Genomic DNA, 120119 nt, shown 5'->3' on the forward strand with positions numbered 1-120119 from the left:
ATTAGGTTGTTGCTATGAAAAAAACTCTGCCACCTCAAGAATTAAGTTGTTGCAATAAAAAAACTCGTTTAGAAGTTGTTGTCAGCTGGAATGACCCAGCATCTGAGTACCTGTTTAATTACTTCCAATTGCACTCTGTTTACGTTTCCCATATTTTCTTTATAAATCACATGTTTGTCTGGTGAAGTTGAATAAACTGTCAAAATTTGGCAAAATAATCGTCTTTTTAGAATAAAGTGTTCACAGATACTAAGAAATATTGAAGAAGTTTGGAAATACTAATATAAGTTTTATATGGCTGTTAATGCGACGGAATTTTACTTTATGGTAAAGAGTGTTAGTTTCGGTCACGGTTATAAAAAGAGGACTTAACTTTGATGTTGTGTTCTAAAAAAAATATTTGACAAGGTTAATAGCCGTGAGTGCTTTGGTCATTTGGAAAATAAGACATAAAATCTGGATAAACCTTCCTTAATGGGAAACGATGTTTAAAATTCGAAAGTCGTCAAAAATATCAAAATTGTGATAAACTTTTTCATATGTTTTATTGCAAGCAAATAGATTTACATTTTTTTCTAAGTTTTTTAGTTAAAAGTTAAAACGGTTCATTGCAAAAACTTTAATTGAAGCATTTCATCGCTGATAAAAAGTCTGTCAACCAGTTTGCAGTATCTCTCTATATTCTTAATGGTTATTTGTCCACGTGTACCTTCTATCTCTACCAATGGGCATTGAAGATGACGTGGTGCCTTCTTAGTTTGTTTAGAATAAATGAAGAATTGTGGCGTTCGGTAAATCACCGCACATCGAAAAAAAGCATTTAAGGTACAATGCCTGTTTTTCCAATAGGAGGCAGCAGACTCTGAATTGTTAAATTGTTGCTGAGTAACTTTCATCAAGGATATTTTCTTTCAAGATTATCTATGGTTTTCAATAGCTTCCTACACTCATTTCCAGATATCCTTAGTGGAAAGGCTGCTGTTTTATGTGAAGTAACCTTAATTACTCAGCAGTATGTGGACAAATTTAAGCCACATAGTGTCGAGAATAGCTACATTTTCCTACAGAAACTATATACATGGCGGTAAAAATAAAAAATACATGACCTACACATTTAGAAAAATACATTTTATTCTCAGCAATTGATGATAATTTATATAATTTTTTTTTACTTTTATAATATTTAGTGTTAATACGTATATGTTTAAAAAAATTACTATGTTCTCTTTGATTTTTCTAATGTAACTAACAACTATGTTTAAAATGGCTAGAAATTAAGTGGAAAAAAGAATAAATACAGAAATGTTTAGTCTTACACCATTATTTTGAAAACATTTTTGTGATAGAAGCGGCATGTTTTGTATCGTTATCTTGTTGAAATTTCTAAAGCAACGGCATGTTATCCTCACCATATGGAAGCATTATTTCTTGAAGTATATTAACATTTCATTCGGGGGGTCGATGTTAGAAAATAAATACGTATCGTCAACTAGGGTGACTTTAGCCACTGTTTGTGATTTTGTTTCCCTACAAATTACTTTCTTGTTAACAAAAGAAATAATTTACAGGAAAGTAAAATCATAAATGATAAATCAAGATCTGTTTGAGAGAGTTGAATCCTTGAATTCTTGAATTTTAATTTTTATAAGTCTAAATTGAAAGTAATCTTATACAAACAATAAAATTGCACACAATGCTAATTAAAAAATTAATTAACGGTAAAAAAAAAAAAATTGTTAAACAACACCACGTTGTAGAATGACGTAGAAGATTATTTTATCAAAAATAGGATTTATTTCCAATAAAAAATTGGTACATCTCTATAGAATCCAGTCAATTAAAAACTATTTCCTCTTGGCTCTAGCATCATCAAATATTGCGGCAATGTTAGCAAATATTGATGCCATCGGCTGATCAGCATTTACTCGAGTGTGTAAATTACGTTTTTGATAAAACTCTACTAACGGGGATGTCGAACTATGATATGCCGCCAATCGTTTTCGCAAAGTTTCTTCGTTGTCGTCTGAACGACGTATTAGTGACTCACCAGTAACCTAAGAAAAGTGATTGAGACGGAGTTATTTGAAAACAATGGCAATTTACGTTAGAATAACAAAAAAGGACCTTTTTAACAGTTTTACGTTTTTACTTACGTCATCTTTCATCGGAATTTTCGGTGGGTTAAAGAATTCATGGTAAGAACGGCCGCTTTCAATGTGGAACAATCTAAAATAAAAGAAGCCAACTGACTTCGTGATACACAAATTTATGCAACCAGACAGCAAATAAAAAGAAGAGATGTTAAGGACAAACTGTAAAAAAAATCCTAAGGTCAGTGTCTTCTACTGTGATAAAATAAAAAGATTTTTACTGATGCGTGAAAAAAATGTTGAAAATTTAAGTAACTTCCATGGATTTGACGTTTGGAGGAGTAACTTTTAAACACTTGTGCAGAAGAAAAGTGCAGATTGAACTGATAAAAATGCAGAGAAATAGTGTAAAAGTTTTAATTTTGTTAAGATAGTGTAAGAGTTTTAAGTTTTAAAAAGTTTTAAAGAAACTTTTTTTTAAGTTCAAAGGTTTTAAGAATGCTTATAGTGCTCACTGCTTTACTGTAATGGCTCATGAAAATTCAGATACAGTATGTACGCTTTGAAGAATCTATCAATTATGTAAGAATATTATTGGGTAGGGCATCCCATACATTTCAGAAATCACTGCTTTTTTACCATAAATACTAGGCTCGAAGTATTTTTATTTACTTGAAGGAATATAAATGTAGGATCTGTTAAAAAAAAAATTGATTTTACAAAGTCTTCATTTGCAAAAATGGACTTTATTGTTTCATTTTCTAGACAAAAAAAATTAACTTTAGGCAAAAATAAAGTTCTTGCGGACGCAATAAAAAACCCATTGCATTTCTTGATAAAATTAATTTTTTTTTAAAAAATGCAAAACAAAGTTTTAGAAAGAGTACTTAAACAAAATTATTTTAATATAAGGCGTTGACTTATCTTTATATTTATATATTCTTCATGTTTCGATTTTTTTTGTAATTATTTATTTTAACCAGCACATATTTTATTGTCAAATTAAAAGAGATATTTAACAATGAGTATGAAAAACTGTATGAAAACACAGATGGTTTAAAGACAAGAAAAAAGGCAAGCACAGCTATGTTTGATTTAATTGGTATTATATACAATTTTTTAAAATAAATATATTTTAGCATTATCTTAATACTGTTTTAATAATATTATAATTAATGTTTTCTTATAAAAAATTTATGATTAATATTTTTTTATCAATAATGTTGATGTTTCAGAAGCTGCAGGTAACTGCAGCTTCTTATCCAAGCAAGAGTAGAAAATAGAGCTATAATGTTTCTTTTTAATAGCAAGAAGGACCTCTATTCATTTTAGTATTTCTTTTAGTCATTTTTAGTGCCTGTAACAGATTATATTATAGAGATAGAGAAGTTAATTTTTGTTTGTTAAATTTATAACCTTGATATCACATTGTAGAATAAGCATTTATGAAACCTGGCACCTGTACATGGGATATAAAAAAAAATCCATATTTATTGACATCCAATCTGGTGAAAAAAAAAATTGTTTTTTATATCATCTGTATGGGATAGTCTTACACATTTTAAACTTTGCTCCCCCCTCCCCATTTGAGTTTATATTTGCAAACATTAAGGTCTATTTTTGCAAATTCTGCTTTTATTTTGATAAATTTATATTTGGCTACTCTTAAAGAGTGTACCTAAAGGCAAAAAAATCTTTGGGACCAACCTTGTTAATGAAAATTGAAAAGTACAGGATGCCCTATTTTTGGGTGCATTTCAATTAAGAAGCATGACTGAGCAGGATGATCCAGTGTTTTGGCTTGCTGAGCTGAAATTACATATTAATATACTTAAAAAGCTTTCCAGACGTGATCTAGGTGATGTTGAAAATAAATTGGATTTACTCAAACATAAGGATACTAGAAATACTCAATATACTGTCAAAGTTTGGAAATATTGCATATAATATATAGAAATATATAACATTAGTTTGACATAAGTATATTTTTAAAACGCTAAATCTGCATCACTAAATCTGTTCTGGTTTTTTTAACATAACTATTTGAGTTTCAGCTTTAAAAATAGTTTACAGTTAAACTTAAAGATCTCCTTTATTTCTTCAAGGAAACTTTTTAAAATGATTAAACGATTTTATACAAAATATACTTTTAAGAGTTAAATGGTGTAACTTTTTTATAATCATTTGTACCTTCCAGAAATTCTTTTGACAAGCAGTTCATCATCTATATGAAACTCAATTACACGATCCAATGGCGTATTTCTTTTTTCCAACAACTTTTCCAACTAAAAAATTAAAAAAAAAATTTTTTAAGAGAAGCAATAAAAACGTTTCATTTCTTATATTTACATAATTTTTATATTCTTTTTTAAGTATAGATTTGAAAAGTGACTTTTAAAATAAATTTTTTTTATCAATAAAATTCTTTTTTTTTTTTTCTGTGAGTTTTTCTTGCATTTAATTTGGTGAAGACTATAAGAATGAGATTTTTCTGCAAATAATTCTTCAGAGCTTGCAAGTGACAAAAATTACAAATAGGACTTCATTATTTTTTAATATTAATAACAAATGAAACATAATTATTAAAACAATATTCAAAGCACTATTTGCTTGTTTATTCAAAGTGCTTTGACTGAACAAGCGTATAGTATCATACTTTTTCAGCTTGAGGTATTGTCCTAGGAAAGCCATCCAACAGGAAACCATTCTTGCACTCTGGTTTGGCAAGATTGTTATCAATAAGCTCCACAACTAAATCATCAGTCACTAACTAAAAAAAAAAAAATCTTGAGTCAGTGTAATTTATGGTGATGTGGGAGCTCAAAAATATACGGTGATATAGAGCTCAAACAGCAAGAGTAAGAACTTTTTATCATTATTAAGATTATCAAAAGTAAATAAAAAAAAAAAAAAAGGTGTAAAAATTGCCTAAATAACACAAAAAAGAACCATTAAGATAAAATCATTTTTGATATGGTCTTGCATGGTTTCCATGAAATGTTTCAAGAGTTGTGAGAAACCAAAATGAAAATAAAAAAAGCAATTAAAATCAACCTATAGTATTAAATATCTACTATAAAAATTCTATTTATTTAATTCCAATCAGCAAATTTTAAAGTTACAAAGCAAAAACTGATTAAAAAAAAAGATGTGATGTCATTTTTAGACAATCTCTGCAGATATTTTTTTCTGTTTTGCTTAAATAACATTTGAAAGAAGAAGAAAAAAGACAAATAATAATTATAAGGTCTCCTCTATTGCACTAGAAAGTTATTAGTTGATTAGCTTAGTGAATTTTTTTTCTAAAGTTTTACAAAAACTGTTTAATGATTTATATAAATCAATCATTTGCAGGTATCTTTTCTAAAATCAATCATTTTGAGCTTTTTTTGGCTACTGCAAACTTACTATACTACTTATTTTCATTCAGCTGACCTGACCTGCATCCATAACCCCTTTGACCTTTTTTCCAAGCTCTGAACCTGATGCTACAACTGCACGTAACATGTCTCCTAATAAACAAAAATACAACATTAAAACATCTACAATTAGTAATTGACCTTATAAATTTAATTCAAATATAAAAACTATAGAAAAATGTAACACGCATAAATCATACCTGTAGCTAAATGACAAACATAATAACGCTCTACCAATTTTTGAGCCTTAAAGAAAAATCAGTAAGCATAGAATAAAAGCCTAATACTTTTTTATGAATGTATGAGCGTGTGTAAGAAATAGAGAAAGAGATGGAGAAAGTAGTTATAAGCCTCTTTATATATTACAACAATATTACTTGTGTTCCTTTACCAGCGCCAGGAGGCCCTAAGAGAATACCATTGATTCCACTGGCATTTTTTTCTTTCTTGATTCTTTCATCATGGTCAGTTGTTTCGTTTGTTACAGGAGACATTTTATGAGAATGTTAATATCAATAATCCTTTAGGCTTGTCAAAGATTCTTATATCATTTGGTTAATTAGGAAAAGACAAAGCTTAGAGGTTTTCTTCGTACTCGCTGAAAGAGACGAAGCCAGTTGCGCAATGAACCTTGTCAACGCATTTATTTATGCCGTTAGAAGTGTAATGTTAGTCAGTGACGTAAGTGAACCCATAGAAGGTTACAGTTTTTCAAAGCGAAGGAGGTTAAGGTTTTTTCATTTAACTATAAAATACTTTGAAAAATTAAAAATTCCGCCACTGAGTAAATATTTTATACTTTTTTATGCGTTAAAATCTCTCAGAATTTTTTAATGTTTTTAGATTTTACATAATACTTTGGGTTATTTTGTAAAAACTGAAAAAAATTTCGCTAGATTTATAACTTTGCTCGTTAATTCACTGGATTTTACCTCGAAGTTTGTTTACATAAGCATGTTAAAATGTTTTGGTATTATGTAAGTTTTAAAATAAAATTATAAATGATACCATGTAAACTTTAAAATAAATTTATAAATGGTGCCATGTAAATTTTAAAATAAAATTACAGATCTATAAACAAGGCCGTCTTTTTTTGAGCACCCTGGGACTGAAAAGTTTTTGGTGCCCTAATAGCATTATTTAAGAAGTATTGAAAATATATACGATACATGTATACCAATGCATCATACATGGATATCAATGCATCAAAAATGTTTATCATTGTTTGCATTAAAACTTAACACTTTACGTTTTAATGACGCATAATGTAAATAGTAAAAGACCCCCACTTTTACTCTCTTTCTTGATGAGCGCTAATTATAAAGCAAAAATTCGTTGATTTGTAACTTCTTGATGAGTATCGGATGGTTTTGTTTCTCATCTTCAACAATTTTCTACTCTTATCAGCTGTAATTCAACTGTAAATAATATTGCGAACCCTAATGAAATGGCTTCATCAGTAACAACCGTAAATCAAAACCGATAAAGTTCCGTTTCAAAGAATGTTCATTTTTGAAATTAGTGCATTAAATTGTCATTTTTATTTCTAACTTTGTTTTTATTACAAACTCATAAGAAGAAATATAAAAAAGAAACAAAAGATCGTAAAACAAATAAAACTTCAATCGAAATTTACTTTCGCATTATTGGAATCTTTTTTAAAACTAGCATTCTTCTTTGGTTTATTCGATGTCTCTAATCTTAAATAATGTGTTGCTCTTATAGTCACATAATGGTTTTTTTTTCTATTTCTATATTTTTCTATATTTATATATTTCCAAATATTTTTATGATGGAACCGAGATATTACAAACTCTATTTGCTTGCACATAAAACAGTCCTAAATTAATTTCATGGGTGATTTTTTTGTAGTTTTAAACTTCTAAAGAGATTTGACAACTTACAAAAGGTTTTCGTGAAGTTATATCACTTTTACGCGTTTTTTTAATATTTTTGTAGCGTATATATATGAGTGTTCCAGTTAGCTGGAACACTATAATTAAGGTTTCAATAAAACTAATGATAGAAAACCCAGTGAACAAAGAAATTAACCCACCAGCATGGCCTAAAAATTCTGCCAAAGAAAGGCTATCGGATACTCGGTGTAGAAGATAATTAAAATCATTAAAGTTGATAGACAGCTTAATATGCTGGTTTTCTTCACACGACTCATTAGCAATCGGTGAACAATATTTTTTCATATTTACACGTGGCTCGTATTTTACTTCAAAGCATCCTGATTTGCAATGGCGTAAACATTTTGTATTTCCAGAGCCCCAATCTGAATATTGACGCTGGATGCATTGCTGATTTTCAGCGGAGTCAGTACATTTTGGAACTTGGCTGTGCTTTTCCAAAACTGGTCGGCTGTATTCAATGCAGTTGCACTTCTCAGCGATTTCCTCGGAGAGACAATTCAGGTAGCAGAAATCTGCAGTATATTTGGTTATAACACGTTGGCTTAAAGAAAAATTAGCAAACTTTACGACTTCGTCTTGGGCACATTGTACATTTTTACTGCTTTCTCTCTGCGTTAACGTTTTTTGTGGTGATATGGAATAATAGAAACCAGGAGTAAGCATGATCTCTTGACTTGATGAGAATATATACTCGCCTTGATGGCTTATAAACAATTTAATGCCAATTGACTTATATTTATCGTATTCACTTTTTTCAAGCTTAAGTATCAAGTTAAGTCCGTGAGAGAAACCAGGTAGTCGAACATGGCGGGCATCAACTTGGTTTCCTCCTAAATCAAAACCAGTATTAAAGGCAAAACATAAACCATATTCAAAATACCATTGTTCATCCCAAGATGCTTCAGTAGAGCAATCTTCGATGCCAAACATGCAATCCATAAGAGTTGTGTTTAAACGATGGCTGTATTCGTACAACGATTGAATTGAAGAGGTCTGCAGGTATTTCTCTATATATTTTTTTGTATATTTTTCAATGTGCAGCTTGCCTAATTCTTCATCTGTTGTAGTTAAGAATTGCTTTATTTTATCCGTTTTTAATGCGTTCTCATTACACAAGACAACAACGGGGAATAGAGGAAATCTTTCGTGAACTTCTATAATCTTGACTTCAGATTTTCGTTCTAAATACGCTCGTGTCACCTTGATAAGGTTAAAGGTACAAAAAGCAAGGGAACAAACTATTACAGTTAACCACATCACCTTGAATATTAAACTTCTGGATTGAAAAAGCACCGAGCTACCGTGCAGTGAACTACTTTTTTCAAATTTCATATTTACTCTCTTACTGTTTGTTTGCATTTTTTCTTTAAGATAATTCTCTGTGACACTTATGTTATCATATATAGAAGATTCTTGATCTGTAAGTGAGTCTTTAATCTTTCTCATCTTTGATACACGAATTCTGTCTAAGAGACTTAAGTTATCCATGATGGGAGATAATATACACATATAATTGTTAAGGCTCTAGAACTTCACGGTATATCTCAAAACGTTGAAAGCAAACACGAAGTTCTCAGAAAAGTTCTTCCCAATAAAATTTTTTGAGCAATGAGAAATATATAAATAAGTAATAGTAAAATATTTTTAAATAAACCTTTTGTTTTCTTGGCTTTAAAAGGAGGTTTATTTTATAATGGACATTTCACTTACTATTTCACCATACAAGATACATAATTTATTAAATCTTCTCCCACAACTCACTTAATTTTTTTTTTTTTTATCTCCATCAACTTTCGGTATTTTTGTTGTTGTTGTTGTTGTTGTTGTTGGTCCTTTAATAGCAGGATCAGTTTTTAATGTCTATAAATAAATAATATAAATGAATAGAAAAAGAAAGAAAATTAAAAGAAAAGTTAAACAAAAAAAAAGTCAAATAAATAAAGAAAATAAAGAAAGAAATAAAGAAAAAAAAAAGATAAACTAAAAAAGTAAAGAAATAAAGAAAAAAAAATGAAGAAATAAAATAAGAAAATAAGGAAATAAATAAAAGAAAGTAAAAATATAAATAAAGTAAAGAAAGAAAGAAAGAAAATAAAGAAAAAAAAAGAAGAAATAAATCAAGAAAATAAAGAAATAGATAAAAGAAAGTAAAAAAATAAATAAAGTAAATAAATAAAGTAAGAAAATGAAGAAATAAATCAAAAAAATAAAGAAATAGATAAAAGAAAGTAAAGAAATAAATAAAGTAAATAAATAAAGAAAGAAAGGAAGAAAATAAAGAAAGAAAGAAAATGAAGAAATAAATCAAGAAAATAAAGAAATAGATAAAAGAAATTAAAAAGAAAATAAAGTAGATAAATAAATAAATAAAGAAAGAAAATTAAGAAAGAAAGAAAGTAAAGAAATAAATAAAATAAAGTAAAGAAATAAATAAAAGAAAGTAAAGAAATAAATAGATAAAATAAATAATGAAAAAAAATGAAGGAATAAATTAAGAAAATAAATAAACAAATAAAAGTGAGTAAAGAAATAAATATAGTAAATAAAAAAAGAAAAAAAGAAAAAAGTAAAGAAAGAAAGATAGGAAGGAAGGAAGAAAGAAATACAATTGCAGGATAAAAACGAGTTTTAAGCACTGCATAACTCGGTGCAGCATAAATATGAACAATTTCTTAGGTTTAAAATTTCTTATTCTTGGACTTTAAAACTCTGAGCTATTTAGTTGGCTCCATCTCAATTTTAAAGAAAGGCTTAATAATCTCAACTTTAGTTTTAAAGGCTTAACAACTGTCGCCTGAAATCAAAAGCGACCGTTGTTATAAATTTTCTTTAACTGTTCAACCTTCATAGATAAAGATTGAAAGACATTTTTAATTGTTATTTTATATATTTATCAATTATTACTACTTTTTTCCAGTGCAGTCTTAACGCATAGACAAGGTAGGCTGCAGCCTAGGGCCCTCAATTTTAGGAGCCCCCTAAATGTTTTTTTTTTGGAGCCAACTTGGGAAAAATCATCTTGGCGGTTAGAATTTTTTTTTTCAACGATGGTCTTAAATTGCATTAACAGGGGATCATTTTAAAAACTAAATTGAATTGACGGGGGTTCAAAACTAAAGCTTATCATAAATGAGCTCCATTCTAACATATTACAAGAAAGATTGAACTATTTGTCCTCAATGTCGATAGAATAATGTTCTTTTCAAGATGATTTTGATGATATTGTTAAAGACCTTTCTAGAAATAAAGTACGAGAACGTCTCATGCAAATTAAACAATTGTTTTTATAAACATTTGCTATTTAACTGCCTTATTTCATTATTAAAGAAAAGTATAGGGGGCCCCAGTTTCAGTCTAACCTGGGGCCCCCGATAGTCATAAGACGGTTTTGCTTTTCTTTATCAATGATATCCTTATAACTGTTTGAATTTACTAGTAGATTCAAAACGAACAGTATTGCTAAAGCTGTGCACTTCAAGTCTTTTGATAGTTTAGATTATTTACATTTATAGTTCTTAGTTTTTATACTTACACTACATGACGCAAAATAACCCAATAAATAAATTTTTTTTTTTTTCTTTTTTTCAAACTCTGCAACTTTTGTTTCGGTATAAGACGTTGTTTCCGTTCTATTTAGAATATTCAATCTCTGACTAATCTCTAACTAATCTCTGACCAAATTTGAGGATAACAAACCGCAATTCTATCAATTTGAAACGTAGGCGCAAGAGCAAAATGGTGACATTGACGGTTATTTCAAAGTTAACGTATAACCTCGAAAACGTTGTAACTTTCGAACGCAAGTATTTGCCACATTCCTTAATTGCCTTTGACAAAAAATTATCATGTAATACAACCCATCATCAGAATTACACTGCTAACATCCCATCATTAGAATTACAATATTAAAATTTCATTATCCCATCGCCGTCGTCGTCATCATCAGAATTACTAACAATTTACTGAAAATGAAAAGATTTACATTTCTTTTATTTTTTATTGTTGCAAACGGTAACTGAGCAAAATTATTCATTTCTTCGACCAATCCATGGTTTGACCTCGCTGAAAAATACAGAACTACTTCACCAAATACCGTACGTATCTCTTATGATATGAAGAAAGCTATGATCACCAATTACATCAATAGTGTAAAGTCGTAAAACTTCTGTATCAAAAAAAAAAAGCCACTTCAATCCTAGTTTTTGAATTCTTAAAGTAAGTGCTGAAGAAAAAACAAAGAATTTCAGATAAAAAATTTCTTGAAAAATCTCAAAATCTATAAATTGACGTTGAAATGTTGATGACGAAATATTTACAGAGTTTCGTTTTACATTAAGTAATAACTAGAAGTTTAAAAAAAAAAAAAAAATTACAGTAATAATGTTAGTCTCAGAATAACCGAGAAAATATCATTAATAAATACAAATAACGATTATAAATAAAATTATCGTGAATATATTATTGATCTCGTGGCTCATTTTCTTTGTGTAAACAGAGACTTGCAATGTGCGCCGCAACTGCGTTCGCTTCGTTAGAAATTTCGTCAAGTGGGCTATTTTGCGTTTGACCGTTGCACACTTGAACAGAAAAGTCCGTTGTAAAATATTTACGATTAATAATGTCTTGAATCTGGCTTTGAAATGCTGATGTTGCATGCATCAAGGGAATAGCCAAAGACGTAATCCCCACATTTTGTTTACATTCTAGTTCTACTATCCTCTGTTGCAACTGTGCAATCGTTTCGTTTATAGAGTTGCTGCAATCTTCGTACGCAGACTGCATCTCGACTAAACGCTCGATAATCTGAAACTCACCCGGATGTTTTTCCGTAATTAAGTTGCAAACTTCTGACAGTTTCAAACTAAAACCATCCACGTTCATAATTGGAGAACAAGCAAGCTTAATTTCACTGCGTCCATTACATTGACTGCCACTGCAGCAGCTATTAAAACATTTTTGTGTGTTTTTGGTATTTCCGCCGTTCACAATCACATTTCCATAACCGTTTATAACTGGATTACCTTTTTTTCCAGTAGTAAGAAAAGGTGAGTCGCACTCACTTGTTGTGTAGCTATTATCTGATTCGTTTAACTCATCATTAAAATTTTTTGTTTTGTAATTGGATTCTAATCGGGTCTTCGATAGCCGCAGCTCTGAAGATCTTGTCGATGGCACAACAGGTACTGGGTATGGACTTTTTGGCACTTTCAAACTTTTACTTCGTCGTAGAGAGCTACTTGTCATATTACTCAGCACTGTACTGTTGGATAAATTGACTTTATCGTCTTTTTTAAATCCATTTTGATGTTGATTTTTTTCACGTACACCGTTCTGCTTTTGTTCGCGATGTAACTTAGAATTAACGCTGGAGTCACTTAAATTAGGATTATTTTGATATTTTTTTCTGGCTGGCACCGTCATCCTTGCTGAGTCGTTTCGGTTAAAGCTTGAGTGATGAACAAAACCATCAGATGATGTTTTTGAGCGAACTAAAAGCAGTTCTGTTTTTTTATCTAAGGATCTTGAGAATGCATTTTCGTCCTCATGAGAATTAAAGGAAGTTCCGTTTAAATTGCTTACGTGTTTTGGTTGACTATGTGCGGGTGCAGATTTAGATCTCATACGTTGAGCGCCATACCTCGGAGCAGACCGCGGCCTTTGCATTGAATTAGAACTGGCAGCTTCAGAATTCTCAGGTATATCATATAGATCCATTTCTTGGAAAGAAGATAAAGATGATCCCGGAGACACACTAAAATCGTCGTAACTTAAAACGTCGTCTTCTGTCGCAGTTTCACAAATCGGTTTTCTTTTTACATTAACTTTGCTGGAATTCATTATTTAAATTGAATGCAGTCGATGAACATATCTTCCATCATTCTAAAAGGAAGAATATTTAAAAAAACCTTATATTTGTTAACACTGATACATTTAGCATTTTCTTGGTGGAAAACAAAAGATATGAAAAAAATTACAATGGTATCAAATCATAAACAAAACATTTGGTTAGTTTTATTTTAACAAATTTTTAGACGGTGCAGTTTTACGTTTCTATTTAACTTTTCGAATCCGGTAACAACGACAATATTTTGGAGTGTTAATTTTGAAGTTTGGACAAATAATGAAACATTGAGACGACAAAATTTTGAACAAAAACAAAGAGTAGCATGATGTTTGTTGACGCACCATTGTTTTTTGGAAAATGGATCAAACTCGCTGACTTTTTTATAAATATAGAGCCGGTTGTATGTATGTATGTATGTATGTATGTATGTATGTATGTATGTATGTATGTATGTATGTATGTATGTATGTATGTATGTATGTATGTATGTATGTATGTATGTGTGTGTGTGTGTATATATATATATATATATATATATATATATATATATATATATATATATATATATATATATATATATATATATATATAAAGTAAATTCTTACTGTTTTCATGCTGCGTTCTCCTTTAACACATCGGCGACAACTTCTGCGAAATTTTATCCATTAACACTCTCGTGCGTGATTTCATTAGTTCTTCAATATTTAATACGTTTGGTTATTGATACAAACAATTGTTAGCTTAGTATGAGAGACCAATCAAATCTGAGTAAAATATTTCCTAAGAATTCACTTTGAATCGATCGTCAATCGAGAGTGTTCATATAGTGAACATTCGGCGTTTATTTGATTCAATTCGATTCAACTGGTTTATCGTATCAATGCCTAAGAATTTGAGGATATTAAGAACTATACATAATTCATGTTGCTTACATATATAAATACATTTATATGTAATTATATGTGTATAAACGTATATGTTGTATGTATTTCATATATGCTACAAATATTTCCCAAATACTACACATAAGTAAAATAGCTACAAAATATAAAAACATAAATACAATTAAAATATGTCTTATTCGATGATTTATGGCAATTAATAATCACTTATAAAACTGTAAAAATTGAACTGAAAATTTTGAAATAAAATTGTTTAACGCAATAATCGCTCGAAGCACGCGGTATTTTTACCACTTAATGTGCTGCAAAAAAATCGAGTGCGTGGAGTTCATATAAATCTTCTTTTTTTGTTTGCTCGCAATCGAATTATTTAATTGGAAAAATAAACGTTTGTTAGTTTGGTTTTTGTGACAGCGGGATAATCGCGATGACAATAAACTAATCTAGCCTTTGAGCAGATGTTCTGGATAAACATTTCCATAGAAACCTAATTTAAAAAAAAACTAACCGCTTTGACTCTCAAGCATTACACAAAAAAGAACGTAATAATTATCATGCTGCAAGATTATGAAGTTTTCATTTAGGAAAAAAAAAACGCATAAAGAATTAGTTTTCTTTTTGATAAAAGACATCGGGGGGTTCTTAGATACAAAACCCTGGGGCTTGTTGAATACTGTGCTAAGATATTGCTTCAACAAGTCAGCATCTCGTAGACAGTTTAACTTTTCATTAAGCCCAACTTACAGCAAAATTTTTATATTATAGTAATATTATAGTAATATTATAGTAATATTTATAGCAATATTTATAGTAATATTTTTAGTGGTATTTACCTCTTATTTCTTAGACAGTTTTAAAATAAATATTTAAAAATCATATTAAGAATTACCTTCCAGACCATGTTTTATTTTTAATTTTGTTTTTCAACTTCTATGACTACCGTGATGGCCATAACTCGCTGGAGAATGCACAACTTTACATTTCGATTTTTAGATTATTTATAAGTTAACAAAAGCAAAGATATCGATTTCGAAACGGCAGATGGTGACAAGTAAACGTCTATCGCTTTTCAATTAACTCTTGCACGTGTGCTTTCAAATATTTTTCGTTTTGAATTTTAACGTGCTGGATAAATTTAGCAAGTTTGGCCTTTACTCACGGTACCTCCGCTGTTTTCATGACCGTATCAAACTTTAGTGAAAATTTACATTTTTTAATCTTTTACACATTCGAGCAACAAGCAAAAGTTAATCTACAAAACGAAAGAATTAGAAAAATTGTGTTTTAGTTTCTTTATTTTAAAATACTTTAGATAATAAAAGTTTGTTTTTTTTTCAATTTTCTAAAAAGTCGACAAAACGGACTGAACTTTACCTGCTTCTGGTAGTTGTGAAATCGGTTGGCATAGACTTTCTTAGCAAGATATCACGTGTTTGGTTTTCATAGTCGAAATACAGTTGGTTTATGCAGTCAGTTACTTTTTGAAAGCAGATTTCTTCTACTTTATATTACGGGGGTAACAATTAAGAAACATTAATTGTTACCCCCGTAAACTTAATTCCCTATTGCAAATCTACTCCAAATTAAAAAATTCCAGTTTTTAGAAACTAACTTTACTTTGCTTTGACCAAAATTTTAGAAGTTTTTTTTATCAAAAACATATCTACACTCTGTTAAAAGCAATATTTTATTCCCCCGCCTCTTTGATCCTTTATTGTGATCTTCGTTTTGCTTATTTTGTGTATGCTTTTTCTATGCGAAGAACAAAATGAGCATAAACGCGAAAAAGAAAATTAATAAAAGAAATAACATAAGAATATAGGAAAGGAAATATTTCTATTTTAACAATAACTTTCAATATTTCTGGTGAAACTTACATAACGAATAATAAAAAACTCATATCTAGTTACAAACACGTTTCTAAATTTCGTTGTGAAAATGAATTTACTTCAGTCGACATTTTATAAACAATAATTTTGTTAGACAGTGAATTTGCGTAATGCAAAAAATTCTTAGTTCCGGTCTGTAAAATTGTTTCTATTGTAATATTTTTTTGAGAACATAAAATGAAACAAGAAAAATGTGAAGCCACAAAACTTAGAGCAATCCCAAAGGAGTGGTTAAAGTATTCCGTTAAACAGCATATTCTCAACTGAATTCAATAAAAACGTTCTCACAAAGGATCTGACCAAACTAATTTTGAACGATGTTATTTTGAAGGATCGCTCGCCATTCTTTTTATGAGTGTTATTATCTGAAATAGTTTGCATTTTACAATTAACGTCTAATACGGGGTCAATTACAACGGTGATATAACTTCTCATTTATGTCTCCTTCATCTAGCAGCTTAATATCATCAAGCAGATCGTCTTACTTGCATAAAATAGCATGCTGTAGGTATTGCGTGTCCATTCTTTCTGCAGTTGTGATTTTCTTTTATATTTCTTTTCATCTATCCTCTTATCCATATTCTCATTCAGAGTCTTCCCCTATTAAAGGAAGTTGCCCTTCTCTTTATCATTATTATTACGTCAGAATTTTAACTCTATAATTGGAGTTGCTAAACGAACCAAACTGACGAAAACATAAAAAAGTATATGTACACTGCTTAGTACAAAATCGTACAATATTTAAAAATTTCTAATTTTTTTTTTTCGATTGTAGAGATGTTGAAAACAAATAAAAATCTAAGTATCGCTTATTATGTTACAGTCCTACGGGCCTATTATGTTACAGTTCGACGATCTATTATGAAGCAACAAGCAGTCATTAAGTCTTATTCAAGGTTAACTATGGCAAACAATCTTCAAACCTACAGACTAAAAGGGGTCGAGGTTGGGTATGTAGATTAAAATTTTTAAACTAAACTATATCATTGAGTAGTATACCCATGTAAGTCAAACCTTTATCTTCATTCATCTTCAACATGTTAACACAGCTAAAAATAGACTTCTAAACCTATTAAGCTTTACCCCCCTAATCGCAAAATAATTTATCAAAAAAGCAGTTCATTCTTCATTTGCAATTTCCCAGGTAATAAGCTAATCATCGAGAGGATTTTTTTCAAAGGATTTTTTACAGATTATTTGAAGAAACTGTTTTTGATCATTAGATTATAAAATGTTTAACTTTTTTTTCCCCTTGTTTTTGGTTATTACAAAAATTACTGACCAGAACGAAGAATCAAAGTAAAATTTTTTTGATTTGTGGTGTTTGCTTGATGAGGATGCTGGAGATTATAATGCTGATGTTGCAGACAACGATGCTGATTACACAGAATTTAGTTGACAGTGTTAAAAAGTTGTATTTTAAAAAAGCAACGGCATTGTGTTCCTACGTCCTTCGAATGTAGAGTTTCTTTAATTTGTATTGTAATTATAGTTATCACTAGACCAAAAAAAAAAAAAAAAGGGAATTTATGATTGGTGCGAACTTGAAATATTTAATCTTGTAGAAAAAAAAATTAAAAATACTGAGAAAAAGTAACGTTGTTTTTTTTTTGTTTTTTTTCTCTCTTTTTTTTTCGACAAACGAAAACATATCAATTATTAAACAAATAAACATAAAATTAAAAAAAAATTGCATCGTCTTAAAACTTTTCTATTTAACAGCAATTCTTTCTTTAAATTTTTAACCCATATAGCCAATCACAATGCATATTTGACATCAACTTACGAAGTCGAAAATATGACAACTCTTTATTGTTTTTCATGAACTTTATTTCGTAGTTAAGTAGCGCTCTATACCTCTATTTCATGTTCTCTTATGATTCTAAACTTTGTTTATTATAAAATGGTGACAGCAAAAAAGAGTTAATTAGATCCAGTGAACATTAAACCCAGAAAATACATTAGTGAGGTTTAACATTTAAAAAATGCTATTAATAAATCAATTTTTGAATGCTAACATACGTAAAAAACAAATACATTTTCTGCTTAAGTCTCCGAAGTAGCACAAAGTTTTTCTAAGAGTTTACGATTTCATGCGAAGTTTTTTGCGAATTTTTATTTTAGTTTTTGTTTCAGTACCCAACAGAAAGATCACTGCTCCTTGTTCTACTAGATGGAACTCTGTCCAGATGATGCTCCTATACATCGACCATCTCCAAAAACTGAGATTATATCTTTTGAGATACAGTTTCTGATACAGTCCAACAAAATTAAATGCATTATAGTTATCATTAATTATCATAAATTAACTCTTTTTTTCTTTCTTGATTTCTTCAATCTCATTGTAACTTACGTTTATCAACTCTAAGTTATCATTAATTATCATAAATTAACTCTTTTTTTCTTTCTTGATTTCTTCAATGTCATTGTAACTTACGTTTATCAACTCTATAGTTATCATTAATTATCATAAATTAACTCTTTTTTCCTTTCTTGATTTCTTCAATGTCATTGTAACTTACGTTTATCAACTCTATAGTTATCATTAATTATCATAAATTAACTCTTTTTTTCTTTCTTGATTTCTTCAATGTCATTGTAACTTACGTTTATCAACTCTATAGTTATCATTAATTATCATAAATTAACTCTTTTTTCCTTTCTTGATTTCTTCAATCTCGTTGTAACTTACGTTTATCAACTCTATAGTTATCATTAATTATCATAAATTAACTCTTTTTTTCTTTCTTGATTTCTTCAATGTCATTGTAACTTACGTTTATCAACTCTATAGTTATCATTAATTATCATAAATTAACTCTTTTTTCCTTTCTTGATTTCTTCAATGTCATTGTAACTTACGTTTATCAACTCTATAGTTATCATTAATTATCATAAATTAACTCTTTTTTCCTTTCTTGATTTCTTCAATCTCGTTGTAACTTACGTTTATCAACTCTATAGTTATCATTAATTATCATAAATTAACTCTTTTTTTCTTTCTTGATTTCTTCAATCTCATTGTAACTTACGTTTATCAACTCTATAGTTATCATTAATTATCATAAATTAACTCTTTTTTCCTTTCTTGATTTCTTCAATCTCGTTGTAACTTACGTTTATCAACTCTATAGTTATCATTAATTATCATAAATTAACTCTTTTTTCCTTTCTTGATTTCTTCAATGTCATTGTAACTTACGTTTATCAACTCTATAGTTATCATTAATTATCATAAATTAACTCTTTTTTCCTTTCTTGATTTCTTCAATGTCATTGTAACTTACGTTTATCAACTCTATAGTTATCATTAATTATCATAAATTAACTCTTTTTTTCTTTCTTGATTTCTTCAATGTCATTGTAACTTACGTTTATCAACTCTATAGTTATCATTAATTATCATAAATTAACTCTTTTTTTCTTTCTTGATTTCTTCAATGTCATTGTAACTTACGTTTATCAACTCTATAGTTATCATTAATTATCATAAATTAACTCTTTTTTCCTTTCTTGATTTCTTCAATCTCGTTGTAACTTACGTTTATCAACTCTATAGTTATCATTAATTATCATAAATTAACTCTTTTTTCCTTTCTTGATTTCTTCAATGTCATTGTAACTTACGTTTATCAACTCTATAGTTATCATTAATTATCATAAATTAACTCTTTTTTCCTTTCTTGATTTCTTCAATGTCATTGTAACTTACGTTTATCAACTCTATAGTTATCATTAATTATCATAAATTAACTCTTTTTTCCTTTCTTGATTTCTTCAATCTCATTGTAACTTACGTTTATCAACTCTATAGTTATCATTAATTATCATAAATTAACTCTTTTTTCCTTTCTTGATTTCTTCAATCTCGTTGTAACTTACGTTTATCAACTCTATAGTTATCATTAATTATCATAAACTAACTCTTTTTTCCTTTCTTGATTTCTTCAATGTCATTGTAACTTACGTTTATCAACTCTATAGTTATCATTAATTATCATAAATTAACTCTTTTTTCCTTTCTTGATTTCTTCAATCTCATTGTAACTTACGTTTATCAACTCTATAGTTATCATTAATTATCATAAATTAACTCTTTTTTCCTTTCTTGATTTCTTCAATGTCATTGTAACTTACGTTTATCAACTCTATAGTTATCATTAATTATCATAAATTAACTCTTTTTTCCTTTCTTGATTTCTTCAATCTCGTTGTAACTTACGTTTATCAACTCTATAGTTATCATTAATTATCATAAACTAACTCTTTTTTCCTTTCTTGATTTCTTCAATGTCATTGTAACTTACGTTTATCAACTCTATAGTTATCATTAATTATCATAAATTAACTCTTTTTTCCTTTCTTGATTTCTTCAATCTCATTGTAACTTACGTTTATCAACTCTATAGTTATCATTAATTATCATAAATTAACTCTTTTTTTCTTTCTTGATTTCTTCAATGTCATTGTAACTTACGTTTATCAACTCTATAGTTATCATTAATTATCATAAACTAACTCTTTTTTCCTTTCTTGATTTCTTCAATGTCATTGTAACTTACGTTTATCAACTCTATACATTCATATAAAATCGAAAGATCTGTAGGTAGCAGACTACTTACCTATTTGTTTTCATTTATTTCTAATAGCAATGAGAATTTAACACCGTTAATAATTTTTTAATCAGCTCGTTGTTATCAATTAGTTTTACATTGAAACCAGATTCCATATTTTTCCGTTCCCCCCTCCCCCCCTTACTTATCCGAAATCGTGTAACTTCAATTATATTGCGATTACTAAGCAATTATAACGAACTTATGAAAATTAAAAAAATTTCTGAAGCTCTAAATACAAGGGTGTCTGCATGATTTTGTAGTGTTCAAAACAATCACTCGATCCCCTGATCCCATCCCGTCCCCACCTCTCAGGGTATGGTTCTTGTCCCCACCCTCTGATCCCATCCCGTCCCCACCTCTCAGGATTCTTAAAATCACTTTTTTAAAATTTTTTTTGTGTTATATCAAACTAGATCAAAGCTCATCGACAGATTTCAAAATTCATTAGAGTAAAGTTTTTTCAAAGGTAACAGGGAGGAATTTTAAACTTTACATGATTATTAATATTCAACAAACAGAGATTTTTTGATGAAACTTGAAATCTGTCGATGAATTTTTATATAGTTTGTTATAAATAAAAACACACTAAAATTTATGATTTTAAGGGACGTAAATCTACGAAGAGGACATTTTGGAATTGGAATGAAGTTGCGTTAGGCTTCAATTACCCAAGCCGTTCTAATTCGACGCTAGTATCAACATGCTAGAAATTTAAACATGCCCCATGTTTCTTAGTTACCTATTTTAAACAACAAAGACCCTGGGAACTCCCCTATTATACGTAACTTCTCTTCAGGCCCCTGGTGAAAAACGCCGTTTTTTACATTTTTGGAATGATAAAATATTTTCTAATAATAAGCAAGAAAAAATATTTCTGGGGATGTGTTGCAAGATCTCAGAGCATATTATATGTTATATATCGTCAGGTTAGAATTATTTTGTTCTATCTCCAATTTTAAACGTTGGGAGAAAATGAATTGTTAATTTTACTAAGTAATGATTACTTTTAAAATACATTTTATTTAAAAAAAATTTTTTCTAAATAAATTCTTTGAACATAAATTATTTAAAGAATAAGTTATTATTTCTTAAAAAAGTAAGTAAAATTTTAAATAATTTTTACTTATAGAAAAAAATCAAAAACTTTCTTTCAACGTTGAAAATGGGAGATAGAACAAAATAATTCTAACCTGACGATATCCTAAGCAACGTGTTTTAGATTTGAAAAATAGAAATTTAGAAATCACTTGCTCTTTAATATTCATTTCTTTCTGTTTGATATTTTATAACCGAATGCAGCTGACATTTTAACTTTTTTTTTAACTCCTTCATTCTAAAAAATTGGAGGATCAAAAAAAAACTTCAGCAAATAATCGTCATTTTTTAAATCCTTCGATTTAATGAATGCTTTAACATCATTTAACTAGGAAGATTAATCTTCGTCTTCAAGTATCCGTGGATTGTGTTTTTACACAACATCTGCAAATAGTGAGATTCAAAGAAATCCAATCATCAGGATCAGCAGTGAGTTAGGTAAATACATACTCCCAATAGCAGAGATTATTTGCGTGAACTGTGAGTCACTTTCCATGAAAAGGTTACTCATGAACTAATGCTATGAAAGAAATAATTGAAGATCCTGAGGCTTAATATATCCTTAAAGTATCTTGAGTTTGTCATCTGCAATTTGTCATCTGAAGCAGATAAATTAGTTAAACATGCACTGGAGCATTTCAAAATCTACATTTATAAAAAGGATAATATTAGAAACACAGAAAAAATTGGTAATTATTTTTCTTATCAAATCTGTAGTTGTTATAACTAGAAAACCGGGGAAGTTCATCCTGCCACGTTTCTTTTTAAAAGCACTTTATTTTACAAAGTTATAGCTCCAATCTTAACAACTGTATTTTTTCAAAGATAAAAAAAAACAAAGATCAAATTCTTAACTTTGTTTATTGTTTTTATGCGCCATGTTTGTATTGTTTTTATGCGCCATGTTTGTGTTGTTTTGATACTTGCAAAGTTCCAATAAAAACACCAAACCTTGATCTAACTGCGCTGCTTTAAATAACTCTTTTTAAAGATGCTTGCACAACAACAAAAGTCGTGAATAACGTTATATCATCAATATTGAAGCATTCTTGGTACTTAGACTCGAATTTGATACCTGCCCCTCTGCCCTAGAGAGTAGGATGCCAGATTAAGAGAAAATACTTATTGCCAAATCAACTTTTCTCTTAGGCAATTTAGATAATTACTTTTCGCATTTTTGATTTTATCGATGAGGTAAAAGATTTGTTTTTTGTGGTAATGTCGAAAATATAAGAAGTACAAAGTTCTTTCTCTAAGGGTCAGTTTCCACTCATCTGCTTAACTACGGGAAAGGGATGGGAAAATTAATCACGTGAGCATCCGCAGTTTGTAATTTAATTTTGAAAATTAATCAATGCCATGAGCATTGATTGATAATCACTCACGTGATTAGTTTTCCCATCCCTTTCCTTTTCCCGTAGCTAAACGGATGAGTGGAAACTGACCCCAAAGGAAGCCTTACAAAATATTTCTGAAGGAACCTGATCAGTCTATGCTGCCTCTGAAAATTATGCCATGCAAGAGCGAATGATTAGATGGCATTTAAAGAAGCAACAAAATGGAAAAGGTCTGAAGAAAACTGACCTTGAAAATGTGCTAATTGAACTTAAAGAAGATTAATTGGTTGAATGGCTTGGTGTGTCATCCAGGTTTTAGGACGATCCTAAAACGAAGGATGATTGAGTTAAGGCTGCTTTAAAATTATGAAAATTTCGTAAATCTTCTGATACTCCACCGTTCAAAAATGATCTTCAAACTAAATATTGGGTAAAATCATAGTTCTTTGTACTCCTAAGTATCCTATTGGTAGATCAGTAGCACTGGTTCTAGCCAGTAAAATCAAAAGGTTTTTCAAAATTTTTCACAGCTTTTTAGAAAAGAAAGGTTTACTTCATATCCTTAATTGTCCAGATGCTTTCTACAATCTTGATGAGACAAGTTTTAAATTGAATACGAGCATGAAGTAAGTTCTTTAAAGGAGAATTGTAAAAACAGTTTACAAAGTTGATTCATCAAGACCTAAAAAGCTGATTCATTAAGACTTAAAAAAATGTCAATGTATGCTATTGCTATGAAGCAAATTGTTCTATGTTAAAAACCCAGGTCATTTTTAAAGGAAATTTTACTCAGATGGGAGAACTTTGCTCATGCTTCTGGAATTGTCAGCGGTGATTTTCTATTCACTATAGCTGAACCTGGATGGCAAATCAACGCTCTTTCAAATATTATAATCAGAGAATTGATGAGAATTTGAAAGACGATGCCTGTTTTCATATTTTTACAGTCATTATGCTCATTTCATTAAACTAATAAAGATGAAAAAAACGAAAGCGAAATCAACTGAACCTGTTGCTAAAAAGAAGCGTGGAAGACCAGCTAATATTCAATAGTATATGTATTTTATGTTTTTAGTTAAATATTGAATATTTTGAGAAACTAAATTAGAATTTCTTTCATTCTTATAAGCTAAAATTCAATAAAAGGAATTTAATCTTTATGTTTTTTAAACTTATCACATTTTTTGTTATAAGAATTTTATAATTATCATTTTTTAAAATCAGAGAATTGATGAGAATTTGAAAGACAGATTTTATAATTATAATCTGTTTTTTGCGGTAAAAAAAATGTGTTTTTTGCGGTATTTTAAAAAATGACCTTTAGCAGTCTTTATAAAAAAAAGTAAAGTTAACTTAAGTTAACTTTACTTTTTTATAAAGACTGCTAAAGGTGCAATTAAGATGTGTATAATACTTTGAAAAGAGCATATGACTCAGTTGTAAGCGCCTAAAGTTTCTAAGAACGGAAATACCACAAAAAAATATATAGTCTTTTAACCTACTTACTTAAAAACGCTTTTGGAAGTACAACGGATGCAAGTTCCGAAATATTGTATTTTTAATGAGATTTTGAATTAAATACAAAATTTAGGCGGAAAAACAAAAATGCGTCTCATTTTAATTGATAAATATTTTAAAATTAGCATCAGTTTTTCAAATTTCAATAATGCAGGAATATAGTTCACTCTTCCTCAAGAGTCTTAAAATCTGGGATTTTCAGTCATAAAATGCTTCTTGTTTTTTTTTTTCAGAAATGACTTTGAGGGAGGGATTAGTGTAGTTGTTAGGTGCTTTTAAACAACTTGATTGATTAAGGTTTAACAAAACAAGCGTATTTAGAATGCTTTTGAATTAAACTTTTATTGATTTTATTTTAAAACTGTTATTACCTTTCTATTTAATCTTTATTATTTTAAACAAAGAAGTTTGTTGCATCGAGGTGTTCTCTTTATTCTTTTAAACAAATAAGTTTGTTGCATCGAGGTGTTCTCTTTATCTTTTTAGCGACCATAGACTTAATATATACATAAAATGTATGCAAGTTCAAATATCTCTTTTTTCCAGAAGATTTAAGAACTTTACTTAATGTGAGATTGTTTGAAAAAGAGATTAGAGAATTACGTCAGAAGTATAAACGTATTGGTGATGGCCTTCCAAAGTTGTAACAAAATACAACACTTACCCTAGGAACTTTAGTCTTTATATCATTTGTGCTTTAATTTGCTTTGTTGCTTTTTTTAGCAGAAGGGAAATTATTACCCTGGGTGATCTTTTTTTCTTCGGGTATAAAATGTACATGATTAATCAGTTTCTGATATACTCCAAAGTTCACAATTGCAGATACCTGCGATGCTCAGTAGAGAAATTCGCTAAGAATGAAAATGGAAATTAATTTTTTGTTATACTCAAAGTAAATAAATCGTTGATCATATTTATTTATAGTGCCATCGAAAAATTAGGTTTTAAGAAGACGAGAGCATATTTGAGAGTTTACTAAGGGCTCCCTTATCAAACCTAACGCTCACTCTCGTGTTTACTCGGTCAAGCCTCTCGTACCGCTGTGATTTAAGAATTGGCCATGTTAGAGATCACTTTAACGGCTGTAGCTTTCATGCGACGCAGAACTTTTATTCAACTCAATCCCCTCTTAGTGATGCATAATCAGGTTCAAAAAACGAAATAAAGCAACAAATCACAATCTTCATTTAAGTTTTCTAATAGTTTGTTTGTAATTTTATTTGTAATACGGCTTTAACATACGGTTTATACGATAATTTTTATGCATAACATACGGTTTTAACATATTTTTACTTCTATGCCTGTGTTTTGTAATATTCCTCGACGAGATTTGAGTTCTCTTTAAAAAAAAACACTTGTGCGCTCCTAAAGAAAGATTACACGAAAAAAAAAAATTTACTCTTTTACAAAATCTTAAAAGGAATACGATTGTCGCTTAATTGATTTTTACTGCAAAGATATTGCCAACTTCAAACTAAATACAAAGCATTCTGTTTAGTTTAACTCGGTAATCTTATTTAAAATGGTATCTTAAGAATGCAAAATTAGATTCCAAGCAAATAAAGATCTAAATAAAAGTGTCAATGTCAAAAACAATCTAAAAAAATATTAAGACAGAGTGATAAACAAATAAACGTCTTGCTAAACAGCTTCGTATCAAGTTTCCTAGATTTAACAAACTGCATTACTTTGATCAAACGCCGAGTTTAGATTTCATTTGCCCAATATTAAGAATGATGGAAAAACATGGAGTTAATATTATTTTTGACATTTTTATAATTGTTCCATGTGAAGTTTGCACAAAATTATCCTACACCTTTTTCGCTCCTCCTTTTAAAACGAAAAACCTTCAGAAACGCACTCGAGCAAAAAATCTTTCGTTTTTCTGAATCGGGAAATAGTGGAAGAACAGTAAATTCGAATCTCGCGAAAAGTCACTAAAAAACTTTTTTCCCCGTTGAGATCAATAGAGATTTTAAGAATAACATTTTTCGATTTTACTGACATATGGTTGACATACGATTGACATAAGATTGTATATTTAGGCCAACTTCTGCCTTGTCAGGCCTTTGAATTACAAAGAATCGCCTAATTTTTCGTGCATTTATGTACGGCTTTTCTACTTTCCATGTATCTTCTCATCTTTAAAGATAATGCAACTTTAATTTTAGAAACTTTTTTTTATTCATATAAATTGAATATTTATTTACATAAATTGAATTTAGTTTAACTAATTGAATTATAAGTGTAGCTTAAAGTAATAGCTGCTCAATTATATTTAATAAAAGTTTATTATATATATGATTAGATTATAACAGCACCTAACTATGTATAGGTTGCTTAAATAATTACCGCCAGAAAATATTCTTTTAACGAGTGCATAAATCTCGGTTCTATTTTTTAAAAGAAAAAAGAACAACTGTGTATACTGTATGTAATATATAGTATAAATATAGAGTTTGTGCTTTATAAACGCATGATTAAATGTTAACTCTTTTTATTAAGATAGTTGACCTTTTCTAGTGTTGGTCCATCTAAAAGTTCAAATCTTTTTATAAATGGAAAGTTTACAATTGTGCTGGGGATCCGAGTCTTCTTTTGTATTACAACGTCCACATTTTAATTTTAAGGTTGACTTTGTCCGATCGTGCAAATAGCCTGCGCTAACCGGACAATTTTTTAAATATTTTAAAGCCCGGTGAAGTATGAAGGAGTGTGATTTTGATTATTATCAAATATATTTATAACTTGAGTTTATTTAGTAATATTTTTGTTTTTGTGTTCTAGCGTGAAAAAAATGAGAGCATATTTAAAATGATGTTAAAGAAAAAAGTAATAATTTTGTTATACATATTGCATTTAGTAAGGCTAGCATTGCCAAATAGACTTTTTTTTTTTACTGATTTCTTCAGCAACTTTTTGGTTCATTAACAAGTTAACATGTAATTAAGTTTCTAGCAAGTAATTATGTCATCTTACTCTTTTTGAATAGAGTATTTAGTATTTGAGTATTTCATCAAAAAGGATTAGTTTCAAGCTGTAAGATGTTTTCTAAAAAATCTTTCTACCCTTGTTTTTGTCACATTTATAAAAAAATAACTAAACTAAAGAGATAAATGTTTAGGAATATCTGCTCATTTGATGGCATTAGGCGAGCCAATAAATTTTAATTGAGACAACAAAATTTGTGATAACATGTTAGTTATATGTATGTTACTAATTGAGGTGTTTGCTATTCTCTTCATTGTCATCACATTTTACTAAAGATTTCCTCAGAAGCTCTCTTGATAAACAAGATTATAAATCAGATCGTAATTGCTTTTCAGAATTTTAAAAAGTATTGTTGTTATGTATTTGTTGCATTATTAATTAAGCATATTATAAAATTATAGTTATAATTTATGGGACTTGTTGTTCAAAGATCATGTCTGTGGCACAGTTTATTAATGACTGCAAGCAAGATTTGGAAGGCCTGGGTTCTTTCTATCCTCATCATATGGCAAAGTATAAAGCTATGATTTTCAATATGGATGAAGTAAGATCTTATTAATTTTCTCTTTTTTTAGATTCTCTTTTTAGATTTTAATCCTTATCATAACTTTTTTTGTTGGGTTTTCACTTAAAAGAAACCCATAATATCTAGAATAAAAATCCATTTATCAACCTAAATGGGTTATTGACTTTATATAGTATTGGCAATATTAAATAAAGTTGATAGCCCTGTACCATTTTTGAGTTTTACAAGTACTTTCAAGCAGCTGTCTATGTTTATTAGCTCAGTCTAGATTGAATAATAAGCTTTTCATGCAGATAAGTTCTTTTTGCTTCTGTTTTAATTTGATAACCCATCAATTTATATTTTTTTGCTTATTTTTTAATGCAAACAAATATACGTTATTAATCTTCAAAATACTTTTTACAAATGGTGCACAAAATAATTATTTTCTATCTACCTTACTACTTTAACTGAATTTTTAGGATTTAGTTCTTTCAAATACAGACACCATTTCATCAATTTGTGTCTTTCCTCACTAAGCTTTTCCCACCAATTCTTCTTTCTGGTTCTTTCTTTTTATGTAAGTACTATGTTATCTATAGAACTCAAATACCTTTTAAAAAGGAAAAGTGTTTTAACATTTTCTCTGTTAACCCCATTTAGAATCAAAAGCTGTTTTGAGTCTACAAACCCATTTTTTAGGCTGAAACTTGTACTTACTAACAACTTTTTGGTGGTTTCTTAAGGGATGTCTGAGATTTACTTTGCCTCCAAATTTCAAGATATTTTTCTTTTAGGACTTAAAATTTCAAAGACTTAACATTTTTTAAACAAAAATGTTTTGTGGGAAGAGAGGAGGGTATTCAAATAAAATGTTATTTACAAAATATGTAATATATTGAATATTTTATTTGAGAAAAAATAGCAAAAGTTATTTTAGCTGTCTTTGTGAGAATTTTGCATTAAAAATAAACTTATTTAATGAATTTATTTTTAAAACTTAGTGCATGATTAAAAAGATTAAGTCTTACTGAAATATTATATGACCATTTTTTAAAAAAAATCCCAATTTACTTGAATAAATGTAATGTACTCTTCATTTAAATCCTATTAAAAAAAAAATAAAATAAATGAAGCCAATTAATGTCCAGTCCTGTTTCTTTTAGATTTTAGAGTCTGACAAAGCTACTGCTCACAAGTTCAAAAAATCTGTAAAAAGTTTACATGGAGTGTCACTTAGTAAGAGATGTTTTATTACTTGTACTTTTTTTCATAACTGCCTTTGATTGTTTCTGTAAAAAATAAAAACCTACGTGTTTAAGATTATACTGTTAGCGAAATAGCTTATGGGGATAACATGGAAAAAATTGGGTCAGTAGCAATATCACGTGAGGCTGAAACTGGTATTGGTAAGTTAAAATATTCTTTTAGAATGAGTTATGATTTTAAATCAAATATGAATTAACATTTTTTAGACAATTTAATACTTGAGTATAATCAATTATGATTATGTCTGAGCTAAAGTATTAAGTTATATAAAAAATGTATTTTTTATTTTCACCTTCATTATCAAGTTTTTTTACTTGAGTTGGATATTCTATAGGTAATTAGACTCTGTTAAGGTCCACACGTAATTTTTCATGTAGACCTTAACAGAGAAGACTGGGAACCCCTACATAATATTTTTAAACTATGTATCTTGCCCTTTGCATATTTTTCTTGACTTAATGTGTACTTGAGCATAAATGCTTTAATTTTTTTGGGGTATGTTTTTATTTAGCATTGCTTTTTTTTTTTTTTTTTTTTTTTCTAGGAACAGCATTTTTAAAACTGTCAGTAATTACAAAAGAACTGGCCAATCACAGGAAAGTAATGGTGAGTATGATGCTTTGAAATCTTTGTTTTCATTGATGATGTTTGACAGTGAATGCTGATGAGAATGATTGATAATGATGATTATTTCTAACTATTGATAATGAAAACTTTACTTTTTTCCTTCTTTTAGTGTGAGAACTTGAACAATATGGTATTGTTTCCGTTGAATTCTCTTCTTAAAGGAGACATGAATAAAATTGGGGTATATTATTTAATTGTTTAACAATCTTTTTGGTTACAATTGTTAAGCATTCTTTTTGGTTGCAAGTTGTTTAAATTATTCAAATTATGCAGATACTGAATGATTTTTAAACAAGTGTTAGAAGTATATATTTTGTTTCACAAACAACTACAAAAAGTTAGTTCTCATTATTTGGGTATTAAGCTCAATCTTTATTTTCAGTACATGAAAAAGCCAATTGAGGAGTCTTGGAAAGAATACAAGTCAAAGGGGTAAATACTTTTTCCGGATTTGTTAAATGAAAAATTTGATGAACGATAAAAACTTTTTTTTCAGAATCAAATAAAAATACTTATAAATTTAAATATTTTTACATGTTGAATCAAAATTACAGGTTAAAAAGGGAAAGCAGAAAAAAAACCTCTGAGATTGTATTGTATCGTATTGAAAATCCAGAGGTAATCTTTTCTTTATTTCTTTCTTTTGTTGTTGCATTTTTTTAAAATGTTTTTTCATATAAAAAAGGAAACCACCATGGCAACATTCATTTGGAGAGCTTACATTACACTATTTATAATTCATTATTAACATTCATAGTTGAATTCTTCTATTCTCCTTGTTCCTTCTTTTTTTTTTTTATTATTTTTTTATAGTTTGCATGTTTCCATATAACAACTTGACATTTTTAACAAACTTTTTTTTTTTTTATTAAGATAAAACTTCATTTATAGGTATCATTCTAGGTATCATTTTATATCTTCATTTATAGGTATCAGACGAATCTGAGCGGGAAAGGCGTCAGTTTATGTATAACGCTTGTGAAGCAAGTTAATTTTAAAAATTTTATTTGCATTTTTTGTTTATTATTTATTACTAATTATTATACACAAAGTTATTTTTATTCTTTCTCATGATTAAAACAACTGTGAAAAGTTTTGATGAAAACAAATAGTATTTAGAGGTCAACCTATTCGAAATTCTTGTAATGGTTTGCAACCAATCAAAGAATAAACTATTTCTGGTTCTTGTTTTTTTTGTCAGTGTATCATTGTATTTCTCAATAGGATTGATTCCCTTTTTCAGCAACATCATTTACAATTGTTATTTGTGTAGCTAGTTCATAAACTTTCTTAAAGACTGGATCATGTGTCCACTGTTCTAGTCTTCAAGAAAGTTGGTTTCTTACAAAATGTCTTAGATTTTCTTTGTACCCAAATTCAACTGTTCAGTTTCACTTGTCTAATTTACATGCCAAGGGGTGTCTGCTATTACTGGCTGATGAAGATTTTGTACCATCTTTTATTTGATTGATGCTGACACTCTGTCATTAAAAGGGCCATGCCAAGAGATATTAAGAAAGAAACCAGAGGTGCCTTTATGTGCCTTACTAGCAACAGTCTTGTTTGGATATGTCTTCAGATTTGACAAAAGTTCAATGTCACTTAGAGGAGCTCAGATTCCAAGTGGTGCTTCCATTTGAAATCTGAGCCCCTCTGCGTTCCAGTCTTGTTTATGTAAATTTATTCCACTGTTTGATATAGACAAGGATGGCAAACAGTGCCAAATCAGTGATATTCTTGGATTCATAATTAACTTAAACTGAGTCTTAAAAATTAAGATTTTCAATGCATAAATTGGTTTTGCCATCCATTTCACATGACCGGTTAAACTGGGACCTTGAAATTTCTTGCTACCTTTGTGTCCACCAAGAAACCAGAAAGATAAATGTAAAAATTCTGGAAGATATTTTTAAATTTCTTTTTTGATGATGAAGCGCAAGCTGTTGAATCAGTTAATGTTAATGTTGTAGGTGTACATGGGTGAGTTTGAGTTGGCTGATATTTCTCATCTTCTGCCTCTGAACTAGATGTCAAAAAAGAAAATTCACCTTCTGTTTGATTAATGCTGTTTATTCTTCATATCTTATTTTCACCTTTCTCTCTTTTTTGTATAGATCCCTATTGTTGATTTCTTTTCCTGCTGTCTTTGCATCTACTCCACTCATGCTGCAGGAAAAAATATCTTCTCTTTGCATGCAATCTAATTCCTAATCATCTTTGTTCTGTTTTTCAGTTATTATATCCTTTGTTGTAATATCAAACAACTCTTTTCACATCACCTATAAACATGTCTTCTTTTATCATGTTGTTTTCTCGTTGTTGAGTTCTGTGTATTTTTAGAGCCAGATAGTTCTGATGAAGCTTTGTTAGTTTTCTGACACATGAGTCAACCTGCCGTGTTAACACCTTGGCTTGTATCCAAAAACAAATCACTGCCTCATGAGATGATCTTTGAGTTGGTAGTGCAGATAGCCTTGATGCTCGTCTTTAAGTAATGATCCAGAAAACTTAGTTTCAATGAAACGCTTAAGAGACGCCGTGTCTGGGCGCGGTCCACCTGTAGCAAAATTTGTTTAAGAATTCAAAAACAAAATAAAAAATATCTAAAGAAAATGCAAAATGCAATCTTATAAAATAAATAAACAACTTTCTAAGAGGGTTTGTCCTTTATTTAAATGATGAAACTGTAACAGTTAAAATACATCCAACACACTTGTTAATTTTGCTGTAGATAACTGAAAAATTAGCTTTCCAATTAACCAGTGCTCTGGGGCAGATCTCAAACTGGGTGAAGACATTTTATAGTTTAGTTTACAGTTTACTACTTGAAGTGTTCAATAGTTCAATATTTCAGTTTAACTTTAGTTCAATATTAGTTCAATAATACACACAGATATTCAGCACACAGATAAGCAAATTAGTAATGCATCAAAGTTGGATGGAAATCACAAGAATGGGTGCCAGGCAAGTAATGTTAAGAATGGGTTGAGCTGTAAATGTTGCTCAATGAGCCTGAAATTTTACAGGTCAAATACATATGGACAAAAATAAGCCATGTGGAGTAATGATTCTACAAACTTAAACTTTTCAGTATGGTTTTGTGAACCACCCTATGAATTATTAGTTATTTATTAGTTTATACTTTTTGTTACATAAATTTTTGTTATTTTTTAAATTTACTACTATATTTATTACCTTTGTTAAAGTTTTTAATTATTTTTTTAATTTTTTATTTTGTCAGTACCTTGCTAAAGCTAATGAAGTGAAGGTGAAGAAAGGAGTTGAATTGGTGCAGCATTTAATAGAATACTATCATGCACAACTCAGGTTTTTAGGTTTTGTTTAAAGTTTATGGGTATTTTAGATTGTTTAGGTCCTTTAAAACAAATTATTACCAAAAACTAGCTCCTTATTGTAAAGTTTCATGCTGATGTCCCTTTTTCTAATAATACATGCTAATTAAAATTAATTTACACTATAATCTTTAAATTTTTTTTTAAAAAAAAAAAACAAGTATACTTTATAGATCAGTGATTTGTTTAGAAATACTTTAGTATATCTTCTTTTTTTAATAATTCAGATATTTCAATCGTGGGATTGAACTGCTTGAGAATATGCGCAGTTATTTTGAAGGTTTAGCTGGAGAGTTACAGCAGGTACTTGTTTTCATATGTGATATTTTTATAAGAAAAATTGATTTTAATGAATTAGGTCATTTATGTTAAATAAACTACCGTTGGAGTTGTGTGTAGTCAAAATTTCAGATAAACATCTGCATTAAGATTTTTTACATTTGGTTATCATTTATATAAATGACACTAAACAAATTTTTAAAAATAGATAAGGGAAGTAATTCACCACAAAACATCTCTTTATATTGTTAAAAAGAATTCTGTAGAATACTAATCTTGTTGTAATTTAAAAACATTAATTTCAAAATTTATTTTGAAATTAGAATTTCTACCATTTTTATTTTTCTGTTTATGTATTTTTAGGTTTAATGCTTTGTTTGTTTGTTTTTTCTCAGCTGAGGTTAGAAAAAGATGAAGAGAGAAAAGAGTTATTAGAGATTAAGAATCAGCTAAAGGTTCTGTTGCAGCTGGACCAAAGTAGTACCAAAGAAGTGAGATTTTTAGGGAAATAGTTTTAAAATAGTTTCAGTTTAATTTTGTGATAAACAAAAGTATTAAATAAAATGTTTAGTTCATATAACTCAGTGTCAAGAAAAACAAAAAACTTTTTTTTTCGTAAAAAGTTGAATGATCATGACATCATTGTTTTTGAATAACATCGTAATAATCACCTTTTTTATTGCTTTTTTAAGGGTGACAAAAAAATTAATCAAAATTATAAAATCCACGGACAACAAGGTGACAAAAACTATGGTGGAGAGAAATATGGGTATCTTTCTAAGAGAAGTGAAGGGCAAGTTAATTTTTTTGTATGGCTATTTTTTTCTCTTAGAAATATGTCATAGTTATGTTTAAATAAATATGTTATAGTTAGTTATGTCTAAACACGTAACATGAGAATGAAGTATACTTGCACACTTGGCAAGTACACCAATTTCAAATTGTTTTTATAGCAAAATTCGTATTAACTTACATTAGTAAAAAAATGCTTAGGATATGGTAGAACCAATCTAATAATGATTAATAATTGTAGCATGCATAACAATTAAAACAATTTCTATAATCGTCATTTAAAGTTTAACTCCTAAATTTAATTAGCTAAAAGTTGTTTTTTTTTTAGTTTAAATGGTTAATTGATTTTAAAAGGTAAATAAAAATGCTATTAAAGTTAATATTAATATTAAATGAAGAAAAAAGATAGCAAAATTTGAGTAAAAGTTTTAAACTTTTAAACCCTTATAAGTTTTATAAATGTTTTCATCATCTTCTGTCAACATTACCAATGTCTTTTAGGTTTTTCTGTCAATATAACAGTAGTAAAGACGGTTTTTGTTTTTTCCTAGCTTGTGGAAGCTAACCTGTATTATACTTTTATTTTTTCCTAACCTGTGAAACCAGGACAAATATTTTTTATGTATTTATTTATTTTAAACATTTCAGAGTTCGGAAACAATGGCAGAAACGGTATTGTGTGATTAAAGATGGCCAGTTCACATTAGCTCATGACAAAGTAAAAATCAACATTTGTGATTTGATTTTTACTATAAAAATTCTGAGAAAAAATTTGCAGCTTTTGTTATGTAACAATGTATTTAACAACTAAGTTTTTCTCAATGTTAACTTGTTGTGGATGTTATCAGATAAAATGCTTTTTTTTTCTTTTTTTTTTTTTCAGCAAAGTGCACCAAGTACAGCATTAAACCTTCTCACTTCTCAAGTGAAGGTAAAAACCTTTTATAATTGTTGCAACAGCTAAAAACTTGAATATTGTTTTGACAATTGTGCAGTAAGATTGTCTTTTGGTTTTCTCTTTTATAGCCACTGCAAGAAAAAGAAAAGAAGTTAACATTTGCTCTAATGGCACGTAAGTCATAGCATTTTATTGTAGGACCTTTCAAAGTAGACTGTTATATTATATGTCAGCTTCTTTGTGTACAGCATATCAAATTCTATCATAATTAAGGCTGAAAATTAAGATATTTGGTGCTGATTGATGTTCTAAACATGAAGTCCTAGGCTTATTTGGTGATTTTTACATCAATGTGATAATAATTTGAGACATTTTGTGCTCATTACCCCTCCTTCACTGATTCCCTTGCTTATCTCCACTTTTTTATCATAGATTTTATTTCAGTAATATATATCATAGATTTTACCTCAGTAATATTATTTGGAAAGTATTTTTTTCATTTTTATATTTTCTCTGATTGGTCAGTTACCACTGTAAATGGTATCTTTTAACACTGTGCATATGCAACTGTGCATTGAACAGTCAAGTTTGCAGTAGGCTTTATGGATGATGAAGCCTACTACAAACTTGACTGTTCAATGCTCCCAGGCCAGCACTTTTATACAATCTCCAAAGGAATAAAGCCTCAGTTTTTACTGAAAGCAAATAAAAAACCAAACAATTTAGCAAGAAAGGTTTTTCAGGCCATCTGTTCATGTGATTTCAAAGCTCAGCCATTTTTCGTGAACAGAAATATTAACTTCGAAGTTTATGTAAAAAAATTTTTTGTTTAAAAAAGCAACTTATACCTCTGATCCAAAAGCATGATGGTCTGCCTGTTTCTGGCCTGATCTTGCATCTTGTCATTACTCAAGTAGTGTAATTGAATGGTATAAACAAAGTGATGACGATTTTGCCCCAAAAAACATGAATCTAGCAGATATGTCACAACTTCTTTCAATTAAAATATTTTGGGCAAGCATGAAACTTGAACTGCTTAAGAAAAACAAAATTGCAGCAGACATTAATCAATTCCATTATATTTTGGGTGTGGCATCACAAAGTTTTATGGAAACTGTTGTCCAGATGCAAGGTGTCTCCACTAAATTGAAAAAATATTGTAATCAGCGTGAAGATGGTGTTTCTTAAAAGCTTTACTGTATTTTGAGATAAATTTGATTTAAAGCAGTAAAAAAATTATCAAAATTGAATGATTCTCAAAATATTTCAAACATCCTATGACTCATCATTCTAAGCAGCGTTTAGAAAGATTTTTAAGTTATCAATCCTGTAAAAATTGGCTGAACTAAAATTTCCTTGAGAATAGTATTTGTGTTTATAATAAGTTACATTTACAAAAATATTTTAAAAAGTTTTAAAACACCACAATAAAAGTAATACTAACAACTACTACCAACTACCTTAAAAACTTCATCAGTTTCTAACAGTAAATTTAACACTTGAATTCCCATTTTAAACTTGATCTCCTCCAACTGTTCATTGACCATGTGAAGATAAGAATTTCTCCTTGTTGTCAAATCTCTATTTGCAATTAATTTTTGTTAATATTTATGTTTGTTTGAAAGGTTTTTTTATTGCTTTAGACAATCGCACTTATCTTTTCCAAGCTGACGATGAAGCAGATTATGATGCGTAAGAATTTTTTTTTTTTTTATGTTCTCACTTTTCTTCTACTTTCTTTAAAATTTTTAAACAATACCTTTGTCATTTAATAATAGTATATATTTTGAATATTATCTCTTTGCAGTTGGATCTCAGTTCTTAGCAATGCTCGTGAAGAAGCACTTAACAAGGCTTTTGGAGAAGGCGATGAATCTTTGGTGTGTGTGTGTTTTTTTTTAACATAACAGTTAAACTCAAACTTTTAATGTAAAACTCTTTCTATCTTAGATAAAATTTTAATTTTGTGCTTTGTTGATTTAATTTAAGTCCAAGGAGCCTGTAAGCAGTTTAAAGGAGGTATGTTTTTCTTATTAAAACAAAACATTTAAAATTAAATTATTTACATGATTATTTGTTAAATGATTCTATATTTATGCGGTTTTTTAATGTTTAGGAATTGAAACTTTTTTTTGGGCTTTTTTTTTTGTATTTGAATATTTGAATGTATACATACAATTTTTTTTTTGTTCTAGTTAACTCAAGGTATCATTTCTGAGGTGCAAAGGCTTCCTGGAAACAACAATTGTGTTGATTGCAATGCTCCAAGTAGGTATTTTTTAACTTAAGATTAGGAATAGTGTTTAGTTATTTCCAAACTGTGGAACAGATATCAGCAGGTGTCACTTATGCCAGAGCAAGATGTCAACAGATATGATTAATTTTAAAAAAGATTTTTCTTAAATTTAATATTTATGTAATATACGTTTAAAAACATGTTTAAGAAGCATAACTAATAACAGATATTACAACTTATAAACAATGTAGTATTTTGAGTTCTTGTATTTTAGTTTGTAGTCTAAGTAATTTTGAACCAGTCATAGATATAATGTACAACATTAAATATTTTATGGGAAAATAGTTTTAAAAAATATTTTCTCCAAGTAAAACTCACATAAGACCCAATACAAAGTATGTTACACATTTTTTTCTTGTTTAAAATGAAATTTTTAAACAAATGTTACTCAAATAAATATTTGATGCTTTCAGTAAGTTTTAGCTTTGAAAACCTGGCAGTTATTACCCTATTATGGATCCTCACTGACCTCTGAAATTTATACCCTGCAAAATGTTCCTTAGTATATGCAAGTGTGTTATTTTAGATCCAACTTGGCTTTCTATCAATATGGGAGTTCTAGTATGTATTGAATGCTCTGGAATTCACAGGGATCTAGGTGTTCATATATCAAGAATTCGTTCCTTAACCCTAGACAGACTTGGAACAGCAGAACTTTTGGTGAGAGCATTCAATTATAGTTAGGATAGTCATTTTTATAATTTTATCATTGTTAATGAATTTATTTTTTATCCAAACACTTAATTTCAAAATCTATTTAAGTCAAAATATTTTTAGTTTTGATGTGGGATTAAAAGTTAAGCAATTAAATAATGATCATAAAATAAGTTAACATTTCAATATTAAACTTATTTTTAACTCTTTTTCTTTTCTTTTTCTCTTCCATATCAAAATTTTTCTTCTTTATAAATTCTTTTTCTTCTTTTAAAATACTCATATTTGGTGAATCTGTTGAAATATTGCCGTGTTTCATTTTTTCTTAGAAAAATCTATAATTAAAAAAAGAAGTTTAATGCTTGGCGATGACCAAAAATCATGTCACCTGTTTTGGCTGCTGCATCCAAAATTTTACTCAACAAAATAAGTCTTTTTAAATAAATATGGATAAACCTAATTTTAAAATATTTGGGATAACTCTGTAACAATATTAATATTAGTACATTAGTAATAATGTTAATATTTGTATTAATATAAACAGACAACATTAATATTAGTTTTAGATTTGATTCATTTTTAATTCTAATTCAGTTTCCATTGAGTTATAATTTTTAAGGTCCTAGATAAAGTTTAAAAGTATGTTTTCAGACCCAACACTCTACTCTCAAATATACTTATTATCTGGTATTGTGAGTCGAATCAAAACAAAATTTTTTCATATTGTTTTCTACTCCTGAAAATGTAAAATGAATTTGTAAATGATGGTATTTCAATATTACAGTTAGAATTAGTTATTATTTAAAGATTCCTACTTGCTCTTTTTCTTACAAAAACATTTTCTTTTTCTTACAGAAAAAAGTTGGAATGTTTATTGTTATGAATTATTTGATCTTTCCTACAAGGGAGGGATTTTTTTTTTTTTTTAAGGGGGGGGGGGGGGGGGAATTTAAAGTTCTTATTAAGTAAAAAAAAATACCCCCCTCCCGGAAAACCCCAATTTTTTTAAACTGATAAAGACTCAGCTATTTTATTTTTTAAAATGAGAATAGTAGAACGTGTTTTTCCAAACTATGACTTTTTAAGGCAATTTTTTATAAAGCCTTCCAAAGACAAAATATTCTGTATCACCAGCAAAGGAAAACCATTGCCATTCATCAAACTGAAATTGATACTTAACATAAAGAAATATTTTATTCAGCTTAATGTAACTTATGTATTTTAAGCATTTCCTTATATTTACTTAAGGCAACATCTGTACCAATAGATAATATAAAATGAAATAAAAAATCAAATGTTTTCAAATGGATTTTTTTTTTTTAATAGAATAAAATATAACTAAAAAATACATAAATTTTTTTTTTAGCTTGCTAGGGCAGTTGGAAATAGTGGTTTTAATGAGATAATGGAGGCAGAGTTGGACCCAAAAGTGAAACCAAATTCTTCCAGTAATATGTAAGTTAAACTAATAAAGTATTTTTTTAAGTTAGTTATGAGTTCTCTGTATTGTTTATATGAAATCTCTACTGTTGTCATGATATAAACATTGAGTTAAGTATTTGGATACCAATAATGATGCTATTGGTATCCAACTGTATCATCAGTTGGTCACCAACAATATGTTCATTTTCCACTTTTTTCAGTAAACTACCTGTTAACTGAGTTGCATAATAATGCTTCTAGCACCAGTCTGTTTGTATCTCAGAAGTTGTATATGTTTGTATCTTCTAGTATCTTCTGTATGTATCTTCTAGCACCAGTCATTGTTTGTATCTCGGAAGTTGTATATGTTTGTATCTTCTAGTTGTATATGTTTGTATCTTCTAGCATCTTCTGTTTGTATCTTCTAGCACCAACCATTGTTTGTATCTCAGAAGTAAACACGTGTTTTTGTTAATATACTCCTTGACCGTGAAATAACCTGGTGCATTTTTTTCTTTAATTCATTTCTTTAATTCATTAACTTGCTCAGCCAAAGATTTAAATGTTTCATCATCACTTCTATTTTGGTGTTAACACAATCTGTGTAGGCAATTTCACGTCAATCCAAACTGAAAAGCAAACTATTTTTGGACATTTATGCAAAAAATTGCTTGTTACATTAAATAGCTATATCTTCTCCAAAAATGCACATTTTAAAATAAATCTTTCAGTTTTTTATCTCATGATAATTTGTTTATTCCATTTTTTTGTTTGAATTTTTATTTACAAGTTATTACAAAATTATCAATCTTTTGAAAAATCTTCTATTTTATAATATTGAAAATTTCTTCACTTATTTAAGAATAAACTATATTTATAATTTGTAAAATACATAAACAATAATCACTAATGTTTGAAAGTATGATATTGAGTTAAAACATTTCTTTTATGTAATGGTACATCACAAAATTTCCACATATATTGCGTCTCACTACGCACTTTGTAGACCATGCATACACAACATCGCCTAAGAATATCTTTCTTTTTACTGTTGTTTACAATCTTTTCCAAAGTATGCTTTAAATGCCTCCCTGTTGGATCTGATTTTGAAGATGTTCTTCTTATACTAGATGTTAAGGGTTCTTGTTTCGGGGATTGTCTGCACATAATTCTACATCACTATTACATGAGTCCATTTTTATTGAATATTTATGATCAAAAATATAAATTTATTTTACAATCAATTTATAAAAAAAAAAACTAACAATAAAATACTTTGAAATGAGTTATAATATTTCTCTACGGAATAATTTCTAACAGCAAATATGCACAAGAAGAAACTCACAGAACATTTTAGCATAAATATTATCTTATTATCTCGGCTTAAAACTTTGATTGTACTTTGTTAAATGTTTACAAATTTATCTGAACTTCAACCGTAACATAATTAAGTATTGCATAATTTGATGATTCATCAAATAACTACTTTTTTGTAAAATCCAAGTTTTGTTGGCTCCCCCACACTAGATTTACTATGTGCAACCCGTGTTAACTCGTTTCCTGCAAATAATCTGTTAACTCTCAGTGGTTATTCATGCTTTTCTAAAGCAGTTTACCAGTCATTTGGATTTTAACTTGTCCCATGCTATTGTAAGATAGAAATAGTAAAATTTTAATGTTGCAAGATATTTATATTGTAAAATATCTTGTAGGATATTTGTTGTGAGATGTTGCTGTGAGATGTTGTTGTGAGATGCTTTTTGGTGTTTTCCTAATATTGATAAATGTGTCAAAACACTCTTAAACTTTTTTTGAAATCTTAATCCATTGTGGTTCATTCTAGATCAAATCACTTAGTTTTTTAAAAAAAGCCCTTGGGTACCACTTTAGATTTGCTTAAAATTTTGACCGCTCACAGATTTTAAGCGGAAAACACAACCCTGAAAATTTCAGCTTGATTGATCAATTTGCTGAAAAGTTATGAGTGAATCAAATTGATTTGAGTATCTAGAGCTAACAGTAGATTTTTTTTATTTTTGATGGACCATCACCGAGTCAACTAGCAACCAGTCTCAGAAATAAGCTAACTTGCAGAACAAAGTTAGATATTTTTTCATTATTACAGCTGAACTAAAAAAACTTTTTCAATCATTTATTTGTAAAAAATATACTAAGAGTTTTTATTAATGCCAAGAATTTGAATTTCAAGACCTGCATTTCTTAAAAAACCAGACAATTATTGAAATAGTTTTTTTTTTATTTAAATAACCTTTACTAATAGGTTTTTATATAATCAAAATTTATAAATAAACAAAGCATTTAAGTATACAGGCTTTAATCAAAAATATATAAAAGTTCACTAATAAATAAATTTTATTTATGAACCAAAAAGAAATTTAATTCTTTTTCTGTTGAATTTCTTTTGTAAGTTTTTTATGCTAAGTCCTTTTTAGAAGAAGGAAGAGATAGCATATATATAAAACTGTGAGCTTATATCAGGTTGGCTGTATAGAGTGGTTCTATGAACCTTTTGAAAAAAAACAACAAACAGATCTTCATTAGGAAATGTTCAAGAACCTTTTGTAATTAGTATTGGTATTTACAATTGTTATTGATTCAATTGCTTTTAAATTGATTTTTTGCAGGGAAGCTCGCAAAGAATTCATACAACAAAAATACGCACAAAAAAAGTTCATACATGCATCTGGCAACCCTCCACAAGCCCTGCTTGAAGTAACCCTCTCTCTCTATTGTTAATATAATGCGCCTATTATTTTGTTTGTTTAATATATAAATTCAAAAATGCAAACAACACAAAAAATTTTTATTTTTTTTTTAGGAGCTGACACAAGCAATAGAATACCGTGATATTCTTGCAATACTGCAACTTTATGCGGAGGGCGTAGATTTTTCTCTTCCCTTGTTAGATTGTGTAAGTTATTTATTTATTTATTTTTACTTGTATATTGATTAGTAAGTTGACAAAAGTAATATCAAAATTTTTTGTGGTATTTTATGTGTTATATTAATGTTATTTTGTAATAATTGTTTTAGAATATTTTTGTGCATAATTAATGTAATATATTCTTTTAGAATTTTTTAATGTAAAGTAGTGAAAAAAACTGTTACTATTATGTAAAAGCAACTTTAATTATGAATTTAAATATTTAATTTAATATAAGTTTAATTATAAACTTGAATATTTAATTATAAAAAAAAGTTTAAAATCTGAGTTTTTTCTTGTTTGACTTTCTCCTCCTTCTATCTTCACTTTTTTTTTTTGAAGCCTAACAATGGTACTGCATTACACTACTGTATAGAAACAGAAGATTTGACTTCACTTCACATTGTGGATTTCATTATTCAAAACAGGTTCATATAGTATCATTATACAGTACATTTTTTTAACGTCTAGTTAAAGTAGTTTGATAAAATGAGTAAACAAAAGGTGGATATGTCAGACATGAAGGTAATCTAATAATAGTAATAATACAAAATGACAAAATTTTTAAAAATGCTCCTTGAAGTAACGAGAATACTTCTTGTAGCATTTTTTTTAATGTTCCTTAGCTCATCATCTTTTGTTTCAAATTTGTTTTGATTAGTTCAATTTTGTGCATATGTGTCTTCATAAAGTAAATCCTATTGTGGTAGATTGGCTTTTTTAAATTTTGTCATTTTGTTATTTGAAGGAAAAAGGTCTTTCAGAAGTTATTAATGCAAATAAAACCTAAATTGCTTTTGTTTTTTAAAAAGTTTTAAAAGTCTAATGCTTTTTTAACTGATAAAGGGAAATAATTAAATAAGGGAATTAATATAGTTATAATATAAAAATTTCAAATAATAAAATAATTTTTTTATACATTTTGAACTTTTATGCTTGAACCCATTTTACTCAATTATATTTACATAAGTTATTATATTTTCTTTTATTACATATTATTGTTTTGAGTTGACATTGTTAAATAGAATCAAACACCAAAGAAAAATAATATTTAACATAAATGGGATATTCATAGTAAAACAAACACAGAAAAATGTTTCTTTTAATTAAAAACAGAAACTTATTGCGATTAGAAATGTCTACTTTAAAACAAATAAAATGATACCAGGCTAATTATATAACTAGGCTAGAACTAAGAGAATTAGGCTAGAAATACACTGAGCAGGATCCAATTTGAAATATCAGTTTTAAAACCAATATTGAACTGGGCTAGAACTAGAAAATGAATGTTAAGGCTAAAAGGCTAGAAACTAAAGAATTGGATCAGAATGATCTTTCTGATCATTCTGATCCAATACGAATCTAAGCCTACTTAAAAACTTAATCCAATTAAAAAAAATTAACTATAAACTAGAAAATAAAATTTATTATTAAATTATATTAAAATTTCAGATATTCAATCTTGTACAAAAAATAATTTTTTACAAATATAATTTTAAATTCATCAATATTTTTAAATATATTTTCTAGCAAAAATACAAATAGTCAAGACATGCAAGGAAACACACCACTTCATCTCAGTGTAATGCGCAATAACATTGAATGCACAAAGTTGCTTATTAGAGCCGGAGCCCAATTAGAAGCTGGTAAGTTATAACTATTTATACTTGTGAAGTTATCCTTGGTAGAGTGTTCTGTAATGATTTTTAAAGCATCATTCGTGCTTTGATCAAATTACATGTTTTGTTATTGCCAGTTTCTTTGAATTTGTTTAAAAAATGTGTTTAGTGTTAATGCCAACTGTTTTCATTTTTTCAGTAAACAAACTTGGAAAGACACCATTGGTTATTGCACAAGAGAAAAACAATTCTGAGATCATTCAACTGGTTAGTATTTTATGTATTGTAATTTTATTGTAGCAGCAGTAGAAGTAGTGGTCCTTTTTTGCAGCAATCTTAAAATGGGTTAAAAGTTGCATACAACAATTTTACCAAAAGTACATTATGATAATTTAGTTACAAGAGGCAAAAGAAGGCCAAACAAGTAAATGTGAACATGTAAAGATTGATTGGGGGATTGGTGAGGTGTGTTAATTTAGGAATTTTTTTTTTTTCATGTTTATTTATTAACAAAAAAAATTTATCAACAAGCATTATTTTATATTTTGGTATTTTTCATTTTTTCTAAGTTGACAAAATATTAACTTTTAAAAAAATTCTCAATAAGTTTTATTGAGAATTTTTTTTTTTTACTAAATTTAACTAAAAATAATTAATAATAGTAACTAAATATATATAAATAAATATTTATAAATAATGATAATAGTAAATAAAGTTTTATTGAAACTATTATTTTACTAAATTTAGTAAAAAAAATCTTATAAATGTTAACTATTTTGTTAATTTTTTTTTTTTTTAGTTAAGTATTCTAAATATTTTATTTATAATGATTCTCTTTTTTGTTTTTATTGTTTTATCTTTTTTTACTTAATTTTATATGCTAAGGGTTTTATATGCTAAATCTTCACGTTTTAGACAGAAGATATCTATTCTACTCCACTTGATATTAATGAGCTGAAGCTAGAGCTAAAGAATGATGTAAGTATCTAGCTCAAGCTTAACCACTAAAAAGAAAACATAAAATAATAGTAATATAAAAAAAAATCTAATGAGAATAAAATATACTTTAAGTTGTTTTAATCTGATATTTTTATTATTCACTATTTTTACTCAGTTGATTTTTTTTTATAATCAGTATTTTTTATATATAAATATTTTATACGTTTTGTATGACTATTTATATTATGAAATTTATATCTCAGGTTTCAACTGCATTATCATCTCCTAATGCTACCCCAGGACAAATTTCACGTACGCAATCAACACCTCGTACTGGTCTTAAAACAACTGGTCTTCCTACACCAGCCACAAGTGTGACATCATCAGGACAGACTACAAGACATAGTGTGGCCCTCCCATCAGCAATCCAAGTATGTTAAATGTTTTTTTCAGAATAATCTATTTTGTGATAAAAGATCGGTTTTAAACTGTTATTACAATTTTTAATTGTCAGATTAAGTAGTAGTAGTAGTATATTTTTATATTGAAATTAAATTTAGTTTAAAAATAGTTAGTTAAACGGGGTGGTAGGTAGGTAATGGTTAGCTATTAGTTGTTAGGGTACCTCTAGTCATTATCATAAAACAAGCTGTTGAAGAACTTGGAGAAACATTTTCTTAGCTGCTTTAATCTCTCAAATGGAAGTAAAAGTATAATATTGATCACGTAGAAATCACCATTTAAATGTTATTAGAAAGCAAACAAGTGTTGGGGTAAAATAAAAAGGTCAGTGAAATTGCAACTAATTTTAAAAATTCTCTTTAACAAGAAGACATTACAGTCTAGGTTTGATTTAGTGCTGTGCAAAGTTTCTCAAACATGCTTTGAAAATTTTCTTTAAAAATCTTCTTTTTCTTAAAGGTTTTACCTGTTCCGTCATCTGAGAAAGCATTTGTTCCTCCGCCTCCACCTGCACGAAAAAGCACTAAGACAGCACCAACAACTGAATCTCTTGCTGCAATAGGTTCAAGTGTCCCTCTTTTAAGTACTTTTGCTCCAAAACCTGTTGCTACTAAAGCTGTGGAGAAAAGGTATAAAGTCTAAAAAACTTTTTACATTACATAATTAGAATAAAATTAGTTAACATAATTTGATAACAATTAACATAATTAACATAATTATCATAATTAATAACATAATTATTAATATGATCTTTTTTTTTAGTGTTGGACCTCCTGTTCCACCAACTCGTACTTCGTCATTCATACCACGAGGCAGTCCAATAGATCAACTACTTCCACGTCCTGATCGTCCGCCTCCGCCTACACCAATCAAACGTAGTCACAATAGAAATGTTTCTGAAGGGAACATTTTGTATACTGTTGAATCATCTCAGTCGCAGATAAAAACACAGAGAAACTCGGTGGTCGATTCCATAAATAATGCCTTCATATCTGATATCCCAGTGTAAGAGCCTTTTCGTATCTGAAATGCCATTTGAAGAAAATTTCATATTCCAGAAAATCATATAAAATCTTTTCTCTCTCCAGAAAATGTTTTTGTTGTTGTTGTTGTTGTTGTTGTTGTTGTTGTTGTTGTTGTTGTTGTTGTTGTTTTTCAAATATCTTATTTACTCCTTAGTGACCCAGACGCGCCTCCATTACCTCCGCCACGGCCAAAAGGAAAAGCAGAAAGCAATATTTCAGGTTTTTTTTTGAACTTTTCCACGTTTTCTACTCGACTGGTACCAGTTCCCTTAGGCTCTTCACTTTTCTTTTTTTTTTTTTTTGTTTTTTTTTGTGTTTTTTGTTTTTTTTTGCTTTTATGGTTTTATTTTTTAACTTTATTAAATGGGATTTTTTGTTCAGCTTCAAGCAATCGATCCGTTCCACAAGAAACTCCAGTTGTTTCAGAATCTTCCGTAACTTCTCTTCCGAAAACTACATCGGTATCTCGAAAATCTGGAAAGGTTTGTATTAAGACTGCTTCTGTAAAAAATGTAGTGCTAGTGTAACTTTTACTGAATTGAACCACCTACCTAACCGCTCATACTTATACTTTTCTTTTCTCGGTAATTTAATACCTCGTGAAGGTGTTACGTAGTTTTGAGGGCAGAGATAGTTACAAAAATTTATCCATGTGGTAATTACGTCCAGTAAAATAACTTGATATTTATAATCCTTTAGATGATAAAAATTAGAAAAACTTTTTAAGTTATATATTTTATGGTTTTAATTTTTTGTATTTTTTCTATTCTTTTTATTTTGTCTATACGGGAAGAAAAAAATGTTCAGCTTTTTTTACTCATTGTGCAACATGTGGTATTCGCTTTTTAATATGTAATTATATATAACTTTTATATATATATATATATATATATATATATATATATATATATATATATATATATATATATATATATATATATATATATATATATATATATATATATATATATATATAGTTTTTTCGTTGATTAATGATATTTAACAATATCACTGTTATTTAGTAATATTTTTTGGTTGAAAAATTAGGAAAGTAATTAAAAAATGAAAACTCTGATCATCATTACATCATTCCATCTGCTGTCAAACGTCATGATAAAAATTGAAAAATATTGAGCTTGGGGTCTTAATGATTAATTTGATGGATTTCAGCGTTCATCTCATTCCTTTGTTAAATTAATTTTAAAAAATTAATAAAATGTCGCCTTTCAGTGTTCTCATTATTTGCTCTGTTTGACTGAACAAAGAATGAGAGCGCTGAAAGGCGACAAGAAAATTTTTTTTCTCTTTACGTTGATCTTTTTACAAATAAAACCAGTTGAGTTTTGAACAGTTTTTTAACGTGTTTGGTGCGTTTTTGCAACAATAACAAATATTGTTTTTAGGAAAGCAAGACTAAGTTTCGCCGTGCAAAAGCTTTGTACGACTGCGATGCTGATCACGACGACGAATTGTCATTCGTCGAAGGTGAAGTTATAGTGATGATTAAAGAAGCCGACCCGGATTGGTGGGTAAGTGATCGAAACTTTTCTACGTCATAGTTTTTTTGTTGTTGTTACTTTGTTTTATCTCTGCAAACATTCACATTACATTTTATTTTTTTCTCCTAAGGAATTTGATAACTAATAAATTATTTTGCCAATGTTCAGAAAAGCGCCCTAAAGTATTTTACTTTTCGATTTAAAAAATACGGTGGAGAGTATAGAAATGCATTTAAATAGAATATATAATATCCACGCGTGAGTGATTTTAAAAATGAATCAAAACTTAAAAGTGGATAGATGCATAAAAAAAGTGCATAGTGCTTGATTTTAAAATAATTATTAATTTATTATCATGTTATATATTATATTATTTACGTTTATTATATTTTTTTATTTTTATTTTTTATACTATTTATAACATTCTTTATTGTATTATATTTATCATTACATATATAATTATTATATTTATATATAATATTATCAGGTAAATACTTGTTTTAATTCTTGTTTAATTACTTGTATTCAACTTTTTATCAATTTATTTTAAATAAACATAAATAAAACATTAATAAAGTTATTATTAACTCTATATGCTCGTTTAGATAACAAAATGATAACAAATTCATAAAATTAACATAATAATAGAAAGGGTTATAATTTTTTAAAAAAAAAAAATACATGCAGCTCTGAAATTGAAAAAATAAATAACTTGAAATTTATTCACTTTGCTTTTAACAACTATTAACTTTGAAATTTATCCACTTTGCTTTTAACAATTATTAGCTTTGATATTTATCCACTTTGCTTTTAACAACAAAGATGTTTTTGAATTCTCCACGAACGAGAGCGCAAAAAGGGAACAAAATATTGTTTTAGGTCTCTTAACTGTAGTTTTACCAATACTTCTTCACAAAAGTACATCACTTAACCAATTCTTTATTTATTTAATCCAAAACAAATGTTAAAACTGATCCTTTAACAACACCCTTTAAATTTTTTATAATTTACTTAAGAAAAAATACACGTTTTTTTGTTTTTTTTTTATAAGAAACTTGTTTATAAGAAATTAGTACTAGAAGCCCCGAAATCTTAAGAAAATATTAGTGCTTAGTTACTTTTCCATAATAAAAAAAAGATATTTTGTTAAGGGTTCGAAGAATATTTCCTTATTTGTGTTCTGTTCAGGGGAAAATATGAGGATTATATTACATTGAATGATACTGATGGAATTCAAACAACTTTAGTTGACTGTAAAACATTTTATCTTATTTGTTAACATGTTTTCAAATTGCATTTTACTTTTTCTCTCTTTTGATAATCTGAAACTTAAGAAACTTTTAATACTAGAGTTGTAAAAAAGTACCCTTAAAATAAGAAACTTCTTAGTACAAGCCCATTTGCTTGGTTTCTTATAAAAAACAAGACAAAAAAACGTGTAAGAGTTTTTCAGTGTTAAACAGATGCAAGAAGTTCTAAAATTTTTATTACCCCCATGGGTGAAAGCTGCACTCCCATTGACACTCCCATTTTCCATTCTCAATGAGAATTTAAACAACGTTATGTAAATAATGCTAGTAATGCTCGATAAACTCGTTTAAGTTTTTTCATCTTTTTTTTTTTTTTTTTTATTTTTTTTTTTTTTTATAGTACGGTGAAGTTGAAGGGGAACCAGAACGTAACGGTGTTTTTCCAATGAGCTTTGTTTACGTTCTCAGCGACTAGGAACAAGATCTTTTAGCAACGCATCCTTTGGCTTCAAAAGATTGAATATTGTTCTTCATCTGGAATATTTTTTGTTTTTAGAATTCCCTATGCTTACGTATACGTTGTTAAAATTTCCCTTTTCATAGAGAAACACGTGATATGTTTCCATTTAAAATATGTTTATACTTAAAAAATATGTTTTTACGATTCGCAGTTTAACTGGATTTTATGTCTTTTATATTTGCAATTATGACTTTTACTTAGAGGCTCTTTATTCTTGCAATTCTAACAAAATTCGTAGTACAACGAATTTCTCTCAAAGCAATAGTTTTTATTTATTGTTTATCAGACGAACTCTTTTAAAAAAAATCTTCAAACGATTATTCAAAATAAAAACGAAATTAATTTCTGCCTTTTTTATGCAATCAAATTAGCGCTGTTTTAGGAATATATTTTTAAAGTCATTCCCTGACATAGTTTTAGGAGTTGCTAGTTCCTCCACAGTGATCCTTCTCCTTTGTGAAGGAAATCTCCATGTAGATCAGCTTTTAATTGTTAAGAAAAGAAAAAAATTTGACAGTTTGCATTTAATTGAATGAAAATAACTATATTTATCTTGCGTTTAAATATGATTGTTATGTGTTTATTAAATCACTTCGAATTTTTAAGCAATTCGTAGACTCTCCTATTTTGTCCCGTTGTAAATTCCCATATGTTTGTGTTTTTTGTTTTTTTTTGTAATGAAATGTTTAATAAATAAATCTAGAAGCAAGTTTTTGTTAAAAAAAATTCAGAAAATCGACTAAATTAACGACTCTGTGTTAACTTTTCATTGAGTTTGATTTACCTAATAAGTCTTGGAAAATTTCCTTGAGTTATGCTTCCGATATATCCCTCTTAAATGTTTAAAATAAAAGTGGCGATAATTACGAAACTCATGTCGATTGCGACATCTTTACTTCATTATTAATAAGTATGAAAGGATTAAATTTTTCAGCGGCTCGAAAGTATCGCCACTAGCCCTGTCTTGAGAGAGGCTAGATATAGTAAAATCTGTATTTGTGATCTAGCTATAGTTGCACTTACACAGCATTGTTCTAAATAATCTTTTTACTGATGTTGGCTGTAGATGCGATTCGTTCTTAATCTTAAACTATTTATACTTGGTATCTTCCTAAATTGTGGAAAATCAACAGGTGCTTTTCATTTAAGGGAAATTTCTATGGGATGATTTAAGGCTCGTAAAATTTTAGATACATAATTCAAATAAATAGATAATCATTCAAAATAATCAACATTTTTTTATCTGAATAAAAAATTTCTTTTTTCGAACAAGTTAAATATTTAAAGTTCTTTTTAAAATTTTGAAAAAAAAAAAAAAAATCCTTTTATGCTCCCATTATTCTTTTCTGCAAATTGTTGTGAGATCAAAGTTTTCAAAAAACCTGAGGAATAATGGACAGATATAAATAGCTTTCAATAATACAAATTTTCTGAAACATTTTTCTTTCATAATGTATTTGTAACTTAGTAATAATTTATCTCAATTTTCTTTTCTTTCTGATTTGTTTTCATAAATAATCAAAATTTTTATAAAGCATGGTGGGAATTGAAACTCGTTTTGAGTTGTCATGGCAAAAGGCTTCCATGATAGAGAATACCTAATTTTCTCAGCAAGATATTCTTTCAGATGCTGCTTCTTCTCTAAATATCCTCAAGATGAATTTTAAAACTTGTTGCATTAACATACAGCATACATGCATGCATGAATTGATGCATACGTATAATTACATCTTATATCCATATTTTCTATACAAATAATAATGGTGTATGTATAAACACTTATATGTATATGTATATGCTTAAATATAACTTGACTTTATTTATCTTAAAAAAATATGATGCTTAAAAAATATGCTGAGACTTAAAAAGCTTTATTGAAACAAAATTCTTTGCATTACTACAGCAGGAAAAATTATTGTAAAGAAAAAATGCTGGCATTTAAACTTTATTATAATAGTAAATTCCGTTCATGCACTAAAAGCGAATAGTCTTAGAAACATGTTTAAAGACTTTAAGCGATAGGTTTCTCAGCCATTACTGAAAATGCGACATGATTTTATCTGTGGCAAATGATGTGTTTAGAAGCCATCGTTTTTTATTATACCGAATACGTTGATAGTTGATATGCGCAGAGTATTATGAATAGCACAAGTTTTCATTGGCGGATTAAAAACAATCGCTGCAATTTGATTTGTTAGTATTTGGATGTTTAAATAATTAGCACACGATCGGTTTTGGTAACAAAGAAATATGAGTCGGTCGGTTTTGCGAAATACACAACGAGAGTAATTTTATTTCCTTAGTTAGCCAGATGTCATTGGCTTCGTGTTGAATTTTCATGAATTATAAATGGATGACACATCAATTTTATTGAGCCGAGAGTTCCTTGTATGAAAAGATTACATCACAATTAGTATTTGCGCTACGGAAATGAAAACTGTTTACTACACTTCGCCCGACTTGTGATTTATTCAACAAATCAGTATTTCTTGAATGAACTCTGAGGTGGTAAAGTTTAGATGAAAACCCTTTGAAAAGATGCGTATTAAGTTTGCACAAGGAAATTGAGACTTAAGCATTTTATCTTGCGAAGCCATTAAAAAGAAAAGAGTCAACTCTGGAAGTCGCAACACCGTAAAAACGTTTTTGTAGTTGTTTTTTTATTAAGTCTTTATTTAACCACAACACGTTGTGTTGAGTACTTTAGTGTATTTGTTATTTGGAGAACTTCTTTTTATCATGAACCAAAGAGTGCACAGGAGCCATGCAAGGTTTCGAAGTAGAAGTATAGAAGAATTAAAAGCATCAGCGTCAAAAAGGTCAAGACGAAAGCATTACACTAATAACCGTTCGGTTCAAAATCAAGAGAGAATTGGCATTCACTTAAACGAAATACATCCAAATATAATAACTGAAACTAAAGTAGAAAATTACATTTTATCAGAGATCAACCCATCAAATTGTTTTTGTAAGGCATATAATACGATCAAACATAAAGAGTTCGCATGTCGCATAATACAACTAAATAAATATAGAGAGTTTTTATCTCCTTATTATATTGTCGGAGCGCACGAACACGTAAACACGATCAACGAGGTAGTTTTAAACGATCGTTACGCTTATGTTATGTTTGAAAAATCCTACGGCGATCTTCATTCGTATATTAGACTTAAAAAAAAACTGAAAGAGGAAGAAACGCATCGTTTATTTAAACAAATAGCAAATGTTGTGAAACATTGTCACTCGATCGGCCTTGCTCTGAGGGATCTAAAACTTCGAAAGTTTGTTTTCAAAGATATTGAAAGGTAAATGGCTTGATTATTTTTGTTTGCTACCACTCAGTTTTTGATCTTTCAGTTATTTCGTAAACCTTTTTGACCGATCAAAGTTTGTAATTCTTTATTTGCTGTTTTTTACCACGTTGCTTAAAGACAAAGCGAAACAAAAAAATCTTTTTTGTGTGACGAATCAGATCAGAAATCAGATCGTCTTAATTGCCCTTAAGATAAGGATAAAATGCTTTTAATCTTAGTTTATTTTTAAAATTCCATTTTTTTTTTTTTTTGGTTTTTTTTTTTTTTTTCTGGTAATTATTATGCGTTGGCAACAAAGCGTCTTTTTTTGAGCTTTAGAGGCATGCTTTGAGTTTAACATATTTTGTCTTAAAAAAATCTCTTATTGAAATAAACACGGTTTTTTTTTTTTTTTTTTCAATGGTTACATGTGCACCAACACATTTGTTTTTCTTTCAAAATTACAATAAACTGCAACAAAACAACCTTTTTGATCAATGAAAATTTAACTATGAAATGAGTTATGATATAAAAACAAACGTTACAGAAATGAGTAAAAATTATTCATGTTTTATATGAAATGTTTTTTTTCTTTTTTCGATAACTTATTGAGAGACATGCCTTTTCTAACGCTAGAAAAATTTTAATTGATGCTGAAAATGTTTTAAAATACTTTGAAAAGTGGGAAATTTTAATGGGAACGACGTCACGTATAAAGTCAGGAAATAAATTTTTTTTTTTTCTTATCTCTAATTAAAATGACGAAATTTTTCTCTTCATCATCCTCGATAGGCGGGCACATTGTTTTTGTCAGGTGGTAGAGACACAATAATTTGTTTTTTATTTTTTTAGAACGCAATTAATGCTAGAAAAGTTGGACGACGCTCACATTATTACCAATAATTCTGATATATTATTTGATAAACATGGCTGTCCAGCCTATGTCAGTCCAGAAATACTTGAATCCACCAACGGTTACTCGTCGAAAGCCGCTGACATTTGGAGCCTCGGTGTAATGTTATACACGATGCTATGCGGAAGATATCCTTTTCACGACCAAGATCCTGTTATCTTATTTAATAAAATAAAACAAGGAGTGTATATGATATGCGAGCCAATATCTCCTAAAAGCCGATGTCTTATTCACTCGATCTTAAGAAAAAATCCCACAGAAAGACTGACTGCTGAAGAGCTGCTAGAACATCCCTGGTTTGAAACTGGCTGCGAAAATGTCAGTCTAACTAGATTTGATCGACGAAAATGCGATCAGTTAGTCCCAGACGTGTCTGGGTTTTTGAGCTAGTTATGACGTCGAAGCGTCTCTTCTAAATTATTTTTCATTGACGGTTATGTTTGAAAAATAAGGGTTGCACCTTGTTCAATGCTTCGCTTCTTCGCAAAATAGTGTTTTTAAAACCTGCAATCAGTCGAATAGCGCATAAAAAAACAATACCAAACTTTTCATTTTAGAAAAGAAATAGTTTTTGCAATTTCTGTCATTGTAAGAATATGCGTGTAATATTATTATAGCGCACATGGCTATTGGTTCAATTATTAATGAGCTTCCTCACTGCATAAAGCCATTCAAAGTTTTGTGTCACATTGAACATTTTTGCATGGATGACGAGTTCAATCATTGGGAGCAACGTCGCGACAATTGCGCTTTACTAATGAGGAAGCGTAACGCAATGTTTGAATATATTTAGCGTTTTTATGTTAAATAAATGCTTCCTTCAGATTGAATGTCTTTTAAATTATTAAAAAAAAAAAAAAAGAGTGCGTTTTTAATAAATGATTATTTATCAATAAAGTAATTTATCTTTTTGAGTAAACTAAAAGTGCTAGTGAACGTTTTCGTGTTGGTTTTTTTTATTGACGAAAAAAACTTCTGTTGTTAATAATGCCGCGCTAATTACTTTGATCTGTGTTTTTGTTGCCAAGTGTTTTGTTGCATCTTGTAAATAAACGTAAAACTAATTTTTATAAATATAAATGAATCGACCAACTCTGCATTCTTTGGATAAATTGTATATTCGTAACAATATTTTGATTTTTGTTTTTGACGTCACTTTTTTTCGACGTTGTGTTTTTTACATTATTTATTGTTAAAAACTCCTCTACCATTTCAAGAGGTATTTTTCTTCAATAAGTCAAACTACAACATCTTTGTAAAACACAGCAAAATTTACAACCCTACGCACCCTAACGCCACAATTTTTTTGGTGAAGATAACTTTAATGAGAAAATATTTTTCTTTTTTAACAGAAGTTTTGAACAGTTTAGTCTTCATTTTACGCCCGCGAGATTTTTAAAAAAAAAACGCGCAATATTTAAGTAAAAAAACTTTTAGGTGACGCACCATTAAAGGGCGGCTCGAGGGGCGTGCCAATGGTTCCAATGAGTCGTTGATAGAATAAATTTACGTGTACCTCTTTCGAGTCTTTTTTCACTCTCTCATGAAATTGCAAGTTTCTTCTAGAAAAACAAAAAACAAAAAAACAAACATCGACAAGAAAAAAAATGTTGTAATAGCCTAAACCCGAAATGGAAATGAATCTGTTGACCGAAGTGTTTTATGACCGAAAACCTAAACTTGTTCGATCGGAAATAAGAGATATACTCGAAAATTGTTGATCTAGAAGATTAACAATTTTCGATTTTACGATTAAAGATTTAGCATAACTGCAAAATAAAGAAGATTATATGATTAAAGATTTAACATAACTGCAAAATAAAGAAAGAAATCTGATCAATAATTTCTACTCAAGACAAGATGAATAGAGGAAATAGTTGAATATTTTAGCTTAATTATAAGTTAATTAAATTAATTACATAATTATAAGAAACTTGAACTTAATTGGAATGTCAAACTTTTCACTAAAAATGCTGACACAAAAGGCCGGGTGAATAAAAATGAGCAATTACTTTTACTCAGTAATTGGTCAACTTTACGTGAATAAAAACTTCAGCAGTTTTCCTCATTTTTATTCAAGTAAAAGTAAGCATTTTACTCAGTAATTGCTCAATTTTACTTTAATAAAAACTTAAGAAAAGTTGTTGAAGTTTTTATTAACGTAAAGCTGACCAATTACTGAGTAAAAGCAATTGCTCATTGTTATTCACCCGGTCTAAAGTATGCCGACACAACACTGCCATGACGATTACTATTTAAGGTTTTTTTTATGGTAACTAACGTAAACACTGAAAACACAGAAACACTGTTCAAACCTAGGGGAGGTTATAAACTTTTTCTCTTAGACAATATGTTCAACCAAGTCATAAATTTGAGGAGTGAAAACATCATTTTTGTTGATAAACTTCAGTCATATCATTTTTTTTATTTGTTTTTTTAAGATTTTGTAGAATTTTCTTTCCAAAAGTTTTCATATCCGAGCAGAAAAATTTCAGAAAGCATCTTTTTTTGTTAATAAACCTCGTTTCTACTAAAATTTCTATCATCTTTCCTTGGATTGCCAATTTCGGATTAAAATAGCTCCTAAAGCTATAGAAAAAGTGGTACAAGCGTAAGACGCCAGTAGGCATGAAGGTAGTTAGATTCGGGGTTCTAGAGATTTCTCCCACCAACAACAATACATTAGGCACCAAGTTACCAACAGCATAAGAAATTTGACTTTACTTTCTTGATAAATTTTTAAAATCAGTTTTAATTGAATAATTTTAAAACGTATTAATTTTTCAAACTTTCTACTCGATAAATAATAAAACGTATTAATTTTTCAAACTTTCAACTCGATAACTAAAATTTCAGTTTCACAAAAAATTTTAAATTTTTTATTAAAGTTTCTTGTGCTGAAAAATTTAAATTTTTAATGATAATAAAAAACTGAGCAAATGGTCCAACATTTTTTTTTTTTTAAAGAAATATATATATTTTGGTAAACCACCTAAAATGCAGTTCAATGTTTTTATTAATTTTTGCTTTTAAATTATTTATTAAATTGAATTATCGCAGTCTATGAAATTTCTAATCGAAAACGTGCCAAAAATTCCTACCCAGCAGAGCAGAGCCATATATTTCTTGCAGGAGAATAATGCGCATCTAAACTGCATGAAGCTTGTGATCATTTGTGAATAAAATAAATATAACTTTAAAAAGTTCCAATGCAGCGAGTGAAAAAAGGCAAGATTTCTAAAAAAGAGATTTTTTATTGTCTTGATTGATACTGCTCCAATTTCCGATTCTTTTTTTTTTTCTTGGTTAAATACTTGACAGGCATAGAATATTTTTTTCAAAGCCAACGAATTTAGTTTTAATAATCATCTTGCCAGTTTACCAGTACGTGCTAGGCCTAATTGTTTTTGGAATATCAACGATTAGCACTCTTTTTTATCTAAGTCAACAGAAATGGGGGAGGAAGGCAGTACAATTAAACTTTATAATCAAAACTGTTTTTTTAATAACTTTTAATTATAAAGTAAAAAACAAAAACAAACGCAAATCTTATTTTATATTTGACGTGACTTTTTGATGTTACATAAAGTAATCAAAAAACGAGCTTAAAGTTAAGATTAAAATATTAGATAAAATTTTTTAAAAATTGAACAAAGTCATGCAATTACTTTTAGTTAAATTGCAGCTCTTTTAGTTCGACAATTTTTTCGTCTACAGAAACTTTAGACTTAATTTTATGTCAATTTTACGAGAACTTTTACCGGAAAATTTTTCAATTGCAGAATCTAAAAACTCACTCTGCACATTTTTTGTAACAGACCTTGTAACTAAAAATATAACCTCAGCTTAATCCGACCATGTACTTGGTGATATAATGCATATCTACAAACGAACATAATTATTTGTTTTTGCAATAGACAAAAGCTGTTAAATATTTGTTTACATAAGATTTAAGTAAAAGGGCTCTGAGAAAATATAACCAGAGGTTAAAAAAAGTATTAGTTAGATAAAAGTATTTATATTGCAATTATTTTCCAGTTATAAAAAAGACTACTTTTATTTTAATTTTTCAAGGTTTTCACTTCAGGTGTTAAACATCACATGAAAATAACATCTAGATCTCATACTATGAAAATGAATCTTGATGTCATCACATCTCGGGGTATTGATGAAACAGCCAATTCTAAACAGAAAACCTCAAAATGTCCGAAAACTTTGACAGTACCAGACACAGGAATCAAGCGCCATATGATATTATGATTATTGTAATTGCAGAAGAAGTTCCGGAATTCTAAAGTTTCTTAAGTTTCAGATTATCTAAAGTGAGAATTGTTCGAGGATAATTGGAAAGATTCGGCATTGACTTGAGCTCTTTGTTTTTTGCGACTATAGATGCAACAAATACAATGCACTGCACATCTAGACAACTTCGGATTAAGTGGCAAGGCTGCTCATAGTTTGCAGCTATGAGCAACCTTTTTAATTCAGCACATCAGAGGTTAGTTAAACAACTTTTTTAGTTATATTTCAGAAAGGAAAAGATGCTGCTTAATTTACATAACTTATATCAATTTTGGCATTTAAAATGTTTCAAATTTCTGTAGAGAAGACATTCATGTACCTTATTTCTGCTCTCCTATCTAAACTCTTCATGAAGTGATAGCTGCGTTAGATGTTCAGAGGATGGTTCGATACCTTATGTGTTATTACAAGGTTCAATAGTCCATTTTATTTGCTGAAATGGATTGACCAGAACTGTGTCCCCGTCTCACTTACATTTGTGGATTGTGGTGCAAATAAAAGAAATGTGCAGGAAATCCACAAAAGCCTCTTACTCAAACACTACAAGATGCACTGAAATCAAATCTTTCCATTTTGAGACCAACAGCAGAAGCAACTACAGTTTTAATTGTTGATTCAAATGTCAGCATAAGTTTAATTTTTCCTTGCATTTTTACATTGAAGAACTGAAGTCAAGATCTTCTCCAGGTCTTCAACAATTTCGTCATGAACTTCTGAAGCAACTTCAGGCAAGATTTGATCTGACCATGGTTCACTTGTTAGCAACTACTTTTGTTGATCCACAATTTGAGCGCTATATATTCTCTTATGCAGAAAAAACAAAACTGTTATTTGTGGAATCAATGCTGATTAATTCTGACAATACCAACAAAAACTAGAGTACTGAAGAATCCGAGTACGAAATTCAAAATATAAATGATATCTGAGACAGTCTTTTAGATTCAATGTTCAAGAAAGTGTATGATGCACAGGGGGATTCTAAGCTCAACCAACTTCCAGATATTTCCGAACAAGTTAAAAAAGAGGCTAGCTCATACTTAAAGCACTCTGTTCGGGATCGAAGCCGTGATCCTCTTCTTTTCCATTCTGGTCAGTGCAGCTCGAACCTTGCTTGCAAATCAGGCAGCAGATTGCAAAAATCAAAAGATCTGCATTTTGAAACTGCTATATAATAGTCATATAAGTGCTTTGTGCTGAATAAAAGTTAAAAACTATGTTTTCTTTTTGCATGCTACAGTTTTTTTTAAATAAAATTTGGAGAAAAATTTTTTTTATTAATTTATTTTTCAAGTAACTAATAATTACAGTAATTAATTTAATGACTATAATTTAGCAATTAATAGTAAAAGAGTATATATTTGAAGTGATTTTCTTTTTTAAATTTTACCCTCATTATTAAGTAAACTTAACATGAACATTGGTGTTGAAAACCACGGAAAGTTATCGTGGTTTATCTAAGGAGGAAATTTAGATAAAAAAGCTGTAAACTTGAGACAATATGAAAATATATCTTGTTTGATTTGTGATTTTTTTTCGGCATTTATTAACTTAAACTATCTACATTCATATCACCATGATTTACCGATATTACAAAAAAATAAATAAAAGAAATATAAAATTAAAGCATTTTTTTCAAAATATCTATGGCATTCGAATAATTATGGACAGTAGTATATATGCATGCTTGCATGCATGCATGTATGTATGTATGCATGCATGCATGCATGTATGTATGTATGTATGTATGTATGTATGTATGCATGCATATATGTAATGAATTGTAAAAGTTGATTTAAAAAAATCTATTAAAAAAGTTAAAAAAAAAACAAACTTTTTACTAGTCAAGTCATCACTAAGGTTACCTTTTAAAATGTGCGACAATTAACTGACCCCATTTTTCACTAAGCCCATGGTGACCACACTACTTTAAAGCAACATGAAAAAAATTAAACTATATATATATATATATATATATATATATATATATATATATATATATATATATATATATATATATATATATATATACATACATGGCCGCCGAGAGGGGGGGTGGGGGTGGGGGTGGACGGGGAAGATTCCCGGGGCCCCGTGTGTGTACAAACAATTTTTAAAAGTAACTTTTAAAAAATTTAAATAGTTTTGACTCTTAAAAAATTCAATTCACTTTTATTTTTAATTTTCAATGGCCAGAGCACGCTCCTTTTGGTCCTGATAATATAATTGATCATGAGGGCCCCTTAAGAAAACTTCCCCAGGGCCCCAAATTTCTCTCGGCGGCTATATATATATATATATATATATATATATATATATATATATATATATGTAAAGTATATATATAAGGAAAAAAAAAAGACGAAAGAAAATAGAGAATAAAATTCAATTTTTATTAAAAATTTAACGTTAAAAATTTAAATGCAAATACAAAGTTCTTAATCAAAATCCAAGCATTAGCTAAAAGAAATCAGATACAAAATTATCTAAAATATGCTGAAGAAGTCCGGTACTAAGCTATCCATCAGCTAAAATATCAAACAGTGTGTCGAAAAAATTAAAAATCGCCATTTACTGATTAAATCAAGCAGCATAAACTTTTATCAAATCAGATATTTTGAATCATCATGAACTGATCCGGGTAAATCTCCCTCCGTTACAAAAAGTTTATTTAAATGTGGTGTACTAAATGCGTGTTCTCCAATAGTTAATGACGGTTCGCTTGCTGTATTTCTAAGTTGGTTAATAGGTTCTAACTCATACGCATCAGGCTCGTGAATAAATTCAGGCTGAATTTCCGTAGAACGCATGTGGTACTGCAAAGATTCAGTGCGCTTGACTGATGTCACTGACAATTTTCCTTCTTCTTCATCAACTAAGCTGTGTGAACTTAGCCAATCAACAACCTTATTCTTACAGAAGACGTCTCCATCATCCATTTTTTTAGAATCTGGGAAAACAGAAGGTGTGATGACAAACCTTGAGTCAGATCGAAGTCTTTCAATTCCTCCATCCACTACATTTTTATTTAAAACTTGCACATCATCAGGAAATACTGAGTCTAAAGCTTCTTGCTCAAACGATTTTTCAGTCAACTCTGGCAGCTTTTCTACAATACAAGTAGCTTCAGACAATGGCACACATAGGGATGTTTTTTTACTATGAAAACCCTTTGCATTCAATAAATCAATAATTGAATCAACCTTTATATTTATCGAATCAACCTAAGAACAAACAGTAACATCATTATTATTCATAGCAGAGTCTAACCAGTGACTTTAAGAAGCTATCCATAAAATATTATGCTAGGCTGTAGAAACAAAATACCTTTCTCTCGACACCAGTCAAGCGCACGTCAAGAGAAGATATAGCGTATTTTTCACCTAAAAGAAAATTCAAAAAGCGTCACAATTTTTACAAGTAAAAAAAATATCCATCAGCTTCTGTAAAAAGTAATGAGTTACATCGTGCTACAGATTGAGATACGTTACATCATACGAATAGAAATTTAGACTATATGCAGGTTTTTTCTCGGTCTTTCAAAGGAAAAAATTTTCCTCAGTGATCTTGTAAATATTTTTTCAACCGATCGTTGTTTTAGTTAAAAAGTATCGCAGAAATTTTTGAACTATTTATGTTTTTAACAATTTGATTAGTAAAACGTTTACACCCTGGTGGAAAAATTTAATTTCCACCAGAAATGAATTTTTTGAAAAAACATAGACCATCAGAATCTAGAAGTTTAAAGTATTCTGAAGTTTAAAGCAAATTACTACAAACTGCTCAACAGTTGTGTTTCGCTCATAGAATTCATCTTGCAGTCATAGATGTAAAAAAGAAACAAATGTAGATAGAAACAGCAGCCCTATTGAATCTATTGACATTTATTCACATTCCATTACAAAAGAACATGAAAACTAAAGTAAATTTGAAGAAAACTTAAATGCATGAGGAAGGATTAGTAATGGATTATGGATACATACATAAAACATAATCAATTTGGTCCCCTTAATAAGATCAAGAAAATGTGAAAATACTCTAACATCCACCATTAAAAAAATGAAGCACTACATGTTTCAGAACTCTCAGATTGCGTATATAACTACAGAATAAATATATAATATAAATAATATAAATGATAATATAAAATAATAATATAAAACAGTGATATAAAATAAGAATAAAAAGTAATATAAATAACATTAATAAATATGAATAAATTTTGAATTTGGCAAAGAATATTGTTTAAACAAGATGGAGTAGCCTATAGGCAATCATCAAAAGTATCTACAAACTAAAATTACGCATTAAAAACTCAGGTATTGATTTTTTAAAACAGTTTCAGCTGAAAAAAAAACATTTTTTTCAGCTAAAAATATTTCAGCACTTTTGCCCGTAAAATTAGTGGTTCAGTCATTTTGTCGTAAGGATGCCAACTTCATTTCTGCGGATATAACAATTTGAGTGACAGGCTAAGTAAAAATCATCACTGAGCAAAGAACTTCTTAGCACGCCAAAAAAATATACCAAGAAGATGCTAAGAGATACAAGAAAAGCAGATTTGTCTGATCTTATTTGTTATCTGAATAAAGCATTTGTTATCTGAATAAAGCATGAAAAAGTATTATACGATGCCATTTGCGAACAAATAAACTGTATTTCTGTGGGGAAACAAGCAGAACATGCTGGTAATACAATCAAGTGCCTAAAAAAGAAAATGAGGCTATTTGAAGATCAAGGTCTGCAATTAAAATATCTCCTACTGGTTAATGATCTTGCTTTACCGGTTCAGACAACTAGTATTAAATCTAAAAGGGCTCTTTCTACTTCTAGTGTAATTTAAAAAAAGTTGCAGTGCAGAATTAGTAACAAAACTAAGGATATTCATGATTTTTTTTAAAGGGTCCAAAAAAATATACAAAAAATTTGATTGATTTTCAAGACCCTCATAAGGTGTTATTTTTTTTATTTTTATTTATTATTTTTAAAAAACTGTTTTAATGCTTTTGTTTTACATTTTACATAAAAGTAACTTAAACATCTTCTCTGAATATTGCTTTTAATAATTAAAATTGTAATATTAAAGTGTTATAATTATTATTATTACAGTATTATAATTAAAATGTATTAGTAGTATAATTATTGTTTTTACTAAACTTTGGCTGTTGTCTTACCAACATATACCATAACTACCAAGTACATACCAAAACACTGGTATTGATTTTCTGTTTTGGTATTTGATTCCTCTACTCTATATACGTTAGAATTCTTAGTAAAAACTGAGTTGCTGAACAGAAACAAAATTTAGGTGAGTTGCTAAGCAGAACAAAAAGTTAGTTTTGTTCTGATTATCAACACATCTAACAACCTGAAGAACTTCAATCAAAGTGTGAATTTCAAAAATTTTTTTGAACCTTTATCAAATGAACTAATAAAGTTGGTAAAGTAAAATACATTGCATTGAAAACTTAAAAGAAAAAAATACAAAATCAAAGGTTACAATCAAAAGAAAGTCTTTCATTGTACAGTGGACAAAGAAAAAAGCTTTAACAGCTTTTTTTTTTAAGATTCTTCATTAACAGCTTTAAAGGTGAAAAGATTTTAAAATGCTTGCCTCACCAATATCCATGGAGCTAAAGCTCTAAGTATTTTTAGAAAGTTGAAGAGTTAAGACTCATATGAAGAAGACATAAGAGGGAAATAGATTTAGGAAGACAATTTTTTAGAAGAATACTTTGATGTTCAACAAATCAGTATCAGCAATCTAGTATTAGATCTACCAGACCCAACCAACCCAGGCTCTAAAAGTTCTGGTGCCCATGGAACTTATCCTTCTCAGTGGCAAACTGAGAAGATAAACACAGGTAGACTGTATGACAGCCTTCATAGTTACTTGGATGAGTGGAATAGCAAGCTAGGATTTCCAACACCAAAATGTGTTGATCAATTTAAATCATAACTTTAATAAGTTAGTGTCATCATAACTAACATTTCTATTTGGTTTTTTTGTGTTTCATATAAATTTGTTTGTTCACAAAAAAAAAACATAGGAAACACATGGAAGCCATGTGGTGTTGAGCCAAAGCAAAATTCAAATTGATGATGGGGCCAACTAATCACGAAATTTTAGTTGATTATTTATACGAATTTATGTGGATGCAGAGATTTTCCAAACATCGGTTTTTTCACTTTTGGGATCAAGTTGTAGCAGCATGTTCTGTTTGACTACTATCATGTGTAGCTTTTTGTGTACATTGAACGTAGCATACATTTTGTAACGAACATAACATACAATTCATGTCAAGGATCTTTTAAATCAAAAAACAGCTATTTTTTTTATTATTTTTCATTATATTTTCATTATATTTTTCATAGCCACACAAATTTATTAAGAACATTTTTTTTCAAAAAAACATTAAGGAATCCTTGAATATGAAGCAAAATAAAACAAGACATATATGATATAAACAAATGTTGGTAGACCCAGACCCCAGACCCAGACAGACTTTTATCCGAATATTTAAATTACAATGATGATTCATAACAAGACAAAATTTTTAGACAAAACGAGATGATATATAACAAGACATTGTATTACTATTACTAGCTTAATATTAAAGCTCAATGATAAATCTTAGTAGATATTCATATTAAGTCTTAAAAAAAAAATACTTAAGTAAAGATCAGTAAACAACCAAAGCAAAAAATTGAAATTTTATTAATTAGATCAAATTAAAAGCAATCCTCTAAACTTCTAGAAAATATTACCATTTTAGAAGGTTTGATCAAATGAGATGACATCTCCTTTGAAGATGACAACTTTCTTGATTCAATAACAAACAAACAATGAAATTTGACTTCTCTTAAAAATTGCTTAGCTCAAATTAAATATCTGAATATGTAAAATAAACCAAATAAAGGACCGAGTTTCTGAACTAAATAAGTATCACAGTCTATGTACTTCAGCTTTAAACAGTTTGGGAGAATGGATTTAAAGTGTCCAATTGCTAGAAAGATTGTCCAAGAAATTTACTGAGGGCTGTAGTGATATACTTTTTTAAAGAAAAAACATGTAAAAATAATATTGCAAATATTTATAAACAAATCCTATTGTACAAATAAATGCAGAATAGAGTATGATGTAACATGATGCAATAATGTAACTTTTGCAATAATGTAACTTTTTGTAATAATGCAATAATACAAACTTTTTGTCTGGTTAAATACTAAAAAACAATCAAATACTTTTAAAATTATGCATTTTAAAATTATGCATTTTAAAATTATGCATTTTAAAATTATGCATTTCTTTGTAATCAAACATTTTAAATAGAGTTTTGTAATTACCTAGAATGATTACAAAATTTTTGAGGACAAGACTAGATCTTTTAAGGTTTCCAAAAATGTAAGCCATTATTGGTGAAAATTTTTTTAACCTTAGATTTTTGCCATTTTTTTTTAAGGTTGTTTTACAAGCTTAAAAAAAGTTACCTTTGATACCAAGTGCAGATTCAACCCTACAAAAAATCAAAGGCTTATATTATAGAAAATATCAAAGACTTATATCATAGAAATAAAAAAAAAAAATTCAATGACAGAAACAATTGCATTCTTCTACAAATTTAACTGACCGTGTTTGAAATTTCCTTATAAACCCAAACATCTCAATTTGCCCTGCAGTGTATTGTTCAATAACATCTTTGATATCATAAGGTCGGCGAACAACCTGAATTTAAAATTTAGTTACAAAAATCTGTATGGGCAGAACCTTAGATGAAAGTTGTAACCAACTTATAAGCAATAGAAAAAAAACCTTGAACTTTCGTAGAGCTGTTTTAAATTTCATTTTTAATAGAAATCTAACAGCATTTTTCTCGGTGCAGTTCAAACTGAAATAAAAAGAAATATCAATTTTAAGCTTTTTAATAAATTTTTAAGAAATTAAAAAATGATAAAAAAATGATAAAAAAAAAGAAAACAAAAGAAAAACAAAATTGAGAGTTGAACAAGATATATATTTAATTACACAATATTGAAATGATAAAAAACATTAACTGCCTAACTGTTATAATCTTATTGTTGTTACTGTAAATATCTGCGTTTTTATGAGTGTAGAACGAAATAAATTACGTTTTACTACTTCTCAAAAAATCATTGCAGGTATTATAAAAAGGAAATCCAAAAATGCTTCTGCACATAACACACCTTTCAAAACTATGGCACCATTTTTTTTTTACAAACTGATTTCGCATGTGTTTTATAATTTATAATTCACTTTAATTAGAAATTGAAAAAATCCAGATCTGAACGGCTTTTCATTGAAAGTTAAAACAAGTACTTGATAATAAGGGGGGACTAATTAGATAATTTTTATTACTATTACAAAGCTCCGAGTGTATGTCACAAACCTTTTTCCAAAAACCTGAAAAACTCTGAACAGTAACAATATATTTTTTGCAAATTAAAAATTTAGTTCACTAAATTTAGTTAGACTAAAAAGTTTGTCAACTAAATTCAGTTACAAAGTTAGTTGACTAATATTAGTTACGCTAAAATGTCAGTCGACTAACTTTAGCTAAAATATTGATTATTCTACAAAACACTTAAGAAAAACTTAAGTGATTAGCAAAGAAAACTTTTTATCAGTTCTACCTGAATAAACATTATTTCAAATATTTATGCAGCTGTATTTTTGATAATTTTAACTATAATAAAAATAATAAAGTAATATATAACAAAAATAAGAAAGGTAAATCATTCAGTTTCTGGATTTACATTGAGCTCCTTCAATTTTATGAAAAAAAAGTTAAAGAATAAATTCTATACTTATTTGCTTAATTCTGAGACGGTATGATTAAACCTGTAAGAAATGATAACTTGTGGTTTTACTTACGGGCGTGAGACTAAATTTTGGTGAGTTGGAAACACTCCTGATATACTTTGACGCCTTTTTAGCTGGGGAAAGTCTGTAAACATACAAGCATTAAAAAGATTTTAAAACCATGTTGTAAAAAAAAAAAGAGGTTTGATACAAAAAATCTGAAACAAGTAACATACTACCTGTAAACTCTGTTTTTATAGAGGGAGGCAAACTAATAATAGTTGCTTGATTTTTATCAATATTTGATGAACTCTTAAAGGATAAATTCCCTTCTGAATGATATCGCTCAGGCATGGCAGCTACAATAGGAGAGCCAACTGCATTGCGATGCACTGCACTATTATATAGAAAATTACGCTCACTAACTTGACGTTTCTTTCTATGAAAAACTGCACTCTTACGACTGTCTAGTGATAACGTAACTTGAGGAACATTACGCACAAAGTAGGATTGCTGTGTACTTGTGGGTTGTTTATCATTTTGAACAACTTTGTATTTATTCCAAACATTTTTAAAAGTATTTGAATTTTCTGACGAGTAACACCTCCATGCATACTAAATAGAAAAATATACATATACTTAAATATTATAAAAAATAACATAATCATATTCACATACAATTTCTGAAAAAATATTAATTTTTTTAAAATTAAAAAAAAAAAAAAGCCACCACCAATTAAAAATAGCTTTTTCACCTGGATCACCATTGCAGCAGGGAACAGTCTACGATTAAAATGTTTCTGTTTTTTGTTTTGTGCAACTTGCAATGCAAAACCAGAACCAAGAATTCCCTTGTAAATTTAGCAAAATATTTAAAATAACTAAAAATTGAAATAAAAAAATCGAAATCATAACAAGTAATTTCAAATATAAAAAATTGAAGTTGTAATAAATAATTGAAAAAATGGCTGAAAAGTCAGATCAACAAGATTAACAGCACCACTCAATAACTGATACTAAAAAACATCAAGGTTTCAGATACACAAAGACATAACCACATATTGTGCAGTGATAGAGCTAGAAACAAAAGCCAAAAGGAGCACAGAGGATATTATGAGTTTAATAACATCATAAAGTTTATAGGCCCCTGTAAGAGTTAACTTATAGAAAATACATTTTCTTTATATAAACTTAACTTTTGGACCATTATAGAACACTTGCATCCCGGTAAGTCTTATCCTGATGCCTAGACTTTTGGATTGTAAAAAAATATATTTCTTAGAAATGTTGAAAAATGAGAATACGAAACACTTACTTTTTCATTTACTGTTGGCTAGACATATTTTAAAAATATTGTGAGCCTTGGGATGGGGAGCCATACATATTACATATTTATACATTTTTGTTTTTTGTTGTACGTGGTGAAATTCAGGCCAATAAGACTGAAATAGACAAAATGTAGTACATCAGATCCAAAATTATCTGCAGACAAACTGTTTGAAACACTGCTCCTTTGAATATCTCAAAAATATGGTATCAAAGAACCAAAAAAAAAATCTTTTTACACTCAGCAGCTCAGGTTATCTTCTCATCCTCCTCCAGAAACAATTACTAAAAGTCAGTCTATATGTTCTTGTGTAGTAAGATCCAACATAAGTTGTTACATCCCAGTGAACAGTCAATTTTCTATCCAGAAAAACAACTACTTTATAAAACTGACCATTTCTTGTTTCTAAGTTTAGAACAATCTAATTTTATCATATTACAACTACATGCTAAGAAATTGATACTCACACCTAGACCTTTTGCTGTAAACCCAAATGATAAATATTGCTTGACTGTCATTGAACTTAATTCTGTCCAGCACAGTTACCAATTTCGGCGTTACGAGTTTGAATTTCTTTTTACTAATCTCATTTTGTTAGTGTATATTAACTTTAAATTCATTACCTGAACCTTTAACACTATTTTATTCCCTTTGGTCTCTGATGATGCAAATAGTGCAAATATTTTTTTGTGTTTTTTAAGTGTGAAGAAAAAAGCAGCTCTGTATAGAAAAGATCTTTGCTAAAAGAATTTTGCTAAAAGAAAACTAAAACTGAAAAATTTGACAAGAAAGTTATGATTTGCGTTTGTGGGGCTTCATTACTCAGACATTTTAATGAAAAAATAAACTCAAAAGTATATGCAAAAAAAGATTTAAAAAAGCAACCTCTGCCTATGATATGAAAGCATAATGGATCATAGCCATAGGTTGCTGTCTTCTGCCCTAATACTGCATATTGCCATAAAAGCCAGGTTTCAGAACTCCATCACAACTTTTAAACCTCTTCTAATTCTAGCTTACAGATTCAGATTCTTAAATCAAACCTTGAACTCCTAAGCCCTAAAGCCTAAAATCTCAACCAAAATGAACAAAGGTCAAATGTCTGAGGACATTCAGACATTCATGGGGCTTCATTACTCAGACATTCTTGCAAATCCAAATTATGAGTCCTGGACAGAGTGAACTTAAAAGATGGGCACATGTATTGTTAGTGCAGTAATTACAATGGCATTTGGTTGTAATGTATAATAATAATAATAATAATAATAATAATAATAATAATAATAATAATAATAATAATAATAATAATAATAATAATAATAATAATAATAATAATAATAAAAATAATAATAATAATAATAATAATAAAAATAAAAATAATAATAATAATAATAATGATAATATAATAATAATAACAATGATAATAAAAATAATAACTATAACAATAGTGATAATAATAATGATAATAATAAATTAAAATAGTGTATTTTGAATACTGTTTAAAGAATGTACTTAAAACAAATTGCTTAGAAAACAACTCATCTTCATTTAATGACATAATAAAAATCTTATAATTCTATCAAAGAAACAACCTGACTAATAAATAGTAGAAGTTATATAGTAAGATTGATCTTTAAATAAACTAAAAAAAAACTTACAGCTGGTAGAGCAAAGAAGGCAGTACCAATAAATGCAAATACAACAATGACAATCTTGGCAACCCAATTGTTTGGACTAAAATCCCCATAACCAACTGTTAACAGAGTTATCTAAGTAAACATAAAACTTTAAACTTACTAAACAATTGAATATAAAAAGTTAAGTGATTATAATTGAATAAATATAATTGAATATAAAAAGTTAAGTGATTATAATTGAATAAATAAATATAATTGAATATAAAAAGTACTCTAGTTTTTTATTTTTGATTGACTTTCTTCAATATTATTATTAATATTACTAATAAATAATTTTTCTTCAACATTTTTGGCTTATGTATTTGTCTTCATAGTTTACAAGAAAAGAATAATAATAATAATTATTAAACTAACAATAATTAAAAAAAAAATAACTGAGTCTTATTATTTAAACTTTAATTTTTGTTAGTGACTTTTTTACAATATTTATATGCTAAACTATTTTCTTGAACTTGATTTATTTAGCCCAATATATTTATAGAAAGTATTCAGACATTTACACTCATAAAATTTACAAATAAAAAAGGAGGTTTCAATCTAACAAGGATTATTGCTACATTCTCACAGGCTAGAGCATCTGAATGTGTACTCTCATGATTGTTTTTAACCATAACTAATCTAAAACCCAATAATAAATTCCTACAAATTTGGACCAAACGGAAAATGTTACTTCACTACTGCTGAACAAGGCTTAATATACCAAGCTGGAGATTTCTACAACGATTTAATTGACTTGAAAGTTAGTATATCATAATATTTTCTAAATATTGCCCTTTAAATCAGTGATCACTTAAGAAAAAAAAAGAAAAGAAGTATCTCTAGCATCTTGTTTGGAACATAGTTTTGTTCAACTGCAAAACCAAGAAATTCAAATATGAGATAAGTTCAATCTGATGAAATTTAAACTTTTAAAAAAACTTTAAAAATAGATTCCAATTTATAAAGATGTGCTGAAAAATTATCAAGAAAAACTAATTGAAAATTAAAAAATAATTTCTTAATTTAATACAAAAGAAAATATTTATGTTGTTATTTTTTCATAGCAAACTTTACAAATTTCACTCTGATCTACAAAGTGTCTGTCCATTTGTTAAACTATTACACATAAATGATTGTAGTTATATCTGTAATTGCAACTGTGTGATGTTTAAAATTGCACACTACTTGCAAAATTTATTTTTATTTAAAAATACAAAACCAATAGAATAACAGATGATCTCTCATTTGGTCTGGAAAAATTTGGACGAATCAAAATTCAATTGACTTGGCTCATAGAAAACATCAGATACAACACCAATCAAAACTCAACTCAAAACTAGCTGCATTCTTATTGGTGGCCTAATTGTTAAAATACATACCAAGGTTAATCAGCATATAAACAAGAATATATTTACTGTTGGGAATGATTGGATGAAAATTTCCTATATTATCCACTACCCAGATATCTTAAAACTGATTAAACTAACTCTGATTTTCAATACCATAATCAAATGGTTCTCTAGATCAACAAACTTGACTATATCTTCCAGTTGACATTGACACTCATAGACATGAAAACTGCTTGCTAGAAAAAAACTTTGTTTCAACTATCTGAAGATCTATTACTAAGGCCAACTTTAATAAAGATTAGCATTGAGAAGGAAGAAATTGAGAAAAATTTAAAGTAGAAACGAAATCTAAAAATTACACATATCAAAAAAATTTATACATTTTCTTTTTCACCTTCAAAAAAAAAAAAAAAAAATCATTTTCCCAAAGATTTGCTTATACAAAGAACAACCAAAATAATAATAAATAATAAAAATTAACTTAAAATCTTTTAGAGATGAAAAACTCTCTCACTAAACAAAATTTATACCATTCCAAAATACATCCCATCACCAAGATTTTTTATTTTATTGGATGATTCTGTAGGATCACTTTTTTCAGCAAGATAAACCAAAAAAGCACACCCCACAAGTAAAATGAAACTTAAATACAGGCATGTCATTAGCTCCTGTAAAAATGGTGAAAATATTGCATTAGAATGGATTTTAATAAAATTGCTACAATTAAATATAGCATATTAAACAAAGAACAATACAACAGATCCAAGCAAAGAAATTACACTAAAAATGTTAAATTTTGGTTGTGTAATATCTCACTCTACTAAAAATCTGTCATTTTTATAATTAATTCAGTTTTAATAAGTTCAGTTTTAACTTATTTGAGCCTTTAGATACTTTAAAAATTATTAAGCATTGTAAATTTGATTTTTGGCTTTCAATTCTTATTTCACCATTTTGTTATTGATTAACAGTTTTAGTCTTTAAAACAAACAGTTTTTAGTTAAAATTGTTCTTAATAGTTTTTAATTTGATTAACAAAAAGTTAATTCAAAATTAAAATTAAACTTTGCTAGAATTAATACTTACATGCCTATGCTCAAAAACAACATGGCTGACCATTTTGAATGCTCCACTCTGTCGGTCTAGTCGTAAGATTCTAAGTACTTGAAGAAAGTGCAGAAATCTAAGTAATATAATTGTATAACTATTTCAATTATTCATTAGGTATTCACTGTTAAAATGTTAGGAAATTTACTGCTCAGACATCTGACAGGACTGATCAATATTGTTTGATATTTAAAAAGAAGTGTCTAAAATATCAATCAAATTTAAATATAGAATAAAGCACAAATATTTATTAAAATATAAAAATTAAAAATGTTATCAAAATAAAAGAACATCACATTTAACTTGGCTAAGCAACATAGAGCCATAATTGCTTGCCATTTTGTTTGTCACACCATTACACAAGGAAAAATATTTTTCCAAAATTTTAAAAAATTTTTTGCGTAAAAATTCAATTTTGTTTATATATATATATATATATATATATATATATATATATATATATATATATATATATATATATATATATATATATATATATATATATATATACACACACAAACAAATAAACAAATGGTAATATCAAATTTAAAAGAATAACTGTTGAAATAAAAGGTGATATATAAAAATATATAAAAAGTAAATTTCATGTATATTAAAATATTTATACACATGAGATTTACTTTATATTGTTTATATATTTAAATTTTTAAAAAATTTTGTCATTGTTTCCTAAAGTATAAATATAAGAATATAATATATAAATATAAGAATAAAAACTAAACAAATCTATAAAAATCTCCACAAAGAAGCCTACCGAAATAAAGATCCATTGTACAGCTCTGATCCTGTACCAAGTGCTGCAGGAACAAGAACTGCTGCAGCAATCACAATTATGTCTAAAATAAAATAACTATACATTCATTTTTGCTATGTGATTAGATTATTTCTAATATTTTCCTTAAATAATGAAAAACTTAAATAATGATAAATAATTTTAAATATTGTTAAATAGTTTGAAATGATAATTTTTAACGTATGAACAAAAAGTGGCTTGACTCACTGATATCTGTTTTTATATCATTCAAGTCAACTAATTCAAAAATAGATCATTTAAAAATCAAGCTTAATAATTTATAAAAGTAATAACTGTCAGTAAACTAAAAATTCTTAAAGTATCAATTTATAAGTTATTTATAAGTATTTTTAAACTTTTGTCAACACATCTTAACCAATAAGTGTAACCATTAAATCTATATGTAATAAAAGCTTACCTATTACCATATAAGGTTTTCTGATAAATCGCAAGCGACCCCACAACCCTTTATAGTGAACATGCACAGAACATGACCAGAGACGACAACAATACTCTATCGAGAATATAATGACTAAAGAAATTTCCTAAACAGATTTTGAGCATACTAATATTAAAATAATTAAAAAAACAAAAAACAAAAAGAAAAATTAAAATAAAAAGAAAGATTTAAATAAAAACTAGAGATGAAATTTTTAAAGAAAATTAAAAACCTTACTTTAAAAACAAAACTAAAAATGAAAAATTTATTTCTGTTGTGGGAATTTTTGAAAAATCAGGATGGTGAATACCAATTAAGAAACTAGCTATTTTTATTTACATCATAGTGTACAATAATCTATTTTACTTGCTATTTTCTCAGTTAAATAAAAGTAGTGGCAGATGTTATGCTTCTAGTAATTTTAAAAACTTTAAACCTGAGATCTCGAAACTGAAATCATTTAACTTTAGTACTTTTGCAAATTTATATTGCTCACCAAATGATAAAGTGCATATCCTACTACAGGATCTAGTGCATACTTTTCAATTGTAATTAAAACGCTCAAAGTTAAGCTTGCCAACACAAGTGTGAAACTAAAACAAAAAAAAATCCAAAAAAAAAAAAAAAATCAAATAAAAATTCCAAGTAAAACAAAATCTGTGTAAAACTTTTAGCATTTTTTTCAATGGTTTTTCTTTGAATGACTTTAACTGACTGAATCTATGATAAAATTTACAACCTTAGTGTTGCTACCAACATACTTAACCATAAAAGTATTTACAATACACAAAATCGCACATTACAATTATCGAGCAACCTGTAGTTAAAATATATTTTTAAATTTTTATAAAGCTAATAATCAACACTTAAGATTTTTCATTCAGATGACCAGCCAGCTAGCAAATTGAAAAATTTTTATGGTTTTTATGCTGATTTATTTTACAAGTTAAGTTATAAGTTATTACAACTCAAAGTAGCCTACAAATATTCATCACTAACAACTTTTTTTACTTCGCTAATTATAAAAATAAATAAAAATATAATAATAAGTGTAAATAAAATAAATGCAAGCATAGTTATGTTAAATCTGCCCCTTTGCATCTGTCCCTCATCCCCCATCCCTAAAAATTACAATATTTATCTAAAAAAAGAATGAACTAATGAGTTTTATTTATCAACTAAAATTTATTACTACAAGGAAACATGTACCTACACGCTTGAGTGATATAAGACTCCAAACTTTGTACGAGGACGTTCAAGCATATTGAACAACTTAACTTTAAAAAGACGAATTTTCCGAAGTCTAATTTTTTTCCTTTGAAGTTTCTTTTCATTTCTTATCTATTAAAAAATTGCAAGGTTATAGATGAGACAATTTGGTAAAAATCTGAAAGTTACAAATGATGCAGCTAAATGAGGAGTTAAACTTTCCAAAAATATTGGCTTGATAATTATTTTTCAAATTATGCATAGGATATATAAAAAAGTAACCAACACATCATACTAATATGCAAAAAAATAAAAAATTTAAAAAATTGCCTTTTCAGCTGTAGTATTATCATACTGTTCTTTTTGGGGGGTGTAAGATGGTGAGGTGTACAGTAGCAGGTTTTCCTCATCTGGGCATTCCTAATAAATAGATAAATGATAATACAAAACTTTAAATAGCAAAGGTCTAAATGCAAATAAATAAAAATCTTTTCTATTTTTATTACCCAGGTGATTTTTGCTTATTTTTATTTAACAGTTAGGTTTCAACTCATCATCATTTTTCAACTTTGAATTTTTGAACTTTTCAGATTATATCTTTTTATATACTCAAACCTTGAAAACTTCGACAACAACCTTGATAATTTATTTTTTAACCAATTAAAATAGACCTTTAACCAATTAAAATAGACCTTTATACTCTCATGTGAAACAGTTCAAACGCTGGCAACTTGTTGACTAAAAAGTTCCTAAAAAATATTTAACACAATCAAAAAAATTATCGAATGGTAATCAAAATAAAGATGTTGAAAAAGGAGTGACAACAATTGTTTGAGGACCAATTGATTTGGGTTTGATAGCTAAAACATTATTTAATTAATCATACAATTGCACGCAATATAAAACTTAATAAAAAGCTATGCCCCGATATTTTAAACAGTACTATAAAGATATTCAGTGATTTTTGAGTAGTAAGCAAAAAATTAGTATGCACATTTGTATCTTTTTTTTTTTTTATGATTGTTGTCTTTTTAGTCCCTGTAATAAAATTAATCCATAAAAATTTAGGCTAAAGTTGATCATGGACTTGAGGAACCATTTTATTATGAACATGAATTTGTCTTTTCAATTAAACAGAGTATTGTAAAAAAAGAGGATTGTAGACAAAATTGAGAAGCCTTAACCTCTGGAGATTAATGAGATGTCAATTTTAGATTACAAACTTGCAACTTGTGGATTCAACGTTTAATTTAAATCAACTACAAATAACAAGCAAAAACTGGAAGTTTAAAATTTTCAAACCTTTTCTGATGACACTAAAAACTTTTGTTTAAATCATATCCTAAATAGTATGATACCTTTTCCATTATTGCTAGCTGGCCTTTACAAGGCCAAATTTCTTCGAAATAGCAGTGTGTTTTTTATGAAAGATCTATAATAATAAAAATTGTCAAAAAATACTTATAGTAAACTTTGGTTCAGAAATACAAAATCTTCTCTAAACACACAAAAAAAAATTTGTACGACTACTGCTATATTACACAAGATTATGGTTATGCACACACACACTGAATATGTGTGTAAACATAAACATAATCTTGTATAATATAGCATTTATTTTATGTAAATGTTAATAATACACACAATATACTTTATAACATAAGTGACAACTTTTTAAATTACATAATTAAGTATATAAACATTTATTATTATAATACAAAAACATTAAAGAGAACTTAGTCATAAATTAGAAATAAAACTGATATACGACACTTATTTTATTTGTAAATCATAATTACTTCCGATACTTAAGATTTTCACTGTAAAAGAAAACATTGCTGGAATATTTCAAAACATGGTAAATTGGAGGATTCATTGAAAGACAAGATTAAATAAGTCTATTTTATGCCATAATCATCAAATAATAAAAGCATACAAGAAACAACTTAAATTCTTAAATACTTTTTTTATGTATAACCATATAAAATTTTTATAAGCATAAGATAAATGTGATAAAGGGTTTTCTTTTGTTTTAGATTGTATTATATGTGCATTGAGTTTCAAAAATTATATTACAACTTTTATGCAATACTATAATGCAATAGCTTTGAGTTAAAAAAAGAGTAAATAATGTGTTTTGTTAAAAATTTTTTATAAAAGAAACTAGATTTGTAGAAAATAGGGCAACCTTTTTAATGAATAATACTAACATTTAAGACCTACCATTAAAAAAATTTCTACTAAAAGTGTTAATTTTTAAAAGATAGAAATCATAAGATGCTAAATACCCTGGAGCAAAATTTTTTATAATTTTTATAACAAGTTAGGAATTACAAAGATTAGAACAGCTTTAAAAACTTTTGTTAGAACTATAAATGGTACGTTCTATTCTAATGCATTTCTTTTTTAAGATTAAAAAATCTTAGTAGAAAGTGTTGATTCTTAAATGATAGAAGAATCATAGCTTCAGATGAAAAAAGAATTATCATATTGAAATCATTTTCTAACATATAATTTTAAAATTAGTAATAACAAAAAAAAAAGATTGTTGAAAAAAAAAACTATTGGCCTTTATATAGCTCCGATGAGCAAACTCTTTTGTAAAAAAAAAAAAAAAAATTATCATAAGATTGAACTATGGGCTGTTTGAAAGGCCCTGTTGGTGCACAAGAATATAAGTCGTGATACTACTTTAATATCTTGTTATTTACTTTTTTATGCTGCATGAGGACATTATAGTATTTTATGATAAATGACAGCATTATAGTTGTAAAAAAAGCAAAGTATTCGAATGATATTTTATTATTTTCTGTTCGTTCGTTTTAAATGGACTCATCCATTCAATTCGCGTTTAAATGGCTGAGATTGTCTTTTTGATTGCAAGAATGAAATCAAAAGAACTCATTATGTTTAAGTTAGGATGGTCCCATATATAGAATTATGCGTTTGTTAAATCTAAGAAAAAGAAAATCATTAAGAAAACACAAATCCATTTTGACAAAAATAGCATCCATTATTTTAAAATGTAACCCATTTACAAACGTGACTACAACCGACTAAAAGCGTTTGACAACAACTGAAGTAGCTGAAGTTAAATTAAATCGGAAAATTTCTACGTAGCAAACGTTAGAATTATTTAATTTTATTTAATTTAAAATTCAACGTAACAAACGTTAAAAGAATCTCCGAAAATATAAAAATATCAACAAAAAAACAGAAGAAAACATAAAGTATGGGGAAAAAAAACATCGGTTAGTAAGGCTTGTAAAGTTAATTAATTGCTACAAGTTCTGTAAACACCTGTTTTGGAGCAAGAAAAATTGGATATATTTACTTCTCAAGTGATCCCAAAAATTAATCGACTCTGAACCACGGTAATTGCAATTTTATTGATTAAATTTTAGGTATCGTCTTTTGATTTCTTACAGTATGGACTACTCATGGGTGCTAGCGGGACTATATCGTCGGGTTGCTGGCAGAAGTTGGTAACTACATTTTTTCTTAAAATGATATTTTTTGATATTTGTCACCATTTAGTCAATATCTTCGTCTGGTAAAAACTTGTAAGTGATATTATAAGGATAAATTACACTTTTTTATGGTCAAAATAAATGTAAGTGCTCCTGAGATCAAAATAGAACAGGCTAAGATTTGTAACATCACTTACTGACTTCTGGGATTAGGTTTTGCTCACACTATGGGCAACACTGCTTGGTAAAGTCACTTACTTATTTTTGCCTGACATATTTTGAAAATATTCCCGTATGGTGGCAGCACTTACCATTAAACCCAACTGCCATTCCTGTCAAATTGGTGTGTATGCTTTTTGCTTTGATTGAAGATTCATATTATTTGGAGTATTTTAAACAGTGTAAAACGTAATTTATTCATTTTAATTTTTTTGTAACATTAAAGAACGTGTCAATTACTGAAAAAGTTAGTAAAAGGACACTAAAAATGGTGAATATTGTGAAAAAAACGTGTTCCGAAAATGATGATTCTTGCTACCAATCCACGACATCTCATGTGAGTATTATTGTTTTATAATGAAGAAAATGGTTCAATCCTTTTGCCCCAGTATTACTGTGAGCTTATTTAATCATTGGTGTTGCGCTAATCAAATCGTAAAATGTATCGTGTTTGGATTGGTTAATATTATATAAACAATTATTTTCCCCTTGGGAATATGTATAAATAGCGTGATCTTCGAAACCTCGTTCTCTTGAAGTAACAACAACGGACTCGAGCAACTCTTCTATCACTAGCTGTGATATACAAGCTCTTCTTTGTGTTTATCGCAAATTTGTATAACATTATTCTTATAATGTATTAATAAATTGAACTTGTTTTACAATACCACTCTTACGTAAAACAACAATTGGTGCATAACTTTTTATAATTTTTATAATAACAATTTCGTTTACAAGTTAAAGAAAAAAATGCTAACGCCGGAAATGGATACTAGTGAAATTACATTATCCGAGGATTGTAATACTATTGTTGTGGACTACTATGATTGCAGTAATAATGACGTTTTTGTGGTAAATTTTGTACCAAATCAATACGCAAATTCCGATCAGGTAAAAATCATAACTTTACAATTACAAATCAAATTAAAGTAAGGAGATTCATTATAAGTATTTATCTATTATTATTTTTTCACATCTTCCATAATCGTTTTTACACTATGGTAATTGGTACATTTTGTTGAAATATTATGAATTCATAATTATATTATTCAATTTCAGGGTAATGAAGCACTGCTTAGTGAAGGCACGCTACATGAGAGCGAAAATGGTGCGGATCTTGTGCCTAATAATATTCAGATTTCTGTGGTTAATGAGGAAAATGAATCAAGCGAAATTATAATAAACAATGATGTTATCGTACACAGCGACCAAACTTCCGATGTAAATGGCAACAGTGAGACAGTTACAGTTGAAAATACACTTGATAATGATGAAATTCAAATTGCTCGTACTCGCAAACGTACTCGTAAACGTACTCGCTGGACAATATCTCGTCCAGAAAGTTGGTTGGTCAATGTAGAAAAAGGTAAACGCAAAAAATGTTTACCTTATAAATCAAGGAAAGGAATTGAAAGACCAGCAAAGCAACCAAAAGTGGCATGTAATAATTCATGTCGCTTTAAATGCTCACAGGTATTTACTGAAGAAGAAAGAATTGAAATATGTAGAACTTTCTGGTCATTGGATTATGATAGGCAAAAGGATTTTTACATTGGTAATATAGAGCAAAATTTACCTATAAGAAAGAAGTTGCAAACAACTAAAGGAAATCGACAATTGTCCAGGTCTTATTTCTTCAAGAAAGGTGACGCAAAGGTGCGAATTTGTCAAACTTTCTTTAAAAATACACTAAGTATTTCTGATGGACCTATCATCCACGCTTTTAAAACACGGAGCAATATGGGAGTATTTGAAGGACCAGATAAACGAGGTAAACACTCTCCGTCAAATAAAACCTCAGCAGATTCTATAAATTTTGTTAAATCACACATAGAAAAGTTTCCTGTAATGGAATCACACTATTGTCGTCGATCAAGCAAAAGGTTGTACCTTGATTCCAAGCTTTCAATTACAAAGATGTACGAGCTTTACTTTACAGAGTGTGCAAGCCAGAATAAATCTCCAGTATCAACAATATCGTACAGACGAATATTTTCATCGAACTACAATTACTCGTTTTTTAAACCCAAGAAGGATCAATGTGTGACATGTAACAATCACGACAGTGCCTCTAATGAAGCTAAACTAACATTGTCAACAGAATACCAGCTTCACCGAAAAAGGATAGAAGATGCTCGGTTAGCCAAAGCTACGGACAAAGAGCGATCGAACATTGATCCGTCTTTTTTATCTGCAACCTTCGATCTCCAAAGTGTGCTACAAATACCGTCTAGTGACACTTCTCAATTGTACTATTCTCGCAAGATCTGTGTCTATAATTTGACGATATACGAATCACGCTTGCCTAATGACGGATATTGCAATGTTTGGACAGAAATGAATGGGAAAAGGGGTAGTTCGGAAATAGGAAGTGCCTTGTGGTTCTGGCTGAAACAAATTCCCAAAACTGTTAAAGAATTGTCTTTATTTTCAGATTGCTGTGGAGGTCAGAATCGAAATCAACACATAGCTGCATTTTTTATGTATGTGGTGCAAACACTCCATTTCGATTGCATTGAACACAAATTCTTAGAAACTGGACATACTCACATGGAAGTTGACTCCATGCACAGTGCAATCGAAGCTCAAAAGAAAAATGTACCAATATTTTCAATAATTGATTGGATGACAGTTTTCAGGTTGGCACGGTCTTCAAGGAAACGAAAGAATGCTAAACCATTCAATGTACATCAACTGACATTTTCTGATATGTTAGATTTGTCTGATTTATCAAAAAAAATTATAAAAAACCGTAACAAAGATGAGAATGGTGCTACCGTTAAATGGCTAAAAATAAAATGTCTAAAGTATGAGAAATCTAAGCCAAATTGTTTCCAGTATCGTTATGACTTTACCACGCCGTATATAAATGTATTTACAAAGGGCAGAGGTCGGCAATTCAGCATGCCTACAGAAATAAATAAAGCATACTCAACTCCACTGCCCATATCACAGGCAAAAAAGAATGACTTGGAAAGATTGTGTACTTTGGGAATAATTCCTATTGAAGTACAAGAATGGTACCATAATCTGCCCGTCAGTCAGACTGCAAGAGACGTGGCACCAGAGTCTGGTGAAGATGACTCTGAAGACGACGAATGAATGTCACCTACTATGTAGCATTAATTTTTTAGTTAACGATTGAAAAAATATGTCTTAAATATTAAAATTCTTATTATTAGTATGTTTGTTTATCAACAATTAATTAAAAGTAGTTTTGTCTGCCACAAAATAATAGGTTTGCCTTTATTTTAATCACTACATCATAAGAAATCATTCACTTAAGTTTCTTATAAGCATTAACTCTTGACAAGCAGAAGTCTGTAAGTGCAACCAATTTTTGATTTTTCTCGAAATTTATAAAAACCTCCTTATTTTGTGAAAAAAATTATTTTGCATCTGTATCTTTGTAAAATAATAAACATTTTGAAGTATGCAACATGTGTTTTTCTTATGATTCCTGATTTATAGAGTTCTTCAAATATTAAAATTCAAATATCTCAGAAACACCGAAATGTTAGTTACAAACTTCTGCCAGTAACCCGACGATATTCAGTGTGGAATGGAGCAAAATGAAAACTATAAATTATGTGGCGACGTAATTATAGCCCTCGCTCATATCGGTATTATTTGAGTGGCTTTTGAGTTCTTTTTGAGTGTTTTGTATATCAATTGTTGTATGTAATGTAATAACATCTTATTTTATTAACGCATGAAATAAAAACCGTGGGGAATAGGGGAGACTTGTACTGAATGGACCTTGTACTGAATGGACCTTTTCAAAAAAAAGAACTTAGTGACCATTTAGATGTATTTTTGTCGTCACAAATAATTCACCTTTACACAATGTCTCTTCAGTATGTCTGAGTTAAATTTATTCAAAGAAAAGCAGTAGTTATGGAAGTTTTCTGTTTTTTCAAGGCAAATGTAATTTTTTAACTTTTCTGAGTTTTCAATTTACAAAGTTTTTTCAAGAAGAAGTGAACTCTTAATATTAATAATATTATAGATATATATTTTGGACTTCAGATAAAAGTAGAAGGAAAGTTATCTAGGGTACAGATTGTTGTAATTGTTTGGGTAACATGTGGATATTGATATGTGTACTGAATGAACCACCATTGATTGTACTGCATGGACTGGACCATTTTCCGATTAGAGCATTTATTGCGTTTCAGTTTGTTACTTACTAAAACAAAATAATCGTGTCTTTTTAATATAAACAAGTTGTGAAAGTGTGACTAATAAAGTATACTAAAAAAAAAAAAAAAATCTTGGGCATAAAAAACTATAAAGCTCATGGTTTATCATGATTCATTATAGGTTAATTTTCACTAGGATAACAATATTATCATTCAATATTGGAACATCAATATACCCTCATTGCTGTGCATAATTCAACATTTTATTTATTACGAGTTTACTGCTGGTCCATTCAGTACAATCAACTGTACTGAATGGACCATTAAACAATTTAGTACAGGTCATGTTTATCGCATTTTTTAACAATGTTTCAATTGCTCAATGGTTTACACTTTTCAAGGATAGTTAGTTAAGATATGAATCTTGTCTTCTGAACTAAAAAACCCACCATAGTTATTCACAAAATAAATATTAATCGAATTTATAAAAAAGTCTTATTTTGTGGTCCATTCAGTACAAGTCTCCCCTACGTCTTTCTACATTCGCTATTTGAAATACACGTAATTCGTTTTTTTTTTTTTTTTCATTTATAAGATTAAGAAAATAATTTTGAAATACAAACTTTTCATTTTTATCATATACGGGATTAATCATTTTTTTAAATAGGACAATATTAAAGACATTTCTTTATCCGATCATTTAAAAAGCATATTGTTTAAACTTAAATTTAATCGCATTTTTGAGATATATATTAAAGGATTATCGTTTTTTTTTGGCAAAAAATGATGGGACTTAATGCTTTTAATCGTTTTAACAGAAAGTTGTCAACAAATTATTAACCAAATTGATCCACTATTCAGTCACAACCGTGAATGGTTTGTTGCTTTCATTGTTAAAGCTATTTTTATCGAGCTCTCTAAATAATCTACGTCATACCAAGCTACGAGCTGTCTTTACAAGGCATTGAATAAAATTAACACGTGGATGTCATATTTCAAGACAGAAACAAGGAGCCAGTCATTTTAATCTTTAAATGTGACGAATTTACGTTAAGTTATTTGAATGAAATAAAACTCGGCTTTATTTTGCTAATCTAATACTTTATTGTTAGCGTCACATCTCTAGAATTATTATTCCAATGTTAACCAGAAATAAGAAAGCTAACTTAACGAGTAAAAATTTATCTCAATTTGTATGACAAATTCAAGCTCATTTTGATAAATTTGATTAATGCAGTAATGATCTTTCGAAATTAATTTTGCTATCCACCATTTAATATTCATACCACCTTTTTAAAAAAATTTTTTGTTTCTAATAGCAACACTTTTACCTGCGTAAAAAATGCATCCACTAAGGAGTACAAAATGTATAAAACATGAAAATGAAAATTCGTTTATGACGGATGAGCAATTTGCTCTAAAGCTCTTTTTTTTGACAGCTGTTGATTTACAGTAGGTAAAATTCAATTAACTAACAAGTTCTAAAGATATGAAATAAAGAGGTTCTAGTGCGTTTGTGTATGCGTGCGTGCGAGTGTGTGTGTGTATGTATGCGTGTGTGTGTAATTTGTGTGTGTGCTTGCAGGCTACACCATTGAAAGTTTATGTTAAGTACTAGATTCAATACTTGGGCTTACAGTAGGTAGCATAGCTAAAATTTAATCGATTTTTTTCAGTTCAAGCTCTTTGTAACGACTTTGATTAATTCGGTAACTTACTTTGAAAATAAACTTAATCAAAGTTATTGATTGACATTTGAAACATAAGAATTAGCTAAAGTTGTGAAATTTATTAGCATTATTTTGTGATATTTAATTGTGATATTTATTAGCAATAGTTAACATGTTGACGTAATATTAAATTTAACAATAAAATTAAAATAAAATTAACTAACTTATATCATTTAAACTATGCGGATTTTTTGTGTAAAATCTGTGAAAATTTAACAGTTGGCAAAATTTATTTAGGAAGAGAAAAAAAGAAAAAAAAACAAAGTTTTATTAGAACCTTTGGCAGCTTGAAATTTTGTAAAAAGAAAATAAATTTGTTTTTTCAACATTTTCTACAGTTCTTTATAATATCTTCAGTTAATTCGAACTATGATTAATTGAACCCTAGTTTCTTATGCAACCTGTACGTCATTCGTACGATAAAGTTTGTAAAAATATTCGACTAATAATTGTTTTTATGATTTGTAATAATCAATGTTGACACAAAAAATCCCGTTGTTTCTTTTCTGTAAAAAATATCAAATTTATATTTTGTGTAGACATTTAATGTCGAAACTTTAAAGTAAACATATACTTTGCTATTTTTAGTTTAAAAAGTTTGGCAAATGATGGTAAATGACGAAAAAGATGGAAGTTTTTTTAGCAAATTTTTTTCTTTATAAAAAAGAAAACAAAAAAAAAACGCACCGTGCGTAGATCGTTTGAGAATGTTTATGTTTTTGCTCGAAGTATAAGAAGCAGAACATTAAAATTAACATTAAAATTAACAATAAACTATATTTTTTTAATGTTCGACATTTAATCAAATAAATTGAAAGAAAAAATTTTGTTAGGCCACCCTTGCAGCACTTACTGTCAACATTTATTCAACTATTTTTAATCGAGTTTTCTAAATTCTGATTGACTTCAGAACTAAAGCTGTTTGATAGGATTCAAATTAAGAGATTCAGGTGACCAGCCAAGTGTATTTATTTAATCTTTTTCTAATAATCATATTAAATGATCCTGACGGTATATCTTGGATCATTATCCTCTTGAAAGGTGTATCTTCATCTTTTTCCCAACTTTCTAGCTGAGCTTTTACGAGATCCCAAGATATACTTTTTTCGTCATGGTCCCATCGACAAACGATAGCTATCCCAGACAAATCCATAAACTTAAAATTAAGTACTCCAAACCAAGTCTTTCCAATCATAGACTATCAAATCACAAATCAGTATAGGTACGTGTTTCTTTGTCATTTCTATTGGTTATCTAAAAAATATTTGGTACATAGAACGATGTATTGTACTTAATAGTTAAATATACGTTAGTCATAAATACCAAATTTTTCTGAATTCGTTTTTTCACAGAATTTTAATTGTAATTTTAGGCATTAAATCAATTTAATACCGCTTCAGCTAGGTCACTTTAACCATGGACACCTGTCTCAGAAATAAATAAATACCGCTTAAGCTCTGTCACTTACGCTATGAAATTACCTATCTCAAGAATAAAAAATCATTTTCTTTTTTTTTTGGAAATATTTTATGTGGCGGGTCTTTTTACGTAAGCTTTATTATTATATTTTTTGTTTAAGAGGCTAGGGTTTCGCTCGATTAGTTGATTTTAGGGTTATTGAATAGGGTGTTTGTGGTTCGTATATATGTGGTTTTTATAATGGATTCTTTATTTTGTGCGAAAATGAAAAGACACCGTATCTTTTTCTCTTGGTAGCGTGTAAAATATTAATGGTTGATTTCGGAATGTTAAAATGTTACAAATGGCATCTTGTTCAAATTTCTAATTAGAATTAGCTCCCTCACAAAATGCCCAGTTACATTCTTAGTTCATAAAAAAAAAAAAAAAAGCATAGAATAATTTATTTCAAATAAAACAAGTCACAAATTTAACGTTAAACTTATTTGTTATACACGGTTATCATAGATCATGATAACGCCAACCTAGCTGACCCAAGAACGCCACTTATATGGGGTGATGCAAATTTTAAAATCTTTTCATTTTGGCCGCGGAAAATAATTTAATTTGAATGTTCAAACTGAAATTTTGAGTTCATAGTGCGTCAATAAAAACACCTGAAGAATGAGAACAGCTCCATATAATTTGATAAAAATTGGTGCAAATGTTGCCTATAGCCAGACCAAACCCTGGATAACATTTCAGTCGGATTGGTTCACTGGTTAAGGATTTAATGGCAAATTTAGCTAAAATTTTGTTAGTTTTTTGCTACTTATACCTCAAAACGTCACCGATTATTGTAACATTCGGTCACTATTTTCAAAATAATGATTACATGAGTGTTTTACTATGTAATTGTCTGCCAACAATTTTTGTTATAATTGTTTAATTGCTACATATACCGTTCTCATTTTATAGACCAAAATATTGATTTTCTATTTAAAGCGTGGTTTGACTTGGCTTATGCATAGCGTGAAAATCTTTGCATTTCCTAAGGTATAAAACTACTGCCAAAATGCAAATAAACCTTAAAAAAAAGTGCAAAACCTGGTCAAACTAGTCAATAAAACCTGGTCAACTAGTTGATAAAATAAAAAAAAACTAAACAAAAAACAAAAAAAAATTACGTCTTTGTTGACAAACTTTTATTGACTCTTGAAACCTTCTTAAATAAAAACATTCAAAATTAAGTGATAAAATAACTATTTAAACCCTTTTTTTTTTTTTTAGATTATATTAAATACTAACTATATTACATTACCATTAAATAGCATCTAATTACAATTTAAGAAATGTTGTTTGATTTTCTCCACAAAAACGTATTAATAAATAGCTTAATATACTCTTTTAGCACAAATGTTCTACAATGCTATTTTTAAACGTAACATTAAAATTCATAATTTGTAAATTAGCAGCATTTAAGGATTAAGTTGGTTAAAATGTTCATTAAAAACCTTAAGCTATGATTTTTTACTCCTTATCTCTAATAACTAAAATTATACTGCCAGTGCTTTAAAGATGCTTATTGTTTAGATCAGTTAAGCAGTACAACTATCTTTCTTTGTGCTCTGGATGATTATTGCTTCGCATATACCTTGACTAATGTTGATAAAAATCTTGATGAGCAGTTTCGACAGTTTTTTCACTATAGAGCCCCAGGGATCCTTTGTTACTGATAAAATCCTTTGTTACTGATGTGGTAAAATACGGTATGAATTTTAGGTGTCACGCTTGTACCAGTTATCATTAAGTAACGCCTTTTGAAATATTCAATTCTTTCAGCGAAGTTTAGTTTGATTAAAGTTTAGTTGATTAAAATCGGCTAGATTTGGTTGATTAAAATTGGTCAGTAATTTGCAAAGTTATTTAGACTCTAGTGAGTACATACAGACCGCATTAAACTTGAAAGATGCTGTTTAACATTGTACAACTTTGCGTATTCAGCCAAACTTCTTTCATGCATAGTTCCAAGAGATCAGGGGGTGAAAGATTTAAAACAAGTACCTATGTATTTACACGAACTTTCTCGTAGGTCACGAAAAAAAATCAAGATCGATGATAGAATTGTTAAATAACTTTGTCGTGGTTTAAAATCAAACGTGCGCACAGTTAAGAATTTATGATATCGTGTTATTTTTACGCAATGATAATTTTTATTTTTTCACGAAATTTTTTACGAAAGCGTAAGTTTAATAACATCGATGCCGGTTGATCAATTTTCCATACGAAATAGAAATATCAAGGCTGGTATTAGTTTAGTACCGTTAATGGGGGTGACTATAAACGCTTTTTGAACTGTTTGCCTAATTACAACCATTTTTTTTGCAACAGAACATTATACTTTTCAGCTTTCTGTAAAAGTTGTAAGCCTGATCAACACTATGAAGTAAATGCCTTAGTTTTCTGGTTTTACACGAGTATATACGTATTTCCGAAACGGGGTGAAAATGAACAGCCGATTTGGGGTGACTTTGAACACTACACATCGTTTTCATATCCTAAATTAAGGCTATATTACAATAATACAATGGGGGAAAGTACTGTTAAAGATCAAACAGATAACAGAAAGTTTATTGTAAATAGAACAACTTTTTTTTTAAATTCAGTTCATGTTAAAAAATTAACATACTACTTTTAAAACCTAGTTTTTTTAATATATTTACATGTATGACAATATTTACAAAGCTATCCTACATAAAATAGCACATCAACTGTCACTATCCTTCAATTTCTCAAATGATTCACACATGCTGCATACAAAGTTGATATTTTCAATATTGAGCTTATAAAAATAATCTTTATCATAAATGAGGCCACAACAATGGAAGTGATATGGTTTACTGCAATTGTCGCATTGAATCCATACATCATTGCTTAACTCTACCCACTTTTTGTTACATAAAGCACAGTACCAATTACTATTTGTGTTGTTGTTAAGCTCTGTTGAACTTGATGGCATTGACTTTTCTAAACAATGAATTCTTTTACCTGGTTCCACCTTTGGACCACGTGGTTTGCGTTTTGCAGGTGGATTTGCGCCTAATCCTAAATTATTTTTTAAAATATCTAAAACAGATTCGTTAAGAATCATTACGGTGTCTTTACCACCAGGATCTTTATATTTTCCTGGAAGGCGTTTTATAACCTCTGTTTTATCCATAGGGTAGATCCCCGTTGCTCGAAATCCGCTAATCAAAGCTTCTGGCCGCAAAGTGTTATTCAATTTATTTAAAAGCGTAGGTAGGTGTTCCTTTGGGATTGCTCCTTTGATACGACTTTCTACTCTCCACTTCAAAAGAATACTCCTCCACGACTGCTTTAATCCTCTAAATACAGCAACATCTAGTGGTTGACAGAGATGAGTTGCATTTGGGGGCATTGTTATAAACTTGATGTTATGTTGAATCGTGGCTTCAATAACTTCAGGAGAAAAATGTGAACCAAGATTATCCCCATATAACAATGCTGTTCCGGCTTTTGAAATAGCAACAGGTAAGTATATTTCCATAAACCATCTAGTAAATGTTCTACTATCAAACCACCCATTAGGAGTGATGTCATAAACAGTTCCAGGTGGTCCACCTTGAGTCCAACCCTGGTAAAGATTCTTTGCTTTATAAACAACCATGGGCGGCAAAAACTCTCCGATAGCATTGCCAGAAAACATTAAACTGGTCGACTGCTTTGAATATTCTTGTTTTTTTTCAACACGGTTTCCATGGCCACGACGAACAATAACGGATTTGGACCCTGGATTATCTGTTATATTGGTCTCATCATAGTTGTAAATACTTTCTGGAGGTATATCCTTTAACTCTAGGTACAAATTATCAAAATATTTGTTAAGGGTTTCTTCGTTTACCACGGCTCTACTATGTTTCACATTGTCTGCAACCCTATTTGTTAAACAATGTCTCTTCATGAAAGACTGAACCCAATCTACCCCAGGCATATTATTTTTGAATCGAGCGTCATTTATCTTCACTTTATCACAATAAGATTTGACTAAAAGTCTTATGTCCAACGAATCAAATGGCACTCTCCAGTCAGTCATATGAATAATTGTTTGGACAAATAAATTTTCAATTTTACTATCAAGTCTGGTTTGTCCGCCATGCTTTTTAGGAACTTGATCCCCAAGCTTTACTTTTTTATGTAATGTTCCTAATGGATTATTGTACATTTTTGAAGCCTTCCTCATGGTAAATCCATGGTTTTTTACTTTAATTACAGCTGTTTCTATGTCTTTTTTTGTGTAGCTTGTTTTATAACCACGACTGTTTTCCTTTCTTTTGTAATTTCGAGGCATAGTTCCTAAAATTTACAAAGAAAAGCCTAATTTCGTATTTAAAAAAATATCATTTTAAAATGAGCTTTTAATCGGATACGGGCAAGCTATACCCTAGATTATTATTTTATTAAAACATTATGTACCTGAACGTAATGGGAGCCAACTTTAATGACGTTTAGATGTGGGGTTCTTAAGATATTCCTTGATAAGTGAGTTAATTGCCCTAACCACGTAACTTGCAATGTTTATATGCGATGGAGAAAAGGCGGGAAAAGATAATTTTGAGGGCAGCCGAAAATTATCTTCAACAGATTATTTTTAAGGCAAGTGAGTAAAAAAATTTCAATTTTTGGCTATATTTTATGTGCTACTTCATCATTTAGTAAAACTAGTACTGGTGTTCATTTTCACCCCGCTGTTCATAGTCACCCCCGATCACGGTACTGAATAACAAGCTGCATAACGTCTTTCGCCGGAAAGGTAAACAGTTCATGAAAATGTAATTTATTTCTATTGTAAATATATTATACACTTCCGACTTAATATTTAAAGAATAAATACAACATAAAAATATACTAAATGTTAGCAAAAAGTTTTATCGGCAAAATAATTTACATTTCTGAGAAAAAGTTTATCTAAAAACAGTGCGAATATTTTGGGAAATATTTAATAAGTATTATATAAAAGAGTCGAAATACCGTCAAGTAAAGAATCGAAAACAAATAATACTACCACATGCACGTACTTTCATATTCGGAGGTTTGATTTAAAAAGCTAATTGAGCTTTTATGTAATTTTGTCGAAATTTTTTTTTATGAAAAAAAAACAAACAAAAAAAACAAAAAAAAAACAAAAAAAACTTTGCATTTACAATTGTTTATCTAATGACCCATCATTAAGACGAGGAGCAAAGAAAGGAATGGGTGTGACAACAAATCTTGAATCATCGCCAGTCATATCTCCATTTTCATCTCTACCCGAGTTGTTAAGATAATTTGAAGAAGCCCGTCTGCCACTTCGGTTAGAAAACTGCTCAATGTGTGTTCTTTCATGTGACGAGCTGCTGAACTCATGTTTATCAACCATCGATGGTCTTTTTTCTAATGGTTTGCTCTTTGAATTCAATATTTCAATAACGGAGTCCAACTTCATACTTAATGAGTCAATCTTTAAATTAGATAATAAATGTTAAATTTACATAATCTTCTAATATACTTTATCTTAGATTTTTTTTTATTTTTTAGAGAAAATACACAGTCCTCCAAAACAAAGGGAAATCTAATATAAAATACTTATCCAAGAAACGAAAAACGTTTAAAATAATTGTAAAACAGTTTTTAACTTAAGAACGTTTATTAGATATTTTATTTGTCCTCAATTGTATGACTCTCTTTAAGCTGCTTTTTTTGTATGAATACAAAACATATATTACAACACAAATGTTGCTAAACTTAACATTACAACAAAATGAATTATATAAAAATCACTAATCTCAAAAGCAGTTATAAGTCGATTAGTCAATAAATATAAAACGAAAAGAACTATCGAAACTGAGCGTTTTTAGGTGGACGATCGAAGAAAAGTACTCCTTAAACTGAACGTAAAATTATTATTAGATAAGTGAAAAAGAATCCATTTGCTAGTCCCAGAGAATCAATTCACAAATTGGAACTCGATATTTTAAAAAATATTTTACTGCAACATTTGGAGGATGAAGGGTTGTATAGTTATCATGCAGCAAAAAAACTATTAATATTGATAAAGAATCAAATAGCATGTTTGTTGATTGCAAAAGCTCACAGAAATTGGACTGTAGAACAGTGGGGACAAATATTATGGTTGGATGAGTCGAAGCTTAACCTGAAAGATTCAGATGGTAAACAAAATTTGAGAAGACCAGTTGGTTAACAAAAAAAACAAGTGTACAGAATTAGAATCATGAAACATGGGCTTGGCAAAGGCTTGATGGTTTGAGGATGCTTTTCAGTATTTTCTGGATTGGGACCACTTTATTGCATAAAAGGTGCTATGAACAAGCACCTGACTCAATTCTGGAGAATCAAATATTAATTTTTGTAGAAAAAGTGGATTAGTCAATTTAACCAGTTGATAAAACAAAAAAAACAACAAAAAAAAGTAATAAAATAACTATTTAAATCCTTTTTTTTACATTATATTAAATACTAATTATATTATATTACCATTGAAATATAATATAATTAGTATTTAACAAGTACATCATAAGAAATATGCTCCAACAAGATAATGATCTCACACACACATTAAAACTGATTAAACCATGGTTTGGTACAAACAAAATCACTTTAATGCAATACCCAGTGCATTCTCCTGATTTAAATCCTATTGGGAATTTATGGAAATAAGATGACCATGAAGCATATTTGGATGGCTCAGAGATGATGAAGAATTGTATCAGGAACTTCAAACTGCCTGGTCACATACAAAACAAATTCAAATTGACAAACATATCAAGTTTATACCTTATGTAGATGTAGTAAGGTTACTAAGAATAATTGGATATGTCATCAATTACTTTTCTAATATGCTTTTGATAATGCTTTTTTTTTTGGTTACATTGCTATGGCAATACATTACTATATCTAAATCTATATTCTAATCTAAATCTATATTTTTTTTGTACTGAAGTGTTACCTTAGTTTTGGTGGATAACACAGGTTTAAACTAATAAAAAAGTGTTCTGCACAAATTGTTAAACAAAAAAAAAACACATTTAAAACCTTTTTTTCAAAAACACCCAAACGCACATCAAGTGATGGCACCATAAGTTTTCCATCTGAAAAAAAAAAAAAAAATCATTCTAAAGTTAAACATTAATAAGAATACATGTTTAGAAATATAACCAAACTTTACTCATAGTTAGAATAATATATATGCGCTAAATATAGATAAGGGAGATGGATGAATATTTCTTATGATGTACTTGTTAGCTCATTATAAGAAATAATCATCCATCTCCCTTATCTTATGTTCACAGATTTAATGTTTTTCCACAAATCTTATCTACATAAGTAATCATTTGTAATAATAAAAAAGAAACAAACTCTTACTACAAAATCAAGTTATAAATATACCTTTAATTCCGAGTGCATTTTCAATCCTAAAAAAGGAAAAAAAATATTGATCATACTGTTAACATTTTGCTATGAGTATAACATAAGGTGCATTCCTAAACTAACCTTGATTGAAACTTTCTAATAAAGCCAAACATCTCAATTTGACCTGAGGTGTATTGTTCAATAACATCTTTAATGTCATATGGTCTGCAAACAATCTAACAAAAGAGTAGACAAACAAATGTTAAATTTGTAAATGTCTAAGCTAATACTGCAAAAAAAAGATGTAAAATGTTTGCAAGAAAGTTATTGCAAAATTAAACCTTAAACTTTCTCAATGCCACTTTAAATTTGGTCTTAACGATAAAACGTACAACATTTTTTTCGATGTCATTTAAGCTGATATAGAAAAAATAGTATTTAAAAGAAAAAATAGAATATAAAAGAAAAATAAAATATAAAAGAAAAATAAAATATAAAAGATAAATTAGAATATAAAAGAAAAAATAGAATATAAAAGAAAAATAAAATATAAAAGAAAAATAAAATATAAAAGATAAATTAGAATATAAAAGAAAAAATAGAATATAAAAGAAAAATAAAATATAAAAGAAAAATAAAATATAAAAGATAAATTAGAATATAAAAGAAAAAATAGAATATAAAAGAAAAATAAAATATAAAAGAAAAATAAAATATAAAAGATAAATTAGAATATAAAAGAAAAAATGGAATATAAAAGAAAAAATAAAATATAAAAGAAAAAAACTGATTAAAGTATAACAAAAGTTGTATTCATTTTAAAAGATTGAATCTTACGGACGAGTACGCTTGCGCTGGTTCTCTCCAATCACTTTTGACTTAACATAGTCTAAATGGAAAATATAAAACATTGTTAACATAAGATTAATAAAATTTTATCAAAACTTTTTTTATGCAATTTAAAAACAACTACAAATAGTGTTAAACAAAAGCAACACCTAAAATTTGTAGAAAAATTGAAAAAATTTATAAAAAAAAAAATACAAATTTAGAGTAACACGGTAGAATTTACCTTTTAAATCAGTATCTGTTGATGCAGGCAAGCTAACAATGGTAGCCTGATGTTCATCAATATTGGTTGGAAACACTAAGAGTAAACTTCCATCTGACTGACATCTATCACGAAAATCAACTGCAGAAGGAATAGAAGCACATATAGCTTGTGAACCTTTAACAATATTTGGCCTTTGCCTATCTAAATAATTCCTCTTGCGAATATTACGCACATTTTTATGGACATCATTCATTGTAGCAGGTATTGGGCTGCTATTCATAGACATGACAGGTAGTTTTTCTTTGAGTATCACACTGTAGGTTGTCCATGTGTTGCTTGATGCAAAAGACTTTGTTGAATAAATTCTCCAAGCATACTTAAAAGGCATGCATAAAATGTTCTTAAATTCAAAGAGTTTTAAAAAAATCTTGAAAAATATTCTTTTAGTTTTTTTTTCATTTCACAAATGATATTAAAAAAAAAAACAAACTAAAAAAAGTCACTTGAATAATCATGGCAGCAGGATGGCGCCTTCGATTGAAATGCTTTTTCTTTTGACTTTGAGCCACTTGTAAAGCAAAACCAGAACCTAGGATACCCTAAAAGCAAAAAGTAGATTATTGTTGTATCACTTTAATAAATTTAAAAACCATTAGTTAATTAAGCAGAATTGCAGAATAATTGTAGATATTTTTAACCACCTTGGATTAGTTGTCAGATGCTTAACAAACTTTTGACCTGATATGGCTTGACTGATTCCTATATGATGTTTTGGTCAATTGCTTCAGTTGATCAAGTTTTAAAAGCATTCAACAAGAAGAATTACCTATTTATTTTCCTTCATGTATTGCAGCACCTTTTGGCATTAGTAAATCACACAAAACCTTTAATTTGGTAATGCACAGATACAAAATTGAGGATCTTTTTTTAAAAAACACTCATTCTTAAACTTTCTCTTTTGATTAGTTTATAAAAGATAGTGAACTTTTATTTTGTTAACTTTTAAAAATCACCTAAAACCAAGTGAAAAAAGAAATAACTATTAATAATAATAATAATAATAATAATAATAATAATAATAATAATAATAATAATAATAATAATAATGATAATAATAACAATAAAAATACAAATAATAATAATAATAATAGTAATAATAATAATAATAATAATAATAATAATAATAATAATAATAATAATAATAATAATAATAATAATAATAATAATAATAATAATAATAATAGTAATAATAATAATAATAATAGTAATAATAATAATAATAATAATAATAATAATAATAATAATAATAATAATAATAATAATAATAATAAAAATAATAATAATAATAGTAATAATAATAACAATAAAAATACAAATAATAATAGTAATAATAATAATAATAATAATAATAATAATAATAATAATAATAATAATAATAATAATAATAATAATAATAATAATAATAATAATAATAATAATAATAATAATAATAATAATAATAATAATAATAACAATCCTAAGCATTGTCAACTCACTTGCTGCTCAACTTCAACTCCAATCAGGTATTGACCAAATTGTTCATTGAACTAAATCTTGGCTCATGGAGTTAAACACAAAGAAATGCAAGGTCATGCACTTTGGTCAAAAAAAAAAAATTACCTTGTTTCAAGTACTTAATGGAGGAATTATGCCCTTGTTCAATAATGACTCGAACTACATTGGAAGCAACCACCTCTGAGCGTGACTTGGGAGTTCAAATTACCAATGATCTTAAAGTAGAAACCCAATCCATCATTGCCTCATGTAAAGCAAATCAAATGCTAGGCATCCTAAAACACACTTTCCAATCTCGTGATGCTTCTTTATGGAAACAACTCTATTGCACCTACATTCGTCCTTTACTTGAGTTTGTAATTCCGGCTTGGAAACCTCATTTGGTGAAAGACGAACAAACTATTGAATTAATACAGCGCAGAACCACAAAAATACCAGACAAACTGAAAAAGTTAGACTACAAGTCCAGATGTTTACAACTTGGCCTATTTTCTCTAGTTGAATGTCGTAAAAGAGGTGACCTCATCCAAAAATATAAAATTAATAATAACATTAACATAGTCAACTGGCACTTTCCCCTCATCACAATTCTACCAAGAGCACAGAGAAAGACTTCACCGTGAGAAGTACAGCAACAATTTAGCTCATTTCCACTTTTTTAACAATCGCATTGCCAAGGCATGGAACATGTTACCAGATAAAATGATCAGTTCTTGAATTGTCAACAGTTTTAAAGCGAACCTCGATAAGCTCTAATGTTACTACAGCTCGCAGCTTTCCTTAGTGAAAGTTGCAATATGAGCTTCACAAAAACTAACTGTAATCTGACAATCTATGATTTGTATTTTGTCAATTATTTTTACTTTTGTTGTAACAAATATATACTACTACTATTATACTACTATAATAATAATGTTAAAATAAATTCTTAAAGTGGTGCATTTTGGACACTGTTTAAAGAATCTACTTAAAACACAAATTACTTAGAAAGCAACTTCATTTAATGAAAAAATAAAAACCTTATAATTCTGTCAGTATTTCAATTATATTTTCTGTCAAAATTCCAAACAATAACCTGTCTAATGAATGATAGAAGTTAATAATATATTAATATAGTAAGATAGATTTTTAAAAAACTTACAGCTGGTAAAGCAAAGAAGGCAGTACCAATAAAAGCAAAAACAACAACAACAATCTTAGCAACCCAGTTGTTTGGACTGAAATCTCCATAGCCAATTGTTAATAAAGTTATCTTTAAAAAAAAAACAAACATTTACAAACACAAATTATCAAATTACAACAAATTTAAAGATACATATTCTAAAGAGTTTACATTTTATAGATAATACATAATAGTATATTATAAATAAACATTTATATTGAAAAGAAAGTTCACCATTCCAAAGTAGATTCCTTCACCAAGATTTTTGATTTTGTTGGATGACACTGTAGGATCACTTTTTTCAGCAAGATAAACCAAAAAAGCACAGGCCACAAGTAAAATAAAACTTAAGTACCAGCATGTCATCAACTCCTGAAAAAATGACAGATAATTTTAAACATTTATGCAAAAAAGTTTAAAAGTTGTTTATCATTAATTTTTTACTTGTGTTTTGTAGAATTTTTTAAAACTTGCTGGAAACTTTTATGTAGGTCTTTAAAATGTTTTAAAAAAAGTTTGAAGACTATTTATGATATTAACAAATTATATAAATAAACGTGAAAATGAGAGAATAATAGTCATAACAATAACTTAATGATAAAAAGTGTTAAAATTTTAAAAAAATATACATGAAACAAAAAATAAAGAAAATGAAAAAAACAAACAATTTTTGTTAAATATTTAGAGAGCTTTACATAAGATATTGATTGAGCAACTGAATGTGACAAGTTAAAATTACATCCTATATAAAGTTAGATTGAACTGCTACATGATGATTGAACATAACAGCACACACAAAAATACCTGCCGATGTTCATACACAACATGACTCATGATCTTGAATGCACCTTGTTGCCGATCTAATCGTAAGATACGAAGTATTTGCAAGAAGTTAAGAAATCTAAAACACAAGACAATAATGAAAAAATACTGATTGTTCAAATGATTAATATCCTGTTAATCTTGTGTAATTTAATAAATAAACAAAATTTTCAAAACTAAAAAAAGAATAATCCTAAATAACCACGATTAAAGTTCTCATGCTCACCTATTATTATTATAACTGCAAATTAAAAACTAAAGATCAGCGGAATTGAATAAAGTTACTTTGATATAACACAAGTAGAGACTAACTGAAATAGTGTGACATGCAGTGTTGCACCATCTACATCATGGGTGAAAATGATTACAATTGTTGCCAATATCACAATTATGTCTAAAATATATATATATATATATATATTCCTTCATGGATACATGCATAGATACAGAGTATTTAAAAAAAGAATAGGTACATTAAGATTGTTTGTTAATTACTTTTTTCAAAACATCATAAAATATTATACTTAGGAAAAACATTGGTTTTTTTGCAGCTATTAGAATATCGAAGTTGATGGCCACAGATATACTCACAGGACTAAGGTGGTGTAAGACGAAAATTATGAGATCTTTGAAAAAGTGGAGGCAAATAATTTTTATTAAAAGTAACTTTGATGGAATAACTGGCAAAAGTAATTTTTCATTAAAAAATTCAGAAAAGTAAAGCAACCACTTTGTCATACCCAGGTTGCAAGGTGGTGGTGGGAGTATTGGTACTTGTTGTCATTCTCGATTTAATCAAGTAAGTTTGCCCTGACCAGTTTGTTCACCAGATTTGAAAACAATCAAACCTGCTTGAACTTAAATGGACAAAGAGTTTGTCATGGTCTGAATAAGGTCCATTAGTAGCCTAAAGCAAGAACTAGCACCATTTGGAGAAGAGTTCCAACATTCTTTCTACAATTACAATAAATTTGCAACAATCTTGTAAAAACAATCCCAAAGAGATGCTTAGCTTGCAAAAAAGTGTTGGATATTTTAAATGCTATATTTATGTTGTTTTTATTGATATAATAAATTATTAAAGTTGATAGCATTTTAGAATGTAATTCTATGTTTTAGTATGACATCCTGATGCAAAGTCTATTTATGAACAACTTTTCTTGGAAATAAATCAAAAAATAGGTCTTTATTTTTTATTTTGTTATACTTTAAATAAGCTTTAAACAAAAAATCTTCATGTACCTATTTAATTCAAATTTTTGTTTTTTTTTTTTTAAAAAATAAGCTCTAGCCTGCTAAAAAAAACTTTTTATAGATTTTTTAAGGAAGAGATTTTTAAGGAAGAAAATGTACAGAAAGATGAAAGTTAAGATAAATTTAACAACAGTAGGTTTAAATTTTTTGTTACTAATGAGTAATAAATAATAAAGAACAATATGCAAATTACTATATCAGTCTTTCCCGAAACAAAGTTCTTGAAGATGATTTGTAATGCAGTATAGCATACACCAGAATCAACATCTAGTGAGGATCACTATGCTGAAGGAAAACCTCTAACAGTCTGAGAAATGTTACTGGTACTATTTTGACCTGGCAGAAAACACATGTTTGCTGACATCATTACTGTCAGTGTTTGCTGATGCTGGAATTGGTACTGCTACAATTGTAACACTGGATAATTTTAGTACTTCTGGTACATTACTGTCTGTTGTTGCTATTGATTATTTGATATTGATATTACTTTATTTATTTATTTACTAATGTTTCAGTGCTTCACTACTTCACACTTGTGAGAATTCTATTCTAAAGGTGATAACTTAATCATTCACTTTGTAATCAGGAGTATATTGTTTGAGTTGAACATGATTTATTTTTTTGTATTTTATACTTGTAGCTTGTACTGCTGCATTAAGGGTGGTAATTGGTATTTTGAATTAATTGATTAGTGGTTATTGTTTGTTGTAATCGATAGATTTATAACTAAATTTTAAAAATGAATTTGTATGATTTACAATGGTACATTACTACTCATAAAGGTTATATTTCTGTTTTTTCGTCAGATATGACCTTGAAAAATAACTTATCAATAGTACCATCATTTTTTCTAAGATTTTGAAGTAAACACAAAATTAATTTATCAAACTTTATCAGTTTAAAATATCTATTCCCCAATTCTATAACATTTAACTCTGCAATATCAAGAACCTCAAAAATATCAGAGATGTGTTTTATTTCTTCTTTTAAAATTAAATCTGTTCTGGATATATCCACAAGAGCTTTTTAAATAACATTTTTTAATTCCAAAAATTATTTTAACATAACCAGCGAGTGTGTTCCACACTTTGATAGCCTATTCTTTGTTTAATTTTTCTCTTGTTTGAAGTCAATTTTTTCTTTAAGTACATTTAGATTAGCAAAACTAAACTATGTCAATAGGAAAATTATTCCAGATAGTTGATACTCTGTTAAATAGAAAATTGTGTCTAGGAGAAAAGTTGGTTATATCTCTATCATATCACAAGCTATGCCCTCTCATTGAACATTCTGTTTTGAATTAGAAATCTTTTACTAGCTGAACTTGTTCTAAATGAAATAGCTTATATTCATCTCTTTTTTAATATTGTAATATTTAATTACTTCAGCCATTCTTTGTACTTAATTTTCTCACCCGATTATTCAGTTGAATTATGCTGGGTTGAGCTTTTCCTAAGAAATTTATGTCCCTTTTAGCTAATGGCGACCATACACTAACTGCAAACTCTAAATGAGGTCTTATAAATGTCAAACAAGTATTTTCCAACAATTTGATGTTATCAAAACTAATAAAAGTTTTTCTCATCATTGAAGAAGTTGTATTTTCAAAAACTATGAATTGGAACTATTAAGTGGTTGCAGCTTCATCATCAATGAAGCTAAAATCACTTAATAGTTCCAATTTATAGTTTTTGAAAATACAACTCCAAGGTCTCTTTCCAAATCAGATATTTTAAAAATGATTCCTCCCATGCTATAATTTTTACACTTATTTTTATTACCATAATGTATCACTAAACATTTCTTCAAGTTAAACATTTCTCCAAGTTAAACTTCACTAACCTTTTGCTAGACCACCCAATCGCATTTTCCAGGTCATTTTGTAGGTTTTAAATTTTTTTTTCTGTAGAAAAATTGTCTAATAACTTTGCATCATCAGCATACATTTTAGTTAAACTTTTAAATAATACAAGAAGTTTAAAGTTAATGAATGGAAACTAAGTTTGACTGAACAACATTTACACATAAATCTTAATTTATATTTATTTTTTGATAAAAAAAATTCTTCTTAGCTTCAGAACAAATTTTTTTAGTCAACATTGTAAATGCCAGTCAGGCTATCCTACTGCTGCACTGAAAATGTATTATTTGTTTAAGATAAAAGTAAAAATAATTCTTGTTGTCAAAAAACACAAGTTTTTAAATTTTCTGAACAGAAAATTAATTGAATAGTTGTTTCAAAATAAATCATTGTTTAATTTACATAAATCAATTAATAAATTGTTAATCAGTTACCACCCCTACGCTGCATCACAGATAACATCAGAACTTGATTCTGGCAAAGACAATCAAACTGCTGAAGAGCTAGTGCTGGTGAAGAGTGAATGCTACACAATTTCCTAGTCTAATAGCAAAACAATTTCAGGTGTTGCCAGTGAATGACTGTTTTGCTGGGGATGTGTGCACTGATAGTCAAAACCAATTGTTATCAAAAAAATTTGAATAGTTGATCTTCCTCAAAATAAACCTTCCATTAGTTAACAACTTATTTTGAGATGGAACAGATACAGAATAGCTACAAATTTGAAAAAGCTAGCAACCACAACTTATTTACGTCTGTCTGTTGGATTGAGTGACTTTCACTTTTGATAAATTGAATGTTGAATAGTAATCAATAGTTTTAATTTCTTTTAAATTTACATTGAATAATATAACTTTAAGAAGTTTAACCCACAAAATGAAATACCTTATTAGCTTTTTTCATAAAATTTACATGTGATAAATATCCAGTATCCCGGTGTGGTACTATCTGGTATCTAATGAAAAATGCCATCATCTAGTACATCTCTAGAACTTTCTACTTTATTATTATTCTTGTTAACAAAAAAACAAAATGCAATTCAAATGACTGATATAGCAGTTTGTATTGTATTTGTTATAATTCATTATTATCAGGAAAATAAAACACAATTAAGGGAAATATAAAATGAAAACAGGGATAAAGATGTTAAGCAATACTTTTTACCCAGAGGAAAAGAATCAAAATTACAGTTTCAATTTATCATAACAAATAAAATCAAAATGTAAGCAAATTTGTACCTATTACTATATAAGGCCTTCTAATAAAGCGTAAATGGCCACTAATTCCTGCATATTGGGATTGTATTGAACATGACCAAAGTCGTAAACTATACTCTGCTGTAAATACAATGGCCAATGAAATTTCCTAAATTTGTATAGAAACAACATAAATGATTTGCTAGACATAAAATAAGTTAAACTGATGAGTCAAAAAAAAACTAAAAAAAACAAAATATGCCTTTGAAAATAGAAAATTCTGCATCAGATAAAAAAAACTTCATCAAACCATACCAAGAAGTAAATAGCATAATGTATTTTGTTATTGGAAGCAAATGAATCTATTGTGATAACTACACTAAGTGACAGGCTTATCAAAATCACAGCAAACCTGAAAAGTAAAAAAAACATAAAAATTTAAAAATATATTTTAATAAAAACTCACATAGCAGTATATGTTAATAAACTTAATCACAATTTTTTGTCAAGATTTTGAGTTGTTGCAATTATAAGAAACATCAATGTCAAAATTAGAAAAGTAGAGGAAGTAGTAAGAACAGAACTTGAATTTTCCATAGCTGTGAAATTACTTATCATTAAGACTTAGTTATTTTAAGAAGCAGTGCAAACTCATTTTTATGCGCTCTTTTTTTGTATTTAAAAAAAAACCGACAAAGATTTGACATTAAAATCCACCATTTGAAGAAAAATATTGTAAGGTGCACCAATGTAAGAGAAAGGGATAAATTATCTAAAGATTTGTGAAGATGTTTTAATGGCTGTTATTTTATTGTTTCTAAATGCGATTAGATTAAAATTGTTTCTTTTAAAAACAACAACCATTGCCTCTGATATGCATTATTTTTTTAGTACACTGATTTAAATCCATCCACTCTATTTGAATGCTAAAAAATCAATCACTTACATAACCATATGGTAAAAAATAGCACATGTTGTGTGTGGTTGTTCTAGAAAATAAAACACACTCTTCCGAATTTTATAAATTGACTTAGATTTCTTTTGTCGCTGGTTTGGGTTTGTTTTCAAAAAACTTATCTAAAAAAAAAAAGTATTTATTTTAGAATTTTCTGCCAAATATTTATAATTTGAAATAATTTTACATAACCAACAATATTCAATTCCTTTTTAACTCTTTGATATTAGAAGAATAAAAAAAAAAAAAGCTTTATTATTTAATACTTTTCATGCAATTAATAATAAACCTTCTCTTTGGTAACTAACTCTATACCACGTTGCTGCTCCATAACACGAGTGTTCAGAAAATCTGGAAGTAACTCTGTTTTATTGGTTACTTCATATCTTTCAGAAAAATGTCTAAACTCCTCTTGATCTTGAGTGTGTCGCTTAAAACATATAATATATATATATATATATATATATATATATATATATATATATATATATATATATATATATATATATATATATACATATATATATATACATATATATATATATATATATACACACACACACAAAGAAATTTACTATTATTATTAGAAACAATCATTTAACTTAAACATGACATAAAAATTTAATAAACTTTAAACATGACATAAAAATTGTTTTATAAACAAAAAAAAACATTAAAACAAACCATACATTTGCTATAGATGCCATTTTAAAATTCTTTAGAAAAATTAATTTATAAATTGAAAAATTTTGAAGTTCTAAAATTATGGCAAAAGATTTGGCAAAATAAACTGATGATAAATTCACAGCTTTTTGTCAAAGTCAACAATGTTTTGTTTTCTTACTAAAAACTTCAAGTCAAATCGCTACAAGGGTTCTTAAAATATAAACAGTAAGCATACAGTATATGTTGTATTTGTGTGTTTTTTTAAAAGCTTTTAATAACATTTTCTTTTTACTATTTTTTACTGCATGAATAGAAAATATAAATAATATAATCTTAATAGCTCAATACACTACAAAAGAACATTAAAGCATATTTGGATTATTATTTATACCTTGGCTAGTCTGATGGCTAGAGATGTTCAACACATTAGCTGCTGTCATTTACTTATTTTCAAATGGAGGAAGATATATCGCCTGTAGACTGACAGCAAAATCTTTCCATTAAGCATTATACGCACCTTAACGCGCATTACCGCACAGCAGAATTACATTCAGCCATTACATATTGTACATTTTCATATGTAAAATTATTAACTCATTAAACTGAAAAGCGGAAATGTTGAAATCCATAATAAATCTACAAAAATAAATTTCACGTGGTCGGGAAAAGTTAAACAGATGGCGTAAAGTATTTTTTTTAACTAAGATAAGTCATTTCTCAATCTTTATCTTAATCCACTTAATCAAGGCTTGATTAAAACATTTACACTGGGTATAATTCCTTAATGTTAAAAGTTGCAGTCGTTCATTATACAAAATTACTATTTAACTTTACTGTATAGCTAAAGAATTGATCTTCGTTTAAACCTAAAAAACGTCTTTATTTTTAAATTATAATGAAAAAGTTTCCAAATTAATCTTTTTTATTCAAATTATCTTTGGCAAGACCAAAAATTTCGCAATGAATGTTTTATTCACTTAATTCAAATTTATTATACTTGCTAAACTTCAACACTCTTAAAAAAACAAAAAGTTCATACTTTGCAATTATTTTAACAATAATTTTATTTATAATAACCATATACTACCTTGCTGCATTTAAATTTTTTTAACTATAATTTTATTTATAATAACCGTATACTACCTTGCTGCATTTAAACCTAAAGCGCTCAGTATTAACACAAGTATTTATACTCTACATAAATTGCAAAGCGCTAAAAGCACTTTTTTTTTTTTTTTTTTAATTTAATGGGATTTTGCCAGATCTAATGTCATTTTATTTGAAGATGTTATCGTCATAAATTCTGTTTTAATTAAGAAATTCTAAAAAAAAATTTTTGAAATTCCAAATTTCACATCAATTCGCATTTAAATAATTGTTTACGTTTAATGCTTTGAGGATGCTTTTAATCGTAATAATTGATTTCGTAACTTTGTGATGGTAAATTACGATAAAAGTAAATTACGATAAATTGACATATTCTCGCCTTAATTTTACGAAATTTATATTTAACAAGCCTGAGGTTTTCAGGAAGAAACAAAAATGATTTTTTTTGCTTTTATTCCTGAAAAAATAATTAAGGGCTATTGTTTCAACATTTTGTTGACGATTTTTAAGAAACCGTAAAATTCGTGGTAATATTTCTGTATACTGTCTTTAGTTATATATGTATTACATCATTAACTAATGACATACGTTATTTTTCGTAAGCATCAATGTTTGGTTACCAAATTAAATATCAAAATGTTAAGATAAATTTTCTGAAGTTTATTAATATAGAACTCTGTGCGTTTAAAGCAGCAACTTTTTTCGTGAGACCAAATATATACTCATACTTAATTTGTAATTTGAAATACGTTATAAAAATAGGTTTAACCGTTAAGCTTCTTTATAAAGTAGTTACTTTAGCTAGAAAGTTGATAAAGCAGCTATTATAACAAGAATAATTAACTAATTTGTAATGCTGTTCGATTACTAACCGTTTAACGGCTTTAATTGAATAGCAATCTCGATGGGTTGAAATAAAATAAACTTTCGAAAATTTTTCTTTTAGAAAAAGTGTTTTAAATTCGATTTAATTCAAATGAAAAATAAAGAAGTTTTTTTTCCATTCGAAAATATTCGTTATAAACTGAAAAACGCCGAGGCTTAATGTTTTTAGAAGTATATACTTATTAGAAGCAGTTAATTTTTTTTTTTTAAAAAAAAAGGATCACAAATAAAAACAAAGAAGTTGTACACCACTTTAAACTAAGTAAAAGAGAAATCAAAAATTACGTCAAAGCTTTTTGCAATCAGAATTAAAAGATCTAGTGGGTTTATTAGCATTCTCCCGTTTCTTTTTTTGCGTCTATTTAAAAAAGATTATCAAGTTCAACGTTAATCGTATTATAAAATTGGTAAGACGCGCAAAGATCCTAATTTAATAAACAGTATCTTGTTATTTTGTTATATGAATTAGAGGTTTCGCTATGATTAAAAGTAACCTAGATGCTTATGCAGATGCTGAACACATCTAAAAGTGACTTTTTTTCATAGAAAGAAGATATTTTATTTTACGAAAAAAAAATTTTAACCGCTAATCAAGGGTCTGCATCTCGGAATCGTTTTCTCGAAATGAACCGGCATGACAAGACGAGAAATGTCCCGGAAAAAATTGACGAATAAACTGTCCCGGAATAAAGTTAAAAACCGGGACGATAAATTTATACGTTGAAAGATATTTTAGCTTAATAACAATCTGAAGCATCAGCGTAATGTAACTAAAGAGGGAATGCAAAAGTGGGTGGATAAGAGTATGTCCCCTTCTAGCTTGTAGCAGCTGAAATGGGGTTATGTGGATATCTCAATAGTTGGAAAAATGAGTCAGAATTTATTCCGCAAATTAAGACATCTCCAAGAAACACAACTTAAAACTCAAGAAAATCCCTGTAGCCATCTCTTTTTCCGCTTATAATCCTCAACCGAATTTCAGGATGTCAGAACAAAATGGTGCTACAAAAGATTCTACTGATGCAACTGATAACATGCCAGATAAACAAGATCTTAATTCCGTTTTAACTCGATTAATTAAAATGTGTACCAGAACAATGACCAATGTTAAAAGCTGTTGTATTGAATGACGATGCTGTAATCAGACCTTCTACAACCCACTCTTCCAAACACTGAACGGCTGAAGATGCTTTTGCTTCATCTATTGAAAACCGATGATAGTTTTGGAACACCCAACAACCGCTTATCTCAAATTGAAGAACTTGTTTATACTCGTTTATACTTGTTTATAGTTGATGTAAGAACAAAGGAGACAGTCTATGTGCTTATGTAATGTCAAAGCAAAGATTTCAGACAGACTCGAACCATGATTTGGGAGTTGGCTTGATTGAAACTTTGACATCGAAGAATTCATTAAACAATATGTTGTAGATAGGACCATAATATTGTTAATGTTTTATCCAAAACTTTACACTCAATTGACTAATTAACGAAGATTGATGATTGAAAACGTGCTTTTCGTGAAAACAGAATGTGTAGATCTGGGTATGAAATTATGCCACAGTTATGTGTAGATCTGGATATAAAATTATGCGACACTAATCACCTACTAGATTTTCCCCTCACGTTTTTTTTTGAGGCAGTAAAAAAATACTGCGTCACTTCTAACATGTTTGTTAAAAATGCTGCAACAAAAATATTGGAGCAAAATTACTTGCGCTTTTGAAAGATATGGTGGAGTAAATCGTTTGGAAGATTAATGCTGAGATAATCAGGGTCTCCTAAATAGCTGGAGTATGGATGGTTCAACTTGGTATTCTCAATTCATCAAAATTTACCAGAAAGATGAATTAGACATATTTTTATTAACTTCAACTCAGATGTTTATGCGTAACGATCAAAAGTATATTGTGAGGAATAATACAACGTCTCAAAGTATTCGATTCTATAGGCCATTTATCCTTCAATTTATCAAAGAGAGTAAGGAGAGAATTGCTACTACAAAACATGACGTAAATAAAGAAATGAGTAAGTTAACAGTGGTGAAAGCTGAACTTTTAAATGGCAATTTTATACTTGTTGAATTCGATTTTTTAAATAAGTATGATAGATGGAATTACCAAAAAATCATCGGTGTAGTATTTGATAATGTTAGTGGTTTTTATCTTAGGAGAATTAGGTGTATAATATAAGCGTCTGCGTCTCGTTATTTTTTTTATTCGAGACGAGACGATCCTAAAAGCTTTGTCCCGATTAGCGATAAATATCGAGACAGTTTTGAATTTTCACTCGAAATCCGGGACGATACTGAGACGAGACGAGATGTCCCGGACAAAATAGGAGCTTTACAATTTCTCGGAATTTACATCTTTTTAACGGGGCATAACGAGACATAATGAGACATACTTGTTAATCCTTAATGTGAAATTTGAAAAAATGAGTTTCTGGCACAATTACCATTATTTATTTCAGCTGCTATTATTGATATTGTTATACCATCAATATAAACGCAGCTTTATAAAAATTAATGGTAGCAACTGAAATCAGGGGAAAAAAATATTTCTGGGATAGTATGTAACTCTTTCCACTAAAATGTATTGGAAGTAGGGGATAAGTATGTGTCCAAGAGCTAAGTTTCTGATTATTTAATATTGTTTACCGCTGAGGTCAGTATTCACTTTTAATGCAAGAGTTTGTTTTGCACTCATATTTAAGGGAAAGGTTATCCAAAGTGTCTTTAACTTTTTTGATCTATAAAACACTTGACTTTTATTAAAAAGTGTAATTCTTGCAGAGACTAACAATAGAGCATGATGTTCAATACCTAGTTCTTTTATTTTTTCTCTTTTCCTTTGCTCTCCAAGGACCACCCATTGTTTATGGGGTTTTCCAGAACCAAAATGGCTTCTTTTATTGGTCATAAGATTTTCTTGAAGGCATTGGTATTCTTTTTATATAAAAGAATCATAATTTCTACCACGTTGTTTTAGTTTTTTTCTTCACTTTTGAAATAATTTTTCTAAAGTAGCATTAATTTATGTTCTATTTGCTAATTTCTTAATTAAATATTTATCCACTTCTACTTCACGTATATTCGGGATAAGATCTAATCTTTTTGTTGTTGCTGTTTTTAAAATCATTAACATATATCAAAAACATTTTTGAGTACTTTATATCATTTTTTACTTTACACTGTTTAACATTTTATGTCATAACTTCTTTGACAATTATCACATTACGTTCCCTATAATGTTTAAGTAAATAATGTTACTTGTATATTACAGGAAATACTGAAGCTGTTAAGTAATGCTATTTCAAATATCCAACACTTCTTGAATAGTAAATCATTATTCAAATTAAAACATTTTAACAAATTTCTAAGTAGCATATGATGACAAAAATATGTTTCTTGAAACTATATTTGAGATGTTGAAACAAGCCATACAAGTAAAAAACTCAAATTCAAGAAATAGAAATGTCAATGAGTCCATAAAAACCTTGTTTTCCGCCATTTTCATTTATTTTGATATAATAAATCACTGTTAAAAAATGTCGGAAGACAAGGTTTTTATGGGTTCATTGACATTTGTATTTTTTCAAAAAATATATAAAGTTACAAGATTATCTTAAAAGTAAATATAGACTTAAATTTAGATTAAAAGTTCTCCATTTTTACTAAATAAAAGTTTCTCATTTTTTAGATTTCTTTGAATATAATATTAAAATTTTTAACTTTTTTTAACCATAAAATGTAAAATATAAGTTTTATTAAAAAACTGTTTTTACTTTTTAAATAAATGATCATTCTAATTTAATATTATTTAAAAAAGGGCACTATATTTACAAAAAAGTTGTGAGGGGTTTATTGCCATTTTTTTTGTTGTTTTGATATACTACGCGTCATTTCTGGCTGGCAAAATAAACTTGGTTGGCAAAAAATTTTCTTCACTGTGAAAGCGCGAGTTAGATATCTAGTTAATATAATTGATCTGTCTCGTAACGTTTCGTAATTATCCGGGACACAGTTTTTAAATTCCAAGAAAAAATTTATGTCTCGATTTATAACTTTATTCCGGGACAATCGTTTCCTTTGTCTCGTTATTTTTTTCCGGGAAATTTCTCGTCTCGTTACGCTTTTCCCGGTTCAGTTCGAGAATACGATTCCGAGACGCAGACCCTTAAGCTTGGTTTCCAATAGTTGTAGGAATGTCGTACAACAGTTGCACAACAACTTTATTTTATAATGGAAACATTTCTAGTGTAGGTTGTATAAAGTTTGGTTTCCAATAGTTGTAGAAATATCGTACAACAATCATACAACATTCGTTTGATTTGTTGTGCGGTGATTTGTTGTGCAACGCAATGTTTCCATTGCATTGAATAAGCGCAAAAATCTTTCAAAAAAACAGTGTAAACAAACAAAAAATGGCCATCATAAAAAAAATCTCTTTCTATATTATCGACTTTTTGCTATACTCTTAATTTTAAGACGCCGAAAAAGCGTAAAAAAAATGAAAGTATAAGTTTTGGGTCAGAGAACTATTTAAAAAACGCGTTAAGCAAGGTGCGTTTAGTTCTTTGGTGCAAGAAATGATTCTATTTGATAGGGAATTTTTTTTTATCGATACGTAAGAATGACTCCTAACAGACTTGAACACCTCTTGTAATTAATCGGATCTTCAAACTTGTTGAAAATCCGAAACTTGTTGTGCTATATGGGAAGTTCTCAAAAAAATATTTTTTAGAGCCCCAAATGACATAAAAGAATAGCAAAATATAAATAAAGACTTTTATCAGAATTGGAATTTTCCACAATGTATAGGAGCTTTTGATGGAAAGTATGTATCCATTGAGGCTCCTGCAAAATCAGGTTCTTCTTTTTACAACAACAAAGGATTTTACAGCATGATTTTATTAGCCATTTGTGATACTAAATATTGTTTTACAATGGTTGATATTGGGGCTTATGGAAGGGATAATGATGCTACTATTTTAAATGCAAGCACATTTGGTAGAGCATTTAATAAGGGAAATTTTTATTTACCATCTGTTTTTTCGGAAACATTGCGTTGCACAACAATTTACCGCACAACAAATCAAACGAATGTTGCACGATTGTTGTACGGTATTTCTACAACTATTGGAAACCAAGCTTTAGTATAATAAGGTTGTAATGTTTTATGGTTTTGTGTAATGTTAGCATTCCGACTTAACTACGGACGTGCTTTTCTTTCCGCACGATATTTTTTCATTTAACTTTAATAACAACACTCTTTTCCATTTAAATAAAATGCTTACATCGTGAAAATAATATTTCTTACTCTTCCTTCTTTTTTCTAACGATCCTTTATTTTCACATATCCACCTAAAAATCTAATTACTCTCTTCGCAACTTTCTTGTAATCTGACTGTTAACCTCTACTCATAAACCCCTTCCTTCCTTCTTTCCCCATTTCGTATGGGGTTGCGAACGCACGGCTAAAGGGGGTAGCAGTATAATAGACTAAAGTCCAATGAAGTGCGACCGGATCCTCAGGCCAATTGACTGTTTTTGCCATATGATAAGGTAGGCCGCAAAACTTTTAAATAGACCCTTACCTTAATCAACATGCCTCATGATGTAACGAGGCTGAAGTCCTGACGGAGAGGTGTTCTGCTGAAGTTGCTGCAGCTTTGACTAGAATATATAAGCAAGGTCCTCTTACTTGGCCCAACTTGCAACAGGTTTACCCAGGTTGCGAGTTCATGTGTGTCGTGGAAAGATAGATGCATAAAGACAAAAGCATTGTAAAGAGATTCAACCGGGCATTGCTAAGCGAATATTGGGACATCAATATGCACAAGAGTTTTTGCTGAATGCTAGAGGCTCATCCAACCTTAGCAATTAATGGGTGTGAGCTTTACTAAAGTTTTACGTACACTCAACAATAAGCTAACACATCTGATGGGGAAAATGCCTTCAGAGACAATTAGGACCATATTGGCCACCCAAAAACCCTCTGATCCTGCTACCTCTAAAACATATAGAAGTATTGTAGGACTAGAAAAACTGTTATATCCATCATCATTAATCATTTGGTATTTGTTTAAACTTGGCCAACTCGAAAGCTGACTTCGTCGTGCCCCCGACCCTGTATGTTCACAAAATGTTATTTATGTGATTCAATGTGAAAAAAATTAGCCTGCATTATATGATCGAGCAAATGGACCACCACGCGGGTTAGTTTGCGAAGAACTGATGGGTGTTTTACCGGACAATAAGCCGCGCGTTGAAAGCCCCATCTCACAGAGACAGTTATAGAGGCAGCAAAATAGACAAATTGGATTGCCGCCCTTGTCGTATTTGCAGCCTGTTCGCGTGAAATGAAACTATGCCCACAGGCTCTGGTGATGATGAAATTGTCTGCAATCCACCTTTTTGAGTCTAGAAGGCTTCGGCTGATCTCCTAATAGCTACTTGTTTCACAAAGACCAGATTTTCCATCTTTTCCCAAAGATTGCGGTGGCTCTCATCCAAAGATCAGAATTCAACTAAATATAAAAGATCCACGAAATGATTGAGACAATACTTCCTGGTAGAGTAGTGGGAACTTTTTATCTGAAAGGAACTGAGTGCAGTCTTTAGGTTATAGAGAATATCTGATGATTTTGATTGGTGGATCTGGGGAGCCAATGAAACTGGTGGAACTGGCAGAGTTGACGAAATGCTGCTTCAGACACAGCGTCGGCTTTTACTCCTACATCCGCTGTACCAATAATTTTGATTTGTGCACTAATTGTAAACCCCTCTTCACAAAAGTTGACGCCAGTTTTTTCTCAGAGCAGCTCATGCTCACTTGTAATTATTCCCATTAAATTAAAAATATTTTCGAATTAGTTTTAAGTTCTGTTCTTAAGTTCTGACTTACTTCTGTTTAGAGAAGCCTTTTTAGCTTCTACTTTTTTGCGATTCCTTTTCTGCAAGTTGATTTGCTCATCTTTTAAGCTCATCGAGGGTCTCAATATTTTCGCCTATAGAAGTTTCTTCCGACTTCATTTCTTTTATTTTATCTTCATTTATGCATATATTTTATAAGAGTTCCTGACAGTTTCTCGTTCTAGTTCCCTTTGAATTTTTTTACTAGCCCCTTTATTAAATCTCGTAATGGTTGAAGTATACTTAATATTCTCCAGACATGGGAGGATTTGTTGGATACAAAACTCTTTTTTATCATTATACACTGGACATCTTTTACCCATAGAAAGTTCGGATAGTGTTTCGAGGTAATTTTATAGTTTATCTATAGTATCATCAGCACACACATCAATCTGTGTAATCTATGTATTTATCTCCTGAGCTGTTGTCTGAAATATATACTTTTTTTTAAATATATACTTTTTATGGAATATATATTTGTATTCGAAAAGAATATCAAAGACGTATCCAACCATTTTTTTCTGCAAGATTATCATATTCAAAATCAATACCTGAGCTTTCTAGTGCAGTGATGTCACTACCGCCTTCAGCCATGACAGGTGTAACTAAAATTTTGAGTACAAATACACATTGGTAAAATGGCTTCAAGTTTATCAACATATGGTACTAGATTAAACCCATTTCGATCAGTTGCTACATGTTTTCAAGGGTGAGCGTAAGGTAATCACCATCTCTGAGAATCCAAGAAGCAACACCAACTGGCCAGACGCTTTTAATCCGCATCCAAAATCTAAAAAAAACCATGCTGTAGTGACAGGTACAGGGAAGCTTCTATACGGCGTAACGCTCAAACGCGGGACTGATAAGAACACCAGGTTTGTTTACAACTTCGTGGATTCTAGAATAATCGAGCATACGTATGCAGAAGCAGGAGATACAGAGCCTTAGTTTCTGTGGTAAATATTGAGAAGTTCGAGAATTGTATCTAATAAAAGTACAAAGGTTTACTATCTGTAGGTTCTAACAAGATTGTAACAACCAAGCTTTGCAGGGAAATCTAACTCTGCTCTATTGTGGTGCAAACGTTGCTGCCGCTTCTGGACTGAAAGCTGTATTTGGCAAAAAAAAAACGATTCTGTACACTTCTTGATTTTGAGTTCTTAACCAGCCAAGAGCCTTTCTATCCTGCCTCATTCGGCTTAAATGTGATATTGTCTTTGCTGATCGGTCACGGCTTGTCATCAGCACTGACTCTGAGAAATTAAGTCTTCAATGTAAATATTCCATGTCAATCGTTGAAATATGAAATGATTATTCGTCCCAGCACTACGGTGTTCAGTATTGGTACGCTGGTAGTCAAAAACTGTCAAAAGGGTAAAAAATTTTCAAAAAAATTTTTAAAGACACATAACTTAGGAAAGACTGTAAATTTTTTTTATAAAATTCTTATCCGTTTAGGATTTACAACAACTTGAAGTTTGTTTGATTTTGACTGAAAAGTAAGGGGGGAAAAGTGCCGGAAATGTGTCCTTTTACTATTACCCTTATAAGGTGCTTGTAGTAATTTTGCAAAGCTAAAATTTGGTACCAAAGGAGTTTGAATCCTGCTTAATCTGAAAATTATAGATTTGTATCTCTCAAAACAACAAAATACAGTTTATTTAAAGATCTACAAAACGCACCATCTAATTATAATAAAAAAGAGCATTGACAACTATACCTCTAGAAAAAATCTGACTGATAGAAAAAACTTTTGGTTTTAATTTTCTTAAAGATTAGACATATATCTACTTTACGAACCAATTTTGTTTTGGCCTTACGTTTACTTGAGGAGTTGTTAAGGTTTGATATGAACACAAAATTTTTTGATATTTTAAAAATCAGGCAATCTATCCCAATTTTCTACAAATTAATCAAATTAGAAATTAATAGTTTAGTGACTTAATTATTTTTATTAATTTTTTAGAACAAAATAATAAGGTATAAAAAAACCTTTTGAAAAATGAATACTCAATTTAAATGATTTTATATATGCTTTTCATTCACATTATTTAAATTGTACAAAAAATAAAAGATTAAAAAAAAGTATGGATAGGACATATCAGACTCAACAAACTTGAAATTAGTTTAAATATAAAAAATCTCTATTTCCTAAGGAGAACAATTTTTTTCAAGTCGTCTTTGGCTAAATCCACCACTTTTACTCAGGAAACACAGGCATAATCACCTGGTACTAAGTATACAGTTGTTACAGGGATGTTTCCAAAATCATGAATGAAAGCAAAATCTTCATCAACACTGCATAGCTTTGCACCTATCTAGAAAAAAAAAGCAACATTTATTCCGTTTTACTTATTTTGTCAAACATGTTTTTTTAAAGGCATTAAAAAAAAATTGTAAGTCCAAAATAAAACAAAAATACTTTTGAGGACGATTTCACACAAATAAAAAATCTATTCGAGTTTATCAATAAAAAATTATGCATATTTTTTAAAGATGATAAAAGGTATATTAAATATATATATTTTAACCTTTTGATGGCCAAGTGGTACAAACTGATGGAAACTACGTGTTCCAGGTATGGTATTTGCAGTATCCAATCATTCCTTAAGAGTGTTTCTCACCAAAGTTAAATCTTCTGATGATATATTAATGAAATGTACACCTTCAACATTTTCATTGCAATATTTGAGCATTACTTGTGGAGATAAATATGATTACCCATATCTCTTTGCAAGCTTGCTAGTGTTGCTAAACGTTTGACTGTACCATCTATCCCATCACAAGGTTGCTTACCGTGACTAGTTGCAAAAAAGTTCCATTTAGCAGAAAGACAAAAATCTTCAAGATGGAAACAAAGATTCAAAATATTTTTACAATTCTTGTATTGACCTGCACACCCATCCGAAAAGTATTCAATATTTTTTATTTGAGGTATATTTGTTTTAATATCATTGCTGACAACATCAATAATTTTGTAAACCATGTTCATACCATGTATCATATCATCTAAAATTATACAAAAAGATTTTTGATTGAAAAAACCTTCTTTTTTGAAATAGATAATCACAGGATGTAGTGTACATTGTAAATTTGTCCAATGAAAGCTTTGTATTTCATCCTGAACTACAAATTTATAGTTTTCTGAAAAATCACCCAGAAATAATGATGTTAACTCATTCATATCTTCCTTTCTTGATCTCAGGTATGATGCTTGATTCTTAGGTAAATATGAGTGTGGTGCAAGTTTAGTCAGTTTTTTACATACTAAATCAATGTATTCAGACACTGGCTCTTTATTATGTGTTAAGTTTGACCTATCTGTTGTTGTCAACTGATCAAATTCTACTTCATCGTCATCTTCAAACTCTCCAATTAAATTATAAAGTTTTTCAACCAATGCATTCATAGTTGCTGGGCATCTTTCACATTTACGCATCATACAGTCTTTATTAGTCATGTCACATACAAAATAAGGTAACAGTTCTTTATATGTCACACCAAGAGGATGTAAAAGCAGTTTTAAATTCTGATGAATAGCACAGACACATACTGAATGTGTTCCTGAAGCACCAGCAGTAATACACCATTTTTGTCGCAATGTGCAAAACCTTGAAAACCCTATTTTTATTTCTGGGTTCATGGTTTTGAAAGCAACAAACAATTCCTTTAAATTACATAACAGCAAATGTTTTTGCATGTGAACATTTTTCTTTATGCTTACATAATCCTTTTTACCAGGCATTATACGACTATATTCATCATCTTCATAAAAAGACTTGACCAGTTGAACTGTTACATTTGGAAGAACTTTCCCTAATTTAGGATTAGGCATGGCTAAAATACCTTTTTCTAATGCTAATTTACGTGCAGTTCGAGCTACATAGTTTGTACATGTAATATTTCAGAAACTATTTTTATTGACCAGTCAGTTGGAGCAAGAGTTGTCAGTTGTATTTTTTTAGATGTTGCTGTAGACTCTGCAATTTTATTAGCTTACAATACTATTATGTTATCAAACAAGTTTGCCTTTTCCATATACTCATTACCGAAACCTGACTGTTCTTCAAAACTTTCTTCTGGTATATTAAGGGAAGTGGCTACTTTTTTTTTTTAATGGAGGTTGTTAATGCTGTCAATTTTCGTTTACTTTCTCTAATTTTACCTGACTTATGCAATCCTTTGACCTTAATAGGAGATATTCCAGCAACTGTAAAGTGTGTATTTACACCCTCTTTTTTATTTTGAATGGATGCTTCACTAACAATATCAAAATCTTCATCATTTTCACTCATACTTTTTGATAAATGTTTCATAACTTTACTTTGATAGCTTGGACACAACTTTTTTCCAGGTATATGATTTAAACCTATGGTTTCTGCTTCTAGTACAGTATGCATTATAATCACACGTAGAGATGCTGAAAAGAAAATGTACTATATTACTCAAATACTATAACATTAATTATACTAATATTATAAAACAATGAACAAATCCTAATAAACAACTTATTAAGAATGGTATTACCCATTAAAATGTAAATGGATAAACTTTTACCTCTACACGCTTTTTTGTGAGTCAGAAATGGATTACAGCAACTTTTCTGATTACTCTTATATCTCACTATTAACATATCACAATGACGTGTGCATATACTAGTAATTTGTTCTTCTTTCAAGTTTGTTCATTTTACAAGTAATTTAAGATCATTCCTGTCAATATCTTCAATCAGATTTCTTACTTAGGTATATGATTGTTTATAACAAGCTCCATAATCATTTACAAATGAACAATTGATTTTGTTATCCATATAAAACTATAATGAGGAATTATAATCTAAACACTTAAATAGAAGAAATCTTCAATACAATTTTCCTAATGAGCAAAGTACACTTGAACACAAACAATATGATTAAAATAAAAATAAAGTTATATTTATAAAGAACATTTGCTTGAACAAATAGCTATTAGTTTTAATAGACATACTTTAAATGCCTAATTATCTACTAATTATTGTCAATTCTCTACTAATTATCTACCAAAAATTAGGGTGAAAGTAGATTATAACTAAATATAATTATATTTAGTTATATAATTTAACAAGGTAATATTTATTGGATATTATTATGTACACTTGTCATTTTATTACTTAGTTTATTGATGAGATAATCACTATTTTATTACAATAAAACAATCAATAAGAAAAAAAAACATTACATAATATTATTTAATTTAATTACATAACTACTATGTAATGAAAATAAGTTATTTTCATTGTTATTAACAATGCAAATGACATAAGAATTATGTAATGAAAATAACAATTCAAATAACATAACTGTTATGTAATGAAAATAACAAATTTATATGTTTACAAAATATTTAACAATATTTTGTAACCAACTTTGTAAAAATTTAAATCACATAACACACATTCTGTTGTTTTTTAAATTAACTGACTCAAAATTTAATTAAAATAAATATAATTGTATTTAGTTCAAAGCCAAAATGAATTTGCTCACTTATTTTTTTTTAAATTTCTTCAGAAAAATTGAAAAACCAAAACATCAATAACTCCTCAGCAAAACATAAGGCCAAAATAAAATTGGTTCGTAAAGTAGATATATGTCTAATCTTTAAGAAAATTAAAACCAAAAGTTTTTTCTATCAGTCAGATTTTTTCTAGAGTTATAGTTGTCAATGCTCTTTTTTATTATAATTAAATGGTGCGTTTTGTAGATCTTGAAATAAACTATATTTTGTTGGGTAATACTGCAGTTAAGCGGCGTAAAATAATTTAATATTTTTGCTTTTATCGCTCTCGCTCGCAGAGACTAAAAGTTTTTAAAATAATTTTAAAAAACTTATGTAGATAAATTTCAGTGGTTGTTTTTTTAAATACGTTTTTGTTTAATATTTTTATTTTTTGTTTTTATTCTTAATACTTAACTATTTTATCATTTATATTTTTAATATTTACTTAATACATTATTAATTATGCAAAGAAAGTTAAATTTGTATATTTTATGATTGTACAATTTTAGATTGTTTTAGGCAAATTTCTTGTTACAATTATGGAAATAGGGTACCACAATAATTGTTCTTGCTAAATATGTTTTTAAAAAATATGTGGCTATGAAAATAGCTGTTTTATTTATCAACTACAGAGGATACTGACGAGACACACAAGATAGAAACGCCGAAAATATTGGAAACCCTTTAAATGTTTGACGCCAGCAACACACGTGGTTCAGCCAGGATTTCATCTTTAGCAACAATAGTTGTTGGAGCACTTGGTTTCCCATGACCAACACGTTACATAGCCATCTAAACAAAGATTTACCATGTTAACTATAAATAACTATTTACTTAATGTAAACGATTTATTCAGTGCAGAACTAATTAAAATTAATTTTTGTATATATAGTTACAATACGTATAATATATAATAGAAATGAAAAAATAAAAAAATTTAGCAGTGACTATTACTTTTACTTATCTTTTCTATGAGGCTTCTCTTTTCTTATCTTTTTAAACATTTCGAATTTTTCCATATTTCGAATGCGGTTTTCTTTCACGTTTCGCAACGTCACTTATAGATTAATTTTTTTTCATTTTCACCATCGCAGAGTTTAATCAAGCGAAAATTAAAAATTATTTTACGCCGCTTAACTGCAGTATTACCTTTTGTTGTTTTGAGAGATACAAATCTATAATTTTCAGGTTAAGCAGGATTCAAACTCCTTTGGTACCAAATTTTAGCTTTGCAAAATTACTACAAGCACCTTATAAGGGTAATAGTAAAAGGACACATTTCCGGCGCTTTTCCCCCCTCATTTTTCAGTCAAAATCTAACAAACTTTAAGTTGCTGTAAGTCTTCAAGGGATAAAAAATTTTTGAAAAAAATTCACAGTCTTTCCTAACTTACATCTTTACACTTTTGTGCCAAATTTCAGCGAATTTGGTGATGTAGGGTGCAACCCTTTGTTTTTTGAAAAATTTCTACTCGTACGTTGTGAATTAATACGTTAAAGCTTCAATACTCAACTGAAAGCGAGGTTTTTTAATTTCCTTATGA

General features: G+C 28.6%; 8 protein-coding genes, 2 long non-coding RNA genes and 1 pseudogene across 24 annotated transcripts; 3 read left to right on the forward strand and 8 right to left on the reverse strand.

The window, feature by feature from the left end:
- Nucleotides 1-1774: 1774 nt before the first annotated feature.
- Nucleotides 1775-6177, reverse strand: LOC145189397 (adenylate kinase 2, mitochondrial-like). The gene is made up of 7 exons (XM_080066024.2): nucleotides 5887-6177; nucleotides 5710-5755; nucleotides 5526-5602; nucleotides 4747-4860; nucleotides 4281-4375; nucleotides 2154-2226; nucleotides 1775-2054 (listed from the first exon to the last, which is right to left on the reverse strand). Exons 1-7 carry the CDS (start codon nucleotides 6001-6003, stop codon nucleotides 1845-1847), a joined length of 732 nt encoding a protein of 243 aa, XP_079922150.2. The 5' UTR covers nucleotides 6004-6177; the 3' UTR covers nucleotides 1775-1844.
- An 841-nt stretch (nucleotides 6178-7018) lies between these two features.
- On the reverse strand, nucleotides 7019-9004 carry LOC145188548 (bile acid-sensitive ion channel-like). Its single transcript, XM_080065023.2, has one exon. It carries the CDS (start codon nucleotides 8935-8937, stop codon nucleotides 7384-7386), a length of 1554 nt encoding a protein of 517 aa, XP_079921149.2. The 5' UTR covers nucleotides 8938-9004; the 3' UTR covers nucleotides 7019-7383.
- Nucleotides 9005-11669: 2665 nt separating this feature from the next.
- Nucleotides 11670-15924, reverse strand: LOC149888127 (uncharacterized). Of its 5 annotated transcripts, XM_090087830.1 has the most exons (5): nucleotides 15550-15919; nucleotides 15065-15427; nucleotides 14467-14662; nucleotides 13879-14157; nucleotides 11670-13308 (listed from the first exon to the last, which is right to left on the reverse strand). In XM_090087830.1, exon 5 carries the CDS (start codon nucleotides 13264-13266, stop codon nucleotides 11887-11889), a length of 1380 nt encoding a protein of 459 aa, XP_089943956.1. In that variant the 5' UTR covers nucleotides 13267-13308; nucleotides 13879-14157; nucleotides 14467-14662; nucleotides 15065-15427; nucleotides 15550-15919; the 3' UTR covers nucleotides 11670-11886. The 5 variants fall into 5 exon arrangements, with proteins under 5 accessions (XP_089943956.1, XP_089943958.1, XP_089943954.1 ...); XM_090087832.1 differs by lacking the exon at nucleotides 15065-15427; XM_090087828.1 differs by lacking the exon at nucleotides 14467-14662.
- A 12042-nt stretch (nucleotides 15925-27966) lies between these two features.
- On the forward strand, nucleotides 27967-50316 carry LOC149888128 (arf-GAP with SH3 domain, ANK repeat and PH domain-containing protein 1-like). Its single transcript, XM_090087121.1, has 35 exons — nucleotides 27967-28165; nucleotides 29293-29365; nucleotides 29449-29535; nucleotides 29940-30001; nucleotides 30132-30203; nucleotides 30405-30454; nucleotides 30577-30640; nucleotides 30952-31005; nucleotides 33264-33349; nucleotides 33603-33678; nucleotides 34050-34145; nucleotides 34347-34447; nucleotides 35095-35164; nucleotides 35330-35377; nucleotides 35473-35518; nucleotides 36988-37036; nucleotides 37152-37224; nucleotides 37334-37363; nucleotides 37540-37612; nucleotides 38167-38300; nucleotides 39661-39749; nucleotides 42362-42449; nucleotides 42556-42648; nucleotides 43003-43088; nucleotides 44191-44306; nucleotides 44479-44546; nucleotides 44676-44744; nucleotides 45195-45257; nucleotides 45482-45649; nucleotides 46140-46309; nucleotides 46443-46685; nucleotides 46860-46924; nucleotides 47087-47187; nucleotides 48109-48234; nucleotides 49855-50316. Exons 1-35 carry the CDS (start codon nucleotides 28055-28057, stop codon nucleotides 49927-49929), a joined length of 3075 nt encoding a protein of 1024 aa, XP_089943247.1. The 5' UTR covers nucleotides 27967-28054; the 3' UTR covers nucleotides 49930-50316.
- Nucleotides 50317-51502: 1186 nt separating this feature from the next.
- On the forward strand, nucleotides 51503-55529 carry LOC149888129 (tribbles homolog 2-like). The gene is made up of 2 exons (XM_090087357.1): nucleotides 51503-53279; nucleotides 54120-55529. The coding sequence occupies exons 1-2, from the start codon at nucleotides 52714-52716 to the stop codon at nucleotides 54568-54570; spliced, it is 1017 nt and encodes a 338-aa protein (XP_089943483.1). The 5' UTR covers nucleotides 51503-52713; the 3' UTR covers nucleotides 54571-55529.
- Nucleotides 55530-60851: 5322 nt separating this feature from the next.
- On the reverse strand, nucleotides 60852-76717 carry LOC145189390 (potassium voltage-gated channel subfamily KQT member 1-like). Of its 4 annotated transcripts, none has more exons than XM_090086776.1 (18): nucleotides 76580-76693; nucleotides 75914-75970; nucleotides 75552-75641; nucleotides 75226-75353; nucleotides 74509-74605; nucleotides 73992-74118; nucleotides 73535-73616; nucleotides 72739-72835; nucleotides 72183-72320; nucleotides 70286-70396; nucleotides 68056-68151; nucleotides 67540-67915; nucleotides 67373-67445; nucleotides 66293-66368; nucleotides 66111-66205; nucleotides 65971-65996; nucleotides 61807-61862; nucleotides 60852-61703 (listed from the first exon to the last, which is right to left on the reverse strand). In XM_090086776.1, exons 4-18 carry the CDS (start codon nucleotides 75273-75275, stop codon nucleotides 61083-61085), a joined length of 2121 nt encoding a protein of 706 aa, XP_089942902.1. In that variant the 5' UTR covers nucleotides 75276-75353; nucleotides 75552-75641; nucleotides 75914-75970; nucleotides 76580-76693; the 3' UTR covers nucleotides 60852-61082. The 4 variants fall into 4 exon arrangements, with proteins under 4 accessions (XP_089942902.1, XP_089942900.1, XP_089942898.1 ...); XM_090086774.1 differs by having other exon boundaries at nucleotides 75222-75353; XM_090086772.1 differs by lacking the exon at nucleotides 75914-75970 and having other exon boundaries at nucleotides 76580-76717.
- LOC149888130 (uncharacterized) lies at nucleotides 68615-69869 on the reverse strand. The gene is made up of 3 exons (XR_016452321.1): nucleotides 69095-69869; nucleotides 68866-68986; nucleotides 68615-68742 (listed from the first exon to the last, which is right to left on the reverse strand). It is a non-coding gene; the product is annotated as an uncharacterized LOC149888130 (long non-coding RNA).
- Nucleotides 76718-78279: 1562 nt separating the features above from the next.
- Nucleotides 78280-82346, forward strand: LOC149888131 (uncharacterized). 2 transcript variants are annotated; one of them, XM_090086777.1, is made up of 6 exons: nucleotides 78280-78472; nucleotides 78626-78706; nucleotides 78905-79034; nucleotides 79137-79247; nucleotides 79649-79801; nucleotides 79970-82346. In XM_090086777.1, the coding sequence occupies exons 2-6, from the start codon at nucleotides 78651-78653 to the stop codon at nucleotides 82010-82012; spliced, it is 2493 nt and encodes an 830-aa protein (XP_089942903.1). In that variant the 5' UTR covers nucleotides 78280-78472; nucleotides 78626-78650; the 3' UTR covers nucleotides 82013-82346. The 2 variants fall into 2 exon arrangements, with proteins under 2 accessions (XP_089942903.1, XP_089942904.1); XM_090086778.1 differs by lacking the exons at nucleotides 78280-78472; nucleotides 78626-78706; nucleotides 78905-79034; nucleotides 79137-79247 and having other exon boundaries at nucleotides 79512-79762; nucleotides 79970-82147.
- An 8936-nt stretch (nucleotides 82347-91282) lies between these two features.
- Nucleotides 91283-105324, reverse strand: LOC145189391 (potassium voltage-gated channel subfamily KQT member 2-like). Of its 6 annotated transcripts, none has more exons than XM_090088065.1 (17): nucleotides 105276-105324; nucleotides 103756-103896; nucleotides 103458-103588; nucleotides 102827-102923; nucleotides 102554-102680; nucleotides 98513-98594; nucleotides 98183-98279; nucleotides 97613-97750; nucleotides 97358-97468; nucleotides 95166-95261; nucleotides 94681-95038; nucleotides 94446-94497; nucleotides 93950-94025; nucleotides 93750-93844; nucleotides 93645-93670; nucleotides 93291-93346; nucleotides 91284-91698 (listed from the first exon to the last, which is right to left on the reverse strand). In XM_090088065.1, exons 2-17 carry the CDS (start codon nucleotides 103795-103797, stop codon nucleotides 91399-91401), a joined length of 1884 nt encoding a protein of 627 aa, XP_089944191.1. In that variant the 5' UTR covers nucleotides 103798-103896; nucleotides 105276-105324; the 3' UTR covers nucleotides 91284-91398. The 6 variants fall into 6 exon arrangements, with proteins under 6 accessions (XP_089944192.1, XP_089944191.1, XP_089944190.1 ...); XM_090088064.1 differs by lacking the exon at nucleotides 105276-105324 and adding an exon at nucleotides 104524-104772; XM_090088063.1 differs by lacking the exon at nucleotides 105276-105324 and adding an exon at nucleotides 104156-104304.
- Nucleotides 99457-101677, reverse strand: LOC149888132 (uncharacterized). Its single transcript, XR_016452668.1, has 2 exons — nucleotides 101236-101677; nucleotides 99457-101065 (listed from the first exon to the last, which is right to left on the reverse strand). It is a non-coding gene; the product is annotated as an uncharacterized LOC149888132 (long non-coding RNA).
- Nucleotides 105325-115054: 9730 nt separating the features above from the next.
- On the reverse strand, nucleotides 115055-117982 carry LOC149888133 (uncharacterized; annotated as a pseudogene). The gene is made up of 3 exons (XR_016452921.1): nucleotides 117598-117982; nucleotides 115572-117460; nucleotides 115055-115358 (listed from the first exon to the last, which is right to left on the reverse strand). The product of XR_016452921.1 is annotated as an uncharacterized LOC149888133 (transcript).
- Between the last annotated feature and the right edge of the window lie 2137 nt (nucleotides 117983-120119).

The sequence above is a fragment of the Hydra viridissima genome, unplaced genomic scaffold (assembly GCF_058129835.1).
Source record: "Hydra viridissima isolate aposymbiotic clone 2 unplaced genomic scaffold, HvirCarnegie_v1 scaffold_5, whole genome shotgun sequence".
Classification (NCBI taxonomy): domain Eukaryota; kingdom Metazoa; phylum Cnidaria; class Hydrozoa; order Anthoathecata; family Hydridae; genus Hydra; species Hydra viridissima.

What these genes read in the sequence shown, in the direction of transcription:
- LOC145189397 (XM_080066024.2), bottom strand. Translation starts at nt 6,003, where the DNA reads ATGTCTCCTGTAACAAACGAAACAACTGACCATGATGAAAGAATCAAG. An exon ending in GCGCTGGTAAAGGAACACAA is followed by an intron (nt 5,756 to 5,886) that starts GTAATATTGTTG and finishes TTTTTCTTTAAG; the next exon opens with GCTCAAAAATTGGTAGAGCG. An exon ending in GGGTTATGGATGCAGGTCAG is followed by an intron (nt 4,861 to 5,525) that starts GTCAGCTGAATG and finishes TTTTTTTTTTAG; the next exon opens with TTAGTGACTGATGATTTAGT.
- LOC149888128 (XM_090087121.1), top strand. Translation starts at nt 28,055, where the DNA reads ATGTCTGTGGCACAGTTTATTAATGACTGCAAGCAAGATTTGGAAGGC. An exon ending in GAGACATGAATAAAATTGGG is followed by an intron (nt 30,204 to 30,404) that starts GTATATTATTTA and finishes CTTTATTTTCAG; the next exon opens with TACATGAAAAAGCCAATTGA. An exon ending in TTCATATCTGATATCCCAGT is followed by an intron (nt 46,686 to 46,859) that starts GTAAGAGCCTTT and finishes TTTACTCCTTAG; the next exon opens with TGACCCAGACGCGCCTCCAT.
- LOC145188548 (XM_080065023.2), bottom strand. Translation starts at nt 8,937, where the DNA reads ATGTGTATATTATCTCCCATCATGGATAACTTAAGTCTCTTAGACAGA.
- LOC145189390 (XM_090086772.1), bottom strand. An exon ending in CAAAATTTAGTCTCACGCCC is followed by an intron (nt 66,369 to 67,372) that starts GTAAGTAAAACC and finishes TTTTTATTTCAG; the next exon opens with TTTGAACTGCACCGAGAAAA. An exon ending in TGACTGGTGTCGAGAGAAAG is followed by an intron (nt 61,704 to 61,806) that starts GTATTTTGTTTC and finishes GTTTGTTCTTAG; the next exon opens with GTTGATTCGATAAATATAAA.
- LOC149888127 (XM_090087829.1), bottom strand. Translation starts at nt 13,266, where the DNA reads ATGAATTCCAGCAAAGTTAATGTAAAAAGAAAACCGATTTGTGAAACT.
- LOC145189391 (XM_090088063.1), bottom strand. An exon ending in AGTTAGTTACCAAAGAGAAG is followed by an intron (nt 103,589 to 103,755) that starts GTTTATTATTAA and finishes TTTTTTTTTTAG; the next exon opens with ATAAGTTTTTTGAAAACAAA. An exon ending in AAATGCACTCGGAATTAAAG is followed by an intron (nt 93,347 to 93,644) that starts GTATATTTATAA and finishes TTTTTTTTTCAG; the next exon opens with ATGGAAAACTTATGGTGCCA.
- LOC149888129 (XM_090087357.1), top strand. Translation starts at nt 52,714, where the DNA reads ATGAACCAAAGAGTGCACAGGAGCCATGCAAGGTTTCGAAGTAGAAGT. An exon ending in GTTTTCAAAGATATTGAAAG is followed by an intron (nt 53,280 to 54,119) that starts GTAAATGGCTTG and finishes TTATTTTTTTAG; the next exon opens with AACGCAATTAATGCTAGAAA.
- LOC149888131 (XM_090086777.1), top strand. Translation starts at nt 78,651, where the DNA reads ATGGACTACTCATGGGTGCTAGCGGGACTATATCGTCGGGTTGCTGGC. An exon ending in CTGCCATTCCTGTCAAATTG is followed by an intron (nt 79,035 to 79,136) that starts GTGTGTATGCTT and finishes GTAACATTAAAG; the next exon opens with AACGTGTCAATTACTGAAAA. An exon ending in AATACGCAAATTCCGATCAG is followed by an intron (nt 79,802 to 79,969) that starts GTAAAAATCATA and finishes ATTCAATTTCAG; the next exon opens with GGTAATGAAGCACTGCTTAG.